This window comes from Pleurodeles waltl, chromosome 11, assembly GCF_031143425.1.
Source record: "Pleurodeles waltl isolate 20211129_DDA chromosome 11, aPleWal1.hap1.20221129, whole genome shotgun sequence".
NCBI classification, from domain to species: domain Eukaryota; kingdom Metazoa; phylum Chordata; class Amphibia; order Caudata; family Salamandridae; genus Pleurodeles; species Pleurodeles waltl.
In genome coordinates, this window is record NC_090450.1 from 67,805,302 (window position 1) to 67,928,003 (window position 122,702).

At 43.8% G+C, this 122,702-nt stretch overlaps 2 protein-coding genes across 2 annotated transcripts in view; one reads left to right on the forward strand and one right to left on the reverse strand.

The window, feature by feature from the left end:
* Nucleotides 1–5,368: 5,368 nt before the first annotated feature.
* KCNMB3 (potassium calcium-activated channel subfamily M regulatory beta subunit 3) lies at nucleotides 5,369–79,109 on the reverse strand. The gene is made up of 4 exons (XM_069215407.1): nucleotides 78,725–79,109; nucleotides 44,964–45,161; nucleotides 31,148–31,346; nucleotides 5,369–6,249 (listed from the first exon to the last, which is right to left on the reverse strand). Exons 1-4 carry the CDS (start codon nucleotides 78,808–78,810, stop codon nucleotides 5,854–5,856), a joined length of 879 nt encoding a protein of 292 aa, XP_069071508.1. The 5' UTR covers nucleotides 78,811–79,109; the 3' UTR covers nucleotides 5,369–5,853.
* Nucleotides 79,110–98,732: 19,623 nt separating this feature from the next.
* Nucleotides 98,733–122,702, forward strand: part of ZNF639 (zinc finger protein 639) — a 31,290-nt gene continuing 7,320 nt past the window's right edge. Inside the window, exons 1-2 of the mRNA XM_069213072.1 lie at nucleotides 98,733–98,861; nucleotides 108,374–108,521. The gene's annotated coding sequence lies outside the window, so the exon portion shown is untranslated. The remainder of the gene's footprint in view (nucleotides 98,862–108,373; nucleotides 108,522–122,702) is intronic.

Below are 122,702 nucleotides of genomic sequence, written 5' to 3' on the forward strand. Positions count from 1 at the left end.
GCAAGAGATGCCGCACACAGGGCCAGCCTTCTACCTCCACCACCTCTACTCTCACACCATCAGGAAATCTTCAGTAGTTCCTTTCAGAATGAGCACATGGTATTTTCTACGAGCCTGGCAAGCCATTACTTTAGGCACAAGGGTCCAGTAGTAACCCTCCAATACTCCTTACCTTCTGGAGACCATCTAAAGATCTTGCAGCAGAATGTAATGGGCCTTCTGCAGAAGGGAGCAGTGAGGTTAGTGCAAGGGCAGGAAACTAAGCAGGGGTGCTACTCTCTGTACATCCTGGTTCCCAAGACCTCACGATCCTGAACTGGAACTTGCAAAAAGAGAAACTCAGGATGCTGTCCCCGGCTCAGGTTTTATTAGCGTTTGATGAGGAAAACTGGATGGTGTCCCTCAATCTGCAGGACACATACATTTATGTGGTGGATTTTTACACATTACCAATTTGCAATCATTCCCATTGGATGCACATCAGCTGCCTGTTTTCTCAAAAGAGATTGAGGTGGTCTTGGCCTATCCCTGGGGTTTGGGGGTGGAGGTGTTCCCATACCAGGAGGAGTAGCTGCATAAAGCAGGTTAGCTAAAGATGGTACCACCTGCAGATGACTGCTTTACTGCTGTTCCATTTGGGGTTCCGTCATTATAACCAAGCCTCACCTGAAGCCCTTACAGCACTTTCTGTTCATTTTAATGGGTACAACCTTACTCCTAGCTTTCCCTCCTTCTTCAGAAGATCTATGACATTTAATATATGATTCCAATATTTTGTCCAGGAGCTCAGATCCCAGTCCTGAAAGTTTTGCACCTCCTCAGTCTGTTGGCTTCTTGCATCCTTTTTGTCACATACAGATGCTTGCAAGAAGGCCTCCAGTGCTGCCTTCACAGACAGTTAGTTTCAAGATCAAGGAGATTTGGCAAGATCTCCAAGGGTGCTGCACTGGATGTGAGGTGGTGGGAAAATGAGAAGCACCTGTGTTGAGGGAGGTCCTTTTGTCAAAATCCAGAGTAGCCATGATGTTGATGGTATGTCCAGCTTTCGGTGGGGCATCTGAAGATGAGTGGCCTTTGGTCACCAGTGTGACAGAGAGTATATATCAATCTTCTAGAAATCGCAGCAATCCACCTGATGCTCAAGGCCTACTTCCAGTTTCTTTGCAGCAAGCCCATTCAGAACTTGATGGAAAATACAAATGCAAAGTGGTACAGCAGTAAGCTAGAAGGAGTGGGGAGGTCTCACCTTTTGATCAAAAAGTGATGAAGCTTTGGACTTGGGCATACTAAAAGGGGCTATGGCTGGTGGCCAACCAACTGTTGGTTTCATTTAGTGTCGGAGCCAACAGCCATACTCTCCGTCATCTTGCCAACCATGAGTGGCGTTTCCATCAAGAGGTGTTTCAGGACATCTTTGGCCTGTGGAGCATGCCTTATGTGGACCTGTTTGCCCCTAACAGCAGCAACCATGGCCCAACATTCTATGTCCTCCAGCATATGTTGCATGGAGCATTGTGGAATGTGTTTCAGTTGAAGTGGAAGTTTCTACTCTATGGTTCCTCTCCTTCTCTTGATTCCTTGAAGATTTGACAGGATTGTGTCCAAGCTATTCTCATTGCCCCGCAATGGGTGAGAAAGGTGTGGTGCACAGACCTCCTGGTGTTGTGCACAGACCTCCTGCACCTCTCCCTGTGTGCTTCCTTTCATTTCCTGCTCTGAGTGGACTTTCTCAGTCGGGGTGGGGGGGAGGTCTGGTCCTGCAAAACAGTCTCCAAGGATTACACCTTCATGCATGGAGGCTGAACGAGCCAACCTGAGTTCCTTTCAGTTTCCAACACAGGTCGTTGATTTGATTCTGTCAGCCTGTCACTTCTCGTCTGTCATCCTATTCTCAGAGATGGAATACATTTCTAGAACAGTGTGCAAGCAGATGTGTTGCATCCTTGAAAATGACTGGTTAACATCCTCCAGTTCATTTTTTTCTTAACAGTGTTGTGTAGCCATTTTTAGCTATAGTTTTATAGACGTTATATTAGCAAACTAGGCCTGCTGCGGTGCACTTTAACCTAGATAGGATTTATTTAGCTTCATTATATTATTTTAACATTAGACACATTTGCGGTCTTGTTTTATTTTCTCTATCTAGCTGTTCTTCGCCTAGGTCTGCACTGCGTTCTTAAACTAGACATTTCTTTCACTCTGTGCTTTTCTGAAGGCTGCAGTAAGATAAGTTGCCGGCAAACGTGGTAACGCTTTGTCTCTAGTGTTCATAGAAGCATACACACTCTTACGTAGGGATCCTTTCTTGGAACATCAGCTGTTTTATTATAAAAACACTACTTTGACCCATGTACGTTAGAGGGAGATTCCAGCCAGATGACCATGACTGAGTGCTGATTACATAAGCAGCTGTAGGGAAGCGATCAGCAGACTACAGGCCTCTTGTACAGGTATGAGGGATGATGTCTTCCCAGGGGGAACCTGAAAGGCAGAATTAGAGCTTAACATCCTGTGCTCTAACATAGCTTAGATAGGAACTATCTCTATAAACTTTAGTGATAGTATGGTGGCGTTATTCTTGTGTTTTACTCTCCTTGTCACAATTTTAATCTTATTGTGCTTTATCGCCCTAGTTATTGCAATACATGCTTTATTATCCAAGATGCAGTTACTTCAATAAAACCTTATTGAACCTTACTCTACCTCTGATTGTCCTTGCATACGTGAGACTAATATAACTGAGAGGAACATATGAGATCTGAGTGACCACGATTCCCCTGAGGAGTCATGTATGTCATGCGCCCGGTTGCCCGAATCATCCCTGATCTTGGGTGGAGATGAGGCAGTGCTAGTTAGCTGGAACAAACCTGGATTAGGCCGGCAGGTGTCACATGGTGCGGGGGGTCAGACTCAGTCCCCCCAGTACAGGTGATTCTGCCACCCGAATCCAATAGTCTCATTAGGATAATGAGAACCTACGCGACAACAGGGTTGTTCAGTTCGCACAGTCAAGGGATATGTCGTGGCCTTGTCAGCATTATTATGTTTCCCAGATCAACCTTGTTTATTCACGTTGCTGGTGATTACCAGATTTTTTAAAAGCTTGTCACAAGTGATTGCCACATTTTTGAAGGGTTTGACAAACTTATTTCCGCCAGTCTCTTTTGTCGTGCTGCAATGGGACCTGTATTTAGTGTTGACATTGTTAATAGGTGCTCCATTTGAGCCCATACATAGTTGCGAGTTGAAGCTAATTACATTAAAGACTGTTTTAGCAGCAGTGACCTCAGCTATTCATGTTACCCCAATGCAGGCTTTGAGTGTTCCACCTTTCGCATGCTTCTTTCCAGATAAGCTTGTACTGCAAACTTAAACAGCTTTCCAAACAAAGGTGGTGTCCATTCTGTCTCGTGTATTTTGTCACCTTGCGCACCTTCTATCTGCTGCCCACTCTACCACAGATGATGAGCGGTTGCAGAGGCTGAACTATAGGCATGCAGTAAGCTACTTTATTAACTGTACAAAGAAGACCAGATTGGACGACTGGCTCTTTTTGGGGGTACACAGGCAACAAGAAATGCAAGACAGTTCAAAAGAGAACCCTCTCCTGCTGCATTATACTGTGCATAAAGATCTGCTATCCATTGGTGAAGGAATAAGCACTGGAAGAAATCCAGGCACATTCCCCATGGACAAAGTATTCCACTATGGCCTAGGCTAGAAATGTGCTGGTGTTAGACATTTGTAAAGTGGCAATGTGGACGTCCATCCATGCATTTTGCAAAACACTATTATCTGCATTTGGAAATAAAGTGGGATGGCCACTTTGCTCACTCAGTCCTACAAGTTGTCTTTGTTTAAATGTTTTTTTTGGACCCACCTCCTTCAGGGAGCATTGCTTGGGATTCTATTCACAGGTGAGAAATCTGCAGGTAGCAGCATCCATCAGAAGAAATAGTTACTTACTTTCTTAACAATCGTTCTGCTGGATACTCCATTTACATGCAGATTCCTTACTAATTTTCACCTCTCCAGTGTGCCTTCTCTTCTAACACAGCCAGGGAGCTTAATAGAATTTCAAGCAAGCAGGACATATCCATCTTCGGATTTTGCAATGTTCAGATGGAAGCTGTGCACCTCTTTGGAGCCTGGTCCTGCTGAGTGAGAGAGACTGAGGAGCATAAGAAGCCTTGGTACCAGGTTGGCAGTGCTTAATTTTCGAGATGCTTACTGCCCAACCAGGGGCAGTGGGTGTAAGACAGCTCTGTCTGTGGAGCCGGGCTGAGGCAGAGACGCCTGAGGTCTTCCACCTACCCCATTCCTCATAGACATTGCAGGATGGAGAATCAATCCCCACCGTACAATTGCTCAGGTGGGGCCACCTGGGATTTTGGGACGGATATTTTGTGTTGGGACAGATTAGATTCAGGTTATAACATACGACCAGGGAGTCATCTGGGATATATGCAACCCCAGAAGTTGGCCCAGAAAGGTGTCCCTTTGAGTGTGCCAGCAAGGAAAACAAAAGAAAGAAGAACTTTTTCCAGCCTCCAATTATCGAAGAAGTTACTGGAGGCAATGGAGCTGATGGTGAGATGTTTATGGGGCGGCCAGAAGTGAAACGGTGCTAATGGCATCTTTGGAGTGGCTACTAAAAAGTGTGTATTTTTTAGGTCAATTAAGTTAATAATGCTAGAAGGAAGGGTAGATTGTATCGCAGTAAAACTGCTCAGTCCTTGGGGCAGAGTACAGCGACAACTGAATCTTCATGACGCAAAAGACAACCAAAACATCTACACATTTAAACTTTTAGGATTATACCTATTCTCTTTAACACTGGATTGAAAAGCTGGAAAATATGCGATTAGCTAGCAATTTTCCTACTCAACAGAGAACCTAATGAGAGCAATTGAGCCCTTTTTTGATGAGGCAACACCATGTTTGGAGGGCTAATTAGTGGTTCCGCTAAAGAGTAAACTATGGCTGCGAACAAAGGGGTAATGTTCACCTCGAAAGCCTTAAACCTGATGAAACTAATGTTGTCGCTACCTGATGCCTTGAGACCTTGGTAGGCATATATTTCTATTGGTTGCCCGTTACTTGTTTTTTGTCACTTAGGTGTGACTTGTTTGTGACCGAGATCTAGACCCTGTATGTAAGTCCTGCATATGTTAGAAGGGACTGTATTATTGTTAGAGTGTCAGGTGAGTCTTACTTTCTGGTAAATTCACCCCTAATTTCCTGTTAAAAGTGTAAATATTTTGAGCTGCTGATGTTGATATTTCAAAGTACATTGCTGATTCATTTGTATTTCGCAAGAAAGGCAAAATGCTCACTAAAGAGAATTCTACAAAACTGACTTATGTTTCTGTTGCAGTTTATTTTCGGAATCATAATTTTTAAGAAACACTATAGTTCTCAACAAAGGGTATATTTAATTTAAGAAATATACAAATAACAGACGAAAATGTCTATTCATCTCAAAAACTGACGTTTGAAAGCTGCGACTGTCCTTGGCAATAAGAAAAAGAAATAACTTACATTTCCAAAAAACAGTAACTTGTCTAAGAACAATACTGCTGCCTAATTCCAGCAACATCTTGTGAAATGGTGACAATTCAACAAACCTCTAAAAAGTCAGAGTCCGACAATCTAATGCTTGACAAATTCAAATGACAGTAGTACTATAGATAACTGTAAGATCAATGTGTTTTCATAATCCTGTGTGGAGATCCATAACAATTCTTTTCTCTCAGTCCTACATCTCCAACAATCACCAACAGGCATTCAAAAAAGTTGCTAGTTTGATGATGTCAGCTAGGTTTTTGGGAAGCCATGGAATATATTCCTCATTCACCGAAGCGGAGAGTGGTGCATGCTTCTTAAATTTGGCCTCCATCTTGTTGTCAACGGTCTGCTCTCTGGGCCCTGCGGTCTTGGTCCAACATTGGCATGGTCATCTTTAGTTGCACTGCAGTACTCCTCGCAAAGCACAGACAAATGCTGCGTGAGCTTTACCATCCCAACAATCAGTGCACCACCAATCAGCATCAAAGATGGCCAAAAGAGGCAGTGGAAGACAATCATTCTGTCAAATTTCTTGATCATGATCACATCCTCAGAGTTGCTGTCTGGGCTGTAGTAGCAGGAGAACGGAGTGTCATTTTTGTTGTCGAAGAAATCTTTAATGTCTAGGGCAATGTTGAGCAAATCATTCTTGTTACGCTGGCACTTCGGAATGTAAAAACACTGTAGGAAAAGTAAGTCACAGTTAGACTTGGACAAGACCCAACAATAATGGAATTCTGACAACTTTGTACAAAGAAGGAGTTTTTTTAAGAGCCCTAATTTTGTATTGAGTAGGGATATATGGTATACGTTGCGCCTACTCTATGGACAAGGCAGTAATGTGAGTTCTCTGTTTCTCTCTTCCAACAATTAACAAATAATCAAAAAATAAAGTATGTAAATGAACTGAATGTTAGCCACAAGTTCTCATGCTTTTCATGTTCATTTATTCTGCTATGCATTTCTTTCTCATACTTAGCTAAGGCTATGAATGTACAATTTCAGTTCTCTGTCACCAGATTACTGCAAGATCTGCACAATTTCAAGACCTGCTTTTATTCCTTTACAATACATTGTGAGAGGCACACATTTTGTTACATAAAGATCATGTGTTCCCCTTAAAACTTGAAGTTCCAAAATGTATCCAAGCAGAAACAATATTTATGTGATCCCCAAGCAGTTCAAACACATTAGTTTACAGTTGTTGAAACACTTTTACATGCCCATCATATAATGGAAAGATAGAGGGATACATTAACCTTATCCAGTGGAGCCCAGTACTTTCAATATAACACGTTTTTGATGATCGAAGCACAAATAAGGATCTACTATTCATACAGCAACACCAATAAAAATCTTATCCTGCAATGATTTATCTAGTTGCACTCATAATTCCTGACACCAGTTTAATGTACATGTATCTGCCCCACCAATTCCTCAGTATATTTTCCCAAAAGTACTTCATTAACTACTAATGCCAGCTGTTAATGGCCAGCGAATCTTCTGCACAGCCTAAGGATGTCAATAACAATTAGTACACCCAAAAAAGTTGTCTTTATCTTGACATTTTTACAAGCTTACATAGTCACTATGGAGGTACTAGTTAATAGTTGCCCTGTCTTTGCAATTCCTCACTGGATCTGAATCTTCTAAAGTAATATTCCTATTGTAAGCTTAACAGCAGGATGTTCAAAAGTAACCGCGCCTGATTGTAATAAATATTTCTGACCCCTTTCTACTGCAGGTCCTTACAGATATTACCAGAAGTCCACACACATCCCTTGACCACCTAGCCATGGTCAATAGTCTGGTTAAATAATCCAAAATAAGGGGCATCTTTGGGCTAAGAAGTCCTTAGCTTGAAAATGTAGAAGCCAGGGCTCTCTGTTCTATTGTACACCAACTGATCCATAATGTAAAAGCATCAAGACACACTCTGGGCTTTAAAAAAGGAAATAACCTTTGTGTTTTCCCAGAACAGTACTTATAATGATGCTTTACATTCCACCATTTAACGGAAAAAGATTGTTTAATTCAGCAGTCTTTATTGAATTTTCCATTTTAAGAAACAAACCCCCCTCCTCACTAACACTATCCCTCCCTTCCAAGTCTATGGACCCCACACCCAGCCTGCAATTACACGGCAACAACCAGCTATGTTAGGAACCCCCGGGGGCCCCCAGTGCTGACTGTTGCCCTTAGTTCAGTTGTCACTTTGTAACAGTTGTATGACTTCATCCAGTAGGTTCAAAACCGTTGGTTGTTGTGGGCCTTCCCCTTCAGGGTCTCCTTCAGACTTCGACCCCTTCCCCCCCCCCCCCCCCCCCCCATGTTCTCATGGTATTGAAGTGGACACCTTTTCGCTACTGTCCTCACTACCATGCAAAGTATCTTCGGATTGATCTCCATCAGGTCAGTAATTTGTGTCTGCCTCTGGGCATAATGAGGTTCTCTGCAACGCTCCTTCTGTTCTAAGGAAACCCTCCATGACTGTCAGGCCCAACATCTCGAGACACCCTGGACCTTTTGGCCCTGAGAATATTGAGGGAACAACATCCACAACCTTCTGCTGAAGATGAATAGTGTTTCTCCCCCCCCACTACAGCTCAGATCTGGAGATCGAGGATCTTCTACCAGCACAGCTAGCCATGAATACAGTACACCCCCTGACACTGGTCCCAAGCCAAGTAACCCCATCCAAAGGGTCACCCAGTTACTCTGAAACATCAGAGACAGACTGCCGGGTGGCCTCTGCCTTCAGGCCATGGTTGGTCCCGACCACCTTCTTCAGATTAAATGTTCAGCCCCAGCTCAGGGCTAAAGAAACCATCCAGGCCAATTGCTTCTGCACCGGCCACTCCTACTTTGGAACAAAGCTGGCCGTCAGAGCCAACATCTTTGACATCAAAATTGGTTTCAGAGCAGAGACCATTGGCTTCAACCAGCAAGTTCTGACATGATTCAGGGACAGTCAAACTGATTCTCCATAAACTTCAGGTGGAGCTTGACACCCAGCAGGAACACCCCACAATACATCCCCACATAGCCCGGATACACAGCCACCCTCCGGGATCTGCTGCTCAACCATCCAAAGAAGCCTTGGTCATGCCACCTGCACTGAAGCTATGCAAGAAAGTGATTATGGCTACAAGCCCTTTCCCTCTCACTCTTCCATCACCACCTCATCCACCCCACCTACTTCTCCAGGTGACTCTGTTGACTATACACCTCACAGGTCACCTCATTCAAACTTCAGGGGAGGAGGGTGGTGGGGGTGGGCATGAATACCTTTGACTTTCCTCTGCAGTGGGATCCCTGGGACAGCTATGGTGCTGACCCACCGGGGGACACAGAACCGACCTGTACCCTCTCCGTACCTCCCGTCATGACAACTCCATGTCCTACCATGATCTTATTTGTTGGGTTGTCTCCTCTCCACGCTCAGCCTTTATAGGAAGTCTTCCTTTTCTAAACCCTGTTCTCCACCCACCGCTCTGCTCATTATCATCCCATGCTTAAAGGCATACCCCTTTACACTCGAGACATTTTTCACAACCCTGTTTGCATTAGAGTCATTACATCTAGGATGGACAAAAAATACAAAGCTTGACTCTCTAGTGGTCACTACCCCCTGTAAGAGGGCTAACTTTCAGACCACTGGTGATGCTTCTCAGCTTGATAAAGAGAGTAAATGAATAGATGCTGCAGGTACAAGGGTCGGCCAACCGTTGGCAGATTGACAGTTCAATTGGGTTGCTTTCTAGGTACAACCATGCCCATTGGAATAAAACAGAGGACCACCTCCATCATCTCCAAGAGTGGCACAGAAAAAAGTGATACAAGATTGTCTCTGAGGGAAAGCTGATCTCCAAAACCACTTCCAAATCCTTTGCGAAGTAGATACTATGGACACTCCTCAACATAGGTCAACTCCAGTGTCCTTTTGCACAGGCATGCCTGGCTCTGAATCCCCAGCTTCAAGCCGAAAGTCCAGCAAAATGTTCCCAACCTGCCCTTCATCTGTTTGGACCATAGGGTGACCAGATGCTGGAAAAAAATAAAGAAAGATATGGAAACAGCTTGAGCAATCGGTGCCCTTCAAACACCTACCCTGGGTGGCTTTCACTGCACGCCCCCTACTGTAGAGGCTCAAAGACCTCCGCTCATGAGACCTCTACCTCATATCAATGGCCACATGCACATCAGTCCTGTCCCAGAGACTATTTTTGAGGATCCTACAGAGGTAACAACTGGGAAGGCAGGGTAAAGGTGGCTCCCCAAAGGAGCAGCTGCCACCACTAAGCCCTGACGTGCCTCTTCAAACCCCATCAATCCCCTCCCCCCCTCAATCATACAACGCCTGTCGGGGTGCCTCAAAAGGTTCTTTCCTGATTGGCAAACCATCACCTCCGACCAGTGGGTACTGGATATTATTCGACCTGGTTATTGTCTGATGTTCACTCTCACACCTCCCACCATTCCAACTCGCAAACACAAAGTCCTCTGAGAACATCAAAAGTTACTCAGGGAAGAGGTCCAAGCACTCCTTCTTAAAGGAGCCATTCAACCATACCCATCATCTGCAGGGAATGGGAATATATTCTTTGAATTTTCTCATTCTCAGAAAAGACGGTTCAGTTCGACCCATTCTGGACCTCTGGCCCCTAAACAAATACACTCTTTTAGAGGACTTCCACATGGTTTACTCTTCAAGATGTCATTCTGTTGCTACAACAAGGCAGCTTCATAGCTGCTCTTGACCTGAAGGATGCTTACACATACAATCCACCCGGCACATTACCGGTATCTCAGGTTAATAGTCAGTGGAAAATATTCCCAATATAAGGTGCTCCTCTTTAGGGTCCCCTCTGCACCAAGGGTGTTCACTAAGTGTCTTGCAGTAGTGGCTGCTCACATGCAGACCAGGAGTCTGCATGAATATTACTGGCTCATCCCCTTTTATGTTGCCCATTAGTCTCTCTTTGCCTTCAAAGTTGTGAATCCTGGCCACAATTTTATTCTTGGTGTTTATAGGGACCACCCTGAGTGTTTTTTTCTATTCTTATTAGGCATTTGTGAGGGTTTTCCAACAGGGCTTGGCAGAGTTCCTGAACATATTTCTTAATGTCCTTCCCTTCTTTCCTTCAAATCTTTCTATTATTCCTCCTGGATCTGTTTTAAGATGTTCTTGTTTCTTCTGAAGCAGAATATGTTGTTCTCAGAGATGTATGATTTCAGGAGGCCTTGATCTAGTGTTCTCTCTCCACTTTTTCCTTTAAGGGTGTGGACTCTCTATTGTAGGTCCGTGACATCCTTCTTGATTTTCATGAGGCTTGGTCTCGGTTCTTACCAAAGACTACTTGGTCCATCCTTGAGCTCTTGCAAAACATTTTAGTCACCGCCTCTTCTGGCCCCGTCATTGTGTAGGTTTTTGGGATATATCAGTGGTTCTTTTATGCGGGTCTCTGACTGCAGCATGTTTATGATGATAAAGTCTCTCTTCCCCTTTACTCTTGCCACTCTGGTGTACTGGCAGCTGTGCAGCATAGGGTAGCTGTGGCCCCCGCTTTGATGCAGACCCTGTGTAGTTGTTGAGATTTCTTTTCCCCGGTCTGTGCTTCAATTGATATCAAATAATGCTCCATTCCCTCCAGATGAATGCCTTTTTGCATCTGCCCTGCCCTTAGTCCCGACTTTAGTGCACTTTCCCAAGGCATGCGGTATCGCTGGCTTGCAATGTGGTCATCTTCTTGTTGAGGAGGGCTTTTGTTGACTGTGCAGCAGAGGTACCTTTATTACCACCTCTGTAAACCTATGAGGCTGTTAGGGAACCCTTTGATACGTGGTAAGGTACCTGCCTAATTGAGTTTCACTGGAGTTTACATTTCTGAAGTCCAAATCTCAAGCCGAGGTAGTAGGCCCTACTCATACTTTGCATGTCTCTCTGCCTGGGTTGCAGCAGACCTACTAAATGTGTGGCACTGCAGAGTCTCCCTTTCTGTACTGTGCATCAGAGAAGGACCAGCAGCTCCTTTCATCATGGTTTGCTCCACACCACCGAACCGCATGTGCATTTAACCAGTAAAGTTCCCCAATGTTGTAGAGCTCTCCTTGGACAGCAGTCTACAAGCATCCTCCTCTGCACAGAATTACAGGTGCCCAGATAAGTCTGTCCAGCATTTCTTGTTGGCCCATTCGATCAGCCCTTCTGTAGAATTTGCAGGCTTGGTCGGGTGATAACCACTCCCCAGCATGCAGGCGATCCTGTCTTGCCTCTTTGTCCAGTCTTACCTTTATTGGGACTGTGGCTGCGGGTCACTGCCACATGTTGCCCTGGTGCGTTGTGTGCTATTCCAGAGGCCTCAGATGGCAATCTGTCTGTGCACTATTTGAGCTCCTCTGCCCTGCGGACAATGAAGCACCAAAGGTGTGCCAGGCCCAGTTTCATTCCTGCACAATTCCTGCCAGTGTGGACTTGAACGCCCCTGCTTTGCAACCACTTCTCATTTCTTCCTTGTATGGCCCACTGACAGCCCTGCACCAAGTAGGGTTTTTAGGACCTGGCAAGGACCTTTTAGGGTTGTGGATACCAACTAATGTCCTTGCTGGGCCCACTTGCTCTCGCTACAGTGTGTAGAGGAGTCCACAGTCTGCCTCTGTCCAGCATGTTTGATGCCATTTTTCTCATCTTAAGTCCCATAACTGATCCTAACTGATCCACACTGACACACACACCCTGACACACACACACACACACACACCCTGACACACACACCCCCGACACACCCCCCGACACACACACACACACACACCCTGACACCCACACACCCCCTGACACTCCCCCGACACACACACACTTATTCTCTCACTCTCTCTGACTCACTCACTCAATATATATATATATATATGTATATATATATATACATTCATCCAAAAGAAAAACGAAATTCAGAAGCATTCCGGTACGAGTTTATTTCATTATAAATTGGCAGCAAATTATTCCTTCCTTTCCTGACGCGTTTCGGCAAACAGCCTTCTTCACAGGAGAGCAGTTGCATCCTTCTTATCATCATGTAGTCAAGCAACCCTCATTATCATAGATGCTTTCCTCCTTCACCATTCCGAACTTTCATGAGTAAGAGACACTAAAGTACTGTTTATGGCAGCATCTATGATAATGAGGGTTGCTTGACTTTGATAGCTCATTTTATTTTAGAAATAAATTGCACGTGATCACTTTAAATTGCACCGGGTTAAATATGAAGCACAATATGAAATGTGGTGAAGAAACGCTATTTAAGCAAAACAATGAAAATATGCCACAATGTGATGAAATGTGGTGAAGAAACGCTATTTAAGCAAAACAATGAAAATATGCCACAATGTGATACATGATGATAAGAAGGATGCATTTTGGGAGTTGAAGTATTCAGCCATTGAATCACGTGACATGTATAAATGTAATTCGAAGCATCTGTGATTGTATGCAGCTGCTCTCCTGTGAACAAGGCTGTTTGCCGAAACGCGTCAGGAAAGGAAGGAATAATTTGCTGCCAATTTATAATGAAATAAACTCGTGCCAGATTGGAATCGGAAGGCTTCTGAATTTCGTTTTTCTTTTGGGTGAATATAACAGGATGCTCCATCCCTGTTATGAAGCCGCCCTGCAGGGTTGGGGGCCCCGTCGATGGAGCTTGTGTCGGAGTATATATATGTTCGATGGCATGTGTAGCTGCAGATACACATGCTGTGCATATCCCGTCATGTGTTGGGCTCGGAGTGTTACAAGTTGTTTTTCTTCGAAGAAGTCTTTTCGAGTCGCAAGATCGAGGGACTCCTCCCATTTCAGCTCCATTGCGCATGGGTGTCGACTCCATCTTAGATTGTTTTCTAGCCGCCATCGGGTTCGGACGTGTTCCTCTTCGCTCCGTGTTTCGGTTCGGAAAATTTGTTAGATATCGGAAAAATTAATCGGTATTGTTTGCGTTCGGTATCGGGTTAGTTAACACAGATCGACACCGAATTTGGAAGAGCTCCGGTGGCCCTTCGGGGTTTCGGTTCCCCGGCGGGGCCTGGTCGGCACGACCACGTGCGTCGACAAGACTAATGGAACAGACCCCATTCCACTTCTGCCCCAAATGCCACAACAAGTATCCTTACACAGATCAACATTTGGTCTGTAACTTGTGTTTGTCTCCAGAACACAAAGAGGATACCTGTGAGGCCTGTCGAGCGTTTCGATCGAGGAAAGCACTGAGGGACCAGAGAGCGAGAAGTCTTCAAATGGCGTCGGCGCCGTCAGGACACCAAGACTTGGAGGAAGAAGAAACCTTCTCCATTGCCGACTCCGATTCTGACTCGGATGAGGCCGAAACAGAACAGACGCCGAAAACCGTGAGTAAAACCGCCCCAGCCAAAACTCACGGAAAATTCATCAGAGCCCAAGGGACGCCACCGCCGGCAGGCCATGGCTTAACCCAAAAACTCGGTGACCGTCCATCGGCACCGAAAAAGGGCACGCATGTGTCGAAGTCATCCGACTCCGGGTCAGAACAATCTCGACACCGAGAGATCGGAACACCGAAACACAAAAAAGTGGCTTCGGAGCCGAAAAATATGGTGGAAAAGGTTTCGATCCCGAAACATCCGGCTTCGCAGCCGAAAACAAGCTCATACACTGAGGAGCAAGGGCTTTCCACACAAATGCAAAGCCGTAGATTCGGACAGGAACTAGAGGCAGGGGAGCCAGATAATACACAGAGAAGGCTCCATATCCAAAAGGAGACCGGGGAGATAAGAACTCTACCTCCTATAAGGATGAAAAGGAAACTGGCTATCCAAGAGAAGGATAAACCACCACAAGCAAAGGTGGCAAAACAAGTAACTCCGCCACCATCACCTCAACGCTCACCGCAATCATCACCAGTCGCTAGCCCACCGATGGTGCAGTCTCCAACACATACAATCATGAGCCAAGATGACCCAGATGCATGGGATCTTTATGATGCGCCTGTGTCAGATAACAGTCCTGACTGTTACCAAGCAAGACCATCACCACCTGAAGACAGTACTGCTTACACGCAGGTGGTGTCCAGAGCAGCTGCCTTTCACAACGTCACACTGCACGCTGAACCAATCGAGGATGACTTTTTATTTAATACTCTGTCATCCACACATAGTCAGTACCAGAGTCTTCCAATGCTACCGGGAATGTTAAAGCACGCAAAGGAAATATTTCAAGAACCCGTGAAAGGCAGGGCTATTACTCCTATGGTGGAGAAAAAGTACAAGCCTCCACCAACAGACCCTATGCACATTTCGCAGCAACTGACACCGGACTCTGTAGTAGTTGGCGCAGCACGGAAAAGGGCGAATTCACACACCTCCGGGGATGCACCACCACCCGATAAAGAGAGTCGCAAGTTCGACGCAGCGGGGAAAAGAGTGGCAGCACAAGCAGCCAATCAATGGCGCATTGCGAATTCACAGGCTTTGCTGTCAAGATACGACAGAGCCCCCTGGGACGAAATGCAACACTTTATTGAACATTTGCCCAAAGAATTCCAAAAACGTGCACAACAGGTGGTAGAAGAAGGCCAAAGTATCTCAAATAACCAGATACGTTCAGCAATGGACGCAGCAGACACAGCTGCAAGAACTGTTAATACAGCGGTGACAATTCGGAGACATGCATGGCTGCGCACCTCAGGATTCAAGCCCGAAATCCAACAGGCTGTGCTTAATATGCCTTTTAATGGACAGCAGTTGTTTGGGCTGGAAGTGGACACTGCTATCGAGAAGTTGAAAAAAGATACAGATACGGCCAAGGCCATGGGTGCGCTGTACTCCCCACAGAACAGAGGCACTTTTAGGAAGACACAATTTAGAGGGGGGTTTCGGGCTCAAACAACAGAACCCTCAACTTCACAAACCAAGCCCACATACCAAAGCCAGTATCAGAGAGGAGGCGTTCGGGGACAGTACAGAGGGGGACAGTTCCCTAAAACTAGAGGGAAGTTCCAAAGTCCCAAGACCCCTCAAAACAAACAGTGACTTCAGTGTCACAAATCCCCAACACGTAACACCAGTGGGGGGGGAGACTAACAGATTTTTACCAAAATTGGGAGGAAATAACAACGGACTCGTGGGTCCTAGCCATCATCCAACATGGCTATTGCATAGAATTCCTACAATTACCACCAAATGTGCCACCAAAAGCACACAACATGTCCAAACAACACATGGATCTATTACAAATAGAAGTCCAAGCGTTGTTACAAAAGGAGGCAATAGAACTAGTACCCAGTCAGCAAAAAGGGACAGGGGTTTACTCCCTGTACTTTCTCATACCCAAAAAGGACAAAACTCTAAGACCTATATTAAATCTCAGAACACTAAATCTTTACATCAAATCAGATCACTTTCACATGGTAACACTTCAAGACGTAATCCCCTTGCTCAAACAACAAGATTACATGAAAACATTAGATCTCAAAGATGCGTACTTCCATATACCCATACATCCTTCACACAGGAAATACTTAAGGTTTGTATTCCAAGGAGTACATTACCAGTTTAAAGTGTTACCATTCGGAATAACAACAGCACCAAGGGTATTTACAAAATGCCTTACAGTAGTAGCGGCACATATCAGAAGACAGCACATACACGTATTCCCGTATCTAGACGATTGGTTAATCAAAACCAACACCCAGAAACAGTGTCTTCAACAGACAAAATACATCATAGAAACCCTTCACAAACTAGGGTTCTCACTAAACTACCAAAAATCACACTTACAGCCCTGTCAAATACAACAATACTTAGGAGCAACAATCAACACAAAAAAAAGGGATTGCCACTCCAAGTCCACAAAGGGTACAAGCATTCCAAAACGTACTACAAAGCATGCACCCAAACCAAAAGTATCAGGTAAAATTGGTGATGAAACTGCTAGGCATGATGTCCTCATGCATAGCCATTGTCCCAAACGCAAGATTACACATGCGGCCCTTACAACAATGCCTAGCAACACAATGGACACAAGCACAGGGTCAACTTCAAGATCTAGTGTTGATAGACCGCCAAACACACACCTCGCTTCAATGGCGGAATCCTGTAAATTTAAACCAAGGGCGGCCTTTCCAATACCCAGTGCCTCAATACGTAATCACAACAAATGCTTCCCTGGTAGGGTGGGGAGCACATCTCAACCAACACAGCATCCAGGGACAATGGGACACTCAGCAGAAACAACTTCACATAAATCAGCTAGAACTACTAGCAGTGTTTCTAGCGTTGAAAGCATTTCAACCGATAATAACCCACAAACACATTCTTGTCAAAACAGACAACATGACAACAATGTATTACTTAAACAAACAGGCACACACTCATCACAACTGTGTCTCTTAGCATAGAAGATTTGGCATTGGGCGATTCACAATCACATTCGCCTAATAGCGCAATACATCCCAGAAATTCAAAACCAATTGGCAGACAATCTCAGTCGAGATCACCAACAGATCCACGAATGGGAGACTCATCTACAGATACTACAAGCCTACTTCCAAAAGTGGGCAACACCGCAAATGGACCTATTTGCAACAAAAGAAAACGCAAAATGCCAAAACTTCGCATCCAGGTACCCACAGCCTCACTCCAAAGGCAATGCGTTATGGATGAGTTGGTCAGGGATATTTGTTTACGCTTTTCCCCCTCTCCCACTCCTTCCGTATCTTGTAAACAAACTGAGTCAAAACAAACTCAAACTAATACTAATAGCACCTACTTGGGCATGACAACCTTGGTACACAACATTACTAGACCTGTCAGTAGTACCTCATATCAAACTAACAAACAGACCAGATCTGTTAACTCAACACAAACAGCAGATCAGACACCCAAGTCCAGCATCGCTCAATCTAGAGATCTGGCTCCTGAAGTCTTAGAATTCGGACACCTAGACCTTACACAAGAATGTATGGAGGTCATCAAACAGTCTAGAAAACCTACTACAAGACATTGCTACGCAAATAAATGGAAACGATTTGTTTATTACTGTCAAAATAATCAAATTCAACCATTACACGCGTCCGCAAGAGACATTGTAAGCTACTTACAAAAATCAAATTTAGCTTTTTCGTCCATTAAAATACATCTCACAGCAATTTCAGCATATTTGCAAATTACACATTCAACTTCACTATTTAGAATCCCAGTGATAAAAGCATTTATGGAAGGTCTAAAAAGGATTATTCCACCAAGAACACCACCAGTTCCTTCGTGGAACCTCAACATTGTATTAACGCGACTCATGGGTCCACCATTCGAACCCATGCATTCTTGCGAAATGCAATACTTAACCTGGAAAGTAGCCTTTCTAATAGCTATCACATCCCTCAGAAGAGTGAGTGAAATACAAGCCTTTACCATACAAGAACCCTTTATACAAATACACAAACATAAAGTGGTTCTACACACAAATCCAAAATTTGTGCCAAAAGTTATATCACCGTTCCACTTAAACCAAACTGTGGAACTCCCAGTGTTTTTTCCACAACCAGACTCTGTAGCTGAAAGAGCATTACATACATTAGACATAAAAAGAGCTCTAATGTACTACATTGATAGAACTAAACAGTTACGCAAAACAAAACAATTGTTTGTAGCTTACCAAAAACCTCATACAGGGATTCCAATATCCAAACAGGGCATTGCCAGATGGATAGTTAAATGTATTCAAACCTGTTATGTTAAAGCTAAAAGAGAACTGCCTATTACACCAAAGGCACACTCCACTAGAAAGAAAGGCGCCACAATGGCCTTTCTAGGAAATATACCAATGACAGAAATATGTAAGGCAGCCACATGGTCTACGTTCATACGTTTACTAAACATTACTGCGTGGATGTGTTAACAACACAACAAGCCACAGTAGGACAAGCAGTACTAAGAACATTATTTCAGACAACTTCAACTCCTACAGGCTAAATCACCGCTTTGGGGGAGATAACTGCTTACTAGTCTATGCACAGCATGTGTATCTGCAGCTACACATGCCATCGAACGGAAAATGTCACTTACCCAGTGTACATCTGTTCGTGGCATGAGACGCTGCAGATTCACATGCGCCCTCCCACCTCCCCGGGAGCCTGTGGCCGTTTTACGTTGACTGAAATTAAACTTATACATTTGAAAAATTGTAAATATATTATGAACATACATACTTACTCCATTGCATGGGCATTATTACTATATACACAACTCCTACCTCACCCTCTCCGGGGAAAACAATCTAAGATGGAGTCGACGCCCATGCACAATGGAGCCGAAATGGGAGGAGTCCCTCGATCTCGCGACTCGAAAAAGACTTCTTCGAAGAGAAACAACTTGTAACACTCCGAGCCCAACACTAGATGGCGGGATATGCACAGCCACACGTCTCATGCCACAAACAGATGTACACTGGGTAAGTGACATTTTCCATATATATATATATATATATGTTCAATGGCATGTGTAGCTGCAGATACACATGCTGTGCATTATCCTGCCATCTAGTGTTGGGCTCGGAGTGTTACAAGTTGTTTTTCTTCGAAGAAGTCTTTTCGAGTCACGGGACCGAATGACTCCTCCCTTTCGGCTCCATTGCGCATGGGCGTCGACTCCATCTTAGATTGCTTTCTTTCCGCCATCGGGTTCGGACGTGTTCCTCTTTGCTCTGTAATTCGGATCGGGGAAGCTTAGAAAATCATCGAAAATTTGTCTGTATTGTTTGCGTTCGGGACCGGTTTAGTATCATCACATTGGCACCGACAACAAGACCGCTTCGGCGGCCCTTCGGGGCTTGCGCACTCAATCAAGGCCTGGTCGGCCCGACCACACCCGTCGACAAAGAACTAATGGACCGGACCCCTTTCCGTTTCTGTCCGAAGTGCCATGCCAAGTATTCTTACACAGACCAGCATCTGGTCTGTAACCTGTGTTTATCGCCCGAACACAGAGAGGATACTTGTGAGGCCTGCAGAGCGTTTCGATCCAAGAAGACCTTAAGAGATCGACACGCAAGACGGTTACAGATGGCGTCAAAACAGTCACAACATCTCGACGCCGAAGAAGAAGAGATGCGGATATCCATCCAGGGTTCGGACTCGGATGAATTCGACGGGGATCGACCACCGACGGCGGCACAAAAAGTGAGTACACCTGCCCCGTCCCACGCCCAAGGTCAGTTCAAGAAACAAAAGGCCTCAGGGACGCCACTGCCAGAAGGCCATGGCTCAACCCACAGAAAATGCGGTGACCAAGTAACATTGCCACCGAAAAAGCCCAAATTAGTGCCGAAGACTTCCAACTCCGGTCAAGAAACCGGCACCGAAAAGAGTCGGCATCGAAAAATCAAGTCGAGTAAACCTCGAAAAAGCCACTCGGAACCGAAACCGACAATCTCCATCGGGGTTTCGATACCGAAAAAAACGGCTTCGGAGCCGAAAAAGACGTCCTACACAGAAGAGCAGGGGCTCTCTCTACAGCTCAAAGAAAAGCACAGATTTGAGCAGGAACTGGATTTAGAAGAGCATGATCAAACTCAGCAAAGGCTAGAAATCCAGAAACACACAGGGAAGATACAAACCATCCCTCCGCTCAAGTCCAAAAGAAAACTGGCTTTTCACGAGACTGAGATGCAACCAAAAGCCAAAGTGGTTAGAGAAAGGTCACCACCCCCACAATTCTCACCACAAAAGTCCCCACTTCAATCACCACAGTTGTCACCAGTGGGTACACCAATGGCACAGTCACCCACACATACTGGGATGACTCAAGACGATGCGGACCCCTGGGATCTATGCGACCCACCAGTTTCGGACAACAGTCCAGAGTGTTATCCGACAAAACCTTCGCCGCCAGAGGACAGTACGTCCTACACGCAGGTACTGGCCAGAGCAGCAACATTTCACAATGTAACAATGCACTCGGAACCAGTGGAAGATGACTTCCTGTTTAACACTCTGGCATCCACGCATGCATCGTATCAAAGCCTGCCAATGTTACCGGGCATGCTTAAACATGCACAACAGGTTTTCCAAGAACCAGTAAAAGGGAGAGCCATCACGCCAAGGGTCGAGAAGAAATATAAACTGCCCCGTCAGACCCTGTATTTGTTACACAACAGCTCCCTCCGGACTCAGTGGTTGTGGGGGGTGCAAGAAAACGGGCTAATTCGCAGTCATCAGGGGATGCGCCACCCCCTGATAAGGAAAGTCGTAAATTCGACGCGAAGGGGAAAAGAGTGGCATCGCAAGCAGCCAATCAGTGGCGAATTGCCAACTCACAAGCCCTCCTTGCCCGCTATGACTGAGCACACTGGGACGAGATGCAAGACATCATCCAGCACCTCCCCAAAGAGCATCAAAAACGTGCCCAACAAGTGGTTGAAGAAGGACAGGCCATATCAAACAACCAGATGCGCTCTGCACTAGACTCTGCTGATACAGCGGCACAAACTGTAAATACAGCAGTAACAATTAGAAGGCATGCATGGCAGCGAAGTTCTGGGTTTAAACCAGAGATACAGCAGGCGGTATTGAATATGCCGTTTAATCAACATCAACTATTCGGTCCGGAAGTGGATACTGCAGTAGAAAAAAAGAAAAAGGACACGGACACGGCCAAAGCTATGGGCACGCTCTACTCCTCTCAATACAGGGGAACATTTAGGAAACCACAATTTAGGGGAGGGTTTAGACAGCAACCCTCAGAACCATCCACCTCCCAAACAAAACCCACTTACCAGTCTCAGTACCAGAGAGGGGGGTTTCATGGTTCCTACAGAGGACAGTTCCCAAGAGGAAGAGGGAAATTCCAGCCTGCCAAGCAGACCCCTGGTAGCAAGCAGTGACTTCAATGTCACACTTCCCCAACACATATCACCAGTCTGTTCGTGGCATGTTGCGCTGCAGATACACATGCTGTGCATTATCCTGCCATCTAGTGTTGGGCTAGGAGTGTTACAAGTTGTTTTTCTTCGAAGAAGTCTTTTCGAGTCACAGGACCGAGTGACTCCTCCCTTTCGGCTCCATTGCGCATGGGCGTCGACTCCATCTTAGATTGTTTTCTTTCCGCCATCGGGTTTGGACGTGTTCCTCTTCGCTCCGTAATTCGGATCGGGGAAGCTTAGAAAATCATCGAAAATTCGTCTGTATTGTTTGCGTTCGGGACCGGTTTAGTATCATCACATTGGCACCGACAACAAGACCGCTTCGGCGGCCCTTTGGGGCTTCCGCACTTAATCAAGGCCTGGTCGGCCCGACCACACCCGTCGACAAAGAACTAATGGACCGGACCCCTTTCCGTTTCTGTCCGAAGTGCCATGCCAAGTATTCTTACACAGACCAGCATCTGGTCTGTAACCTGTGTTTATCGCCCGAACACAGAGAGGATACTTGTGAGGCCTGCAGAGCGTTTCGATCCAAGAAGACCTTAAGAGATCGACACGCAAGACGGTTACAGATGGCGTCAAAACAGTCACAACATCTCGACGCCGAAGAAGAAGAGATGCGGATATCCATCCAGGGTTCGGACTCAGATGAATCCGACGGGGATCGACCACCAACGGCGGCACAAAAAGTGAGTACACCTGCCCCGTCCCACGCCCAAGGTCAGGTCAAGAAACAAAAGGCCTCAGGGACGCCACTGCCGGAAGGCCATGGCTCAACCCACAGAAAATGCGGTGACCAAGTAACATTGGCACCGAAAAAGCCCAAATTAGTGCCGAAGACTTCCGACTCCGGTCGAGAAACCGGCACCGAAAAGAGTCGGCATCGAAAAATCGAGTCGAGTAAACCTCGAAAAAGCCACTCGGAACCGAAACCGACAATCTCCATCGGGGTTTCGATACCGAAAAAAACGGCTTCGGAGCCGAAAAAGACGTCCTACACAGAAGAGCAGGGGCTCTCTCTACAGCTCAAAGAAAAGCACAGATTTGAGCAGGAACTGGATTTAGAAGAGCATGATCAAACTCAGCACAGGCTAGAAATCCAGAAACACACAGGGAAGATACAAACCATCCCTCCGCTCAAGTCCAAAAGAAAACTTGCTTTTCACGAGACTGAGATGCAACCAAAAGCCAAAGTGGTTAGAGAAAGGTCACCACCCCCACAATTCTCACCACAAACGTCCCCACTTCAATCACCACAGTTGTCACCAGTGGGTACACCAATGGCACAGTCACCCACACATACTGGGATGACTCAAGACGATGCGGACCCCTGGGATCTATGCGACCCACCAGTTTCAGACAACAGTCCAGAGTGTTATCCGACAAAACCTTCGCCGCCAGAGGACAGTACGTCCTACACGCAGGTACTGGCCAGAGCAGCAACATTTCACAATGTAACAATGCACTCGGAACCAGTGGAAGATGACTTCCTGTTTAACACTCTGGCATCCACGCATGCATCGTATCAAAGCCTGCCAATGTTACGGGGCATGCTTAAACATGCACAACAGGTTTTCCAAGAACCAGTAAAAGGGAGAGCCATCACGCCAAGGGTCGAGAAGAAATATAAACCGCCCCGTCAGACCCTGTATTTATTACACAACAGCTCCCTCCGGACTCAGTGGTTGTGGGGGGTGCAAGAAAACGGGCTAATTCGCAGTCATCAGGGGATGCGCCACCCCCTGATAAGGAAAGTCGTAAATTCGACGCGAAGGGGAAAAGAGTGGCATCGCAAGCAGCCAATCAGTGGCGAATTGCCAACTCACAAGCCCTCCTTGCCCGCTATGACTGAGCACACTGGGACGAGATGCAAGACATCATCCAGCACCTCCCCAAAGAGCATCAAAAACGTACCCAACAAGTGTTTGAAGAAGGACAGGCCATATCAAACAACCAGATGCGCTCTGCACTAGACTCTGCTGATACAGCGGCACGAACTGTAAATACAGCAGTAACAATTAGAAGGCATGCATGGCAGCGAAGTTCTGGGTTTAAACCAGAGATACAGCAGGCGGTATTGAATATGCCGTTTAATCAACATCAACTATTCGGTCCGGAAGTGGATACCGCAGTAGAAAAAATGAAAAAGGACACAGACACGGCCAAAGCTATGGGCACGCTCTACTCCTCTCAATACAGGGGAAGATTTAGGAACCCTCAGAACCATCCACCTCCCAAACAAAACCCACTTACCAGTCTCAGTACCAGAGAGGGGGGTTTCGTGGTTCCTACAGAGGACAGTTCCCAAGAGGAAGAGGGAAATTCCAGCCTGCCAAGCAGACCCCTGGTAGCAAGCAGTGACTTCAATGTCACACTTCCCCAAAACATATCACCAGTCTGTTCGTGGCATGTTGCGCTGCAGATTCACATGCGCCCTCCCACCTCCCCGGGAGCCTGTAGCCGTTTTAGTTGCTTGTAAATTGTAAATATGTAAATAAATATTCCTTTAATACACACTATGTACATACATTTCTACTCCATTGCATGGGCACCTCTAGTATCCTTACTTTACCAACTCCTACCTCACCCTTTGCGGGGAAAACAATCTAAGATGAAGTCGACGCCCATGCGCAATGGAGCCGAAAGGGAGGAGTCACTCGGTCCCGTGACTTGAAAAGACTTCTTCGAAGAAAAACAACTTGTAACACTCCGAGCCCAACACTAGATGGCAGGATAATGCACAGCATGTGAATCTGCAGCACAACATGCCACGAACAGATGTACACTGGGTAAGTGACATTTTCCATATATATATATATATATATATATATATATATATATAGCAAAAACGAGATGTCCTCAATGAAAGCGCGCTCCCAACTGGTTATAATAAGGGTTTTGAAAACAAAGCCAGCAACTCACGGTGAGTCCTTGAAGCATTTTCATTTTTTCTGGCCTTTAGTAATAAAGTCATCTCTGGACACGTGTTTCAGGGTAGATCCCATCATCAGCAGAGAAAATGTAAAAAGTATTCCACCCTCGTGGGTGCAGCCAGTGCTGGATGTATTTCAGACTCTCTTTAAAAGCACCGAGTGTGAGGCTCTTCAGCTAGTTTGATTAATTGCAGGCACCTGATGAATCCATTAAAATACCAGTCCTGCCCCTGCATGGTATGTCAAGATCTGAAATAAACAGTAAGTCTTCCAATACAATAGTATCTCAACGTCTTCTGTGCTTCTTACACCTAGATGGATTCTGTCAAATTGTCAAGGAGTCTATAGCAATACTAAATATATTTGGTGGAAGGAGGCAACAAGCCACTGTACCCTGACCCAACTGAAATACATTTAGCGTCTTCCAAATAACTATAATACCTGCTTTCACATCTTTATACACTGTATGAAACAACTTCCCTTGCACTGGTCTATGCCCATATTTTGGCAACACCTTTTTGGATAATGTACGATGTTGAATACTAGTATTTTGTTTTTTAAGTTTGTGACTTTTAATTTACCCCAATTCCCTTGTTGTGCTCTTGGGAGCATCCAACAGAAGTGTGACAGAAAACTGATCAATGTGGATGCAACACTGCAAATTATTTCAGTGAGTTTGATTCACGTTAACACTCTGGACTATTATTCATTTTCAGAGCTGTATTATACCTTTTATCCCATGTTCATGGAACACACTCAAAGATAAATATTTTTCTAATAACAGAAAATCTATTAGAAGCTGTGTTTGTGTGTAGAATATGGGTAAAGGTGTGTCCACTCAGAACCTGACAGATGAATATAGGAACTTGGTGGAGCTTCCATATATCACTTTTGTATGGTTGTGACTGCAAAATACAAAAGAAGAGATCTATCTTTTGGCAACGAAATAGGAGGGGGTCACTAAACGGCCTACAAGTTTTTAGAGATGCTCAAGATTGGAATAATACATTTTCTTATTAGTTTCTTAGTGCATTAAATATTTTATCCAGAAAGTCATTATAGGAAGCAGAATTGAAATAAGCCCCATTCAATATGATATCTGAGGGTAGGCTTATGATGGGGAAGATAAGAGGGGATATACATCATCAAATGACTGCTTAAGTAGAGAAATATTTTTAATACCCAGCAAACAGTATGAGAGCATGGCAGACTGAGTTGGACATTTATAACAAATAGACTCAAAGTTACATAAGGAATTCTGTGATCTTTTGTCTCCTAGATTGTTGTTCATTCTTCAAATAGAGGAAGAATTAATTACCTAGTACCAATCACATGGCTCTGGTGACATTAATTCCAAAACCTGGCAGGGATGTAAAAAAGTGTTCCCATTCTGAGCCCATGCCCTTTCTTGATGTTCCTTGAGATATTATCTATTTGCAGCTAAACTGGAACAAGTCATATGGAGAATGACTGTTCCATTCCAGCCAAGATGTATTAAAAGCCACTGATAGCATCAGAAGGCTGATGATCTTATTGATGGGAATGTTGGTTGCCTCCGTTAGTAAAGATGTGGAGAAAGCATTTGTCCAGGTCAACAGGTTGTAGCCTCCCAACCCCCTCTCCGGGGGGGTCAGAGTTTTCAAAATCCTATGTACCGCACCTTGAAACCATACAGTCATCTGGTTCATCCTACACTAGAGGTATTTTATTTCCACTTGCAGAAGATAAAATCCATGAGTGTTACAAGCACAAACTTCTATCTCCCCTCATGCACTCAATGGTCAGTGTCCCGTGGGTCAAAGTCCTGATGGAATTCCATGAAAAGCATGTGACAAATTACTTAGGATTTTTATTTTATTATTGCCATTGCTTTTCACTGTACTGCTGACATCTTGTTTTTCCTTATGGGAATAGTTTTATCCTACCCTGAACTATCACTTATTCGCAGTTGTGCAGCAGTTAGTTACTAATTTTCTATTCCATTTAATTTAATGAGCACTTTATATTCTTGAATCAATTGTTATATTGTTTCCCTACGTAACTAATACACATTTCTTTTGGCCTATTGCTATGACAAAGAAAATTGGAGAGTTTTTGTTGCCTAGAGAATGGCAGTGGAACTCTGACCAGCCTCTTTTTTCCTTAAGCGATGCAGACGTTTACTCACTGCTGAGGGCAAGAAGGATTATTCACTGACCATGCCTGTTAGATAGTTAGTTGCGTGCTCTCACACCCTGTTACAAGATGTTTCATGCTCAGACGTTTGCTGCCACTCCAGTGTAACTCAGCCTGCATATCAATAAAACATCTCTTGAAGTGGAAGTGAAGATCTACCAGAAACTGCGATTAGAAGATTAGATGTATAAGCAATATACATTATGAAATCTAATCTTTCTTAAATGCATGCGTTGTACTTTAGTTCCAGGTACGAGAGACAACTTTATTCATATAACAATAAAAGGTGAAAATAAAAATCCAACATTTGCCATAAAGACATGGACTCTATTATATGTACGGAAAGTATCTTATCACTGGCTACTGAAGAAGCATCTCGCAGGTAGAAACTACTCAAATGATGTGCCTGCCCCCTCTTTCCTGTCAGGAGTCCTTTAACCATCAGTGCCAGCAGTCTTGGGCAGAACCAACTATACAGTAGAGCATGCCCCAGGCAAAGGCGGTGAATTATCTGACTGTTACAAACTAAATCCAACTCCCTATTATGCTGCTGGTAGTGTAAACACACAGCAAAATTACACTGTTCGACTGGGTGTGTACGGCACGTTTACCCAAGACCTGGTGGTCAATGCACAAGATCCAGTGAACCACTACCTTTCCAGAGGCTGACTGTCAAAAGGAAATTCCAGAACATTTTATGGTGAACATGTTATAAATCTTTGATATTTTGAATTGTAATATTTTTCAAAGCTCTCTAATTTTCAGATGAATTGATTTTATATGATCATGCGAAGATACCCAGAAACCCAATCCTCCCAAAACAAACAATTGTTTTACTTCAAGACCAGCAGTTTACCCAAGCACAGCTCTTGCCTTTCCGGATCAAGGATTAGATTGCAAAACAGCTGGAAAGAGCACACAAAAAAATGTTTCATCACTGTTTAGTAAGAAAGTCTTCTAATGGTAAACAGACATCAAGGCAAAATAGTAGAAACATAAGACTTTTTTCTGTTCAAAGAACTTATTCATTCAAATGGATATACCTATCTGCAGATTCCTCACCACTTGCATCTTCTCCAGGTGCCAGACTGGATCTGAAAGGCTGAAATTGGTCTTATACACTGATAGCTGGACTTTGGGTCCATCTTGGGTCCAGGATTCAGTCCTTGATACATCATATATGACATCTCAGAGTTGTTTACCCAAGTTTACTGATGTCAGTTCCTTTTTTTCAGCACCCTTTGGCGCAGGTCTGGACTAGCTTTCTAAAATTTTACTACATTATTTAGTATTTCAGAAATGGCTCCCCCAATTTCTGGGTTTACAACTTGTTGCTCCTGCCAGTACAAGATGTCATTCTCAAATCTACATGCCAAGATCTACATCAAGGAGAGGGAGGTCAAACTCTTCATGGCATGAGCACAGGATGAATAGTGCTGGTCCAGACCCATCTTCTTCGACATATCCTAATCTGGCTTCCCTTCAACCAGCAAGCCTTTGAAGTGGGCATCTTACAAGTACCAGGACAGGTCCTCTAGGAAGAAGCAGAGAGAGAGAGGGGGATTCTTCAGGTTTTTGATGTCAGGGGTGAATCATTCAGTCAATAGTGTCATTCCCTCATCCACGCCTCAACATCATGTTGGAAGCCTAATTTGGTATAAGTGGAGCGAGTGCCACATTTAGCCCTGGCCCCTGAATATCAGACTCCTGCTCTTCTCATGGAGTTCCCAGCCCCTGGTGCTTACCCTACACCGGTTGTGGTTTTCACCCACAAAATGCTGGCCCTCTTCCAATTCACCGACTCCCTCCGGTGAGCTCATGGACATCAATAAACCATTGAGGCCCCCAGCCAGACTTCCACTAGCTGCTTTATCACTTGTGCTGGGCCACTCTGGGCATCGTCATCCTGGTGACGCCCAATCCTTCCGCTCCGTCAAAGGCCTTGCTGGTTGCTTCACAAATGGCGCCTGCACAGTCCATGGAGCCACTGGACCCAACTTTTATCCACTACAATCGCAGCTAATTTTCCAAAGGCAAAGTGAATTTTGGTCAGATCCTGATGCAAAAGACAACAGCTGATTGAAGAGGCATCCCTTTACTATCCCTTGCCTCAAGATGAATACTTTTGTAGGCTGAAATTATTATTTGGCTCTGATTCGTACCTCATCCCAATGCTGAACACTGTGGGGGTCATTCTAACCCTGGCGGTCGGCGACCGTCAGGGCTAAAATGACGGAAGCACCGCCAACGGGCTGGCGGTGCTTCCTTGGCCATTCTGACCACGGCGGTAAAGCCGCGGTCAGAAAAGGGCAACCGGCGGTTTCCCGCCGGTTTACCCCTGGCCCAGGGAATCAAGCAGCGCCGCCATGGGGATTCCGACCCCCTTCCCGCCATCCTGTTCCTGGCGGTTTTCACCGCCAGGAACAGGATGGCGGTAACGGGTGTCGTGGGGCCCCTGGGGGCCCCTGCAGTGCCCATGCCACTGGCATGGGCACTGCAGGGGCCCCCTAACAGGGCCCCACTAAGATTTTCAGTGTCTGCAAAGCAGACACTGAAAATCGCGACGGGTGCCACTGCACCCGTCGCACCCCTTCGACTCCGCCGGCTCCATTTGGAGCCGGCATCCTCGTAGAAGGGGGTTTCCCGCTGGGCCGGCGGGCGGCCTTCTGGCAGTCGCCCGCCGGCCCAGCGGGAAAGCCAGAATGGCCGCCGTGGTCTTTTGACCGCGGTGCGGTCATTCGGCGGTTCCCGCTTGGCGGCCGGCGACCGCCGCCCGCCAATGTAGGAATGACCCCCTGTGTCCCACAAAGATGATGACAGTGGAGAGGTGGTTAACCGTTGTCACCCCAGTGCAAAAGCCCGGGTTCTGTATACTTCCCTATAGGTGGAGCTGGACTGCCCTAGGGTCTCCCACTGAAAACGTTATCTCACTTACTGATATTCTTTGCAAGGCCACAGATGTGCTTGAACTATCTTTTGCTGTGAAGAAGGCAGCGGCTAAACCGCCTTATTAATTTCTGCAGTCAGCATTCTCCTATGCTGAGCCCTATTTTTGGTCATGTGATGCAAACTAGTATCTGCTCCCGTGGAGAACCATTTGGTAGTCTTTCATCATTGTCTGCCTACTGGGAACCCACAATTTCTGATGGCTCATCCATCCCCAGAGAGTATTGTAGTCCAGGCTTCTTCTTTTCTTCATCTCCCAGTGAAAGGGAATCGAAAAGGATCGATGCTATCAGAAAGAAAAGCTTCTCTTATGTTTTACCATTTGAAGCCGAGATCACAACCTGCTCAAGCTCCACATGATATACCTTGCTCCCACGGCATTACTGCCTTGTATTCATGGTCAATCAATCAATTTCCAGACAAACAATACAACTGTGATGTAGCAAGCCACAAGCAGGGTGGGGTGGCTCGTTTCCTCATGCGCATCCAACCTCATCCCTGGAGAATGAGTTGGCCAATTTGAGTTCCTTTGATCTGCCTGCTGAGGTGGTATCTGCCTGTCATCTGGCTACCAAGCCAGTTTATTCTGGGCACTGGCCCTATTTTCTCTCTTAGTGAACCAAGGTGTGCTTATCTGATATATTGCGCTTTTTCCGGCAATGCTTTTTTCTGGGCACTGTAAAGAGCTATTTGTCAGTCACTTCAGCTTTTCATTTTTTGCCAGATCATTAAAGTCTTAATCTAGGTTTAAAGTCTAAAATAGTTATGCATTTTCTGAAGCAGCTGGCCCATTTAGTTCCCTATTCCACTGTGTTATGCCTCAGTGGGACGGTTTTGATTGGTTCTCAGGACCAAGGCTTTTTTTCTTGCTGAAAATAGTCACTTTGTTCCATGTGGGTCAGCGTGGCGAAACAAGACGTGAGTGGGGACCTATGCAAGATACGCTGAAGGGGAACCCGACACTCACATCAATCAGGTTTGAGAAGGCCCCCTCCAGTACTGTGGGGGATGTGCTACACGCCTGGTGGGTCAGTGTATTATTTACCAATATTTTAACACCCCCATCCAGCCAGAGAAGAGACTGCACTGCCTGGATCCTCACAGGGCCCTCAGTTTTTACATGGACAAGACCAACAAGTACCAGACTGATGATCAGCTTTTTAGTGGAATATGGTTTTCCAAATAAGGCAAAGTGAGTCCTTACTGAAGCCGCCCACCTGCCTGTTCTGAGGGGGGTTGTATATGACTCATAAGGTCCAAAGTTAGTTTTGGTGTACTGAAATTTCTGTCCATCTCTTCAGCTTCATCTTCGTTACGGATCCAGTCTCATGCCTGAAGGATATTCAAAAGGTGAGGAATCTACACGTAGGTTGAGTATCCACCAAAAAGATCATTACCAAAGGCAAATAACTTATTTCTTAGGTGCTTAAATAAAAGATTGATAGCTCACCTTAATCATCGAGGTAATTACAGAAATGTTAACAGTCACAACATATCATAGCTAAGCATATATCCTAATCCATTTAAAATGTGCCTATGCCAACTACAACATACTGTTATACACATACAGTTTATTGTTTCTTACTTTCGGGGTTTTCTGAGCAGCTTCTTCATTATAATGTAAAGTAGCTTTCTGGCCAGAATGGGACAGGTTGACGAGTATCTGAAGGCATGGATATTTGGACTGACCGTGACAGTCAACCCCACAGGTAAAGGAGCAGTCAACCCAGTCCTCCATTATATCAGTTTGGAGAGTGGTGCAATTAGATTCTTCTTTCCAGACACTTGAAATAAAATAAAGAAAATCATGGTTTATTTTGTTCACTGTACAGAATGGCTTTTTCATTACATACAAATCAACTTGCAAAATTCATCCTTCTATGGTCTTTGCAAACCCTAGATATTAGAATAGAGAGAGAAACTAGTGTTGATTGTTTCCATCCTTAATTCAGAATTGAACAAAACCACATGGGCCCTCATTCCCTAAACAACACCGCATATTGTTGGAAATGGGTGTTCCTGGTGGAGGACGCAGTGACATGTTGTCCCCAGGTTGTGTGGAGAATGGACTGTTTCGTTTGGGTCCCTTTACATCTTATAGTCTTGGAGTAGACAGCCAGTACCCTGAGAAAAAAACTGCAAATCTTTACATTGGACCTTTTGCCCTCCATTTTCCTTCATTGTAATTGTAGGTTGAGGCAGTGGGAGGATTCCATTGCTGTGGGTTGAACGCTCATGGACATGGGGCTCAGCCGCGACTGGGGGTGGGCTCTGTGCTTTGCCAGCAATAGATTAGCCTTATATTGTTTAATGGATGGTAGGGGACAGTCAGGTAATAATTTTAGTTACCCACCTGGTGGTACCCTAATTCTATTTGCATACTACACCAGAGAATATGAGGCTTGAGTAATTTGCGACCACTTTGATATCTTACCTTTGGGTGCATCCAGAAAACACAACATCCTCCTTCCCTTGGAGGGCTCTCAAAATGTGGCTTTTCCCTCCTCCTGCATAGTGCTTAATAGTAAATTCAAAATGCAGAGCAATCCTTCAGTCTCAACCATCTCTGGGAGACTTCACTGGAGTATTTATGAAATTTATGGAACATACTTATGACAACCACAAGGCAGGTCTGCTGCCACACTCATGGAGCATTCCTAGGCCCTCGTTCGTCTCTAGTCCAGGACTGGCATACAGTAATGTACTTTGTGCTGAACTACCAATACATATTGTTAGTGATATGCCATGGAAAGCACCTACACATCTGTAGCTTGTGTGGCTATAACAACATCAGCATTCCAGGGACCCCCAAAGAAACTAGGGTCATCTTAAAAACACACCTGAGTACAGGTCCAATTTGCTAGTGCTATGTTGGTCTCCATGATTTAACTTGTAAAGGGGCAGTACCCTTACTGATTAGTAGTGAACTTTGGTGCAGCCACTATCCAGCCAGCTTGTTACCAAATGCGTCGGAGCTGGGAATTTCTATCTCACTCAGCTATAGAAGAACATGAGAGGGCTGACACAATTTATTTTATTCTTGGCGGGTAGGTTTAAAAAAACAACTTTAGAAGGGGAATTAGATGTTATCCACAAAAATTGTCTTGGGGAAATAGGTAGTGAATGGGCACTTTTAGGGCACTCTGGGCCAGAAACTAGATAGGTGTATACGGCAATTTTACAGTTCGAATTCATGGCTCCCCTTCATGGAATTTTTAGGAGGTAATCTGACAAATGGTACAATTTAAAATTTGGTGGGCAGGTAACACTTGTCAAAAGTGAACAGGATATAAAACAACTTATTAAGTTATAAGAGCTACTTTACTGTGAGGTGAAGTGCTCTTCCAAAGGAACTACTTGGATAATTAGTGAAAAGTGATGTATTTTAATGCATAACACCCCTTCAACAATTTAAGGGGAAGGGGCTGTTAGAAATGGGGTCTCTAGTTGACAGTCGGTTTGCACCCTGTCCAAGTAGGGGCCGACACTCTATTCAGGATAAGGCAAATACCCAGTTCAGAAAACCCCTGCTCACCCCCTTGGTAGCTTGGCACGAGCAGTCAAGCTTATCTCAGAAGCAATGGGTAAAGCATTTGCACATAAGACACACCAATAAAGTGAAAACACCACAAAAGAACACACTCCAGTTTTAGAAAAATAGCCAATATTTATCTATATAAAACAAGACAAAATACGATAAAAATCCAACATACCATAAATAAGATACACATTTTGCAAGAATTACTTAAAAAGACAGTTCCTTGAAGTCAATAGCTCCATCTGGGGCTACCAAGGCATTGTGAACAACAAATACAACAGTTCAGGCCGGCTGGGGCATCGTGGGCCAGTTGCGGTGTCGGGAAGACCAATTGTCCGATGTTGTGCAGGGCCTTGTAAGTATGTGTCAGGAGTTTAAAGGTTGATACGTTTGTTGATGGGGAGCCAGTGCAGGTTCTCAAGTGGGCAGAGATGTGGCTGTGGCGGGGGATGTCCAGATGAGCCTGGCCACTGCGTTCTGTATTCTCTGGAGTCTTATTTGAAGTTTATTTGTGATGCTGGCATACAGTTCGTAGTCGAGTTTGCTGTTGATGAGTGTGTGAGGGACTGTCCTTGTTTCAATGGGGATCCACTTGAAAATCTTCCAGAGCAAGCGAAGTGTGTGGAAGCACGATGATGAGACGGTGTTGATTTGGGGGCAGGGGCAGTTCCAAGGGCTATTGGCCACCACTTCCCAAGCTGTGGGAGTTGGGCCCTGGAGCAGGATTTCTGACTCGTCAGAGTTGAGCGTGAGTCAGCTGTCTTTCAAATAGTCGGCGACTGCTCTCATTACATTGTGGAAGTTGCTCTTGGCTGTTGATGGTTTGTTCACACAATCTTTTCTTTTGAACTGGCTGTGAGTGCTGCCAAATACTAGAGTTGCTGAATACCAAGGCTTGCCTACGTTTGTACGCAGCTCATGACTCTTCTTTTCACCACTCTAACTTTTCTATCTCCTGCTTTTTACTGGGTTTCCAACATTGGCAGGCCAACAAGAAACAGAGTCTAGGACCAGATTTACAATTAATCTGGTCGCAAAAAGAAGTTGCAATATGCAACTAGTCTTTTTGCAACCGCAATCTTATTTTGGGCATCAAGCTATGTATTAATTAGGCAGTTTTTAAAATAAGTAATTGCAATTGGTCAATGTCTGCCCTATATATTTAATAATAATTAATTAAGTTAGTTTTGCACATTTCAGCTCACTCCAGATAGCCAAAAATCACAGAGATGGTGACCTGCAATGGTCAGCAGACCACCATCCCAGTTATTGCATTTAAAAAAAAAAAGTTTTTTTAAGCAGCTCGATTTTCTTAAAGGAAACAAGGGTTGCTTAAAAAATAATGTTTCTTTGAAAAACAGTATTTTAGCAAACTCAAGGCTTCATTAAGAATAGGGAGACAGAATTCCAATTAGGAGAAACTGTGCCTACTGCTCTCAGTGAGCTTACTAATAACTCTGCAGAATGGATTGGTGTTCTTCAGTATTATGTCTCATGCCAGTGCAGTCCAACCTCTTGCCTTTGTCGGGTCTGCATGAATTAGCATCATAAAATCATCAGAAACAGGTAATATTGGCTAGGGTAGACTGGTCTTTTCCTGGTAACATCCATGGATGTTTCTCAGGGGACATGCTAGACAGTCTCTTGAAGACTCGAAAACTCCATGCACGTATTGTAGAGGGGCAATCACAGCCCTCTCCTTCCAACACCCATCTTTACCTGGCATTTTTTAAGAGACCCAGAAAGAAATTACCACTAAGAAGAAGGTCATCTGGCCCATAGTGGCCAGGGGGTGGGCAATGCCTGTAAGAATGCTACCTGGTCTTGATTCTGGGCATAGATACATCCCAAAGTCACTTCTCTGCCCACCAGCCTGCCTTTGACCAGCACATATCGACCCTCCATGTCAACCACAGAGTGTAGGTGCTCAAAGGGTTTACCCACCCTGATTCATATTAGCACTCCTCTGGAGTAAGCTGAGTAGGAGGTTGCATAAATCTGGCCCTGCCACCTGCGGCGCAACCACTCTATCTTTACATTCAGCAAATGTGTCCCTTGTAGTATAACTATCTGTGCCACACCTCCTCAAACATCTATCAATGTTATGGGTTTAGAGTAAGATCCCATCCCCCTAATATTCCAGGATAAGAAAGTTATCATATCCCCAGCATCAGCCATTGCTACAGCAGACACAAAGACTCCAAGTATGTATCCACCCGCCCCTCACCCACCCCCACAGCATGCATGCAACATTTGACTCCCAGGACCAACAAAACAGTTCCCACTACAAACTCCAGCACAAAAGGGTAGCCCAGAAACAGCTGGTCTCCCAAACCGTAAATCAAAAACATTGTTGGAAGATCCCCACCTGCAGTCATTCGACAGGGGCAATCCTCCTGGGGTTTTCAAGGAAGGAGTTCTCCTTGAAGCTCCACCCCAGCCCAAGACACCACAAGTACCTATGCTGTAAGATCCCTTGGGATCTAGGCCTCTGCTGGCCCCCTGTGCAGTGCTCTCAATATGATCAGAGCTCCACAGCTCTAACATTAAGTTTGTGGTATAAGTTTCCCCAATCCAGAGAGTCTGGCGTCCGCATCAGGCAAACTCTCCTCAGTGTCATGCTGGGAGTTTGAGAAAAGCCCAATTTCTGTCAGTCAAATCAGTTCTTCGGCAGTCCGAGAAGTCACACCAGGTAGGGCGCCTCCCGCCTAGTTCGATGCTTCAATGTAGTTTCGGCCCCTTCACCTGTCTTTTGCAACAGTGCTATTTCCACCATGCCTTTAATGCCGCTGCCTTTTCTCACTCAGTCTGAAAGGGGGAGTGTTTTTTCACGGATGACACCCAAGGGGTGCCCTTCAATCTCTTCCTAGGTCATTGTCTAGGGCCTCTGGGCCTAGGTCTGGCCATTGGGAGTGGGACGCCCGCCTTATATGCTTCTAGCCCTGCCCACGTTTCTTCTGGCATGTTGCAGAAGTGAGTGGCCCCATCTAGGACAATCCATAGTTTCGCAGGGAACATCAGCAATTATTGTATCCCTTCCTTGCTGAGAGCCTTCTCGATTCCCTGATAGGACACCCCGTGGACCGGAACATTCGCTGTGAAATATGGGAACACCAAGACCTTTCCATTAACCACCCTAAAATGGCCATTGTCACGAGCATTCTGAAGGATAATGGCTCTATCTCTGAAGTTCAGGAGTCATCCCACAATTGGACAAGGGAGTGGTGCGGCGCCTGTGGCCGTGCCATACACCCTGGTAACCCTCTCCAGGGCAAAAAACAATGTCAGATGATTAGGGGCTACTTCTGTACGGAGCCAGTTCTCCAAGAAGGCCACCATTTCAGTTTCCTCTGTGCCTTCTGGGGGTCCAACCACTGGGATTTTATTGTGGCGGTTGCATCCCTCTGCATACTCAGCTCCTTACCCTCTCTGTGATGACTAGTATGTTGCAAGATAGCACAGATTGCTGAGGCTTGAGCTCCCCGACTGTAGTTTCTACATCTTTAACACGGCCTGCCAACTTGTGGAGCTCCGCCCGCAGCAATCCCAGGCCCACTGAGACCACACTAATGTATTGTTGCAGTGTAGATTTGGTGTCTGCTATTGCAGCCAGGACGTTATCTGAATGGGAATGAATGGAGACGTTGTTAGAGCCACTACTCCCTACTTCTCGGTGGGGTCTCCTCTGGTCCCTGCGTTGCAGGCATCATTCTATTTCGTGTTTTGCCCATGGTACTCCCTCCTATTCCCTCAATGGGCTGTTGAGGCTGTGTCTATGCCACACCCTGTCCCAGGGGATATTCGGCTATCTAGTTCTTAAAATAGAGGGGAGTCGGGTCCCCAGTCAATCCCCAGTTATAAGAAGGCAGTGTACAAATCAGGCAGACCAGGTTAGGCTTGTCCCGTCAGACGACCATTCGTTTGCGCCAGCAAAAATGTTTGGGCCTACTCTATGGGCTGGGCAGTAAGCCAGAGAGCTCCTGTAGTCCAGGAACCCCAGATCACTACGCACTCTCTGAACTAGGTAGCGTTACCCCATGTCATCACACCTCAACCTGCTAAGAAACAAATAGTTTTGATCGGTTTACCGTGAGTGACCAGCGCTGCTGGGGGAGTCCCACCCTCACTCCCCTACACTCAGATCTGATGTTCCCCACCTCTAACCACCGGTCCTAGCTGATTCCAGCCGTCATGTCCAGTGGGGGGTCAAGTCGCATCAGGGGCCCGCTCGGCAAGAAGATCTTGCCACGACCCAGGAGGCTCTGACTAGGCCCCAGCCCTCTGCGCTCTCCTCAAAGCAGATGGCCGGGCTCCTAACTTCATCCGCAGGAACCGGGTTCACTATCACAGTCCCAGAGAGAGCCACCGCTCCCTTGTCTTAACAGTCGGATGTTGGCAGTCAGGCCCGATCTCTGTCAACTCTCGAGGGTGCGGCATGGACTCAGCAGCGACCTCCAACTCTGCCGCCCTCCACCTCGTCTTCACGCGACAAGTCATGCACTCAACATCAAACTCATCCCTGTTGTGTTGCCACTGCCCAGTGGGCCTCCATGCTATGCACCAACCTGTGCCTCAATCTTCTCTGTGTCTCTATTCCTGACAGGGGCGCGCTGTCACTGGTCACGAGTCTTCTCTGCGGCCGGGATTCTCAGTCTCTGCAGAGGGTTGCAGATGGTCGCAGAACTATTCTCGGCAGGTCTCAGTCACACCAATCGGCTCAGGTCCTGCCAATTCCACCATTTGCTATCAGCAGTTCCAGCCTCGGCCTTCCTCCCCCATCTTGCTAGCCACCGAGCTGTCTTTCCGAGCCACAAGATCAGCTCTCAGCCCCTGTAGCCGCTTGAGGCCCCCCATCTCCTGTTGTCAGGGGGATCATCCACCTTCTGGCATGCATAGGGGGTTGCCCACAGTAGTGCTTCAGCAGGGATAATGCAGGATATTGTCAGGCTGGGGCAGAGCAACATCTCACGCTACTGCCATTTTTGCCATCCAAGCCATGCCCCCGAAGGCCTTTGTTAGTTGGCGTGAAGACGATGGATATGTTCGTTTCTCCCCCAAGTATCGGGACCGTGTAATGGAATGGCATTGTGCACAAAGCAGAGGTACTTTAATGTAATTCGTTCTTCACTTTTAATCAGTACAAGATTTGTCCAACTTGGCAAATATTGACAAATTGTCTGAACTATTATCTTAACTGCATGATTGTCTTCCACTTGACATATTAATTTTTGTCAACATCTAAGCTGCCTAAAACCTTTGTAAGACACATAAGGGTGTGATGGGCAGCTGTCTTGATGCAAAAAGATGATGGATGATATTTTCAGCATGTTTGACCTGATCGTCTGTTGTTGAATGCATGTCCAGAATTCACCTAAGGTGTACAATCACATCTCAGTAACTGATTACCCAAATGAGGTCGCCTGTAGCGAGCAACTGGACACCATGTAGAGGCATCAAAATAATTTGAATATGGCTTTGGTACTGGTAAATGTTAGTCATTCAATATTCATCCAGCCCACCATAGTAAAATTCATCAATTTTGACCCTCGTTTGGGTGGCATCCATAGAAGGTTAAAGAACTTAAACATATATTACTGTTCATTGATGAAAACTATCATTATCGTATAATGGGTGCATTCATTAACGTAAAACTAAATTATGTAAATGACTTGTTAGGAGGACTGCCACAGTATCAAACAGTCCAGCTGCAAAAACTTCAGCTTTGGGGCATGCCTTGAGCTCAAGAAAGGAAAGTTTAAAAGCACGTCACTGGCACTGAGGGGCATATTTATGAGCTCCTTGCCCCACTGGAGCATCACTTTTTGTGACGCTCCGGCAGTGTAGATTACAAAATCATATTTATGAGGCCATGCAAAGCCACCTTGCATGGATTTAATGGCTTAATAGATATGAAGTGAGGCAAGGAAGTGCAAATCGCTGTGTTGCCTTACTCTGTGCTCAGAAGGCGTTCTATGGGCATTACGGTGGGTGTTCCCACCAACACATATGAATCTTGATGCTTCAGCAGATTTACAAAAGCATGTATACCTGGTGATGCGCCAAAACCTTACGCCTCTCAAGGTAAGGCGTAATGGGGATAAATATTTTTATTTCTGCAGCACAAATAGAAAGAGGAAAATGCCTATAAGGATTGTTTTTGTGCAGGAAGGTGCCCCTTTCTGCACAAAGACAATGCATCTGACAACACAGGTACCCTAGCACCATGGTGCAAGGATGTCTGCATTGGCCATAGGCTGCTGAAACAACACTGCGCAGAGGGAAAGGACAGGAATGCACTGTGTTGTATAAATACAGTGCATTCCTGCCCTTTCACTTTGTCGTAGGGCAGCGCAGGAAGGTGGCTTGCTGCGCTGCCATTCGCCAAATCCTTGTAATTGAGGGCCTTAGATCTTTGCATTGGCTGACAAATAAAAAGCATGTGTGTATCGGACTGTTGAGTCTGACGTTTAGACGCTCCTTCACTTGTTGTAGACATGTTTAAAAGGGCAAATCTTCCAGGACCCTTACTCAAGCCACAACTGGCTGATTTTCTTGATCTTGGGCCCATTTTGCTCCTGGTGGCGGGCTCTAGCTTCAGCTGGCCTCATGGTCTCTTAAGGGTGAACTCTGCAGGTAGCTGGTTTCACTGTGCCAGCCTTCTCATTTGCTTCGCTCTCCACAGCCCCATGCCCTCCTGACCGTCTTGCAGGACACCTTTGGGGCAGTGGAGCCCATGTCTTCCCCCCAAATAGTCCTTACAGGACATATGGGGGCCAGTGCCACTAGCTCTGGAGAGACCCACGTAGTCCTGGAGATCAGCTGTAGACAAAATCATTAGTTCATCATGGGCATCAGTTGGTTCTTCCGCCCTGCAGTTCATGAGTCTGGTGTCTTTGCGATCCAGGGTCTTACTCCCTGTCCTTGTGCAGGGTCTATAAATGTGGATGGAAAGTTATAGATGCCCGGCACCCCTGGCCAATCCTAAGATGACACATCATCCCTCCACCTCTGTGCCAACCCTCCTACACAGCATTCTGGGACAATCCAATATGTTAGAACCCTTCTTCCCCTGGTCACAGCTCTCTTTGTCCACCCAGAGGTATGGCTATGATAACTGACAAACACTCCTTTGTGCTCAGTCCAAACCAGTTCTGGAAGGAACCCCCCCCATCCATTTGGGGTCGGGACCAGCCTAACTAGAAGGACAATACAGGTGATAAGCCCTGGTGTTAGCTATATCTGTCTGTGACAGTCAAGGTCTCTAAGTTAATGGAATTACTGGTCACAGCCCCAAGGTCATCCTCTCAAGGAAGGAGGAAACCCTCTCCCCAGGACTCTTTGTTCTCAGTTTGGGAGCAATACACATCTCACTACAGAAAAGCCGTCAGCTGACAGTTGACTACTTACTTGCTTTAGGCAATAAAACAGTAACTTTTAAATATAGTCTTTTGATCCACGAATAGACAAAATTCAATTTCACCATTTAAAGTGGGTTTTGGATAACTATATAAATGAGTCCTTGAAAAAATTATCTAGCTGCTACCAATCCGTATTTAGCGTTTAATAAATTTAACTGTGTTGCTCAGTGTTTTCCTAGGAAAGCAGCCTGCCTTACTACAGTGAAAATGGCTTTTTGGGAATATTTCACTGTAAGGACATGTTCAACATTACCTTTTACATATCCTACCTTTAAATTCTGTGCACACTGCTTTTATGGCAATAGGCCTAGTTAGGGATGACTTATTAACATTTGAAAGGAATCTTTTGGCCTGTTAAAGGGGGTCATTTATTTTCAGAGGTGGAATTTGCAGTTTTAAACTGCCACAGACATGTTACCTGTGTGCAGCTTTTAAAATACACACAGTCTCTCACGTCGAGCACAAGTGTTACTTGCCCAGTACACCTTACCCTAGCTGCGCACATCAGCTTGATCTTGAAAAGCAAACACTAGTGGTAAACACGTTCAGTCCAATTACCATTAAATTACCATAAGTGAGACTAAATGACAGAAAAACATTTGCAACAGTGGTCATTACAAATAAATTCAATTAGTATATAAGTCTCTACTCCGCAATTAGCATTTAAAATGGCCTTATGTAATGGTTGAATAAACAAGATGAGAGCAGTGTTGTTGGTGAATAGAAAAAATGATCCCATGTGTATGGTGGATGCATGCTGGCTCATAAAAGATGAGGACCACTTAATTGCAACACACTAAAGTCTTGTTACTTGTTGGAGGTGCCAAAGCAATCCTTTGTAGGATGATTCATGGCACTGAACAGAACAGAGCTCCAAAGAGACCACAACTAGCTCTTGCGAGTTAATAACCACCTTAATATTATCATAACGTTCAATGGGTAGTGTCTTTAGCATTGATGAGTGTCAATGATTCTGTAAATATTTTATAAGCTCGGCGAATGATGCTTTGAGGACATAATTGGCGCATTTAGAGGCGGGCCTTGCGATCACTGGTGAGCAAATAATTAGATTTCATAGGCAATGTTTTGCGAGTATAGCGGCCCACATCATAACAGGTACTGACTGATGGTGGTAGGTCTAGAGGAAAACATCATTGGTTCTACAAGGAATGCGAGCTTCAAGTAAACTCTTGATCCAGGCCATCAAATCCAAGGATACAGTGGCTATCCGTATAGCTAGGAAGTCTTATAAGTCTGCTATTTGTAAAGCCAAACAAAAGCAAGATGATAAGTGGTGGGCAGCACTAAATGATGCTTTGCGTTAAAAGAACTGCACTAACTTCTGGTCTTTGGCCGCCTGTGGCGCTGATAATAGTGTATTGAATGTGACAAAGAACATTGCTGCAGCAGAATGGGTAGACCACTTTAGTTGAATGTATTCGGATGATCATCTCAGTATACTAGGGGAATCTGATAAGGTCTCGAGTACCATTATTGACCAAACTCCAAGCCCTTTATCACTATAATTGTTTTCTCTTTTGGACATATGTACTCATTAGGTACTTTAAAGCGCAGCAGGGCGTGTGGCCCAGATGGCGTCCTGGCAGATTTGTCCTAACGTATACTGAAATCTGGTTGAGATACACCACTATCTTATCCAATTAAATAGCAGAGGGCACCAATTCTTGAGTCATGGCAGGGTGCTGTTGTAATTCCCATTTTCAAAAAGGGTGATAGAGCCCTACCCTGCAACTATAGACCAATTAGCCTTCTGGACTGTGTGCAGAAAGTCTTCTGCCACTGCCTTTTGGGAGAAGATTCAAAACTGGATGTCGGAGCGTGATATCCGTAGCCCACTGCAAGCTGGCTTTCGCAAGATAATTTCCACCATTGATCAGGCCTTTAGGTTTTTGCTTCTATACTGGAAGATGGTTTTTATTTGTAAGGGGAATCTGAATGTCGCCCGTGTTGACTTAAAATCCGCATTTGACTTAGTGCCTCTCCAAAAGATGTCGGAAGTTCTTTCCGGGATGGCAATCCCAGCCCACATTCTTTCCTTGTTAGTACGGCTCCATGAGGGCAACTATGCACGTGTTAGGTGGGGTGATTTGGGACAGCTCACTGATAAAATTCCAGTGTTGAGGGGAGTATGCCGGGGGGGTCCTTGCTCCAACTTTATTCTCCTTATATATTAATGACATTGTTTCTTCCTTACTCAAGGTGGAGGCATATGCAACATTTTTAGGTATACATAAAGTGCTGGTCTTGCTATTTGCAGATGACATCTTTTTGATATCTAAGACTCCGAGTGGTCTACGGAAACTCCTTACGTATTTTCAGGAATTCTGCTCTGCTTGGGGATCCGAAATCAACACTTCCAAATCCAAAATTATGGAGTTCAATCTCCATAGATCTTTTAAAGGGAAGGTTACTGTTGGGGGTACTCCACTTGAGAAGGTGAACTTGTTTAGCTATCTTGGCCTAAAGCGATCAGAGAACGTCTTGGAAGCCACACATTGCTAAGCATGTATTGAAGCAAAAGCAAATTACGGGGGTTTTAATTAAGGATTTTGGCCTGTGTTTTACTAAGTCAATTCGTCCAGTACTCCAGATCTATGCAGCCAAGGCTGTGAGCTCTGCTCTTTATGGTGCAGAATTATAGGGCCATGTCAAAGCCCAAGAAATATCAACTACTGAGAATACTTTCCTAAGAAAGCTCGTCTCTCTTCCTTTGAGCACTCCATTGCTCCCTTTATTCAAGGACCTGGACATTAAGAACATAGGTTATAAGGCCTGCTTACGCCCTCTCTTATACTGGAGACAGCTCTGGACTATACCAGAGCTTGCCCCCAACACTGTAGCTCTGCAGGCCGTAATGGAAGCTGATCTCTCCCATAGCACTCCTTGGCTTAGATATATTAAACAGTCACTTCACATGCTTGGGCTCAGTGAGTTTTGGGAGTCTCCAAGTATTGCTCACTCTCCATCGAAACTTGACCTTAAAAAACAGTACTGAAGGGCGGTAGATTCTGAGGAGCTGGGAGCAGCACTCCATTCCAAATTATCACGTGATTTTATCGATTAGAAAGATATGTGCAAATATGAGGCTTTTTAGGATACAATTTCGGTTCACAAATACAGGAAGTTGTATTTTCAGTTTCGTGTAGGAACTCAACCATTAAGATTATTTACCAGTCATTGGTCATCTGAGGGGGAGACCGCTTGTCCAGCTTGTAATGCTCCCACCGAAAATCTGCCTTATGTTTTATTTGTTTGCCCTTCTTATACATCCCCTCACAGGAAATGGCTTGCCTCGGCCTGTAGGTTGCTGAGAGTCTGTAGGTCCCTTGTTGCTCTTCGAATCCTTACATCAGATACCTATTTGGCATTGGTTACTGTGTTACCAAATTTCTTGGAGCGATATGGATTCTTAGAGTAAAAAATGTAATGACACTAACATGATACATTGGTATAAATAATTATGTACCGGAGAATGCTTATGAGAAGTATCCTGGTTTTCATGTTTTTATTCTTTTTACACAAAATGTATTGTAATGATTCTATTCTTATATATATATATTTGTATTTACTATGCACATTTATGGCCTGTGTGGCTGAAATAAAGTCTCTTTGATGATGATGATGATGATGGTAAATATTTTAGAAGGTGCACCTAGTTACCTGGATGAACAGTTTAAGAATTAATTTTGGTAAACATGCAGATATGTCACAAATTGGAATTTACAGTATTTACTAAAATAGAATATTAGGTTGGGACTGTCTCTTTTATGTTTACGATGTGTGTGTCTCTGAGAAAATGCCATTATGACTTGTCCTACATTTTACCACATTGTCCACTCTGTACCAAACAGGCTTGTATTTTACCCAATAAAGAAGGATAAACCACACACTTTTTAAATATAACTTAGGCATGATTCTTGGTTTTCATATATCCCATAATTTAATATTTATTGACTGAGCTCAAAGACGCTCAAAGACGTGACTGTAGTATGTCCCTTTATTTGTCCATTACGATTCTTGGTTTTCATATGTCCTATAATTGAATATTTAATAACTGTGATCAAAGATGTGACTGTAGAATGTCCCATTATTTGGCCATTAATATTAAAAATTATATTTTCAAACCCCACAACAGTGATTGACTAAAAGTACTGGACTGTTAGAACTTAAGGTTTATTCCGGTCCTCAAATGCATACAGGATGACAACACTTTAACACAAAATCCAACCTTTCAAATGATTGGATTGAGGCTTGCTGTTTATCACAATTCAAAAAGTTTATTAGTACTTCCAAAGTTTTATACAATTTTCACACAAGTAAAAGCAGATTTTGAAAGGTTAACATTTGATTGCATAAAAGGATGTTATAATTGAGACTTGACTGAAAACTTTGTTAGTTACCATTTAATAAAAAGCACAACTTACCTAAGCATGTAAGGTTTTAATATTGTGATTCCAAGCAGGAAAAACATGAGAACAGATAGGCCCATCATTGTGAATCCAAGCAGCATTGCTCTGTCTTCACCAGCATTTGATACCTGCTTCTTGGTTTTATCAGCTCCCTTGACTCCATCACACCCATCTTTTTTTTTAGCCTTACAAGGTCCGGTGGCAAAGGCTTCCCTTCAGAAAATACACAAAGCATGCAAATAGAAATTATATTAATCTCAACCTGTGCAATGCAAGTGTTCATGACTATTCTGCATAGACGTATTTTCTCCACATATTCAACATCATAGTGCATAAGTAATCTCTGAAACTCTTTATTTCATTCCCCACCTCCCATCCAGGGTGTTCCAGAACTTTTCCCATTAAAGTATACAAAGTGATTCCCTGGAGATTGGTGCATATGGAGTCACCTTCTAATTATTCTATTTCCAAACCTAGCCATTTTTCATAAATCGACACTATTATAAAGACAATCTTTAAAAAAGATGATGCCATTCTTACAACAAATTACAGTATAATTAACCTAACCAATATCATGTCCAAGTATATTCTAAAAATGTATTACAATTTCCAGAAGATGGGATAATCAACAATGTTTTAATTACCCTTTGAGCAAGGTGAATGACATGACACCATGGTACTGCCGATCACTGGTTTGGATTTGTGTATTTAGCTCGGAAATGGACTGAATGACATATGAATCTTTAGTTCCTAGCACTTTGTGATTCAAATAGGGCGCAGGTCAAGACCGATATCTCTGGTCACTTATGAAGAAGTGTACATATCAATAATCGTCTGCTCCAGTGAGGGTCTACATGGGATACAGAGGAAACCATGGACTGTTGAAGTTAACAATATGGAGCATCATTTAACGATAAGTGAGGATAAAACAGAAATTCTAATATTCTGGTATTCTGCACCCTCTTTATTCAAAATACCTTGTCTATTTCTACTTGGAGTGGAAATATTAAATTGTGATCCAAGAGTATTTTGGAACCAAGTGGCGAGCCAGGGCTTGAAACGCGCCTTTTTAATATTGTACCTACAACAATGGTCCAGACAATTAGGTGTGAGCTAAATTCTTCTTCTTAACTTCTTGATCAGACAATGCAAGGATACATTTAAATTCAGCATCTAACTTGTAGTAAGCGTCCCAAATTCCTAACTCTGCCAGAGAGAGGCACAAGTAAGTGAAAGATAGAGGGCTATGTTATTAGTACAGTAGATAAATCAAGTTAAAGAAATACATATCAAACTAGGTAGAGTTTGACTCATGTTATAGGGACCCTTTTAAACAGGTATCGAGCAAATATACTCTACAAAATTCCATTAGAAAGAATTTTGACTATCTTGAAATTAAATCCTGAATCTCAATGACAATATTACCATTAATTAACGACTAACAATGACCTTATATGGACAAGCTTAAGCTCAGAGATTCTTTAATTCTTTTAATGTGGATGACTGCACGTTCACGTTTTCTGCAGTACTTCCCCAGGGCGAAGGGTGTGAATGCCCTTACTCCAAACTAGGGGTGAAAATGCTTCTAGTTTTCAAAACAGAAGATTTTGGGGTGTAAAACAAATTGTCAGGACACAAGGGAAATGTGTCCCTCGTGTCCCAAGTTTCTTTTTTTCAATCTGTGATGATCAGTGCGCACAGTATGCTTGTGTCGCACAAAGAAAATGAAAGCATTTGGCTGCCATTAGGCGCCAATTACTTTGACTTGGATTTCTGTTCAAAGGGCATATCTCAGCCTCCTGAGCTGCGACCAATGCAGCAGTGGTAGCCCTGGAAGGGAGACAATGTCCATCTTCCACTGGTACCGCTCCATAGTGGACATAGTGGATCACTGCTTGGGGGTCACCTCAGGAGGTGAGCAGGAATTCTCCCACTTAACATCAATATTTTTGTTTAGGGGAGCTCCTGAGCAAAGGCAAGTGCTACCCCAATCAAAAAATAAGTTTTTCTGCTGCCCTGCAGGCACAATTGAGGGGGTAGTACCCAGGCTGCCCTTCCTACCGAGGGAGACAGAAAACCCACTACCTCCAGGGAGAATTTTTTTTTTTTTTTTTTTTTTTTTTTTTTTAAAGATGTGGGGCAGCATCCCAATCATTGGGCCTGACCCACACCCCTAATGGGCATATTATTCTTTCTGCTTCTCTAAGGGGCTGCTTTGGGGGTTTACCCTAGTCTGCCCACAGAGACTGTTAGACTCTGCTGAATACATATGTATAATCTTTTACACATCTACGTGTGGAGGGGGAGTGGTCCACCCACAAACTGTATTTCCCCCCACCATTAAAGCATACAACTCCAATTCGTAACAGCCCCCTGCCCCCGGTACAGGAAGCCCTAGATACTAGGAGTTATTTATTTTTATTTTAGTAAATTAAATAGTACGGGGCTGGCCCGCGCTGGAATTAGGCTGCAACCCCAACTCTAAACAGTCTTTCTGCACTTCTGGGTTGCATCGCATCTGCATCCTTGTGGCAAACAAACTGAAGTTTTGATTTTTGGGGGCATAGTTTTGACATATGGGCCAGTAAAGCGGGGTGTAAATTCCATGCCTCTCACTTGCAATAGTGAATGACTGCACTATTCATGGTTTGGGTCAGCAAAGAACCCGAACAATTCTGGGTATTTCTAAACACTAGAGTCCCAGAGAAATTTAGGATGGTGTGGCGAGTGTGGATCCTAGCATAATTTCCTACCCAGCATGCCTGCAAACGCCGAAGTATGGATCAAAAATATTCTCAACATTATGTGACAGAAAACTCAGGCCAAGGTCCTAAAACCTAATTTTCCCTGAAAAACACACTTTTCCTGGGTGGAACGCTGCCTCCAGTGGTGCGTACACCTAACACCCATCATTAAACCTGACCAGAACTGTAACAGCGTGAATATGTCATTGACACCACATTAATTTCATAGGGTGCAAGTTTGGACCGGTTCCTGTCCCAGTTGATTGCTCCTCTTTTTTTATCAGGAGAATTGTGGAAGCTCTGGGTCGTAGGAATTTTGTGACTCTCTGCAGATTCCAGAACTTTCCCGCAAAGAAATGTGAGGCAAATTTATTTTAACCAAATATTAACATTTGAAGGGAATTCTGGGTAAAAAAAAACGTAAGGGAATCTACTGAAGTCTCACCAAAATAGACTGCTCTAGGTTTCCAGTATTCAGAAATGTTTCAATTTTGGAAAGTTTCCGTGGGTGCTAGTTCAATCTGGGCCCAAATACAGCAGATACCCACATTGTCACAGTAGGTCAGTTTGCAAGGCAAAATGATTTTGATTTCTCCAATTTGCAGATTGGGGTGTTTCCAGTCATGTCCAACAGCCCCAGCTACACAAATGGGTTACCATTTTTACCAGGGTGGTAGGAGTTTTGTGGATCCTTGCAGATTCCAGAATTTTCCCTCCCTGAATTCTGACAAAAATGCATGAATTGAGCTGAAGCTTGACATCTGCAGTGCACACTCTCCAAGAAAACACACTGGTATCCCTTTGAGCTCTTTGCGAATGGGCCACCCGCGACAACCACCAATGTGAAGCTTCGGTGAACCTTCCTCTTCAAGCTGCAGCTAATGATGACTAGCAGCACAAAATCTGCACTTCGTTCTACAGCATCATCAGCCTGTCTGATCGCCAACGTGAATTTCCAATCTCCATGACGCACTACAGTGATGACCATCCATAGCACTCTCCACTGTGAACTGGGTTATTCACGCTAGACTTTAAAAGGTTTTCAGCAGGACTAGCCTGGTCCAAGCCTCTAACCCGTGCACAATCATGGTTCGCCTGAAGTTGTAACTTTTACCCAGTCTCACATGATCAGATAAACGCATGTGGTGCTTTGTGCTTTTAGGCATTTTACTTACCTTAAATCTTTGAAATTTAATGTCTCTAGTTCTACAAATTGGATTTTCTGTGTCAAGTAATTTATTAAATTTTACTCTATTTTTGTAAGTTGGTGTGGGATTTTTATTGTGTTGTGTTTTCAGGTTATTACTGTTTTAGTGCAGTAATAAATATGTTACACATTCCCTCTTAAGTTAAATTTGACTGCATTTGTGACAGGCTTCCAGAGGGTTAAGCACAAGCTAATTTAGTGACTTTTACCATTCACACTGATACTCTAATCCCCCCCGCCCCCCCAGCCAAGAACCCAATTTATCACATTGGTGTTCAGTGGTGGGATAAGTACATGTATTTGTGCAGTGCCATACAGTGATTGGTGTAACACTAAATCAGATAAATAATCTGAGAGGGGTTACAAAAGGAGTTCTCTGAAGGCCCCCAAAATAGTTCACTGGTGAAATGGAACCAGCCCCAATCTGAGCACAAGAAAAATTGGTGTGGAGATAAGAACAATGGAAAGGTATGAGTGTTACAGGTATGGGCACGCAAATGGGGATTTCAGCTGTCCCAAGAGGGTACAGTCCCCCACTTGTGGGCAGACCCAATGGTTTGCCAGTGTAGCGCTTGTGGAGGAGATGCCCTAGTTAGTATTGGGTGGGGGGTCAATCAGCTGAGCTTACCCTAGTGTCCCTGGGTGACAAGGAGATGGTGCACAAATCCCACATGCCTTCCAGTACCTCAAAGTATAGGCAGTTGGTGGAGGCTCTGAGGGAAAGAGGAGCCAGTATGACTATGGTAAGGTGTTATCTGGTGTCTTCAGAGCAGGTGTTACCCAATAAATTCCACTAGGTTTTAGTAGCAGACAGTTTTGAGAGTCTCTGGTTCCTTTTAAGTGGGGTGGGTGGTCTCAGTTCTCTTAAGGTAGCTGTGAGCCCTGTCATACCTGTGAATTGTCTCTTAGGAAATGACTTGGAGCACACTGCCTGGAAGTAAGTGGAGCTCAGGTCACACCTTGAGATGTTAGGGTTGACTGAGTAGGTCTGCATAACCACTCCGTCCATGGCTGTTTAAAATAAGGGAGTCAAAGAAGACTGGAGCCTGGGAATATGGCCCTGCCAGTTTACAGGAAAGGGCAAAGAAAGCCTTCCTCCAAAACCCTCACAAAACAGGCTGGGTGGGCACCAGAGGAGGCTGCCGCAGAGCCTACCATGGAGGACAGTGCTGCTGTGGGAAACCTGCCTGAGTTTGCTGGATGTTAAGTTGAGGATTGGCCCACCAGGGAAAAGTTCTGTAAGGCACCGAAGGAGTGCCCACCCTAAAGGGCATAAGACGGAAGGCGGAAGGCTAAAGCAAAATCAGCTGGTAGCACCTTTGAAAATCATCTAATATATTGGGATAATGTCCTCCTATATAGTGGGCATAAGGCACCTGTGCATGGGGCAACACATGTGTTGGTCGCCTTTTCCATGCTCTGTTTTCTTATGGATAATTTTATTGCAAATGTTGCAATGATAATATCAAAGATGTCATAGAAGATGTCCTCAATGATATAATATGTGGAGTGTTTAGCTGTGCATGGCGAAGGCGCAAATTACAGTTTCCTTAGGGTGTGAGCTATTGTTACTTGAAATAACTAACTATAACTTCTTAATTTCTATGTTTTTGTATGAGTAAATTCTGAACTATAATATCCCTGTAAATATATACCCCATTCCAATGCCATATCTTTTAAAAATGTGAGAAGGCCATAAACAACAATTACTTTACACATAATTACTCATGAGTATGTATCTTGTGCATGTAAAATGCTTGTCATGGCAAGAAGTGTCTGAAAATAATTTGTAACAGAGACATGATATCTTCTTTCGAAAAAGTATAGTTTGAAAGTGTCGGCGTGGAAATCTATATCAAATTCCAGGTCATGGGGAACACCAACATCTATGACCGCGATTGGTGTAGTGCCGATATGGACCTTGGTGATCCCCAACTGGAATCGTCTCTTTCAACTAGTAAAACATATACAGTGATGCTGAAACATTCTCATAACAATGACAGAGAAATATTATCTTTTCAATGCTTTATATAAGAATTAATTGGCAAAACACAGAGAAGGAGCCATGGACATGTTTAGCAGCAAGGCATATAAATCCTAAGTACAGTTCTAGATGAAATCCTGCATAGATTTGTCTTCTAAGATGGGGGAATGGGGAACACTTTTGCCAGCAAAATCCACACACTTATATAGGGCTTTAAACAAAGGGGTTCATCCATTCTGTGAGGGTACATGAATCTCAGGGTTTTGGGCCAATAGAAAACATTCTAGAAAAAATATTTTACTACTGAATACATTTGAAGATTCTCTCAGCATAGTGGTACATTGAGATTCAACCATTCTCACAGTCTTAGCTGTACAGTTAAGCTGATACATTGCTTAACATATATGCGGCAGCAAGAACCGCCTGCGGCAGCAAGAACCGCCTTTGATTCAGTACGAGGACATTTCTTTGAGAGCACTTTCTGCTTATTCAAGTGAAAAGTAGACGAGTTTTATTTAGAACCAGAATCAACAACAGCCCTCATGTGATATATTGTGACTTTGAAAGAAGATGGAGGACAGTGTAAACACAAGCCAAAGTTACCACAAGCTCATATTGTAGTGCTCTCTTCATTGACAGAAAATCGACGCTCACAACAGCAACATTATGCAATGTAGAGTCTCTAAAAATTGTCATTTGTGAACTTGAAATATATATATTGTCAAAGAATCATTTGCACAATATTAGTATGTACACCAGACTTCACAGTTGTTAGCACACCTCCCAAAAAGTGCTTTGAAGGGATTTAATCAATGCCATGTACTCTTTTGTAACAATAAACACATAGGGGCATGCAGTGGCGTAACAAGGCCCTTGCACCCTTTGTGGTGCAGGGGGGAGGCCCCCCCGAGTTCCAGGGTGCCCTTCAGCACACTACAGTGTTCACAGGTGGCATGCATCTGACTGGGTCCAGGGGTGAGGGGCTCCCCTCCAGGTACTTTGCAGGGGGGCCCCTCAAGTTTTGTTCCGCACCTGGGGGGATGTTTACAAGAAGTGACACACTGCTACCTTGCAGCAGCGGTGCATCAAAATAACGGGCTGAGGTACGATAGCTTCTTATGCCATGGATGCATTGTAATTAAAACATGGTGCACCTTGGTGTAAAGTCCCATGGTACATCAAAAAAAGTGACGCATCCGTGGGAGGGATGTTGTAACGGAAACTGACAGTGTGCTGCAAAAGTGACGCATGATTAATTTGCGGCATGAGAAGCAACGCAAATCAGCCTTGTGTCATTTTTCAGTCTGGAATGCATCAGAAAACCCTCAAAAAGTGATGCAATTCAGAACGTTTTCCCCATTCATAGAAAGGAAAAGATGGACCAGGCAGCAGCAGACACATTAACAACTCAAACAACCCCAGCACCAGCCAGGATGTCCAAGCAGAGTCCCAGAGGAAGATGAATTTTAGTGAGGGTGAGAATCAAATAGTAGTAACAGAGGTGAAAAAGCATGAACATCAACTCTTTGTCACTTCATAAAAGCCATTAGGAAAGTTAGAGGCCATATGGAAGTCTATAGTGGATAAAATCAACAGTGTAGGGCAAGTCAAGAGGACAGTGGCACACTGCTAGAAGCAATGCCACGACTACAAGCGCAAGATCAAGGAGGAACTGGCCAGCAAATTGAAGGCAGCCATATAGACCAAAGGAGGAGGCCCTGAGGTTCAGGCGGAGCTGATGTCCTTGGAGGAGGAAGTGGCATCAGTCTTCCCAGCCGAGTTGGAGGCAAGAAAGGAAGGTCATGACGGTACAGCCTATAAGGACCAACAAGACATATAGGGTAAGTGGCAACACGGAACAATTGCACCAAATATGTCTGGTTCTGCAGAGCAGCAAGCTACCTTTTCACGCTTCCCTGCGCTGAGTGTAACGGAAAGTGATGGAAATGCCCACATGTGTAGTCACACATCATAAAAATGTTACTGAGGAAAAACACTCACATGATGCACAGCCAGGTCCACATCTGTCACGTGTGTTTAGTCCATGTGTGATGTCATGCACCAATCCAGCTTCACCATTGGCTCTTGGGATTTTTTGGCCAATGTATAACATCAGTGTCCAGTACTACAGGCCCCACAATACCAAGCAAAAGATCTGGCCTGGAACACCACAACATGGAAGGACACTGGAACCCTTACCACCCTGACTTTGTTAATCCATGCCCCCTTGCGCCATGAGGCTACTGGGTTACTCATGGGGACATGCAGCCAAATATGGACTGCAAACCAACTGAATGGAATGTGGGTGTCAGAGGATCAATTCCTCATCTGAGAGGGGAGTCAGGTGATGGACATGTGATGTGCCACTACAAAGGACCATGGCAGAGCCACGTCCAGAGGAATATAAGTACAACAATAGTGGCCCAGGGCAGCACAGTGAGAGAACATGCTTTTGCTGGCCTGGGCAGAAATGCAAAGTTTTCTAAAAGAAAAAACAGTGCGTTCCTGTTCCTTGCCCCAGCGCTGGCATCGTTATGGCTGCCTAACCTCAACGCAGGCACCCTTATAACGTGTTGTAGGAGTGCCTGTGCTGCACGCAGGATTGTCTCTGTGCAGGAAGGCACACCTTTCTGCACAATAACAGGTTGCTAGTAACAATCCATGGAGGCGTTCACCTCTGCCCATTTGTGCAGTAGAATGCAGGACAAGGAAAGAGGTAAAAAAAAGAGGATAAATAAACGTAAATGTTTCCTTGTTGTGCCTGCCCTGGGTAAGCATATGGTTTTACACATTTTCAGGTTTACCACCTTGTAAATCTGGGAATGAGTCAAAAGCCATGGAAATCCCACCACAATGCCCATGGAATTACCCATCTGATGCAGACTAAAGCAACAGAGCCATTTTCTTGCCTTACTTCATATCCCTGATACCAGTCAAAGGCATGCAAATAGCCTTTGCATGGCCTTCATAGTTATGTGTCTGCCATCTGCACTGCTGAAGCATCAACTCAAGTGTTGCAATGGTGACGCACGGGGCTCGTAAATACGATCCTTAGTCCCTAGCATTAAACTCCATTGCACATAGCTGCACTGGTGTGTGGGGTGTATGCACACAGGTGTAGCCTGCCACTGTACCCAACATCCTGGTATATAATAAATCTCAGGGGGTGAAGGAAGTGAGGCATAACATAGTGAGCTTTGTGTTTTGTCAAACAATAGATGGTGTGCGAGACAGGCTGTCCACTGGTAGTGCTGGGTAATGTAAGTGTGGCAGAGCACATTGAACGGTCATTGTGTTTGAATGGGGGGACATTGCATAGCAAGGAGGTGAGAAGTGGCGTGTGTACTGCAAGATAGCCTGAGCTATACACACACTTTACTGTGTTTGATATTGTCACACATCATTTGCAGCTGGGAAAGGATGATATATGAGGAGGGCATAGGTGCCCTACATCCTACATGTGATGTACACCAGGTGGAAGATGTAACATGTCTGGAAGGAGATGGAAGAAGAAACCCTGTACCAGGATCCATATGTCAAGGCAGGAGGATGACCAAACAGGGAATACAGAAGTGACAAGATGAGCAAGGTTTCCATAACTATGGGCAGGAATCTGTGATGGTTGGAGGCTGCGAGGTATGGCTAACATTGTGTGGCAAACCAGGGTAGGTACATGTAATGCATTATCAATAATACTAGCATGTGTGGGTACACCTTGATACATAGCTCGCAAATACACACAACCATGTTATTGGAAGAGGCGAATGTAAATGTAGGCTTTGGTGTCACATGTGAGACAGGCTTCCATCGGTGTGACAGTAAGTGGAGTCACTGAGCCTAAATGATGATTGCCAAAGGAGTCATGTACACGTTCAAGTGAGTGGGGTTGAGTCTAACAACGTATGATACTCACCAGATACCCAACCCTGGCAATGAGGAAATGGTGTGAACATCAGTGCTAACTATCTACCTAGTTTTTTTGTGTATACCCCCTCTGAGATAGCACGCGCTGGCCACTCTTTACACAGAGAGCACACACATGGTAAGTACATTTACTTACACATTCATGCATTGAAGCAGGTTGCTAGATGTGTAGAGTAGTGTGGATTCATGACAAATATGAACCTTGGCAACATCAATGCACACTGTGCATGCCAGATGGCACAGCAAGGCAGGCTGTAGCGTGACTAAGGCTGACAGCACAATCAAATGGAATATATCAACAAACTCTGTTCACTTTCACAGGAGCTGTGGCCTGAGTAATGGCCATAAGGAATGCTTGGTACATTGTAAATACATGAATAAACGTTAGGCATAGCCAAGTGAAAAGTAGTGCCAATAACCAAGCTGGATGTGTACCTTACATCAACATATCTGCACTGGCAGGGCAGGCCAGCAAGCTGTGTAACTGTGTTGCAATGTGTTGTATGACACAAACAAACACCCTTGTCACACAGTGGCATGTGACCAATATGCAGATACTGACATCTGTAAGGCAAGTACTTTGCCACTTCCCCACAATACATACAAGTCACATAGGTACTACACATCAATTTTGAGGTACAAATGTAAAAATGAATGAGGAAAATATTGTATGTCAGCTAGTTAATTACTGTCAACATCTAGCATTGATCTACATTGACATATATCCATTTGATTGCAGAGGAAGAATCAACTCCTCTTGATCAGCTGCCTATCCAGGATGACCAACCTGCTGCCAGTGATATCCTGCACCCCCCCCCCCCATATGGATGAAGACAAGTTTCAGCAAACCCTGGACTACACTGCCTCACCTTCTCCAGGAGTGGGAGGGCCTGACAGGGTCACTGGGTCTCCAGAGGAACCATCTACAACCCAAACTACACCATCAGCAAGTCCTAGGCCTGCTCTGGACTCCGAGGACCCACAGGTTGTATTTCAATGCCAAGCGGTAGGAGCCCATCGGCAGATGTTGGATGAGGTATGGGTGGGGGAAACATCCTGAACAACTAGGTCTAAACCACTACTTGCTTGAACCACTACTGCTAAACATCTAAAAAGTCTCTACAACTAAGTACTGAACAACTACTGTCTAAACAACAATTGTGCATGAATAACAATTGCCTGAACAACTAATTTTAAGGTAAGGTTTTCTTTTTGGTTTTTATGGTTTATTTGTTGTTTAGAATATATATATATATATATATATATATATATATATATATATATATATATATATATATATATTAGTTGTTCAGGCAATTGTTATTCAGGCACAATTGTTGTTTAGACAGTAGCTGTTCAGTACTTAGTTGTAGAGACTTTTTAGTTGTTTAGCAGTAGTGGTTTATGCTATAGTTGTTTAGGACCTAGTTGTTCTGTCACATATTCATGGGTGGGGATGGAAACCATTGGGGGCACCCTAGAGGGAGTCTGTAGGTGCCTCAATCCCAATAAGGACACCTCTGATGCAACTGCAGGCACCGACACCCTGTTCCAGAGGTTGGAATAGTCCCTGGCTGACACTGCTGGTGTCATAAGGCAGAAGCAACACCAACGGCCCTGCCAATGTGAAAGGATATTGCAACATATCCTAAACATCAACCCCCAACCACTTAACAACCTACCCACCCATTTCCCCACCTAACCACAAAACACTAATAAAATCTTATAAATTACTATTAATAAACTAAACTAACCTATCCCTGTGCCAAAAACTATCCTAAACTATGCTACAATACAAATCTACAAAACTACATATTACAAACGGGACAGGAAGAAAGTCAAAGTGAGGCCTATATCTGCACAGCAATCCAGTCATTGGACTGCTGCAAAGTGTTCACCATCCTCATCAGCTGATCCATCTGGAGTTCCATGCCGGACACACGTCTTTTCAGTTTTGATAGGTCATTGAGAGCCTGTTGTTCAGTTGCAGATGGCTGAACTGTGGTTGTGGTCTGGGGCTGTGGTACATGTGTTGTCTGTCCTGTTGATGTGCCAGGAACTGCTACAGCTCCACCACCATGGAACACATTGACTTTCTGACTGCTGCCTGCCTTTTCAGGTCCTTGGTGCCCCGGAGGTCCAGAGCTCTGTGTCCCAGTCACCTTCTCTTCAACATACATACGGCCATCCATCGGAGTCCTGGGAAATATGCCTGAGGTGGTAGTATCTTTCCAGATGGATCCCATATGCTAGTTCTTAGGCATGCATCATGTTGTCTGTTGGAGAGGAAGGAAATATGTATAAGACAAAGCTGAACATGTACAAGTTGTGATCAGTAACAGGCTTAAGTTACCAAAAACATCACATGGCATGTCCTGCCAATAAATTACATTTTCTGATCTAAAAATGACAAAGCCTCATTAGAAACATATACTTCTCCTAATGTAACAATGCTAAGGTACTCATGAGATGGCAGTGTATGCCCAAATATATGTATACACATAATAATAATAAGACTGATTAGGAGCTGTGATGTTGTGTACCTATGAAATGGGTCACATAGTCCGCCTAGCTACTCCCTGGGGTTTTTCAAGCAGCATGCAAGAGGGTGGAAACTTAGATGGAGGGTGGCTAGCTACCCTCCATTTATACTGGCCTGTTGGACACCTAACATGCATCAGCCAGGCAGATAGAAGTGGACACGTCCAAAGGCATCTTCATATATACTTTCTCTCCAACATCCTTACAAACACCATAGAATGTTTGAAATTGCTCCTCCGCCATCCCTTCTCACATGTCACTGATATGCAACAATCTGAGGGATGCACAGGAACCCATGAAGCTGGATGACAGGTGTCACATAACATGATAAATGTGGTCCTAAGAGGTGAACCCAAGTAAATGAGTACTAGGGACAATCACACACAATTCTTAAAGAGCACAGTAAACATTCAGCTGACACTTACTGATAGCTGATAGCACTGGGATGCCTGAAGGTGTCCACCTCTGTAGTCGTGTATGGTTCGGGTCCTCCTGCAAGACAAAAACATGGAACATTGCTCTGTGTATTTAGTACACGTACATTGTGTACATATGAAACACAGTATACTGACTTCACAAATGTGTAGTAAAGTCAGTACGACAGACATGTAGCAATGGCAAAGTTGACAACGCTTAATGAGGAACACAGGTATGCCATGTTTCAATGTTTATAGATAATATCAGAGAAATCATATCTCAGGTGCACAGAGTGCAGAGAAAGTTCGAAACCATCCTTCCATGCTATATGGTGCAAGGGTGCCTGCCTTTAATGGCTATGCGAACAGAATAAATTGACAGACCACACTCTGCAAGGTATCCATTTTGCTAGCACTTTCTCTAATCAATACATGTTCTGAACAATACTACACACATCATACAGTAGCAATGCTTGTTTTTTTTATTCACTTTGCTCTTTACATGTTACTACTGCACAGTACCCAAACATTGTCCATTCGTGCCCTGTACAGGCTCATAAAGGAATTGTGATCATTTTCAAAATAACATGTATGCTAAATTGTAAGGGGTCTTATTGTATGGTCTTATGTCATGTGAGTGAGCTCCCTTGCAACATACATGGCGGGTGGCCCTCACAGTTTGAGGGCAGTAATGACCTAGCAAGCCAGGTGACTACACATTCCCTGCACAGTGCTGCATGGGTCCCCAAGCACCTCTGGGCCTTCCCTGCACTGCTTGCTCTGTTTGGGCTAATGCTGGGCCACTGTGAACATGCCTCTGTGGCATGTTTGTTTTTCTTAACAGAGCTAGCCTGCATGCTAACCCAAAAACATATATGTCCTTTTGAGTTGTAAATACAAAAACAGACTTTTGCTAAAGACACACAACTACAAGTTCATTCTATACATGTACTTACCAACAGGATCACCAACGTCCAGTCCAAGATAATCAGTGAGATCTGCCTCTCTTCAGACCACATCTGCCCATCTGTGCTTCAGTTGATGGGCAGTCCGTTGGACACCGAAGACACAGCTCATGTGTAGGCACACCTTTTCCCAACGCTTCTTCCTCCCGGAGTAGGGTAGCCCTGGTTCACCCTATCCCCTGTGGCAGGTAGTGAACTAGGAGCCACAGGCCACCAAACTCCTCCTCCGACAGATTCTTGGATCTGTCCCTCCCTGACATATCCATATCCAAACAAACACTTTTACCTAAAACCAAACTTAACCTAAAACATTCCCCACCCCTAAAACTACAAACCCCTATAAAGACAACCAATCAACAATACAGTGCACAAAACAATACAAATACATACACAAATGACACCTTTTGAACACAACAGGGACATCACAAACACCAACAAAACCAAAAAACGCCACAAATGTCTCAAGCAAACACCAAACACCTCCACCTGCCAACACAGACTAAAAGAAAAGTGAAAGTAACTTCACACTTCCTGGTTTGCAGTATGGCAGAGCCACTGCATCATTTGATTGGTGGATGTGCTATGTTTTCTACAAATGCATTGTTTTTTTCTGATTCACTGTTAGAGAATTAGGCAACGCGTGATTTACGCATAAAGCATGCAAATGCACAGTGCATTTTTTTTAACGTATTGACGCAGATGTCTGGCTTCGGAGTGACGCGATGGGTGCAATGCGTCAGGCAAAAGGCTAATGCGTGCGTTTTTACTGATGCAACCAGCTTATTGTGAGTGGTACAGGGTATTGTAGTGTGCAATGCAGGTAAACACTGCCATGGATCAGTTACCTTGGTCAAATTTTCAGAGCTGACATGCTTGACAACTTGAAATGTGTTGCATGTGTAAGTTAGCGGTGTACATAGTGTGGCTCATTTCATTAATGGTGCGGGCCCTAGGACATGGAATATATAACTGTGAAATAACTGACATATTGTGAATTGTTGAGACCTTGACATTGTTTATATGCCTTCCAGTATGCAGACAGTGGCTGGACAAAGATAGCTGTGTAGTCGTTTTTTGAAATACACAGATATTGCAGTCCTCTGCAAATGTAATACACGTTGCAATACATGATTATGCCAAAACCTGACGAACATACTATCTGTCTGCATTCCTGACAGAGGATGTGTTATGGACGCAGTATACACTCAGGTAATGACATACACTGGCTGCTTCACTCTGTCTACAGTATATGTGGCATCCAGGTCACAGATTGACTGTCCAGATATGTAAGGTATGTAGCTAGGCCTACATGACACCTATTAATATGTACGAGACAACACTTCCCAGATGGAAATATCCCACTGCCACCATATAATGTTGTTGGACGCACACATCTGCTGTCTGAGCTTAGTGTCTGGAACAATATGTGTGGCATTTGCACATTACCCCTGCAGAAAAATGTTTGCCTAAATTGTTGTGTGATGACTTCCAAGTAGGTATATGTTTACCATTACCCTGCATCAAATTATTTGGCAACAATGAGAGCTTCAGTGAACTTAGAATGTGGGTAGGCATTTACGCCAGATGGTCATATTTGCATTTACTGAAACATTATGCCACTCTAACCTGCAATGTGTCAGTACACACTACCTTGGCAGAAGTGAAATTGCATATAATCATACCTAATCTTAGTGTCCTGTTTTTACTTGCACACAAAGATGGAGCTGTAGGAGTGACCGCATTGATTGTATCAGAGTGAGATGCACCAACACAGTCACATGCATCCTTGCAGGTAACAGATGCATCCTTGCCTAGAGGGACAAGTGTGCCAGCCTTGGGCCTAGGTAGCCAATCCAGCACCGGCACCCTTAAGGACTCCACATTTATATGTGTAATGTGAAATACCACAAGGATTTTGCTATGTGCTTGCAAATGTTGATGTAGCATTAGGTGACTATTTGGGTTGTACTGTGTGTCCATGCACATCAGATATGCCTCTGTTCACAGTCATCAGACTATGAGTTTACTATACTAGCCTCCATGAGGCAGTAAAAATGGCTAGATGTACAACACACACATGCCATCATTGCACACGGTTTACATTCACTCTCCCTTCTGGATTGTGGTAGGATGTCTGATGGTCAGTACACTGTAGCAGCACACATACAACATGTCCACAATACCCCACATTGCTAGATTTTTTGGTGTATGTCTTCCGCAAGCATATGCATTTGACACATGTTGAAATGCACACAAATGTTGATACAAATGATGCTGTCCTGGGGTGAGTGTAACACCTAGCTACTTACCTTTGTGATAAGTCAAAAACTATTAAGTGAGATGTGAGACTCTTAATGTTTACGATGACTGTGAAATGAGATTGTGTACACAATCACTCATTTATTTATATTTTTGAATACTGTTTCAAAACAATAAATATATTTTTGTCCATCAAGCTAATTCAGATATCAAAGAAAACATTCTGGACAATGTTGTTTCTTCGCAAGGTACTGGCAATTGGGGCTACATTTTTACCTCTGTCCTCATCTTCATCCTCATTTTCATCTGGCGGTTCCTGGTCCTCATGGCCTACGCCCCATGAGACATTTGTCCACACACCTCTTATGCAATAATCAGCACACAAATATAATTTTACAGACCACGGGGGGGAGTATAGCACTCTCCCCTCAGATATGTCCAAGCAGCGAAGCAGGACTTTAGTACCCCAAAGGTCTGCTCCACTATACCCCTGGTCTTATGCAAGTGTGTTGTTGTATGCACGCTCTGCCTCGGTCTGGAGATGTGCAAATGGGGCCATGACCCATAGTTGCAAACCATTCCCTTGGTCAGCTGAAAATACAAAGAAAGAAAAGTCAACCCACATTCAAGTACCTCAGTTGTGTATACTGAATGACTCGTACACATTTCTACCAGTTATGAGCACTACTGGTTACATTTAGATTAACACTTTTAATTCCACACATCTATTCCTGTTCTCTATGTCATATCGAAGCATGTACATGGCCTACTACTTTTAAGACTGCCACAATCAAAAAAAATCACAATTGGACTGCAGTTTAGTATGATAGTTGTTTTGTAGGTCCATTGACACTGTATGTGACATTATGTTGTTCACAAAATGGGGATTTTTGTCATTCCAAAGTAGGCTGGACCTGTACTAACCTTTTTCACACTCACACATACATGTGTCCCTGTGGATCCACTAATGTTCTTGCTGTACTACTTGCCAATGATGGAGCCTTTAAACTGTTCACTTCCTATGATTTATTGTCAGTCTACAGATGCTGTTTTTCATCAGTCAATATGTCAAGGTGCACTGGAATTGACACATTGGTATGCAATGTGGGGGCATCTTTAGATAGGACACACAGATGTTTCTAACTTATGTCTGTCTACCACAGAGCTGTACACAATACATTGTTCTTCACATTTATGAGTTGTACTATAACTTGATGTGTATTATCTACCTATTTGTAATGGTTCTTCCATCATTGCTATGTCAAAATAATGTTGAAATGGATATCCAGAGTACACTGTGGTACCTTGTCCAGGTTGCATTACAAACTAGGTTGATGTTTGTTGAATGCCATATTTGGATATGTTGTTTAGTGTCCGTGGCTTGCACAAAGCAAACTTACAATGGTTTTCCTTTTGTCATTTTACCACCAGAACAGGTGTACCAATACATTGTTTGCATCTGCCTTGCTGGGCGTATACCTAAGTGTATGTATGTACGTGTATTGGCAGTCTGGCTGGGAGCTATGTTGTTTTTGGTCTGTTGATGTCACCTTGTGAACCTATGTCTGTGGTCTACACTGCCACTGGATGGAACACATAGCCTTTCTAACGTATTATTCCTGACACTTTGAAAAACATACATGGGTACGGTACTGGCATGTGTGACACACTTGCTGATTTGCAAAAACATAAGGTTTTCACACTAGCCAGAAAATTATGAGTCTTGACTGATAGAGACAGTAGGTACAGTGAGGAGACACTTATCTCACACTTCTCTGTTGTGTTGGTTTAGGACTCATATTGGCTTTTCTGTCCTACAACATGTCTTATTTTACATCTGTTACCCGGTGCAGATGATGTGGTCCCATACCTTCCCAGAGATTGTAGTAGTCGGTATGGTTATTAGCTACTGCCATTGATAAGAGTAGTGAGTGCATTTCAATTTGGAATATCATTGTCTACGTGTTGCAGTGCAATGGGGAGCTTTGTGGACAGTTGACAAGGGCCTAGATATTTAGTAATGTGACACTGTACAGTGCAGCAAGTAAATTATCAGCACTGCACTGCCTCACTGAGAAAGGACAGTGTAGGCCATATTGGAGGCCATACAGCCTAGTCCTTAGTTTTCAAGCAGAACTGGCTAACTATGGGCTGTGAAGTACCAAGTCAGACACAATTACAACATGGGGATTAAGTGGCAGCATTTGATGTGAGATTTACTTTGTGCATGAGGGGCTTTGTGCATGAGGGGCTACATTCATGCACCAAATAAACCCTTGGAGACCTGATTGTCTATGTTTTTATGCCATGAACTGCACCACACTTAGGTGGCTAGAGTGTGGTGGATGACAAGTATTTTTCTCATGGGACACATGACCTTGGGGCGGCAAATGATTGTGTAGATTTCACAGTTTACCTGGTGTGGGATACATGACTTGCCTAATGAACCATGGGAGTTACATGTGGACAAATAGACAACAGCCATGAAATCCCTTCCTTGCACACAGTGAAGCAACACATTTTTCCTTGCGTTGCATTGCTCGGGTTCTTCCCACTACTGAGAGGCACGCACATGGCTATGTTTACTGAAAATTGGTGTACGGCAGCACTGCAAGCCGTTCTGCTGCGCTGCCCAGAGATAATGTGAAGGGTTAGAAATGCACCATATTTCACAGATACTGTGAATTTCTGTCCTTTCCACTTGCACTGGGGCACAAATAGCTGCCTAGCGTCAACGTTGACACCCTTACACATTGGTGCATGGGTATCTGCGTTGTTGGTATGTATGTTTTGTGCAGGGACCGACAACTTCCAGCAAACAAATCAACCCAGAGAGGATTTTCCTCTTTCTATGTGTGCTGCAGAATGCCAGGTTTACAGATCGTTAGACACCTGGGTATGCGTCAAAACCCTTGGGTGTTGCATGGAAACACCCACTGTAACGCCCAAGGTACTCCTCCTTGATGCAGTGTATGGCAATGCAGCAACTTGCACAGAGTTGCCTTACACCACATCTACGAGACCATGAAAATACACACAAAGGGGTTTTGCGTGGCTTGTAGTTATGGCTCTGCACTATACGTCGCCAGTGTGCCACAAGAAGTTACACATCGGCGGCGCATGGGGTTTTAATAATGCCTTACAGTAGCTTAGCATTGCTTAACATGTGTGTCTTGTGGGTTTGTGTGATATGTGCTATGCCATGTGCTATGATGTATGGTTCCAGTATAAGGCATGCACCTCCAACATATGCCCTGTCTCAGGTAGGAAGCACAGAGATGACTATTGTGTCATATATTATTTACTGTTTTTATATATGTCATGCACTTCAGATATACTTACTAACCAGTAGGCCATTTCCACATCTCCTATTTTAGAAGCACTCATTGATAATGGAGTGCCTGAAGATGTAGGCATCATGAGCACTGCCAGGGTACTTTGCCAGCACATTGATGAGCATCCCCAGATGGTCCACTATTGCCTGTACATTTATGTAGTAGGTGTGCTTCCTAATGCGGTTCAGGTGGGATGTTGCAGGAGGAGGCACCAGTTGCACATGTGTGCAATCCATTGCCCTCAAGACAGGAAGACAGCTATGGCATAAAGGCCTTGTCCAGTTGATGGTGCTGTGTGTTGGGGTTCATGAGGTACTGGGGTGTCAAGCTGATAATGTCACCCAGGACGGAGGGTAGTAAGGCGGAAAAAGATGACTGTTAGATTCCTGCCACTCTGGCTGTGGTGGTCTGGAATGGCCCAGATGCCAGCATGGGGAGTACTGACATCAGCTTGACATGCGGAGGATGTTGGTGCACCTCTGTGATGTCTGCAGCCTTGGTGCAATCTGGTTCAGAAGGTGTATGATGGACTCCCTCCTGATCCTGTAGTAGGTGATGACCTCTCCTCCCTGAGGTCAGTGAGGGTGGTCCTTCGGTGGTAGATACGCTCCCTTCTCCTGCGTTGCCTACGTGGTGGTGGTGGTGGTCCTCTCACGGCTCCTAGCTGAAGTATTAGCACTTCCATGATGTAGTTGAGCTTCTCACAGTGCTTTGGGTATGTTCTGTTTATGAACCAGTGCGTCATTTCCTATGGCTGGGTTGCAGATGTGCAGGAATTTTGATGCATTTTCAAGCTCCGGGCGTCGCTTTGCAAAGGATGTATCACTTTTCCATAAACTCGTAAATATTACTGCATTGGATTTTACAAAGGAACGCCTACCTTGCATATATTTTAACTTGATGATGCGGATGGTTCAGGCACAGGAAAATTTCGACACAGGCCTCCGAAAAGTGATGCATTGCCCTAGATGGGTCACCTTGTGAATATGGTGTACTAACACTGCTGCCGAAGCGTAAAAAAAATGGTGCAATGGTAGTGCAGGCTCCTTGTAAATATGCCCTCAAGCTTTACTTAGCAAAAGGTCCCCTGCCTAGAAATCATTTCTCATGTCCCTGTATGCTGTGCCACACTTCTCACCCCTCAGCACACCGGCTTCCTAATGCAGCATTCCCACCTTCCACAGAATTCCTCTTTTGACCAATGCATTCATAGTCCATTTTCACCTCATGTTCCTTTGCATTTTCTTACTTATTGGCTTGCAATAAATGCAAGCTCTAGAATGCGCAATGGAATCCAGTAATTGAAAATAGTTAATATGGTATGTACAGTGAAAAATTCTTAGAGGAAGTCTCCACTATTTCCATCTCTTCTCTGTAGGAAAGAGCCCCTCATTCAGTGCTAAGGTGACCCATTCTTGTTGACATCCAGTTTGCATCCCTCCAAATGCCCTTTTTACCCTTCTACTGTGGACAAGGTGAATACATTTAAATTTGGTAATATGAAATATTGGTGACGTGGCAACAGCAATAACCTATGTAGATGTGTCTTCACCGAGCACTGCATAGCCCTTCCGGGCCCAGTGCTACTTTCATACTGAGTTGGTGGTTCCCAGAACTGGAACCCTACTGTGGGAAGTGGAGGGGAAATCGATGGCGTACATTATAGGGGCTTTGGAGAACTGGAGCTGGAAATTCTCAGGCCCATGACTGCCCTCAGCCAAACCTAGAAGCGATACTGGTAAAATGTCCGTTGATGTATGAAGGACAGTGCTGTCAGGACTAGCATAGTGGCCTAAACTGTTCCAATCAAGGGCATCTGTGGCTGGAGGGGAGTGAAAAATATGCTGAGAAACATAAGAATCAGAGAGAAGAATTGAGACCAAGAATAAGGGACCATAGTAGGCTATGCCCAAAAGAGGGTGAACCAATTCTGGAATCACTGCGGAGCAAACAAGCAACACAACCAGAAAACTGCAGACTGGCCCATTCCACTGATAGAAATGAGCCGAGTGACCCTTGACTGAACACAGCAAACAGATGGGGTGACAGGTACTAATCTGAAAACTTTAGAGCCATCTGTTGTGTTCACATACAGCGGGCCTGATTTGGGATTACTGTGAGGCGGACTGCCCCTCTAACTAGGGAGCGAGAGTAAAAGTGATACCAAGGTCTTGCTGCAAGGGACAGATTGAGGGCTTTGGGTACCACAGAGAAGATGGGTCCAGATGACAAAACAGTTTGGAAGCTCGTTGACGAGACACATAGTGATGATTGAATATCTCTTTAGCAACAAGTCTTGTGCAGTAAAAGCAGTCGCCCCTTATGTTCTATTCCACTCTGTTAAATCCCTGGGACAGGAGCACCCAACTGACAGGGACATTAGACTTATAAAAGTACCTTTTTTGATATCCTAACCCCCTACAGACACAAAGTAGCTGGCCAGGCCCTCCTCCTAGTAGAATTGCCCAACAATATGCCTTTCCTCGTGCATATCCCCACAGACGAACCGGCATTTCGGATCCATAATTTTATCATGCGGCCGTCGGAATACCTCAGTCTAGGGCAATCTAGGGCACACCTAAGAACACTTCTCTGCTTGGTCCCATGGCAACAGTGGTCATTATTTGGCATAAAGCTCTGAAAGCCCTTGGATGGGGGTATACAAATGACACAAGCTACCCCCTTTGAGAAACTGGAAGTAGGCATCCTGGGAGAGCAACCAGGATATGATAAATGGGTCCTAATAGACCTTTCCCTAATAGGGCACATGGAGACGTCTCCCTTGGACGCGCCTGCAACACGACTATCAACTAGACCCCACCGATACTTACCACTATATTCAAGTGTGTCATGCACTCAAGGCAGTATTGTCGAAGGGAGTGGAACTTCCCGAGTCTTCTTCCTCCGCTAGACGATTGACTACTAGACCAATAAATGTAATGAAAAGCGACCTCCCTAACATATAAAAAGCTACTCAATAACAAACCTGATGCATTCCAGCACTTGAGGGAACAAGAGCTAGAGAATGGCGAGTGGGTGGAGGCTCTGGCATCCCCAAGGGAGGTGGTCATAAGGCAGCTTTCTGCTGGGTCAATTAAAAATATTACATTGGTCCCTCTATGCCCACACTGCATTGTTGAAGATGGGTAGAGCAAAGATGGAGAGTTGGCGGTGTGGGAATGGAGATATAGGCACATTCTACCACATTGTGTGGCAATGTGCCATCCTTCAAGGCTTTTGGGCAGGGGTGGTGGCTTTTATGTGCGAAGTGACTGGCGGCTCGATGACCACCTCTGCAAAATGGTGTCTCCTCAACTTCTGGAATGCCACGGACATGACACACATGGTACAAACTTGGTGGACACTGAGTCTAATGGTTTCCAAGCGCAATATTGCACGATTGTGACGGAGCTGAGCAGGTGCTACAAGTGGGAGACTGGAAGCAGGATATGGATTGGTGTATGTTGGCTGAGAGGGTGGTATATGAAGGACAGGGCAGTCCCAGAAAATGGTTGAAAATCTAGGGGCCATGGAATACCAACGGGCAATATCTGCAAAGACTTTGTCTCTTCTGGTCAGAGGAGGCCATTGACAGGCCCATCTGTGTCCTCCACGAAAATTGGCTGAGTTAGTGCGCGGGGAGGGAGGAGTTCCTTGTCGGATATTTCGATAGTTGTGATGTGTTTTCCCTCCACTGAACTGTTTGTTCACCAATATGCTGTGTACCTGTTTTTACTGTACTGTCAATAAACAAAGTTTACAAAAGCAAACCTTTCCGTGGACAAAATGAGGCAGCAAGCTCCATCCACTGGTGGCATTTGAACCCAAAATTTCGAAGCCATAGTCTATTAAAGACTTCTGTAATACACAGATAGCCCAGCTAAAAGTTACAGATACAACCGACCAGAATAGGTGTGCTGAACAAGATGGACTTAAATAAGTGTGGAGTGATATAGCCACATCTGCAATGAAGGGAGATATTCTCTTAATGATCGAGGAATTCAGGAAGGAGATAAGCTCACTGAGACTTTGTTAAATTGCTATCTCAACTAGGCCATCCCATTCAGACAATTGAAACAAGAGTTGATCAAATACAGGTGGTGGTGGAAAAGTTGCATTAGCGCAAAAAGCTGGACACAAGATTTGAGGAGTTGAAGAAACAATATCAGTTGCTGGGCGATAAAGTAGAGGACAGTGACAGCAGATTCCGTCATAATAATATGAAAATTAGAGCTATCCAAGGCTCCGTGCCGGGCCAAGAACTATACCAATCAGTGCAAGACCTGTTTCGATCACTCCTCAAGAACACTGATGACCAAACAACTGAGCTTGATCGCACTCAGGTTTTATAGTTCCTACCAGCCTTAGAATAATTTGACCTTAAAAATCTTGATAGACTATTTTAGGCAAAAGGAAGAAGTAATGAAGACTCGATTGTGTTCTGAATATCTCTCTCTTCCAGAATGTTTCAGCCCTGTCACTCACTAAAAGAAAATCTTTGAAGGGGGCTGACAGACCAATTAAGGATCCAGAAAATTCCACAGAGATATGGTTAGACAGTTTTTTGCATACAAAGGGGAACACGTCTCAATCTCCTCTAAGCAGCAGGTGATTCCCATCTTTCAATTAGATGATGAGACAGGAGACACAGACTCATATCTATCAAAGCTATCAAAGCAAAGACCTCATGGTTACAACAGCAATGAAAGACATTGAGGAGACAGGACGCAATTAAAATATTATGTGAGAACCCCCTAAGGACTGGGATAGACCTTCAGCTGACAGAGGCTTGATCAGTATAATAAACAATCATGCCATCCCATATCAGTGGAGTCTCCGCTTCCTGGCTACAAGGGCCTTTTTACTTTTTGCAGTTGGCCCCATCTATTCACCAACACCAGATGGGCCAAAGATTTCATTACACTGTATTAATAAGGAACTCTTTAGTACAGGAGAAATGATCATGAATATAGGAACTTTGTCCCTACGAATGAGGCTTCACAGCTCAAGTAGTCTCCAACTAGGTTACATATCTTTTATTGAGATGGGGGTTATGGCGAGGACTATATTCCCCGGTTGCCGAAGGGCTTGCTCAGATAACTGAGTTCTGATGATTTGTATAATTATAGTGAATGTTAAATTCATCCCACAACAAAGTTTATAACATAATTGCTTGGTTTGAAGTTATTTGTCGGCGTGGGAATGTTTACGTACTGTTATGCTGAAAACTGAAGTTAGTATTTTTGGTATTTTTATGTTATTATGGCAAGATAAGTGACTGATTTATTGTACATAGAGCGAGACCAATGTTAGCCCCCATATTGGACTGGGGAAGGTCATGATGCACTGAGAGTGGATCCTATGTAATATGTCAACCAGGAAAATAGGGAATTTGTCAGTCAGAGTTAGCAAGAGCCTCATTTATAGAAGAATATGACAAAGAGTGCAGAGGGAAGTTTTAACATACTGAATTTAAATGTTCAGGGACTGAACTCCCTTGTAAGCCATGTGTCATTTCTAAACTTGCCCTATACAATGAATGTAGTGTTTTTGCAAGGAAACCCGCATTCTGAGTGATTATATTAGAAGGTGTGAATCAAGATATTACCTTCAATGGTACCACTCAAATGCTACGATGAAAACAACAGGAGTTACAATCCTAAATGGAGCTAACATCTCATTCCAATTAGATACAATGAACAGAGACGAAGAAGAGACTAGAAGAGTAACAACCTGCCCATCTCCCCAAACCCCAGTGGTGGGGAACCCAGATTTTCAATGAAGTATGACTGACAAAGGGTATCTGAACTGGGGTAGGGTCGAGACATGTCTAGGCCAGTTGTTTGAGGATGGTATTCTCAAGAGTAGAAACCTGTTTACAAATGAGTTCCAGGTGAGACCAAAAGATATCAGTTGACACAGCTACTTTATTGGACTAGACAACCCTTGATAAAATACAAATGGGGCCATATAGACTACAAATACAGAAAACAAACTTACACAAGGGGACACAACACAAGCATTGTCTGAACTTTATAGAGCATTGGACAGGAGTACTTCCCTCTCACACCTACCTTACACTACAAAGTGGGCGGAAGATTTGGGTTTATGTGCAATGCAAGGTTAATGTGTATAAGGTAATGTTATGATGGTATCTGACACTGGTGTACCTAAAGGTAATGTACGGTGGTACTGATATGTGCTGGAGGGCGTGCGGGTGGAAAGGGCCTTACATGTGGCAATTTAGTTCTTTTGGTAGGAGGTGCTTTAGATGATAAAAGACATTACCAATATTCAATTACATATGAACTCTCTAACCATGTTACTGGGCCACGTGGATGAAAAAGGGCTATACCCCATTTCCATTTCTAGGTAAACTATTGACTCCGTTCTTGTTACCAGCAAGACTAACTGAGGTACAGGAATGGAGGGACCCAGATCTTCCAACACTAACCCTTTGGCGAACCAAGGTATTTAATATATACACACAATGGAATGGCTGACCGCTGAACTCTGAGACAAGATAACTCTTCCAGACGTTTTTTAAAAGGGACACACACATTGGGCGTACTCCCAGACCACCGGGAATTGTGACAGCGACAGAAATTGTGCCAACTTCCAAGAAACAGTCCAATTGAGTCAAATGAAACACAGATATCTTGCTGGAGCTATGGGGGGGCATTGGTGGCCACTTTGAGTTTGTTTCCCTGGTCATGGGGCTAATAATATGCTGGCTATACACGTTTTATAATGCTGCCTATGTATTTATAATTGTTTGGTTGCTGAGAAATCCAGTCCCTTTTGGCCATTCTGAAACTCTAAAAAAAGAAAGTTGTTAAAAATAAATTGGTAAAACTGATAATAGTTTCCAAAAGTGGTAGATATAACCCAGCCAGGATAGATTCATAATTGCCAAATACAGGTCTGAAAAGAGGAGCAGTTGAGGATAATAAACAGGTAAACAAATTGACTGGTCAGAAAAATACCAGACATGCTATCTCTTGCAATAAGCAATCAGCAAGTGTATAATGTGGTTTTCGCTTCAATATCCTTTGCCTGCTGTGCCACATTCCACTTAAACAAGCATTTGCAGAAAAACCATAGACTAGAAAGTTCTGATCTGATAACTGATAACCTAGACCTCCTATTCCTCAGCGCAACCTGCCTCTGATAGCCCGGGATTACTCAATCAATCTCCTAACAAGAGATGAGAAAACAGAAAGTGAATTTGCAATTGTACACAAAATCTCAAATGAAAAAAATGAAGAAATAATGACTTCCCCACCTCCAAGGCCTCTCAATGGAAATATAAAGATAGGTTATCTGCCCTAATAAATGTCTTCTCATTTATCATCTGATGGGTGACAATCTTTTGCGGAACATTTCACATATCTTATATTTGAAAAATAACCTTTTTCCAATCCCATCATTCTTGGAGCCTTTTGCATGCACTGTGGAGAGGAATACGACTCCTGTGTCTCACAGATGACTGCTGTCTTTCTCATCATTGGCCTCACCCAACAAGCCACCTCCCCTAGCGGCTCAGTCCTGACCCATGTGTTCACTAAAGCCGACCAGGTCAAACCTGAACCTTCTATCCGAGGATTCTCATCCAACCAAAGATAACCAAATGACGAGAGAAAGACTACAAAGACATCCATTTAATTGCCTATCAGACGAAATAACCTAGACCCTCCATGACATGCTAACATTTCTAGGGGTCTGTAGCATAACCATTTAATTCCTAAACTGCATATCTTTGATAATGAATAAAAAGCGCCAAACTTTTGAAACAAGTTAAATCCTCATCATTGAGTTTCTCCAAACAACTGAACCTCACCAGAAAAGCACTCAAAGTAGTTGAAAGGAGATGGAATGAAAGCACCACTGTAGAAACTCTCTGAGAAGTGATAGGGGATCAAACTTGTCAAAATGTCACTCAACCAAACTTTTTGAGTTAGTCTGACAGTTTAAGTACCGTCTTATTTCCTTTCTGGATAAAATGCATTAATGCCTCTATATCTCGATACATCATCCCTGATTCCTGAAAAAAATGGTCAAGCCACCCCCAAAATACAAAAAAGCCAGGAACTGAACCAGAAGACGTAAGTAGATTCTGCCTTGTTCCTTTCTTGGTGTGGTTCTTGAAGGCTGTGTTGAAAGCTAGCTAAAACAAAACATTAATACAACAGTCCACTTACGGTTTCAGATTGGGTGTAGCAATGAGACGTCAAGACTTCAAATTGTTTTTTTCTGTCAACCTTTTTTTTTTTTTAGCATTCTGTGTGTAAACAAACATATTGAGCAAGGGACATAATGCCATAGTGGACGAACAGGAGTCCTTGAACTAAGCAGGGAAACGTCAGTCAAGGGGGCAGCACAGGTGAACACTTTGGGGGGGTGGGGTGCAAGTTCAGTCCATTGCGGCTAGTCCTTGGGTATACATGACTCATTCCAGAGACAACCGTGAGACCTCTGTTCCTGGGCCAGCTTTCAAATTGCTGTTGATGCACTTGCACTCTTGCTTATGCACCATGGTAATTACTCTTTCCAGGCGCTCCTTTATCCTTCTGTGCGTTTGACCCTGACAACCATCTCACTCTTAAGATTTTTGAAGATAAGATGGATATGAGAGAGCCGGAACTAAGGTTGTTCTCCTCCTACTGTGACAACCACTACCAAACCGCAAAAAATATTGAGGGGCGTATTTAAGAGCCCCTATCGCCACATAAGCGCCACACTAGCATTTTTTTTTTTAACGCTAAGATGGCGCTAAAGTAGCTTTTCCCCTGCGCCATATTTACAAAGTGGTGCAATGTATGCATTTCGCCACATTGTAAACCCTTGTGCCACATTATGCCTACACCAGGCATAATGTATGCAAGGGGGTGTTCTCGCGCTAAGGGCCCGCAAAAATGGCACAGTGAAATTTAGCATTTTTCACTGTGCCATTTTTTGCATCATTTTTAATGCCTGCTAAGAGCAGGTGTTAACATGACGCTCCCATACAAACTTATGGGCCTCCTTGCACTTTGCTACACTAGCGTCAGAATTTTTGATGCTACTGTAGCAAAGCCCCACCATTTCATCAAAAATGTTGACGCTATTGTGCCAAGGACCACCATGGTGCGCTGTATTATAAATACGTGCAACCATGGTGTTGTTAGGTGGCGGTGGGGGATTGCAGAAAAAGTGGCGCATCAGCTCTGATGCGCCACTGAATGTTGTTGTGTAGCCATTTTAGTTATAGCTTCATACGTGTTATTTTTGCGAACTAGGCCTGCCGCTGTGCACTTTAACCTAGATATGTTTTATTCAGCTTTGTTCATTATTTTAACAATAGCCACATTTGCGGTCTTGTTTTATTTTCTCTATCTAGCTGTTCTTTGCCTATGCCAGCACTGCGTTCTTAAAGAAGACATTTCTTTCACCCTGTGCTTTTCTCATAGCTGCAGTAAAATAGGTTGGCGGCAAACGTGGTAACGCTTTGTCTCCAGTGTTCATAGAAACATGCACATTCTTACGTAGGGATCCTTTCTTGGAACATGACCTGTTTTATTATAAAAACACTACTTTGACCCATATACGTTAGAGGGAGAATTCAGCCAAATGACCACGACTGTATGCTGAGTGCTGAGTGCTTTGCTGCAGCTGCTTATGTAGATTACAGGCCTCTTGCTCAGGTATGAGGGATGATGTCTTCCCAGGGGAACCGGAAGGACAGAATTAGGGATTAACATGCTGTGCTCTAATATAGCCTAGGTAGGAGCTATTTTAATGATTCTAATGACACGATGGTAGCGTTATTTTTATGCTTCACTCTCCTTGGCACAATTTTAATCCTGTTATGTTTCATAGTCCTAGTTATTGCAGTACACACTTTATTATCTAAGATGCAGTTATTTCAATAAAACCTTATTGAACTCTATTCTGCCTCTGATTGCCTTGTATATGTGAGACTAATGTAACCGAGAGAAATGGATGAGATCTGAGTGACCACGATTTCCCTGAGGAGTCAATTGTGTCATGCGCTCGGCTGCCCAATCATCCCTACTCTTGAGAGCAGATGAGGCACTGCTAGTTAGCCGGAGCAAAACCTGGATTAGGCTGACAGATGTCACCTGTAGTGGGTTCAGACACAGTCTCCCACAGTGCAAGTGATTCTGCCGCCCAAATCCAGTAGTCTCATTAGGATAATGAGAGCCTACGTGACAATGTCATCTCCAACCCAGCACTTCAGCTGTGTGTGCAACAATAATCTATTCTCTCTCACTCTACACATGTAAACTGTACGTGCGCACATACACAGCTCAAACATCTATTGCTTCTGTGCGAAGAAAACATATGTACCTAAGAATTTCTTCCCCTGAAGAACATTTACGGGATCATTATGACCCCGGCAGTCTCTTGACTGCCAACAGGCTGGCCGTGAAGCCCGCCATTGTGAGTGTGGTGGGTTGGCCTCTGCCATCCCGCCACATCTCCACTCATACAACCATGGCAGTCGGAGCCACCTGGCTGGAGGCGTGCATCTCCGACCCGGAGTCCACAGAAGACTGCCTGTGGTTTTAGGAGCCGCATTTCCACCAGGGTTTCCACAGTGGTAGGACCACCAGGAAAACTCGGGTACCTGTGACAGGGAACTTCTTCCCTGTCACCGGTAGATGACTTCCCCACCCCCCAGCAAGAACTAAACGGCCCCACCCCCCCTCCAGACACAGCGCTCCCCTCCAAACATACATGCACACAGAGACCCACACGCACCAGGCATACTCTCATTCACCTACACTTACATACACGCATTCACTCACACGCATCCATAATCGCATATTCACACCCATCCAAACATGCATACTCACACCCATCCAAACATGCATTCACCACATTCACCACAACACTCATACTCCCATGCACACGTGCATACACACACGCACTCACTTCTACGTTCAGACATGCATACACACATTCATGCACACACGCAGACAACACACATGGAAGATTTAGAACAGGTTTCCCAATCATCCACCCATGCTAACTGGGATCCCCAAACTGCGTTCTGCACCAGTGAAAGACACCCTCGCTTAAGTGGCAAGGTCAGACAGGGAGCTAGTGAGTATGACTGCATCACACCTATCTTGATATATTAAACTAGCTCATTATCAAAGCAAGAGACAGCCTGAAAATAGTCTGCATTACACACACATCTCTTCACTCAAAAGACTAGCTCCCCCCCAAAAAAACGTATTGATTACATGAAGGCGGCGAAACAACCACTGGTCTCTCTAGATCAGATCTAAAAAGGAATGCAGGGTGGGGGACAAGAGCTCAGGCAGATGCACCTCAAAGTCTCATGGAGACACAAGCCTTTACTGAGAGCTGCTAAGCTAGGCTTCCTCCTTGGGCACAACTTTAGGCAGCCAGCTGGGAAAGAAGCAGGTTTCAGATCTGCCTTGAGGTGCCTCTTTTCAATTCTTCTGTGCAATTGGTACTTGTAATCTTTGTTGCCAACAAGAAGTGCTGACACTCAAGATGGGCAAAATCAGAAGTTCAGGTACTAATAGCCATTCAGTACCAGCCCATTTAGAGCAGTTGACAAACATCTGGGATTAAAAGTGGTCATTCAGGGAGCAGTGCTTAATTTGCAAAATATTAAGTGCTGGGCCCCAAAACTTTCCTCCCTCGCTCCGTGCTGCCAAATACCAAGGCTGTCCAGCCTGGATGCCACCTCGGGCCGCAGTCATGCACCATCATGCACTCCTTGCCCCTTCATCATGCAGCTGCGACCCCTGGCTTGACCTTTGCTACCCCTGGCACTGCTTGTGCGACCTCTGGCTTCAGAGGTGGCAAATTCAGTGCAGGAACACAGTGACAGCTCGTCCGTTGGGGCTCCACTCTCTTTGTTTTTGTCAGTTTTTTTATGACACTAATAGTGAATAATAAAATATTATTTGCTGTTAGTATAATAAAAATGTGGATTTGCTTCCCATGGCAGCTGAGGTAAGGAAAAATGCTTTTAAATGTATGTTGCGTGAGTGTTTGCGGATGAGACTGTGTTTATGAGCGAGGAGTGTGTAAGTGTGAACTTCTGTGTATGCGTAAGTACTTGTGTGTGAGTGAAAGTGGAGGTCAAATGGCGCGTGATGTCTCTTCCGCTACACCTGCCATGTTGGTGAATTGACGCCCATGCCCCTCATGGCACTCTTGCAGATTGTTTTTCATCCATTGTCCCATCTTTCATTTCCTCCTTGTCCCCCTTCTCTTCCTTGTTCTTGCTCCTAGTCTGATGACGAAAAATTAGTCCCGGTTGGCCCCATCTGGAACCACCGGCACAAATGAATCACTACTGGAGAGAAACAGCATCACCTCTGAGCGCACACACCTTTTACACAGTAAACACCCTCTCGCTGTCAGCACCGGGACACCGCTTTATTGTGACATTCCTGTATGCAGACTTTCATAGAGCGCTCTGAAGACTCATCCACCGACATGCGAGCGCTCTATAACACACCCGACAAAAGAAACTTTGTAAACCAGTTCATGAGTTTGTGAGATACTTCTAATGGCAAATACAAAAAGAAGTTTTACCCTAGAAACGTGCTGAGAAGTAATTTGCATGGAGAATGCAAGGCTGTCTAGACTTCGTTCCACCTCAAACGCCCTTTCTCCCACCACTACGCATTTCCTGTCTTTTTATCTCACACTTGCTGTTTCTTTATGTTCCTATATTTCTTTCTTCGTTTGTCACTATTTTCCAACTTCTCTCTCCCTTTTCTGCCTTTCTCTCTTTTGCTCTTGGATAAAACCTAATTGGGAAATGTAGCTCCAGTGCTTAATTTGAGCCGGTGGGGGGTTTGAGAACTGGCACTTATTTCTCTACATCACACATTTCCCAAGGACAACAGAGGGAAAAACATATAAAAACGAAAAGAAGGAGGAAAAGAATAACAACAATTCTGTCACCAAGGGAGAAAGCAGGCACCTGTAACAGTGAGAGAACAGGGCGGAGAGTGCCTGGCAGTGAATTAAAGAGTCCAGAGGTGGATTGGGGACTGTGCACCCTTGCTATTCGTGCTCCGACATGTTATAGCGCCAGCCGCTGGAGTCTGAGCAGCGCTTGGGCACCAGCACTTCTTCTTTTACAAATAAAGCACTGCGTATGTCCCAGTCCCCATAAATGAGTACCAGCGCCCACCACCGGCAACCACTGGCACAAATTAAGGCTTTCAATGGCCACAGCAGACACGTCACATGGGACGCCAGGCCAAGGGGCTAAACTCCTCTGAAAAATCAGTGGCAAGGCAGTGTTTCATGGGCACAGTGAGCCTTTGCTTGGAAGGGGTCAACAGTGTGTCAGAGTTGGAGATCTGAAGGGGAACTGAGGCTGTTTTTAGTCAGCGAAATGAGTAATAAAGCTGAGGGTTCACAGGCGCTTGCACAAAGAAGAAGCTGTCAGTGCAGAAGATACCGTGGCACCACTGCGAATGGGCCCTCTGCACCCTAGTAATGGCTGTGTTTACTACAGTCACAAGCGGTGCAATGGCCCATTTTCCATATCTGCACTAGGGCCTCTGGCATACTCACTGTGCCACGGTGCCCAGGGGATGGTGGATTAAGGTTAAATGGAGCCATGGCTATGCCCACACTGCCTTCTCCGGGCAACACATGAACTGCGATGAAGATTTGTGGCTACAAATTGTCCACCACGTTGTTGTCAGGTTGCACATGTCCATGACTTCAGTGTTTTGAAATTGATGAGGCTCTAAAGAGTTTTTGTTTATGACTGTCTGAATAAACAGAGACAATGAACAAATAGATGTAGGCACAAAATCTAACAATACTTCAATGTTGGCCAGCATAGAAGCAAGTGCATATTTAATGTGCTTTTCAAAGTACGAGACAGTGCTCAATTTTTTGCAAACGATGGGGTCGTGACATTTATTTTTGGGGAGCAGGCTTACTATAATTATTAGGATATAATGCACTTGTAATAAGGCGGACGGGATATCCGTCACACATGTGAAGGAGTACCTACTTGTAAGCTAAACTCTTCATCCGGCCCCTTGTCCCAGAGCATGAGCACGAGGTCAGGGAGAAGGACGGAGTAACCGGAAGGGAGGAACACCCAGAGATGCAGGGATGAGAAACGACATGCAGGGGGGAAAATAGAGAAAGGAACTCTAGGGTGATGGAAGAACTGGGCATGAGGTGGAAACCAAACTACGCGTGGTTTGTGGTCAGCAACGCATGGTGGGCGGCGGGCTCCTTGGGAAAGCTTTGGGTCCCTGCACTGCTCGATTTAAAAAAACATAAAATAAACAAGCACTGGTACCTGTTGCACGTGAACTCACAAGCAGCCCGCGCCGGACCGTGCAGCAGGTGAAAGTTTGCAGACCCTGCTTACCTCATCTGTCGCCTCCGACTACCATGGAGGGTGATCTGAATGGGCACGCTGAACGACTGCCTGTGGCCTACGGGCTGCAGTAGCATGTCTCCCCCGGCCTGAACCCTCCGACTGCGGGGCGCGGGAGGGACCAGGCGCCGGCGTCCCCAGGGGCAGCACCGCTCGCATCCATCAGATCATCACCCTGGCAGGGGCAGCGGAGAGGGGCCTCTTCGCGCATCCAGGCCCCGGTGGCACCGCACCTTGCCGGCTCCGCAAAAAAAGGCGCGTAAACAAGGGGACTCCTCGGTGCTCCGAGGCCTCCAGCCACCAAAAAGGAGATAATCTCCCGGCTAGGTTTTAGGCCTCCAATTACTGCCCTCCTAATTAGAGCTCCGTTTTTTTTGTCACCTGTGCTGCTGCTTCGGCAACTAACACGTTTCTATAGAAACGTACTCTCTTGTGGAAAGTTATGGTTTCTCAAGGGCTGTTTTGTAATCTGTGGAGAATATGCTTCGCTCAAATTTTCTTCCTTCCTACATTTAATACTGGGTTTGCTGCTGTTCCTGGTGGGAAGGGAGCCCGTTGTTTGCCCCGGACGCCCTAAACACTTCCACCTTCCGTCAAAAGTTTGTAAATGTGCTGGCAACGCAGAATATCGTGTGCAGTTATTATAACTTGTTTTCTTCCATCAAAACATCTTTCTGTTTGCATCCTCATAGCCATGGGTGTCTCATCTGACGCACTCTAAGGCGTGCTTTTGTAGAGGTGGATGAGCCAGAGAAATAACTTGAGTAGCCGAGTCTGGAATCTGTCTTGGCTCTAAGAGTCAAAGCACGAGCAGAGCCAAGCCGGCAAAAAATCATCCTGTTAATCTGTCACGATCTCTCCCTCTCTTATCTGCCTTCTCTCAGGTCCTATTTCCCTCTCTTGCTGTCTCGCTCTCCCTCCCATTTCTTTCTCTTTAACTCATTCCTCCCTCTCTCTTTTTTCTCTACTTGCTCCCTCTTTTTCCCTTCTCTGTCTCCCCCAGCCCACTTCTGTTCTTGCTCCCTGTTTCTCCCATCTCTCTTTTTCTCTCCCTTTCTTACTCTCACTTTGTTTCATGTCTGCCTCTCTTTCTCTCCCACTCCCCCCCCACCCCCCCCCCCCCCCCCCCCCGCTATCAGCCCACTGTGCCCAATCACTGGATGCACAACTTCACTGGCTTGAGCCAGGGAAATAGCTGAGCAGGTTGAGCGCCTGCTGGTGTGTGTGCTGGTCTGTATATCTGCAGCCTCCGCTGTACATGCATCTGGCGCTAGTAAAAACCAATTCCAAAGGATCTCTCTTGATCGATACACCATCGATGCCAAACTATAAAAGGTAGTGCTGGGAGGAGGGAAATCAGACCAGGTCGCTTGCAAGTTTCACAGAGCGCTCTCGAGGCACTAGAGTCAGAGTAATACCACAGGTAACGAGTTTCTTTCCTAAGCCAATTGTGATATAGACCCCATTCTAGTTAGGAAAAAAGTTGTTTGCCAAAATCGTAATATTCTGTTTTGAGTCAGTGGCGTAACTGAAATTGATGGGTCCCCCATGTAGAACGTGATGATGGGCCACTGAGTCTCCTGTACCTCACAGGTATTCATTAACCTCGACCTGGAAGGGGGCCCTTAAAGAAATACGCCCCCCCCCCCCCCCCGAGGAGCTGGGGGCCCCTAAGCTGCAGGGGATGCATTGACCCGCGTTACGCCCCTGTCTCGACTGCCTAGCTCATGTAAGGGTCTGAGATGCTATTCCAAGTCATGTTTGGTGTTTGCATAGCTCCTTTGCTGTACTTATTCTGCCTCGCAGCACTTGGCAGACACATAAAAGCGGATTGGGGAGAAGACAGGACAAGAGAAATGAAAGGATGGAGGGTACAGAGATATGGGAAGAAGGGGAATGGTGTTATTTATGGATGTTGCTTCCATAGTGCCTAAGGCCACTTCAAAGTGCTATATGGGATCAGACGGGGAGGAGGGGATATCAGAGTAAACGCATGGGCACTGAGAGCAAGAGGGGGACTAGAGCATAGAACCAGCTGTGAAAACGAAGGTCTGGAGTGCTTTAGCAAGGATACCTTAAACAAAGACCTTTGAAAGGGTGCTTCTTGCGAGGCGGTAATAGCACTGCGCTGGGCTCGGGGGGCACTCCCGCCCCTGAAGGATTGGCATACGGGCATGGCCTACTGTAACACACAAACAGATGTTTATCGAGAATCACTACCTATCTGCAGCTGCCCGAAAGACATCTGGGGACCTTATCAGGCCTACATGGCTCGGTCCAGTGGGGGGGCGATGACTGAAAGTGGGGTGGGGGGTTGGGGAGGTTATGGTGTGTCAACAGCACACAATCTTCTGAACAGTTTAGAGATGCACAGATTATGTATGTCTGTGCTCGGGGACTGATATGACTGCAAAGTGTGCTGGAGTGTTTCCTCACCTGGGGAGGTGTGATCTCCTGAAATTGATAAATCCAGACTTGAATGGACCCCATGTCATGTTTTGTTTCCTGGCTGCATATTGGTGATCCCGCCTCTCGATCTCTGATATTTTTGTATTTGTATGTTATGAATAAGGTTGGTCTGTGAACTGCCACCCACATGAGTGTCATTATTCTGTGTCTGGTTGCTTTAAAAAACAATATAAAGTAAAAAAAAAAACAAAAAAACTAAGGGCCTGATTTAGGGATTGGTGGAGGGGGTTACTCTGTCACAAACATGCCGGATATCCCGTCCGCCCTATTACAATCACATTAAAGCCTATGGGGATCGTAATATGGTGGCAGGGTATCCGTTAGGTTTTTGACAGAGTGTTCCCTCCACCAGCACCTAAATCAGGCAGTAAGACATTTGAAAGGGCAATATTTTCATGAAAAAATGAGAATGATGGAAAGGGAGGATTTGGGAAGAATTCTCAGCATCACAAATCCCATTCGATATTTTGTCACAGATCAATCCACGCGTCAGATGGTAACACAGCCCAGTTTCCTTTCCCACTCCCCATCTCCTTCCCACACCCTCCCACACCAGCAGGAGTTAATCCAGTGCATAAAGACGCTGTCCAGGTCCCTCCTTCCTCTGCACAGGTGAAACACACTAGATGCGGGAAGACAAGCGTTTCTTTCACCCACACACATCCCAGATGGCACCTCCAGCAGTGTGGCTGGCTTTCATTCCCTTTACACCTGTAGGGACCATGCTCTGGAAGCTCATAGGCACTGCCCCATAGATGGCCCCAGTCCTTGGGATGTGCAGGGTGGCGAGTTGTGTGCTCTAGCTCTCAAGCTAAGCCTGACTGCTCTTTGCATCAGGCTTGGACATCAGACATCAGACATCACTCAGCTTTGATTGGCAGGCGCCCTACCCACACTTGTCCTGATCATGTTTCTTGACATCACCTTGCCTTGCCAGACATTCTCAGCCCTGTCCTGGGCTACGTGGTTAGGAGAAAGGGGTTAGAGTCCCAGAAGGTACCCGTCCTATGCTAATGGGTAAAATCCAAGGGTTCAGATGTTTTTTTTTAGAATGGGGGAACCCTAACCCATTCAAACTTAGTTCGCTGAGCAGTGCAGGCCAGAGTTGAATTTTTATATAATATAACGTTTGGTGATCCTGAATATAAAATAGTCCAAAATGCTAAACAGATGCAAAGAGATTTGTAGGATTTATTGTAATATAGTAAATGCCCACAGTGATCACAAATAGACAGCCAACACGTGTTGCGTCCCCTCTTGGCACGAAAGCCTGGGGCTTTGTAAAGGCTGACTATCTGAAAAACAGTACAGCATAATAGAGATAAACAAAAGTTATCATAAGAGCAAAAACCCATGTGGACATCTGCCATGTATTCGTGACATCATTGAGATACATCATAAAACATAAACATGAAACACAAGTGACGTGATGCAACATAGAAAACAGAATTAAAGACAAATTACAAAAACATTCGAAATTGTAAATTGTGTAAGTAGAAGAAGAGTCCAACCCAAAGGCGGAATGTTGTTATTCCAGAGGAGTAAAGATACGCTGTCACCACTGGCCCATGTACAGCATCACACGCTTGTCACCCACCAGTGCACAACAAGCTGGTAACAGTTTCTGAGAGCCACGATCCCATGCTAGCAGCAGTGCAGGAATTTTCCCTCAAATGCAGAGCAGATTGCATGGGCAGCATAGAGCAGCCTCAATCTGTCAGCTGCACTGAAAATACCCCAGAGCCTGCACGCTGAAAGGCAGTGTTTGTTGGACCCTAATTGCTTGGTGCGTGTTATTGCAGACATCCAGCTCTCTTGCTTGTCAAGGAAAAGATGAATAGTGGTGAAATCTGTCCTTTTTTCCTCCCTCTCCACTTCGCCACTCTCACATCATTTTGTAAGTCCCTGGCTTGAAGCAGATGGGCAGAGCAACGCCAACGGCTTTTTGAATTTTGATTATGTCATGATCTTGAATTGTCAACGCTTGTGTACAGGGAAGCAGTGGAGGTTGCTTAAATGAGGGAAGGTGTAGGAGCATCTAGAGAGGTTCAGGATAAGTCTGGCTTCTGAGTTCTGAATGACTTGGAGTTGTTTCGTAAGATGTGACGAGATTCCTGTGTATAATGCGTTGCCACATTCTAGTTCGCCAGTGATGAGGGCCTGTGTGACGGTTTGTCTGGTGGTGACTGGCAGTCACTTGAAGATCTTTAGAAGCATTCAAAGGGTGAGGAAGTAGGTGAAGGAGACTGTGTTGATCTGTGTCTCCAAGTCAGGTTTGTTGTCAATGATGATTCCAAGGTTCCTGGCATGGTTCGTGAGAGTGGTGGGAGTTCCTAGGTTGGCAGGCCACCAGGAGTCACCTCAGGGTGAGGCGGAGTTTCCGAGCAGCAGGACATCTGCTTTGTTGGTAGAGTTTGAGGCAGCTGTTCTTCATCCACTCAGTGATGGTGCTCATCAAGAGATGGAAGTTGGTCTTTGAAGTGGAAGGGTCTTTGGAAAGCGGGAGGATGAGTTGTGTGTCATCTGCATAGAAGATTATCTGTGGTCCATGGTTCCTGACGATGTTAGCCAAGGGGGTCATCTAGGCGCTGAAGATGGTGGGGATGAGTGTAGAACCCTGGGTTACGCCACATATAATGTCCTTCTGCTTTGAGGTGATGGGGAGAAGAAGGAATCTCTGGATTCTGCAAGAAAGGAAGGAAGTGATCCACTTCAGGGCGTTTCCTAGGACTGCCTATCTGGTGGAGTCCCATGATCAAGGTGTGATGGGAGACTGTGTCGAAGGCTGCTGAGAGGTTGATGAGTATGAGGGCAGCCGATTCTCCCTAGTCTAGAAGGGTTCTGATGTCATCCGTGGCCGCAATCAGTGCAGATTTGATGATATGGTTGGAATGGAATACAGATTAGGATATGTCCAAGGGTTTGTGGTCTTCTAGGTAAAGGGTGAGCTGTTGGTTTAAGGTTTTCTCAATGACCATTGTTCGGAAGGGAAGCAGTGAGATTGGACAGTAGTTTTTGAGAATTTGTTAGGATCAGTAGAAGGTTTTTTGAGGAGGGTCTTGACTCTGCATGTTTACGTTCTTCGCAGTATGTGGATGTAGTGATGGAGACAATGAGGATATCTGTGAGTTTGATACCGATGGTGTTGTTGCCTAGGTTGAACATGTGGTGCGGGAAAGGCTCCATGGGGAATCCTGAGTGGATAGATCTCAGGACATTGATGGTGGGTTGAATGGTGAGTTGGTTCCAATTGTGGAGAAGGGCCTCTGTAGGGGGAGCAATAGGATTGAGAAGGCTGATAGTGTTCGCAGCTGTTGGCTGGGGTGCAAAGTTTTTGTATATGGTGGATATTTTGTAATGGAAGTATTCTGCGAACAATGGGGAGGCGCTGTTTTCTGTGGCTGATGGGTTGGGGAATTCCTTGACAATCTGGAAGAGTTCCTTACTTCAGTTGGAGCTGGCTTGGATTCGAGTGAGTAAGTCTTGCTTGCTGGCTTCTTTCAAGTGGTTCTGGTACTGTTTGAGGGAGTTTTTCAAGGCAGTTCTGTCTCTGGGAGATTTGGTGGTGTGCCATCATCTCTCAAGTTGCTTGCACGCGGGCTTCGTGGCTCTGAGCTCTGGAGTGTACCATTTTGCTTGGGGTCTATTGAGTTTGACAGTTTTGCAAGGTGCTACTCTGTCTGCGCAGTTTGCAGGTACGCAAGTAACAGACACTGAATGGAATAAAATCCTGGCAAAAAAATAATTAAAATAAAATAAAAAAGGCAGTAAGTAATACAAGATTCTTCTTTATTCAGGTCAAAATACTACATAGGGCTTACTTTGCCCTTTGAACACTAGGCAAAATATATTCCTTTAAGTCCCAAGACTGTCAAATCACCTCTACAGAGGTGGTGACTTCTGCCATATAACTAATAATGATATGTCCAGTGTTAGGAGAGTACTGGAAATGAGACAGGTGCCACGAGGAGTGCAGTGAAGGCTATAGTTACCCACTCTCTTAAACCTTACACACTGGGCCTATAGCCTGTAGCTGAAAAGAGGAATACTTGCTTTAGATTTGTTATAGACTTGTCGTTGTTGTTGTTCAACAGGTATATCTTGATACACTGGCAAGGGCCGTCTAGTACCTTCAGTGTTTATGGAAACAAGATGCAAGAGAGTGGCAGGAGAGACCTGTATGTATGAAGTGAAGACCAATGGCTGTCAGGTGACCTTGTTAGGACTTTCCTAAGTGCTAATTTCGGTGATCATATAGCGCTTTCAGTTGGATCGAATTTCACAACTGGGCCTGACCAACAAGACAATGCATTCCATTACTGAGAAGCACATTAGCCAAAGATAGAGAATGGTTTAGTTTTCAAAACAAAACCAGATTAGCCTCAATTAATTACCAAAAGGCGCATGCTCCAATAAATATGAAATTTAAAGTATCAACGTCTTATAAATCAGGGGAAGAACCAGCATGGGGTCGCCTCAAGGAGGAAATGACAATCAAAAGTCAGTTCTGAAAGAGCACTTTAAGGATTCTTGCTCTGCTCTATGCTGCATCAGACTGACTCTAATCGATATTGCCTATAACATAAAAAACAAAATTTTAACATTTTGCACACTTACACGCAGTTCTCATAAGGTTAAAGCAAGATGATACAATAGCATACTCTCAGGCTTTCTCACTAACAAGCTTCTCTCTGCGCCCTTCAAACTTACACTATCTGTAACTAGATAAAGTACATACACTCGCTACACACTGCAGGTGTCTACTTAAATGTGCTATTCATTAAAACATTCCATGATTATCAGAAATAAAATAAATAATTTCTTCACATAGGAAAGAAAGGAAAAGAACAAATATTTGTTAATTGGAACTCCAGCGTTACCTAAAATTAAAATATTCATCTGTTACAAAGGAAAGATGGCAACCAATGTTAGCCATTTTAAAATTCAAGCCAACATTAGCTATAGTCAATTAAAAATATCAACCTTCAAGACTGGCAAGAGATATTGCCTTTGCTGAATGAGGAAGGAAAAGAGATTGAATCCTCATGGGATCTATTGTCTAATTATGCAACTCATTTTGGGTGTGATTCTGGGAGAACTGTGTTGTTCAATGTATGAGCATCACCACATACATGTGGTCTCTTCAATAATTTGCTTCTCCATTTAACAGTTATAACAAGCTGTTGTTGATGCTATCTTTGATAATCTGATGAGATAAAACATAAAGGGGCATATTTACAATCCCCTGGCGCCCCTTAGCACTGCCATAGCGCCATTTTTATTGACGCTACAATGGCACTAAATAGGTCCTCACCCTCTGCCATATTTACAAAGTGGCGCAATGCTAGCATTGCACCACTTTGTAAACCCTTGCAACACATTATACTTGCGGCAGATATAATGTGTGCAAGTGGGTGTTCCCCTGCAGGGAGGCCCCAAAAAAAAGTCACAGTGAAATTTACTAGATTTTTTTGCGCCATTCTAGCGTCATTTTTTAACGCCTGCCTAAGGTAGGTATTTCCTATGGGCCTCCATGAGCTTTGCTGGACAAGTGTCAAAATGTTTGGCGCTAGTCCAGAAAAGCACCACAATAGTGTCAAAAATGTGGACGCTATTGTGTTAACATGCGTCATGGTGCGCTGTATTGTAAATACAGGGCAACCATGTTGTCGTTATGGGGGGCGCAGGGCGACGCAGGGAAACTGGCACATTGGAGCCAATGCGCCAGTTCTTTGTAAATATGCCCCTCAGCGCCGCTGCAGGAACGGGAGTGGTGTTGTCCCCCATATCAGATAAAGAGATAAGCCCCATAAAGTTTAGATTGTCAGCAAATGACATAGCATAAACAATCAAACAAGCCTTCTTGAGACAAGCATACCTTAAACACTATGTACATTTATTAAAATATTTTAAGTTCATTACAGAGGGCACAATATGTTTAGTATCAAATTTAGTGAATATGCAAAATAAATCTTGTATAGGGAATTAGCAAGTGGGGGTCCAAAGATGTAAAAAAGTTAAGAACTGCTGTCCTGAATTTCAAGGGTTAACAATTACTGGTATACATTTTGACATTGTCTTATATTCGCCAGGGGAATAGAGTATTTATTTGCCTAAGTGCATGGATACCAAATGGCTGCTACATATTGGTATAACATCCTCTACTTCTCAAGTGTTAGCTTTTTAATAATATCACAACTGAAATTGTCTTATATTCAATAGGAGATTCCAATATGTTTAAGTGATTTGGTTACAGATGTGCAAGTTTTCACACTCTGTTTTTGAGTGATATACCAACCATAATGGCCAATACAAGCAGAACCAAAATAACTACCAGATCCAACAACAAATGGATTTAAAGTACAGCTTTAAGCACAATTTAAAACCAGGCGCGGCCCGTCCTTTAGGGTGGAGGGGCCATGCACCCCCACCATTTGCCCCTCATGAAGAGTGTTTGTCAGGCTGAACAAAGGTCAGCCTGTCAGCCTGACAGACACTCTTCATTTTCAGCTCAGACAGCCAGGAGTGAGACATGCATGATTTGCGCAGACTCCTGGCTGCCTGAGCTGAACTTTGCCGGGCTGAGGAGGTCACAGCCCCTATGGGCGTGACATCCTCAGCTCAGCAAAGGTGCCTCGAGGCCCTCCCCTGGGTGATGAGGAAAGTGTCACCCACTGACTTCGACCTGGGCGCTTCATGTTTAAGCCCTGAAGCGCCCAGGGCGAGTGTCAATCAGTGACACTTCGTCACAGAGTGGGGTGGGGTCAGCAGCCTCACTGACCCCATCCCACTCTGTGACGAGGCTGGGACTGCTGCATAAGGCAGCAGTCCCAACCCTCCTGGGACCTCGAGGCTGAAGGTAAGTGTGTGTGATGTTTTTAAATGAATGTTTGGTGCGTGCATGCATGTTTGAATATTATTAGTGTTGTTAATGGATGTGCGTGTGTGAAAGAATGAGCGCGTGTGAACTTTTAATATGAATGTTTGGTGCATGCATGCATGTTTGAATGTTATGAGTGTTGTTAATGGATGTGAGTGCGTGTCTGTGTGTGAATGAATGAGTGTGTATGTGTGTGCTTCCCGGCCGCCCCCTCCCTTCCTAAAGCTGCCGGCCGCCACTATTTCAAACCATTTGTTTTTGCCCTGTTTATTTAGAAGCGCCGCAAGTAGGAACGTGGCTTGCTAGTCACCTGAAGTGAAACTGGCTCTCACCGTGTCAGCCCACTGAAGCACTCAGTAGCCAGTCCAATCCTGAATATGGTGCTATCATATTTTGTATTACTTATTTTTCAATGGGTTAACACTTAGCAGTATATAATTTGTCATGGTCTTATATCGGCTAGGAGTATAGAGCGTTTTTCTGCCTAATTTCCGCCTTCCTTGTATTCTCCAAAATCATTTTGTGTAGAATACCAAATATACTAGCCGATATATTACTAAAATATCTCACATCCACTACTTTTCTAGGGTTATATATGACAGATGCACCTACTGAAACTGCCTTTTATTCAGTAGGCGATCACAAGAAGTTCATTTATTTACATGTTTGCTAATTTGTGATGGCCGAAATGGTAAACGCTCAAGTTGTCCGTAATAGGGAGTCTTCTCTACTTCTGTGGAATCACCGTAGACCTTTAAAGAAGGTAACTGCTGCAAAAGGCATCAACGCAATCACTTCGCCAAAGATGTTCATTTCCAGGGACTTCAATACAGGGATGAACAGATGTTTTCTGTGTGGGTGTCAGGTTATATATAGCTGGGCAGGCTAAACAACTATTTTACCACCACACGGGAGATGGACCCAACAACTTAGATATCGCTTTTGCTCTTCTCTGCTGGAGAAGAGATATATGAACCATTCCTAAACTTTCCAGACACGGGGAATGGCAGTAGTGGCATTAGAAGCACAAAATCTGCCCACAACTGAATCCAGACTACCAGAATTTTGTCCTTGAGCAGGTGAAACAATAGGAAAGAGAGTGATCAACAGCTTCTGCCTGCCTAAGAGAACTGGAAAGCACATGGTTGATGACCACAATAACCATGAGGCTTGAGCACAAATAATTCAAGGCTGCTGATCAGCAGGCATATGGTGGTGGACCACTTACAAGTCTAGATATGCCTCAATTAAATCTTCACCTAGGGCAGGTCGCATGAACTGGCTGATGTCTGAGTCACTACGGTGGAAACAGCCATGGCTAAGATGGAACTAGGCGAGAGTATGATAGCTGAACGTGGATGACAGCCCTGTTGGGCTGGGCGTGATCCTTTTCCAAGAACATCAGCAGGAGCCCTGGAACCCAACTGCATTCACCAACAGAGCGCTCATGGACACTGAGAAAATTTATTCTCAAATTGAACACAAAGGCTTGGCAATCCAATGTGCGAAAACCAATTTCATCTATACCCCTTCAGGAGAAACTTCACCATCCTACCTTACCACAAACTGTTAGTACAGATGTTCAAAGAAACATCACAGTTTCTCTCACCCAGCGTTGAGAAGCATCCCTATTAACTCAAACGGTATAAATCTGAGGTCAAATGTAGGCCAGGTACTGACAACCCATTTGATTACTTCTCCGTGCATCCAGCAAAGATCACAGCAGAACCACCATCTGGGCAAATCCATGGAAGCCTTTGTACAACTCATATCACAGGACCACTTCCCTGTAGCCCTAGAAACGGATTGTGCCACATGCATGGAGCTATGAGTGCAACTGGCAACGACTACACCACAAAAAATAGCTGAAATACATTCTGTAAGAGATGAAGACTCTGGCTGAAATATGGATAGTCAGGAGTTTAACAGGGAAGGCAACCCTCATAAGAGGGCACAAAATTCTCATCTGAAAAAGCTTCCAGAGCTTCACTAGCATGCTAACCTGTCACGGACACAAGGGGATTGTCAGAGTGAAAGCCTGCCTGTGGCTAAAAAGCATGGCTCATGGATGATTACATTTTGCCTTCTCTGCTAAGCCACAGACACACAAAACTCTCTGGCCACAATTATTATAGAGGGCGTCTGCACAGAGCTCTGGGTGAGTCAGTGCAGATGTCTGCAGATTACCAGATGGACAACAACCCCTCATGGACAAATACTCAAAATATCCTATACCCCAGGATGTGACATTTTTGACATATGAGAAAATCAAGCCAGAAGAGAAGATTTCCACAGCATATTGCCTCCCAGTCCACCGCAGCATAGACAATGGGCCACCTTTCAATGGACATGATTTTAAGGAAAATATGCAAGAACTGCAAATCTAATAGCATAAGGTAGCATCTTGATGGACACAAGCCACCTTTATGTGCATGTTGAACAAGACACTGCATAAAGCTGTAGAAAAACTGGACTTTCTCTGTTGGGCCATCCCCATTTTGTCTTCATCCCTTCTATTTGGGTGATTAGTTTTTTATCGCTTTAGGACTATGTGCGCTTTACTAAACAGTGCTAAAGTGCTTGTGCTCTATTCCTTAAACATGGTGCAATTGGCCTACACCTACTTTGCACATTTAATTTACTTGTTAAGTCCTTAGACAATGGTACTCTATACCAAAGGACTGTAAGTTAAACGCTACCAGGGGGTCTGCATCGTTCATTGTGCCATTCAACAAAGATGCCTTTTAAAACATGTCCTGGGCGTGCCACTGCTTCCTCCAGTGCAGTTTTAAACTTCCATTTCCCCCTGGCAAATCAAACCTTTTGCCAGGCCTAACCCATCCTTTTAAGTATATACAAACCACCACTAAGGTAGGTCCTGAAGGCTCATAGACCAGGGTGCACTGTATTTAAAATGTTGGGCATGTGGGTTTAAGTTTTATATGTACTGGTACTGAAAAACCCTTAAAATGGTTTCCACAATTGCAAGGTCTATCTTTCCCACTGGATAATATTGGTTTACCTTATTGCACTTAATACGTGATAACTGAAGTGTGGGGATAGAAAAATTATGTTTACATCTAAATGATTTGTAATTTAAACCCCTCTTTAATGAAGAAAGTTGGATTTTAAGTCACAATTCTAAAAAAAAAGCCACTTTTAGAAAGTTGGCGTTTGGTACCTGCTTCTTGTGCCTAGGGACACATGACTGTGAACAGCATGCCATGTGGTCTTTGTGCCTCCTCCCAGATAGTGAGATAAAGGGGGACTAGGTGTAGCAGGATGGGCCATCCTGCTAGGAATGGGGGTGGAGCTGTTCCTGCCCCACTTACATTGCAAAGGTTTGCCTCCAGCACAGTCACAAAGGAACTTGACAACAGCCTTTTGTCACCCAGACCACTTGGAGACTGGGCAGGGGGAGTGATACATTTTCAGAACCAGGTGGGGGATAATCTAGATATTTCTCCCACTTCAAAAGCTGGCACCAGATATAAACATTGGACTCCTGAACCACCCATGAGATAACTTTTGTACATGTGGAAGACTCAGAAAAAAGGACTGTCCTCCCTGCTGGAAGGACTGCCCTGCTGTCTCTAGAAGAAAGCCTAGGCCTGCACCTGGACCTGCCTGAGCCTTGCTGGCCACTGCTACAAGGCACTTCTCTTAAATAAAAGGAGAAATCCAGAAGTTTCAGGCTCTTTGTTACAGCAAATGGGCCTGCTTGCAGTGAGACTCTACCTCCTGTGATGCCCACCAACGTGAAGCTCCAGTGAACCTGACTCTTCGTGCTACAGCGATCACCATTGACGACCAGCCACATGAGATCTCAGTTTAGTTATTAAAATGTACTCTATTTTTATAAATTGGTTTGGGGTTGTTCTTGTACAGTATTGTTTTCACTTGATTTATGTTTGTGTCCTGTATAAATACTGTACACATTTCCTCTAGGTTAAGGCTGACTGCTTTTGTGCCATGCCAGCAGAGAGTTAATTTAAGCACTGGTTAATTTAGTGACCTTTGTGGTTCACGCTGACAAGGAGTATGGTTGTTGCTTGAGACGGGTTTTCACACACTCTCAACCAAAAACCAAATGTCTTCTAGGAAACTTCACATTTTTCTATGTGCTCACAGGAACACCTCACAGTGGAGGACCAAGTGCTTGCTAGCAAGCATGTTGTTCAAGAGAACTTCCAGTGACACTGTTCCAACGGCCCTTGGATACCTTCTTTCGGAGACTGATTATAAATTCAGTCAACTGAGTCAGAGGTCGAAAAACGAGAAAGTGTAAGGCTGTAGTCCCTAGTGTACACACTGCTCAACAAGTGTTGACAAAGGACTTATACCCATGTAGCAAATTTCAATACCATATGAATGGACCCAGGTGATGGTTACACAGGGGAACAATGATCTCCACCACAACTTCTCACTTGAAATGTCACTAAAAACATAGTATACAGGGAAGGATGGACAGTTATCTGGAACAAATTGGTGGAGAGGACAGCCTTCAGTGGGGTAACGAAGAACCTTTGGCTGCAGAAATACCAAGAGATGAAGTTGACACCAGAGAGGTTATATCCCACAGATCCCAAGTAATGGCAGAGGAGTGCCTGTTAGCCAAAGAAGACAGTATGTCTTCCCAAAGAAACCTAGACCCTCACAGATGAAGGAAGACTTTGTATGTTATTCAGAACGTTCATGTATGTCTGTTGGAATATGTTTGAGTTCAATATACAGTTGGTAAGAGATTTAGGATCTCATTTGGATCTTGGCAGACGAGTTACTCCATCACTATGGTAATAAATATCCCATCCACCAAAATCTAGATCCCATTATAGTCTGTAGAATTTATATTTCAGTGGATGGGATGTCTGTCACTGCTGTGGCAGAGTAACTCATCTGCCAAGATCTAAATCGGGCCCTTAGAGTGAACTCTAGCACAATGTATTTAAGGATACCCACATTGATGACAGGGAATAGGTCACTGTAATAATAAAAAGCAGGGTGCGTGGAATGCCAGTATCCCACACCACCACTGTAACATTAAGTTCCTTCATTTGCTCTCCCACTGTGGCCCACCACACTTTTCTCTCTGTTTCAGAATCAAGCATGAAACCACATGTGTGCATAGACATGCATTCATCCACTCAGACACGCACTCTGCACACACAACCCTGGTGCATTTTTAGGTCAAGCCTACCAGGCATAATAGCTGTCTGGTTGAGAAAGACATACTCTGGGCATACCAAGAACATCAGGGGACTGCTGTCCTCCCACAGTTTACCACTGGTTAGCTGTACTCTCGCTCTTAAGAAAGTCTCTGAATTCCCGACTGTTGACGAGTAGGCCATTGTCAGAGATCTTCTACTAGTGGAAAAAGGGAGTATTCATTGATACCCACTGTCAAAGAAATCAACATCTCCCACACATGCTTTGGTAAATCTGACATGTTCAAGGTATGTTGCATGACTTTGGGGAATATGCATTTGCACATATGACAGATCTTCAACTCTCTTTTAACTCTTGTCAAGATGAGGAAACCAAACGTGGCCTCATAGAGCTCATTTAGTTGCAACAATTCCACAATGTCCTTCATGGGCGCTTCAATTAGTTGTTGCCACAGACTCTCTGGTGTGACAACTCTCGAACTTTGTAAGACAGCACCGTTTTGAGTAACAAACAATTTGTCTTTCACATTTTTGAACTTCTGATATTCACTGTCACCAGGGAGGGCTTTTAAAAAGACTCCAGGGCTTTGCACCAGAGGATTTATTTTTAAGCCCTGGGGAGACACAGAACAGCTTCTGTGTCTCCCATTCCCCCCCAAAGCCCCCCGCTGTTGCCCATCTCTGAAGCCTGTGCGCTGCAAGGTGCACTTACTACACATTTGTTTTCTCCACTAGAGGAGAGAGAGCAGGTCTACTCTGGTGGGGAAACTGGCCCAAAGGTGCCTCCCCAGCTTTCCGGGAGGCCTTGGTTGAAATGGGAGCCTCTCCTTTGAAACAAGGCCTTCCTGAAAGGGGTTTCCTGGCTGTGGATTGAAGTCGCACTGCAGTCCATGGCAAGGAATCTCCTCTAGACGCCAACGCCAGGGATTTCATCTGGGGGGTCATCGTCATCCTTCGTGGAAATGGGCCAGCCCCTCCCTGGGGGCATTTTATATATATATATATATATATATATATATATTGATTTACCCCCGGGGGCAGTCATCCCCTCCGCCCCCCCCTCCAAGGTTAAATGTTTTTTTTAAAAGAAAGAAAGAAAGTGACAGGAGGTCCCTGTGAGCAGGGGTGACCTCCTGTGGGGGGCTATTTTTTTTTTTTTTTTTACAGTTGTGTGGTTTCCCTGGAGACCATGATCGGCCCCCAGGGAAACCACACACCTATAAAAAATAAACGTGATATATATATCGAGGAAGACAAATCTCTGTCTCTCATATATATAGGTATAGAGAGAGACCACTTTTTAAAAAGCATGTGTGATTTCCCTGAAAACTACGGTCAGCCCCCAGGGAATCCACCACACATATAAAAGTGATCTCTTTACATATACATATGGGGAGAGGGAGAGACACTCCCTCCCTATATATATGTATAATAATGACAAGATAACTCTTGTGATTATGTTCCTGCCAGAGAGAGATCAGACTTTTGTCTAGTGGCAGATTTGATGGCATAAAGTAGCACAGAGGGTTAATGTTCCCCCTTGCAAAGAATAGATCTGTATTTTGTGTGGATAGCTAAGTGGAAGCCAGCCATTACTAGCGCTTTAAAGTAAATGCATTGTATATGAGAGAGGGGCTATCACAAGATTAGGGGCACTTTTGCTGGGTAGTGAAGAAATACAAGGAGGAGGTCATCGGAGGGAGTGCGCCAAAACTGATTTTCGCACTGGGCGCCACCAACGCCAAAGGCTGTGATGATGGATATGTTGCAAGGTGAAGTAATACATTTTTTTTATTGTTTTTGGGGAACCTGTTGTTAGAAGATGACAAGCTAAGGTAACCAACGTTATTTACTGTTGCACACATCACAGACGCACACACACCCAACAACAGTCTGCGAACAATATATCTGCCTTCTACATAGGATAGAGTTTTAGAAAGGCGTTTATCCCAGTAGTAGATATGGCGTCTTGTTGGATTAAAGGAATGCATCACACAAGGGTCATTGGTAGTCCTTGCCTTAGGACTACTAATGACTCTGGGATGATCCATTCCTAAAGCAGGCACTACTCCCAGGCACACAAGTGGGGTCTCGTTTTTTATCAAGACATGTGGTGAAACGCTGGGTGGTGGGAAGTTTGTGGATCCCTGCACATTCCTGTAGTTTTCTTCACAGAAATGCAAGGACACATTGTGTTCTTATTTAGTGTTCCACCTTTGAAGCATATTCTGGGTAAGAAACCTTTAGAAATCCACACAAGCTATACCTCCCCGGACTCCCCTTAATGTCTACTTTTCAGAAATCCCTGGGCTTGATAGATTTCCCAAGACGTTGCCGATCCCAGGACTAATTACTACACTCACAATTGTTATCATAGTCCCCATAATACATTTTGGGCCCCTCCCTGATGTGGGCACTTGGCCCACCAACATAAGTGAGGTACCATTTTGATCGGGAGACTTGGGGGAATGCTGGGTGATAGGAAATGTGTGATTACCTCCAGATCTTTCCATCACAGAAATGTGAGAAAAATATGTTTTTTAATTCATAGTTTAAGGGTTGCAAGGAACTCTGGGTAAAAAACGTGGTGTGAGACACACAAGTTAGCTCACACTGGATACCCCTAGGTGTCTAGTTTTCAAACATATACAGGTTGACTAGGTTTCCCCAGGTGCTGGCTGAGTTAGGGTCCAAAATCTCGAGCTACCACATTGGAAAAACATGACCATTTTTCGGTAGAAAAATGTGATGCCTCCATGTTGCGCTTTGGGACATTTCCTGTTGCAGCCACTAGGTCTACTCACACAGGTGATGTATCATTTTTATTGGGAGACCTGGGGAATGCCGGGTGGAAGGAAGTTTGTGGCACCCCGCAGATTACAGATCTTTTTATCCCAGAAATGTGGGGGAAAAGGTGTTTTTTTTTGTCAGTGTTTGAGGTTTGCAAGGGATTCTGAGTAACATATGTGGTGTGAGACCCACAAGTCAGCCCACTCTGGATACCCCTAGGTGTCTAGTTTTCAAAAATGTATAGGTTGGCTAAGTTTCCCTAGTTGCTGGCTGTGCTAGGGTCCGAAATCTCAAGGTACCCACATTGGAAAAAAATTACCAGTTTTCGGTGGGAAAATGTGATGTGTCCATGGTGCGTTTTGGGACATTTCCTGTCCCAGGCACTAGGTCTACCTATACAAGTGAGAAACCATTTGTATCATGACACCTGGGGGAATGCCTAGTGGACGTTTGTGGCATCTTACAAATTACAGAATTTTTAATCACAAAAATGTGAGGAAAATTTATTTTTCAGTCAAAGTTTGAGGTTTGCAAGGAATTCTGGGGAAAAACATGTTGTGTGAGTCACGCATGTCCGTCCACTCTGCATACCTCAATGTGTCTAGTTTTCAAAAATGTACAGGTTGGCTAGGTTGCCCTAGGTTCTGGCTGAGCTAGGATCCAAAATCTCGAACTACCCACATTGGAAATAATGACCAGTTTTTGGTGGGAAAATGTGATGCGTCCATGTTGCATTTTGGGACAATTACTTGTTGCAGACACTAGGTCTACCCACCCAAGTGAGGTACCATTTTTATCTGGAGACCTGAAGGAATGCCGGGTAGAAGAAAGTTTGTGGCTCTTGACAGATTTCAGAACTTTCCATCACAGAAATATGACGTAAATTTCTTTTAGTCAAAGTTTGAGGTTTGCAAGGGATTCTGGGTAAGAAAATGTGGTGTGAGCCATGCAAGTCAGCCCTCCCTGGATGCCCCTAGGTGTCCAGCTTTACAAAATGTACGGGTTGGCTAGGTTTACCTAGGTGCCGGCTGAGCTAGGGTCCAAAATCTCAAGCTACCTACATTGGAAAAAAGGACCAGTTTTCGTTTGAATAATGTGATGCGCCCATGTTGCATTTTGGGCCATTTCCTGTTGTGGGCACTAGGCCCACCCACAAAAGTAAGGTACCATTTTTATTAAGAGACATGTGAGAGCATAGAATAGTAGACCATTTGTTATAACTATTGGATTTTGCTACATTTGTGCCTTTCAAATATAATCCAGTGTGTAAGAAAGATTACATTTTGAAACATACCTGTCAAATCATACACTAGTAGAGAAGACCACAATTCAGAGTTAGAAATGACCACTGCTATTTAAACTCCATATATTATACCCATTTCACATATATTGCGCCCATTACAGAAATACATAAGTTTCCTTGATACCCATTTTTCACTGTGCCTATTTTGCTATAAGTATTGGTCTCTATTCAATGGAAAGCCATTGTCTGCTGCACCTCAATTTTTGGCTCTGGGTACCTTGGGTTCTTGGAGAACCTTCAAACCCTAAATATTCCTGCAGTCAGAAGGGTCTAGCTGACGTAATGGTATATTGCTTCTGTCTGTCAGCCTTTGTGACAAAAGTTACAGATGAAACTGTTGCCACAAACTTTTTCCTACTCAATTTTTAATATTTCTTTAGTTCAACAGTTATTTTCCTTGGTAGAACCTTGAGGGATCTACACATAGGACCCCTTGGTAAAAATCATAATATGTCTGCCTTTCATAAATGTATAGCTTTTATGGATCACCCATCGGTTTCTCACTGGTTTCCACCATAACTGGAAGTAGTTTGAGAGCCCAAAAAATAGGGAAAATAGGCTACTTCTTAGAAAAAAATGCCAAAATTGTGGTACAAAATCAGATTTCTGGATTCAGCGCAGTATGTTCCCGAAAGCTGGGAAGGAAGATGGTGATTCTAGAACAGCAAACTGTTTGTGGATGCCATATTTAGAGAAAAACTGCCACATTTATCTGGAGCATATTGTTCCTAAAAAAAAATCAAAATGTTGCTATATTTTGCCTATTTGCTCGGCCTTCTCCAGGGGAATCCACAAATCCCAGATGCCATTACAATCCCAAAGATGTTGGAAAAGAAGGAAGCTAATTTGACAAGGCTATGGAAAAATGTTATGAGGTGCACTACACAAAATAGCCAAAAGGGCAGAGGGGATAGCGGCGGGGCAAGGGGTTGGTAAAGCGGATAAGCGCTGAAAGTGTGACTCGTTCAGGACAATGAATGGGTCGACTTCCAACCTACACCCGGCTCTGTTGCATTTGGAGCAGAGATACGGCACCAGTGGAGCTATCTGAGAGCATTACAGCGAAAGTATCCCAATAATAGTGAATAACACTTTAACCCTTAGAAAACAAACACTGCAACACCTTATCGGTTGAGAAAAACAACCGCTTTGAAAGAAGAAGAAGGTAGTGAATACCCCTGCCTTCGACTCTAAAAAAAATATCATGCACGCGCACGATGATGTCAGTGCGCAAGCGCGCGCGCGCAGGACGTGGGAGAGACAGGTGCGGCTTTTACTAACGGGAACATCGTTGCTGCATGAGGAACTTCCACACCTAAGATGGCTTCCGCGAGGTGCTGCTGGGTAGCTTCCCAAAAGCTTCCGGGTCGATCTCGCGACGCCGCTTTTGGCCTCCCGTTTACTTCTGGATTCGTGCCCCTCTGCGCCTTTCGCGCGTAGATGGCTCGCGTGTTGTGCCGTCCATCTTGTTCGCAGCCAGGGCTGCGGCGGTGACCTTGGTGCGGTAGATTATGCCGTTCGGTAAGTAGGGGAACGGGGTGATGACGGTTGTCGGTAAGCGGTCACCGATGAGGTGTCGCCGCTCGAGCCTTTGAGTGTGTCGCCGTCTACATCGGGTAGCATGATAGGGTGATGTGTGGAGCATCGCGAGCATCTTTTCAGTTAGCTGGCACATGTTTTCGGAGTGCTCCTGTGTGGCATTTTGATGCGTAATATGTAAGACACCTACCGTCGGTTGAACGCTGCAGGTAAATCTGCCTAGTTAATGCATGTTTTAAAACATTTCCTTTTCTGCAATGCAATATTCTCGCAATTGTCCAAATAAAGCCGCTCATGGAAACTTGGTAAAAATCCCGTACTGGCTTAACGAATCAGTGACACAAAATCCCTGACTGCTTTGCAAGTGTGCTTTAGGTATGCATGAAGAAGGTTGGGTGATTAACTTCACATTATATTTTAGCTGGACAGTTTGCACATGGTGGTATGCAATGCACTATGAGCGTGGAGACATCAGAATATATTTGTTGGGATGTGGAAGCCTTTGAGGCAGGTAGTACATTTTGGGGTTTCTTTTAAATTCCTCATCCAACATGCCTGTAGATGAAGTGTAATGAATGTCATACTGTATTAAAGTTATAATCTCGTTACCTCCTCTTGGTGTGAGCCATGACTGCAAGCTGTTGGAACATTTGAGAGACCAGTTTTAAAAAGGAACAATTCTGGTATCCAAATTGAATAAAATATTCTTAAGCTTTGAAATGGAAATAGTGAATGATAGGATATTCCACAGTATCCAGTAACCATCTACTGCCACGTGACCTGATCCGGTGGGTACATTTTAGCACTGGAACTATATTTCACATCTAAACTTAGTTTTGACAATTTACCCGACTATGCTGGTAATAAACAATTCCTTTTAGAGTTGGATAAAGCCCCAAAGAGTGACGTTTTTCTGGGAAAGGTAGCTCCTTGGCCTTGCCACCAGAATCGCTGCCAACCGTAGTTGTAGTCTAGTGGACTTGTTGGAAATAAACTAGAAGACTGTTTTTTTTTTTTTTTTTTTTTAATCCCGTCAAACCATTTTGGAACATTGTGGACCCTTGTGCAATCACTTTTTGAAGTTAATCCCATGGCGCCTTTTTGTCAGGATTGTGAGTATTTTGATTTAAATTAAAAGCTGTTAGTCATTGCATCGTTTAAATGAACTTTATTTCACATAGAGGGAAATAAAGAAGTACCCAGTGCCATGTTATTTTCTCCAGAATGCAATACTGCGGTACGTGTATAGGTTTTGCGCCACGTAGCAGTGTGTGGCAGTCTGGGGACTACTGCTTTACCAAATTGTTTGATTCTGTGAACTCGTACTGTTACTATGCCGCTGTCTGGTAATCTGGCAGCATGCCAGCACTCAGAAATAAATTTAAGGAATACAAATAAACACTAAGACCATATTCCTAGGATAGGTCTGCAGCATAGTTTTCATTCACGCAATCAGGGCTGTGGTGGGTGAATTTGCATCTCAATAGCTGAACGGGATCCTAAAGCTGCTTTATGCAGTACCCCCTAGGCTACAGTTTCTCAATCTCAGCCATAGATAGGTATTTATTATTTAAAGTGTGAGAGATGCTTGTCCCTTCAGAGGGCTGAAAGAGTTACGGTACTGAAATGCGGGCCAGTTGCCATCCCGCAGGGAGTGGGGCAGAAGCCGCAATTGAAGGACAAACCTGCAAATGGCTGCACGATTAGCTACAATTCATGATGGAAATGTGTATATGGACTGCAGATGTATCTGAGAGGATCCCTACTTCCGATAGTTAGGGAATAGCCTAAGATGCTGGTTAGGGTAATAGAGCAGATCCTGACGGACCCCGTCTTTTCTGTGTACCTGGAATCTTATGAAGAATAGTAACGCATTGTTCTTGGCTGTATCCTGACTATGTAAATGATAAATGCTAATAAAAACAGTTAATAGTAGTTGCGAAATTAATATGAGCTTGATTTAAACAAAAAATGTTGCACTAGCATAAGTGTATCCCCTCCCCTCAGTCAGTAGCTGGCACACTCGGGAAGACCCTCACCTCAACTACTTGTGACCTGTTACCACATGATGCCAGTTGTCACTGCATCAGATTGTGTGTTGATAGACCGTGCCACTTGTTTTGCACACAATGCAAGATTCCCAGTGGCAAACGGGAAAATCTTTAGAGAGAACCACTAGGATGTCCATATATCAACTCAGCACACAAAAACTTGAGGGGTAGCTTTGCCTACAAAACTACTTGAAAGTAATGGCTGTAGGTCAGAAAGCAGGGCGCTCGAAAGAACACCTATCTTTCTTTAAGCTAATAGAGGAGCATGCGCTGTAGGAGCCCAGCATCAGTAGAAAAAAGGCTGCAAAGCCTTTCATGATGTAACCTGTTCAGCATCAATATACTGATATCACCCAAACATTGAGCTTGAACTGATCTGTCCTTGAGCTTCTGAGCATCAGCGCTGTTATTCTATTGTTCATGAGAAGATTGGTGCCTCTGAAAGTGTTGCGGTTGTGCTCTATGTTGGGCTGGACACTGTCGCAGAGGAGGTGTGAGAGTATAAAGGTACTTGGACTGGCTAACCTTTTTAAACACTGTCCTGCTTCTCTTCACAGCTGTTGGTAGCCGCACTACCGCAGCTGCATAGAAAATCAAATATTAACAGATACACGGAATCTATATAAACAAAGATGTAAAGCTGAACATTTTAAAACTGTGTAAATGTGAAGTAACTTGGAGGCTTAAAATGAAGTTGTTACACTCTGACTGATTCGTGGGGGTAGTGTAAGTGCATGAAACAGAACCCAACATGGATTAGGAGTGGCCTCAGCTCAATGAATCAATATATAGTTTATTAGTTAATCAAAACTGTAAACGGTTACAATAAATATGGGAAATACAGCATAATTAATCATTTACTAATCGGTTGTTAATTTACATTGCCTCATATGTCATTGATCCCTAAAATATCTAGTGACCTGAGCTGAATATTGAAAAGCAATTAATATCTTTGTGTGTGTGTGTGTATGTGTATATATATATATATATATATTTCTTTGTGAGTCAAATACAGAAACAATCAAACATAGTGAAATATTGTATTTTTTGAGTTTTTAAGTTGATGTCATTGAAAATAGTTAGGCTGGGGTCCCCGGGTTCCACTGGGGGACCACAGAAGCCAAAATGCTAACAACCACTGGCTTAGTATACTGTGGTAATGAGTAAGATGGTATTTGATATAGGCATTTGAGTGTGAGATTAATTGCCCTGTCAATGGAATAACAGCTATGCAGAGAACATATTGTTTTTTTTTAGAGAGTTTGGGGGGGCGGGGGGGGGGGGGGAAGAGATTTACAGAATGCAAAACTAGCCCAGGAGGCAGCGTAACTCTGTGGATAGCAACAGTATATGTAGCCAGTGTGTGAGGATACAGATACAGTGCAGATTCTCTTGCAATGTAAACTGAGGACAGGTGTCTAGAAATACAGAAGAGACAAACTGCATGTAGTCGCTCATCTGAAAAGAGCTGTGAAGTAATGTAGGTGTTGGTTATTCAGAGATTTGGCTAATTAGCAGTGCAGCCCCAGCATGAGCATATTAGTTACACAGGTACATGTTTGTGATGCATGTGAAACCATGACAAAGTACTGGGTGATGAGAAGTACGGCTATGGCCAGTATTGGCTCAATCAAGTAGAAGTATCATTAGGTTGTGTGCAAGGCTCGGAGCAACCTCTCTGCTCCTCAACATGTTGCCTTTCTTTATGCACTTCTGTTGGCCTGGTCAAGTGGGCCTCACCTTCCCAGACAGATATGAATAGCTCTGTAGCAGCATATCCAGGTTAAGGATATGCTTTAAGTAATTTCACGTGGTGGGCGGAAACACAACTGGGTTTTTCCTTTTATCATTGGGTTGGTATTGCCACTGCTACTAACCCTCTTCTGGTAGCAGCTGTAGATGTTAATTTCAGTGTTGTACTTTTGGCTTTATCTGGTGCAGGTAGACTTCGTCTAGGCTTCCTAATGGACACAGTTTAAGCTACAAGATGCTCTCCTAAATACATAAGCTCAGCGATGTACCATTAATATTGTTTGCTTTTCCAAGTTGGTACATGAAAATGTATTGTTTCTTCACAAATACGTGTCAATACTTAACAAAATGTGTTACATAACAAACATTTATGAAGATATGGCGGTTCAGCAAAGGGCAGATTAATTTAGTGATATTTCCCACTTGATGAGGGACCCAGACTTCAAAGGCTTCACAAGCTGTTTTATAATGGGCTTAATGAACAGTTTTGGACAGGATCCAAATGCTTATACTCTGCGGTGAAAAAAATGGGCTGTTGCTGCAGCTTATAGTTTGTAGCCAGGTTGCTTCAGCATTTGAACAGCTGCATTCTGTTACTTTGGATTGCAAGTGGAAGCTCTGTATAGAGCAGATACCCCCAAGTTAGTTCAATATGGCGAAATGTATTAGTGGCTAAAAAACGGAATATGAATATATATATATATATATATATATATATATATATATATATATATATATATATATACTTTCAGATCTAGTTCACCTTAGACATTTTGCCATTAAGCGAACACATGTCCAGCTACAATATCCATCCCCCGTCCTCTTGGCATAACCTAAACAACATACAACCGGAAGTCCTCATTCGGACAACCTAGACCCTGCGATCACTACCCACATAATAATCTGAATCGCCTAATCTCTAAGGTCTCGCTGGCCCTTGATGCCCTGGGCCCTTCCAAAGTCAGAAAGCCTCGTCCCACCAAATCAAATAACTGCTACAAACCATCTGAGTAATGAAAGCATAAGACAGAACTTTAGAAAGGGGTTGCTCAAAATAAAACTTCCCCTGACCACTTAGCCTGTTTTGCCTTTGCTAAAGGGTATAAAGCTGCATCCACAAGGACTTAAAAAATACTACCAGTCCTGTGTTTTCTAATCCTACTAAGGATCGTTTCTGAATCTTCATAGAAATTGTCTAAGCCAGTGACCCAAAGCAGCCCACTTGTTTTCACTCCAGCACACTGTGCCAAGCGAACTAGGTCTCAGGATTATTTGCTCCAGAGTGTCCTACTCAGGATCTCAGGGCAAACAACAGGTTTGCTCTTCATCACTGATTCAGCTAAAAAAGGATTTAGACACCTCTTTCTTCCACACCAGAGCTTATCCCTCTGGAATTCTTTACTCACCCAGCTGGGAGTTTAAAACAGCTAAAGTAAATTGAGGAAATACTTGAAAACGCATCTCTTTGCAGTAACATTTGGGTAGATCTGTTGTCGTAGTAGAAGTGTCAAACTGATCTACACAAGTCTGACACGTCAGATGCCTTTAGGTCAGCTGTTCTTTTCAAGAGGGTTGCAAACCTCCTAGTATTCAAGGCACTGTCTTCTGTTAATTGTGGAGGGGGGGGGTATTAGATTGGGCTGAACACCCTCCTGTACATTTTCTTTTCATGCTCTCCCACTGGTGCCTACCTTAGTTCTTAGAAGCCAACAAATGGGCTGGTTAGTAGTGCTTAAGAAAGTGACAAAATTATCAGACTGCGCTGAAACTATTTCATAAGTGATAAATTAAAGCAGCACGCTATTCAAAGCATCGTGACTGTGCTTGTCATTTCCCATTCCTGTTAAGAAGGCAATATGCATGACCACCTTCATCATTGACACCCTTGAAGTAGTTCTCAGCAAGCTCGATTTCGAAAGATCATACCATAAGCCCTAAATCACCCACACCCTGGGCTACACCCCATGGCACTTCTTTCTCCTTATCACAAGCAGCAACTTTATTAGTTTTCCCAGGCTTAACAGAGCAGCGCCCTTGACAATGACATACCAACCTCATCTGTTCATATTCCTATACCATGCAGCGGGCTCCCTCTAAAATAAAAGAACAGCTCAAACCTATATCTTTGCGGAGCACGGGGAACGGTATAAAGTACAGTGAGCTGTAGCAACAATTTAATTCACTTGCAGCCCACTGTCTCTGTACACCAGGATGAAAAATAAAATATTGGAACTGCTCAAAGCTCGAATATGAAATGTAAACATAAACAAATCTACCAATATTTTTTTTTAAACCTTTTAATTAAAAAAAAAAAAGTTTATACAGAGAGTGAACGTGCAGTGCTGATTTGTGTAAAAAAATAAATAAAAAAAAATGCCCTCAAACATGTAACAACCAGCAATACGACTCATCCAGTTCAGGTAACAATGTTTGGCTGTGTATGCGAGAAGAGTGAAGGAAGCCCCTGTTTAATTAAAGTTTTCTGTTTTTCACAAATGACCCATATGCCAATCAAAAGTCCATGTTCTACCACTGAGTGTATTCAAATATGTGCATTGGGGTGATTTTGGACCCCTCTATCTAGACATAGTAAACATCTGCATCTGTACTCAAACCTCCCACTCCTGCCAAACATCAGATGCAAACTTGCCACCTCTCTTCCTACTGAAGAAACATAATATAGAGACTAATAAACTTGCAGATTGACCCGCCTGCTAGTTTCTGGGAGAGCACTCGTACTGGAGTGTCAGGCATGTAACCAATACTGTCTGCTTCATGCCTGCTCTTTGGTCTTCTACCAGTCTACCCCAATGTAGTGACTAGTTTTTATTTAGATTTGTTTGCAAACCTAATACAATGGGTTAGCATTTGTGTATGTGTTTGAATTCTTTTTTTCTGTCTCTTTTGTGTATTGGTTTGCAGTACAGATCATCAACAATGTTTAGGTTGGCATACCCGGGTTCCAGTAATGACTTGGTGGAGAGGTCTCCGGATTCCAAAAACTATTCAGTGGGGGTCCACTGAAGTCAAACGGTTCAGAACCACTGTCCTGTCCCGCTGTAGTGACTAGATTGGAAAGCTACAACTGGTACACAATGCCCTGATAGGTAAATGAAACACGCAGCCGCGGCCTCAGCACTCAGCGTCCTCCCAGATGTCAAACAACCACTCCTCCCCAATGGGCTCCTCAGTTACTATCCTCAAACAGTTTGTTATATTGTTGAGTATACATCAGTATTTAGAACCATATTTCTTCAAATACTCCAGTATCCCATCGTCAGTTATGTGATATTAAACCGAATATGGAGCTTTCGGTAGTATTGTTTGCTATTCAAGATTTCACATCCACCAAGGTGTGGTTGACAAATAGCTCTACCTTGCAAATGATGTACAGTTTCTGAACCAATATTCATGTGCCATTCCATTGTGAATGTTTAAGGTCTCCCCACAGCACACCATATCTAAAAAAACATTCTTACTTAGTAACAGTGGCAGACTACACGTTGAGAAATTGCAGAACTCACTATATCCAAATGGCATATCCTCCAAGCTCTTTTCTCCTTTGTGACCTTCCATGCAGCTCCTCTCCTAAATACGGAGGGAAAACACTAACTACTACATTACACAAAGCGTACAGTGACTTACCCTTACTCATCAATCTTCCTCACTTCAAATTTAACTATCTATACTTTCTTTACAAAACTCTTCACGTACAAAAGTATTATACCCATTAGGAAAAATTCTTCTTCCCTGGTTGTAATCTTAGCCCTAACTAATTCTGTACTTTGTAGACCACGAGGGAAAATGCCTGTTTGGCAAGTGAACAGTGTATAACCCAATATCGAGGAGATGTATAAAAACAAGCAGGAAACTATACGCATTTGAAGGATTACCCGGAAATGCTTATTACATTGTTTCAGGTTTTAACAAGCAAGCTTCTAAACTTTTTGGGCAGAATGGACTAAGGTTCCTCCTACAGAATGGAGCGGGCCACTGGAATTATGCAGCAGATTAAATGATATATTTTGAAAAGGAAAGTTATACTGATTAGTGAGACACATTATGTGGCAGTCTGATTTTACTGCCATTTTAACATGTTAAAACTATATAGGTAAATAATTCACCTCATTAGTACCAGTTTAACTCTAGAATACAGCAGTCGGCAACTTAAAAACGACCAGTTAAGCTTTACAAAAGGGCCTGCCTCTGTATATCTTCAGATTACTTTGGAGTTGTCAATTTGACCAGAGCGGGGCAAATAATACCGCTTTAAACAGTAAACTATCATAGTCTGTTCTGGATTTTGTTTAATGGGCAGAGAGGTTCTCTGAGTGTTCATGATGGTGGTAATTAAATTCACGAATGCATAGATCTCTCCTTTTCTTTCCCGGGAATACAATAACACTTAAAATTGTCAGATAAAACATGATAGTTTCAGGCATTTCCTGTCTTTAATTCATTCTGAGCACTATTGCTTGCGATTCTTGAGGTATTGATGGGAAGATACCTACAGCCATTCCGATTGTAGACATCCATGTATGATTTGCATAAATAAGAACGTGGTTTTCGTGAAGCACAAAATTCATAAAGTACAAATGGAAGTCTGCCTAACTGGTTGATTTTCCAAGCGCACTCTCTGTCCGCCATATCCGCCTCCGTGGCGAAATGAAACTTGAGGTGGGGACCCTGCAAAGGACCTGGAGGGGTCCCCCTCCCACCTGGACCCTGTCAGGGGCCTGCCGGTAGTGTACAGTGCTGAGGGGGTCCCCTGTGCACCGCGGGGGCCTTAGTATGCCACTGGTTTGCTTCTGTAGGTTGTCCTGACTGGTGTAAATGTTCTTCACTTACCCAGATTAGAGCATTAACCTGTGATTGCTAGGCATACAACTGCATGCATTCAATATGGTTGACGCCTTACATTTAAGATTGTTGCCTGAACATCATAGCTATTTTTAGGGCTGAGCTTGTGTGTACATGCACTAGCGCACGCAATACTCTGTTGTGTTGAGTAAAGGGTTTGGAGCTCGTCTGTCGCTCACCATTAGTTGGTTTGCATTGCACTCTTATTTACGTCCCCGCAATTCGTCAAGGCACGTCTGGCATCATTTCCGTTTGTCTGTGTGGAGCAGGGATACAGCACTAATTGATGCAACTTAATTAGTGCCCGGCTGCTGCTCCCCACATGATCAAGGTACTATTTGTTCTTTTTAACTTTGAGTGCCCCATAAACGGAAATCTTGTGACTAGCAAAAACGAGCCCAGCAGGCACACAAATTGCAGAGTTTTATGTTTTAATGCTAACTTTCTTTTATTTTGCCAGTAATCTTTTTTCACTTTCTTTCTTATGTGTTCTTTTGTTTTTGCTCATGGGCACTGTTGTCAAAAGATGACAACTTGTTTGAAAAACGCGAGTCCTTTTGCATTGCAAATGCTGAGTGCCAAATAAGTCTCGTCTGTTGGAGCAGAGGTTATGTTTATTTCCCTAGCTCTTCTCTAGAGACTAAGGAAAATGTTCTGGCCATCGTTGACCTGTAGGTGACCTAGACATGAATGGTCTGGCAAGGACCCCTTTAAGACTGACTCACCAAAGATACCATGTATTCTTCTCAAAATGTTTATTACATTTTGAGCTGACATTTTTAATTTCGAAACAGTCTTTTTGAAGGAACTCTTTTTACATTTATTTCACAGAGTAAATCTGGATTTGCCCAACGTGTGCCCTTACCCGCCACCATCCTTCCTCCCCATCTTTAGCTCCTGTGCTACTTCTGGATCCGACTACACGGGCTGCTGCTATTGGACATCGAGTGTGCCTCGTTCTTTCTGTTGTGAAGACGAGGTAAGATCACCACCTTTCCATTTTCCTCTCTTGTTAAATTTTGGAGTGATGGGGATTTGCAAATGGAAGAAATTGGAGAGTTTCATGTTTTATGGACCACATTATTTCCGTTTTGTAAGTATTTAGTCACTTAACAAGTAATCTCGCTGGAAGAAATACCTTTTTTTTGCCAGAGAACTATTAATGAATGCATTCTTTCTAATTAGCTGTTATATTTATCAGATTGTGGTTGCGTTAAGTATCATACCTTTTTATAAATGTCCAACTCGGCGAAATCTGACTAATTGGGCTACATTATGTTTTTAAGCTTATTAATAGAAATACCGACTTTGGCATGGCACGGATGTTACTAATTATTTGTACACTCCTGAAAGTAGAACGGTATCTAATGCATGTTACAATTCAAACAATTGAGGCAGGTTAATAAACATTAAGGGCCACCTTTCTCTTTCAGCCTTCAAATCTCTCTCAATGCAAAATTGAAAAAAATGCTAATGTTTGTACATGTAAATGTCACATTTGGTGCCGACAAACAAGGATACCACGTTTTGCATATTTTTTTTCAGGAAGTTTTCACTAAGCCAAGTTCTACACAGCCAATGTGATGAGACTTTTTAAATCAACATATTTTCATTTTGTGCGGCAAACAAATGACTCGATTCAGTGATCTCATTCTCTGGCAATCCTGCATGTGGGATCTGGTTGTAAAATAGTTTTACACTTCTCAAGGTTCAAGAAATATGAGGAGGTCTCCAGAAGTTTTTTTATTTTTATTTTTGTTATAGCAAATAGTCTATAAAATAAGCAAATTATGGATCAAGTAGCCACCCCTGCTTGTTAATTTTTAATGTCCTCATTGGCGAACCTCGTCCTTTTGGGGTTGTCGGTATTCATTTTGTTTGTTCTGGCTGCGTTCAAAAATGGTTTTTCTCAGGAGTACTACTGGACGGTTTGATTAGTTTTGAGTTTGAACTGTTAGCTTAAGTACTGGAAATGCTGATAACCGTGTCACATAATGTCTAATTTCATACCAATATAAAAGCAATGTCAGACTGCCAGCAAATCACAGGTAGGTGCTATTTTTTTCATACGACTGAGGCTAACTATAAAGTTGACTGACAATGTCATGTTTTAGATTTTGCAGCATAATAGAAAAAACATCGCACACATTACATTTTTTTCATTACATAAAACATGTTCAAACAAACGCATTAAAGATTTGGAGCTAAAGTCCCTGACCTTCCCCTGTTTGAAGTGGTCGTGAGAAGTTATAGTACAAGTTTTAACGCTAGAGATTTTGGCAGGAACACTAATTGTAGAATGCAGTTTACACTTTGATTGCATTTATATCTCTCAGCCTTCGTTTAGCTCGTACAAAAAAATCAACATAATTGAACGTGATTGGCAAATTCTGTATACTTTACCCGGCAGTAAGACCAACGACCCTTCCTTGTCTCTCTGAGTCGAGAGCCGCGGCATGCTTGTTTTCCTTCATGTACCTTCATTGACCAGTTCACAATTGCCTAACACGAGTATATAGCAGGAGCTTTTGAATATGTGAAAAAGAAGGCTTGCCAGGAGGGGGTTCACAGCAGACCATCAAGTCTGTAAATAATTGATGAATTTTTTGTTGTCCCTGACTAAAAAGGGCTAAAACTGTGCATAATCATGTTTTTGTGTGGAAGAGCAAAGAAGCTTTGGCTACTCACTCATTCATACATATTTAATCTAGTGCCATCTGGTTTTGATTATGCAAGCTGCAATTGAAACTGTCAAATGCAAATAACGCATAAAGTCCTAGAGTATAAGTGTTTAAGGAACCTGTGAGAAGATTTACTACGGTAAACAAAACTGAATTCTGCTTCACTTCTTTCCTGCCACTGTCCTTGAACCACACTGAGGAGAGTTACTGAAATAAAAATATTGTTCTGTGGGCAGTGATTCTTTAAAATACATCCTCTGTGGTTAGGAAAACTGCTTATTAATGTCTCACTTTAGGTCACTTTGAAAATGAGCTCCTGGGCAGCCTCACAATTGATTGTGAAACAAACATATTGTCTCCGAGCTGAAGCTCCTTGTACTTTATTTCCAAAGAATAATTTTTTGAAAAAATTGGTCTTGTAGTTCATTATTGGATAGGCATTGTATCCGGAACCCTACATTTATTTGTGTGTGTGTGTGTATATATATATAATATATATATATATAATTATCCTGGGGATAAAAATGGGATAAAGTAAGCCATGCAATATATGATAAGGAAACTGCACCCCCAGAAGAGTTATGTAACGATACAGAGCAACAAGGCCAAAGGCACAGTTCATTTATGAGGTAATTGAACTCCGAGTTGACTCGCAATATCTATTATGTGCAGCAAGGGGTACTCTGTGTGTGGTGTTTTTTTTTTTTTTTTCTCTCTCTCTCTCTCTCTCTCTCCAATACCTGGTCACACCTAAACCCGTGTAACATGGACTTTCATGGGATCTTGTTAAATATCAAGGATACAATTACCGTCTCTGGTGCAAAAATAAACATGAAAAGGCATTCAGATATTTGCTTCAAAAAGCTCCTAAAAGCAGTTTAATTAAAGGCAAATCTTTTTTTGAAATGGTACCACAGAATGTGTTGAACATGCATAGAGATTCTAGCTTTCCTATAATTATCTAAAGTGTGGGAAAAATATATAAACATGTAGCAATAAATATCTCCTTCCTACTTATCAATGTTTAGCTAGAAAAACCGACCAGAAGATGGAAAAGACACATTTTGTTCTAATTTCCTAAAGTGCAGCTTTAATATTGTTCTATGTCCTACCTTTCCCCTTGGCTGCTGTCTCGAGCACCAGGCATTGTAACACCATAACTCAACTGTAATCAGTAGTGGCTACGCCCTTTCTTATATTGCAACTTACTATGGATGCCACTATTCACCCGTTATAAAGAATTCAGGGACTGCCTTTTATACGAGAATTGAAGGTTCTCTGATAATACAAGATTTTTGCTAGTATCGCAGCAAACATTATGGACTAGGTTATTTCTCTTTTTGCTGCTGCTTATTTTGCAGTTTTTATGATTTTCACTTCAATCTTTTGGATACAAAAAAAGGCTTTTCATTAGATAAACTGAAAAAAAAACGATACCAGTCTAGAAACCTTTTATACACCCATTATTATATGACTGTAAATTGAGCTTAAGTTTGTGATGTATGGTAATTGTCACAGGTTAGTTGACTTTATCTACTGGTGTTTCCTTACCAAAACACTTTCTTAAATATATAATAGCTGAAGATCATGTCAGCTTAGCAGTAGGCCAGAGCGGATGAAGCATTTTTACTTTGTGATCTGTCCAGTATTTTGAGGCAAATTGAGCTTTCCTTTGAGTGGGGCATCAAAAGTCTGTTAAGAATTTTATGTGTGCATTTTGGTTACGCAAGCTGCAAATTGACAACTCCCCAAAATATGGCATTGCAGTCTTCAAAAGTGTAGAGTCCACCTCCCTTCACAAACGTGCTTTTGCGTTGTCATTGAGGCAACCAGCCATTAGCTTAGGTGTTGCAGCCATGTGGTATCCTCAGAAAGAGTTGAAGCAGATGCTGGAAATATTTGGCAAGCACATCTTGTTTACCTAACAAACTGCCATGGAATGTTTGTTTACTGCAACTTGTTAGTTCAATAAAAGTTCAATAAAAGCGGGAGGAACCCAGAAATGCTCAATGCTGCTCCTTATCTCACCTGGGTCTCCCGCTCTCCAATGGCACCAAAAGCAAAATGGCCATCACGGCCCGCGGAGGTCTGCTCCCATGCTTACTGCACTCCACTGCCGGGGTGCCCTCCTGGGCGACCTCAGTGTCCCACCAAGGTGCTGGCAGATCGCCGAGCACACGGCCTCAGCGCGACAGCGGGCCCTGGCTGCAAGGCACAGCGCCGCCGCCCTCCTCTCCTGTGGAGGTCCCGACTCCTCTCGGGGCGCCCGCTGCTTCTCGGCACCGGCCACAAAGCCTGGAAGACCCAGGCCACCGAGATACGGGGTCGCAAGGCTTTTACTGGGGCCCGGACGGCAGAGCTCGGACGAACGCATCCGCTCACACCGCTATTTTGGCACGCCTCCATAACATGCTGTTTAATCTGCTTAGAGATTTCCTCTTATGCTTCTGGTAGGTGGGTGATCATGTTCCTTCTATTTTGGGGCTGGCGGGACATCTGGTAGACCTCCTTAGCTGTGAAAGCCAAAAACACATCGTATGCCTTTTTTTGGAGAAAAAGCAGAACATTGGAGGTCTGTAAAACCTCTCACCGAATTTTTTTTTTTTTTTTTTTTTTTTTTAATTGTGAGTCAAATAAAGATTGTAAGAGCATCTCTCATCTGGGGTACTGTAGGCACATACACTTGTAAACACACACACTTTGCAATGATTAGCTATTTATTATGAATATTCTACAAATCATGTGTAATAGAATAGTGACAATTATTAAAATCTCAGCTGTTTTAACTAAATTAGGACAAACCCTCACAATGCCCTAAACGTGCTCTATTATATTTATCTACTTTGTTAGTAAAAACAACCTAATTTGCAGAAGCATTCTACAGCTTATATAGTTATCTAACTTTATAAGCTCTATTCTGTGTCATTTTAATATCTTGGCTTCCGGTTTGCCTGCATAAATTGGAAATCTTTCTTGGCATATCCACCCAGAAACCAGTCTGTAGATTTCTCCCTCCATAATTCTAGCATTCTTTTATACCTTTGTCTTCAGTGAGGCCCTATAGCGAAGAAACTCCTGCAAAGCTCTTATGCTGCTGCTTCCGAACACGGGGTCCCTTTGCAGAAGTGCACTGAAGGCAAGCAAACACAACAGTTTCTGCAAGCAAGTCTAGCTATTTCGGCAGGCTGGCTTTGGTACTGACCACAATGCTTAGCTTTGCAGCTTTATAAAGCAAAAAGTCTTCAGCTCTCAATTTTAGTATAGTGAGTTGGAATTCTATGCCCCAAATCTGTCACACGAACATTAGTGCATTGTTGCTGGCCCACAGTCAGGCCTGACCTGTATGCAACATGTATATATTACCCTGCCAAACACAACAGTAGATTTATTTAATCACAAAGGGTTGTGTGGCCAGAGGGTAGATTGTATAGCAGTTTCTGTTTTCACTAGGAAGCATGCTTCATTTTAAATAAAACACATGTTAAAATTGGGCTCAGTGCAAAACAGAATAGTAGTTGTAGCAGGATTTGTCGGGTTAGAATGGGTCTCCCAATACGGCAGTGCTCTCTGCATAGTTGCTTTGTCGCGAGCTATTGGCAGGTTGGTTAGCCATTCATGATTGGGTGAATTCAGTTTGATGGTAGGCATGGCTTGCATACAGCAAGCATTTAGTGCGCCCACATTATTGGTTGGGGATAATGGTATGCATTAATGGATTTCAAGATTAAAAGGACAGAGCTTAAGATTGCCAGCTATCACCATAGTAGGCAGCATTTACAGTCCACTATTAAACATATCTTTTCAAAATGTATTTTTACATGCAGGCAATGCCTCTCTGTCTCCATCAATAACTCCTCAATTGGAGTATCCATGGATTGGTGGCTGAATACTGCTACTTTTCAGTGTACAGTTTGAGAGCTGTGAAAATAAGGGCAATAATAATGATAGATTAACAGTTGGATCTACTAAGAATCTTTGGTGGCCCAAACCCCCATACTAAGAAAATCATGTCACTGGATATAAAAAGAATATCTACCAGGCAGCTGCTATGGTCTTTTCCCCGTAAACAATTCTCATGGACTCCAAACAAAATGTTATGATCTACCAGGGGGACTAACATGCAAACCAGTTGTTTGCAGCTAGAACTTCTGCTTTGTGTTCACGAGACAAAAGGCATGGCTGCTTCATTTGCTTTATTCAAAGGTTTATCCTTTGAGGACCTTATGTTAATTATAGTCCAGGGTAAAAGAATTGTAGCACAAGATAGCCTATGTTTCAGGCATGAGCCTCAGAGGAGTTTAGTAGTACTAGTAGCCTTCAGTACCACTGAATTGAGATCAAAGGTCTGCAGAGTAGTTAAGGGTATTGCCATCCAACATTCCTTCCTTGGTGTCACCTCCAACTGCTAATCTTATTCCCGTTCATGGTAAATGTACATTATTTATTCATTTGCCTTCTTTTTAGGCCTTCCGGCTTGTCCCAGCTGCTTATTCGCCCATTCGCAGACTCATTGGTCAATTCTAATGCTTCTCTATTTCGACTGTCCGCTTGGTTGCCTAACCAACCATTCACTCTACCACCTATTCACTTACTCAAACATCCGTACATCTGTCCCGCCAGCACCTTTCTCATCTGCCCACTAACCCTCTTGTTTACCGGTTCACTCATGCCTTCATTTTCATCGACATCTGAACTCGCATAGCACACTGTATGATCAATATTCATAAGGCACTTCAACTGGGATTTTTAGGACTGTACACAATGTTCCAGAGGTGACCCAGGATTTGAAATAATAGGTCTGAGGTGACCATAGGTGTTCAAACTATATTCAAAAGTAGACCTTCTGAATAGGACACAGTACTGCAGGGCTGAGTACAGCTGAACAACAGACGGCATGGAGTGGCCTCCAGAACATAACCCTTCCGGTGAGATATCTAAAAGAGGACTCCGTCAATAAAGATCTCTTGAACTGGACATTACATTCCAAACTGAGCCTTATTTGTGATGTGTGCAACACAAAGTGATAATACCTGGTGCCTCGTTTGCAGATTTATTTTTTCTCACGTTCATACATTTCTGCTGTTCCTTGTTTTTCAACCATTAAAGTTATCATATTAGATGGATCACGAAAAGTTAATCTTTCCAATGCTGTTCCAGGGTGATGGGAGATGCTCTATGGTAGACAGTTTTGTGGCTGTATAACCCAGAAACGTCCTCCCTTGATCACTGTCCTGGTCTCACCCCTACCCTCCATCATCCTGAGCTGGGCCCTAGCCGGTTAAGGATGCAGCTTCCATCTCAATCCTTCACAACCCCACATTCTCCTCCTCACTTCTCCACCAAAGCTATGTTCAGTTCCTGCACCAGTCCTTTGCTGTCCCGATGGCAGTCTTACATTTCTGCCTCACCAGGGTATATCATTCACTGCCGTTATTGCTCCTTTGTGTGTGAGACTGGTACACTTGCTCTGCTCTTGGTGCTTTCTGCATAAGGTAACCATGCATTGCTGCACATGTGTATAAAGCATGCTTTGCTTAGTCATTGTGTCGTCTTATTTATCTGCCTGAAGGATAGTTCACTGCTGCAGTAGCCTTGCTACTACCAGTGATGTGTGTGCTGTTTGTCATGTCGATTGCCCCGATGTTTGTCTTATCACACCCGCACCATAGCAGTCTACTAAAAGTACAGGCTTTTCCATGGTCTAGTAAGGAAACTGTCAGTGCAATATGACGAAGCATGTGTGTTCTTTTGGACTACAACTCGTTGCTATATGGAAAGAAAGCTTGCACGGTTGCTGTCCATTATGCATTATTAGGTAAGGGAAGCTTGCACTTCTGCTGACATGATACACCTGTTTTGTAATGGGTGAGCGAGCAGTGTGTGGGAATTGATACAGCATGGACCGCTGCATCTCCTAGTTTGTGAACAAATCTTACTCTGCTTCTGTCTTACCTGTGTCAGGTGGGTGGGTGTGTGTGTGTACGTACGTACGTACCTGGGCACCCACATTCCTCTAACATCTACTGCTGTCATACTTGTGTGCATGGCACTTTGCTAGCTTGTACTAAACTGCCTATGCACAGGGGTGTGGAGACAAATGAAATATCTATTTGTCTAAGGGAGAGGTTGCTTCATAAATCTACTTGTCCTGTGAAAAAATCCACTTGTCCCTACGGTGGCACCTAGCGCTGCAACAAATTATGGCATAAATTTTAATATACAAGAGTTCTGATAATAGTCTCTCTCTGCAAGAGCTCATACTATAGTAAGGTTTTAATACTGGAAATTCCCTTATTTTGCCACCTTTCAGCAGATCTGCATTCTGGGGCTGGATGTAGTGGAAAGCAACAGTTTCAGGGTTGGAATGCCCCGTTGAGTCTGTGCAGACCTAACTTGCATGTTTTAGGGGTTTTCACCAGCTCTTCTCTAATCCATTCCCATACAGAGAACGTTTGGAAATTTACACTAAAGAAGGGCAGAAGTAAAATGTCTTCCAGGAAATAAAGCCGTTGAAGGGAAAGTGAACTTGTAAAATCTGAACAGATTTTCTTGAAAGCAAATATACACATCTACATTTTCTCGTGTTAAAATGCAGACAAATATTTTCTGGCAGTACAATTTCCTTGCAAATGTCTGTAAATACACGTGAAGTCATAAAAGGCATAAATCTGCACTACTGCAAGGACATACTGTTACTGCACTTTTGTGTTTTTGTTTAAGAAATGGGCCCTTAGTTAGGTCTGGGGTTCACTAGGACCTTTTTTAATTATTTATTAAAACTCTCTCTCTCTCTCTATCGGCAAGCCCGCTGTGAGTGTAAGCATTCTTCTGCTTCACAAGAAGCCTATTCACACACAGTCATTTTGTTCAGTACCAGGACCACTGTTGAAATGTGTGCTTTTTGAGACCCAAAAATATTTTAGCTTTCTGCCAATGTTAGGATTGTGGGGCCCAGACAGCTCTCACGACAAAGTTTTACAAAAACCATGTCAAAACAAGACACGCATTAACAAAACAAAAGGCTGACCACAAATGTTGACCTATCATATTTGACAATGTTTTTCTTTTTTCATGCTTCCCATAATCTTGTTGAAACTGGTTACACTATTTTTTCATTATGAATATTTATTGTAAATCTGTGATTCATCAACATATTTTACTAAATGATGATTTAAAAAAAAAAATAGTTCCTAAAATTTCACAGTAGTTTAGCAAAACTTTTTTTCCCCAGTTGGATGTTTTGAGAATATTTTACTTTGAAACTATCAAATCAGTCTTGATTTCAAGTTCTCTAAATATTTGCATCTAGGTAGAGAGCATTCTGGGAGCATTATACAAAGCTTCATATTGTTAAACTTTGAAAATGTGTGCACACATTTTTATGGTGGAACCTCTGTCAGTAGTGCAGTCCAAGCTTAGATTATTTCCTTAAAGCGCACACCCTAATAAAGGCTTTGCATTAATGAAACATAAATCCAACTTTGAACATCAGTAACATATGGATCCATAATGTACTGTACACTGGCACCCAAAGGGTTTGTCCCTCAAGGGGTTGGGCCTGCTTGTCCCAAGGACAAAATAAACATGAAAACTTGTTGCCTTTGACCTCGAACAATGTGTCCTGGGTGTTGGGCTATAGGAATTCCACACCCCTGTATGCATTGCAGATATTATGTTTTTGGCCTCCCAAGAGAGCACATACGTGATCATCCGATATTTCATAGAACAGAATGATTTGTGCCTATGTGGCCCTAATTAGGACAATCCTCAATTGTACTATACTCTATAGCAGAGTAGTGGGGCTTCAGTGCCAGGCGCAGAAATGCGTTTAAGACTGCGTTCTAAAGGCTGTTTCTCAGATCCAGTAATGGATGGACTAAACCCCCTATTTTCCCCAACTGCCCAAAAGAAGCCAGCTCACAACAGAATGGTTGATGTTTGATGGCCCAGGAATCCTATTAGTGTGGAGTTTACTTTACCCTGCTGTTCACGTTCTGCTGTCTCGCATAGATTATTGGCTGCAATCTGGCTCACACCTATTTAGACCATTCTGTGCTGATGATAGATTTAGTCATCTCAATCAAGCAACACACTAATTTCACATGGAGGTTCCATTCGAAATCCTTACTAGATCCCGTATTCCATACTGAGATGGCCACTGCCTTCAAGGAATATTATGAACATAGCATTGGCTTAATTTAAAACCTTGAGAGGGCCTAGGAGGCCTTTCTGGTTTTTGTCTGGGGCATAAGTATAACAAAACATGCAGGTGTTTTAAAATCATTGCAGCGCAGCCTTGCGGCTGCCGGAGTGCTTAACCGCTCAGGTTTGAGCCTTTGAAGGTACATGTGATAAAACTATCCTAAGAAGGAGAACACCTAAGCTGGGGGACTATCATGAACTAGTACATCGAGAACTTAAACTTATTGGGAAATATGCTAAAATAATAGTATAGAGAGCAGGCGAGAGACCGGACATACTTGCTTCTCTACTATGACTGAAATATAATAATAGGATCATTACTAGCATTCAGTTGGTGGATGATTAAGTTATCTATTGCTCAGAAAGCATAGCGGAATGCTTCAGACCATATAAACAACTACATGCCTCTTATGAAACCCACTTAGTGTTGCGCGCTAATAAGCACCTAGAAAATCGGACAGTGTCCTTGCTAAAAAATGTATACCTCAAAATATTTGCCCCATCACACATCATTTAATAATGCTGTGTGAGATTGTCGCCCAGGCTGAGCCCCTCCCGCCTAGTATGTGAAAGGCACTGATAGTTATGATCTTAAAGCCAGGCACACCAGTTGACCATGCGCCTCCTGTAGGCCCCTTTTATAGATAAAAACTGACTGACCAATATTGGAATAGATAAACTCAGCCCACTATGCCCAACCTAGTTTTACTAGCACAGGTGTGTGTTTATATAGATATAGAGGGGCATGGGCATAGAGATACAGAGATTGAAAAATTTCCTCCTAATCCACAATCAAAGGAGAACACCGGCACTCTGTACTCCTGCACAATTGTAGATTTATTCCAAACCGGTAACACGAAACTGAAGTAACATTCCAAGGCTATGGGCAGCTGTGGTTGCCATACTTTCCATCCACTCCTCCTGTGAGGGGGCAGCAGGAGTAAAAAACTGACTGAGTATCCACAGCTCAGCTATAGTCAGTACTGAGGCGATTCAGTGGGTTTTATGTGAAGTAAAAGTATATCTGGGATTGTCCTGCAGGCTGTGAGTGCAGATCAGGACCAAAGAATCTCCAGTGTGTCACAGTCCGGACTGTGGCACCACCACAGTCAGACACACAACAGCTGAAGCTGGAGCTTAACCAGGGACCATTGCCATGTCTTGCAAAACCTTGAAGTAGCAGAACTTCATCTGACCTTCCCTTAGACCCTTGTCATAAGAGGCCATGAGCACCGTCTGTGTACTGGGGAACAGTCTATTTATAGCAAAGCCTCCTATTGGGTGCAGAGAATGTGTTCCAGCGGTTCAGAAAACAATTCAGCCACCAGTAGGCCATATAATCTGGCGACCAGCTTTATTTATTTATTTATTTATTTTTATAAGTGCCTCATTGCACCAAATAGGTGTGAAGTCAGGAGAGGACCAATGCTCCAATTAAGGTTCAGAATGGAGACAGGTACCTCCAGAAATGGGAGTTGGTACTCCTTAGCAAGGCTCTCAAAAGACTTAAGGGCGTCCTCGGACAGTAAGTGTGGCACCTCCAGAATCCTTGCATGGATCCAGTAGAGCCAGGGCAGTGGCAAATTATCGATTGTAATTGATCCTTTGTGCCATAGAGGCAGTTTCAGATGCAGGAAGCTGTCTTCTTTCAGGAGTGCTTGTGTTATGTTTCAGACCGCGTTAATCTCTAAAAGCATGGAATTGTGTGAGTCCTCTCATGCCTGTGTAAAAGTTTGAGGCCTAGAGTTGTTGTGGAGATGTCATTACAGTCTTGACCCAAAGAGGCAGTTTTCTTTGTGAACTTGGATAATAGCCATCTTGGATAAATGCTGGACTATTTACCAGGCTCTAAAATGAGGAAGATGCAGGCCCCCAGAAGATGTGGCAGCAGAGAATTTGAAAGATTCCAGTCTTCAGGGCAGGGGACACCAAACGTTTTTGCGAACCCTTGAGTCCGTTTGTGAGAGGAGCTTGATCTGAATATTAAAAGTAAGAATGCAGACTAAGTAGTTGAATCTCAGGACTGCCACTTCTTGACTGTTTGGACTCTCCTCCAGAAAGACAGTTTGACTGCTGACCATTTGGTGAAATCCCCCTTTGAAGAGCCCAGTATGCTAAGGATGTTGGCATTCATCATCGCACAAAAGTCCTTGTGAAACAAGACGCCTAGATATCGCAGACCGTTACGGAGACATCTAAAAGTCATTTGAGATTGAAATGGTTCTGTGGACCGGGAAGGCAATGGTAATTGCCTCTGACTTGGCTCAGTTAAGCTTATGGCCAGAGTAGTAGGCATAGGAAATCCACTAGATTAATGAGGGCTGGGATCAATGTACCAAGATTGCCCAGGATGATGTCCGCATATAATAATTTCAATTTCAACAACCCTTTCTGATGCCTGCGATGTGAGCTGAGAATCTAATGTTTACACACCATGAGAGGGGTGAGAGGAAAGAGTTTCCCTGTCTGACCTCCCATTTAACTGAACCCCGGTCAAAAAGAGGACAAGAAAAAAACGGTACATATCTGGCACAACTAAGTAGTCAAATTGCCCACACCCACTGTTGGTGGCATGGTTCATCTGGCTTTGCTTCCACATCCCTGCAATAGCCAATGTCTGGGATGGAGCAATAGGGAAGGGGGAGCAATACAACAGAGAACATAGGGATCTGTCATGCAGAAAGAAACACTCAACTGTTAAAACTATATCATGGGTGTCCTGTTCTAATTTTATTCATGGATCCCCCCGGATAGGATTAAAACAAAAAACTAATTGTAGTGATATTGGGACCCAATCACCCATTCACCCCAAGTTATCTGCTCCTAAGTCAACATGTTTCGGCCTCATCCCTTGCCCATAAGGCTCATTCAGCCTTCATCAGGAAATTAGATCCCCTGTGTCATGCCCCATACCTGTTGTCAAATGATCTCAATCAACAGGATAGCTTGGACATAATCATCCCTCATCAGTACACATTCTTTGGATCATCTTCAATGAAGACATAAAGAAAAACAAATATGGGGCATATTGCGTCTCACAGCACAGCCTCTATGTCCCATATATAACATTTGTGCACATATCCCATTAGCCTGATTTAATAAACCCAAAATGTGGCCAGCCCCAACTCTGGGCTCATCCTAGATGCTGTATGTTATTGCCATCGTTATCCACACCTTCACCCATAGTGGTACACAATGCAGTAAGGTCATGAAAGGTGTGGTGTATGCACTCCCATACAGAGTTGATATTCAGGGCATTGACAGGGTACTAATCCTAATAGTTTACCTTTACGCCATTGCTGTCCCAATTGCCTCATGAAGTGGCGGCATTTGAAAAGGCAGTAATCCATGAAGTGGAGAGTATGAGGGACAGAACAGAGTCCCTTTATACACCTATGTAGACTCGAAGAGGAGGCTATATGGGAGCTAAATCAAAACCTGAACATTATCGTTAAACCCGCTGATAAAGGAGTGGCAAATGTCATTTATAATAAGGTGACCTATGGTCAGGGGTGTATCCGTCTTGTTGGATGACTACAATTTATAACATTTTACCAAAAAATCCCACCAAGGAGATCAGGCCACCACACTCTTCCCCCCCCCCCCCCCCCCCCCCCCCCCAAAAGATGAAATCCTGAGGGTGATCGAGGACACTTTATATCAACAACACTGGAACTATATAATAAGACCAAGACCATTTTATTCTTGATTTTGTGAGTTTAGCCTTGACGAAGAATTTCTTTGAATACAGTGGGAAGATCTCTCTTGAAACCCATGGTACGTGGATGGGGCAGTAGTTTCATGCTGAGTCTAGCCTGTCTATATGTGGCAGAATTTGAGTGAAAATTGACTTTGATCAAAAACAACCTTAGAAGAATTCCATCAGACTGTGGTGCCGATTCATAGACAATGCCCTCCTTATTTGGAGAAGGGATCGACAGTCCCTGGACCAATTCATGACGTGGCTGAATGGAAGAAATCCGCTTCTATAATTCACAGCTACAAACACTTGTGATCTGTTACCTTTTTTGAATTTAGAAATCAGGCCAGCATTGGAGAGATTATCCACCAAAGTATATCATAAACCAACAGACAGAAAAAGCCTTCTCTCGCTTAGGAGTTTTCATCCCAAGTCATCAAGTGAAAATTTACCTTAAGGAACAGTTCCTACGACTTCGTAGGAACTGTTCTGAATTGAGCGATTTTATAAACGGGAATCCTTAGCATTGGATCAGTAAATTTAGAGAGATTTACACCACAGCTAGATTATTCCGATA

Excerpts from the sequence above, each read along its gene's own strand:
- KCNMB3 (XM_069215407.1), bottom strand. The coding sequence starts at position 78,810 with ATGCTACTGCAGCCCGTAGGCCACAGGCAGTCGTTCAGCGTGCCCATT. Across the intron at positions 31,347-44,963 it reads TTAAAACCTTACATGCTTAG|TGTCTGGAAAGAAGAATCTA; the intron begins GTAAGTTGTGCT and ends TTTTATTTCAAG. Across the intron at positions 6,250-31,147 it reads CTGCTCAGAAAACCCCGAAA|TGTTTTTACATTCCGAAGTG; the intron begins GTAAGAAACAAT and ends CTTTTCCTACAG.